Source organism: Rhea pennata, chromosome 1 (genome assembly GCF_028389875.1).
Source record: "Rhea pennata isolate bPtePen1 chromosome 1, bPtePen1.pri, whole genome shotgun sequence".
Lineage (NCBI taxonomy): Eukaryota > Metazoa > Chordata > Aves > Rheiformes > Rheidae > Rhea > Rhea pennata.
In genome coordinates this window covers 156,068,475-156,212,653 of record NC_084663.1, presented here as the reverse complement: position 1 = coordinate 156,212,653, position 144,179 = coordinate 156,068,475, and the positions used below count along the sequence as shown (strand labels likewise).

The 144,179-nt window shown below is 37.5% G+C and overlaps 2 protein-coding genes across 2 annotated transcripts; both read right to left on the bottom strand.

Moving 5' to 3' along the window:
• Positions 1-27,667: 27,667 nt before the first annotated feature.
• Positions 27,668-73,009, bottom strand: EFNB2 (ephrin B2). Its single transcript, XM_062566789.1, has 5 exons — positions 71,805-73,009; positions 50,273-50,556; positions 33,821-33,913; positions 32,953-33,066; positions 27,668-31,341 (listed from the first exon to the last, which is right to left on the bottom strand). The coding sequence occupies exons 1-5, from the start codon at positions 71,930-71,932 to the stop codon at positions 30,959-30,961; spliced, it is 1,002 nt and encodes a 333-aa protein (XP_062422773.1). The 5' UTR covers positions 71,933-73,009; the 3' UTR covers positions 27,668-30,958.
• Positions 73,010-79,247: 6,238 nt separating this feature from the next.
• ARGLU1 (arginine and glutamate rich 1) lies at positions 79,248-90,517 on the bottom strand. Its single transcript, XM_062566788.1, has 4 exons — positions 89,933-90,517; positions 85,114-85,339; positions 82,685-82,768; positions 79,248-81,274 (listed from the first exon to the last, which is right to left on the bottom strand). The coding sequence occupies exons 1-4, from the start codon at positions 90,286-90,288 to the stop codon at positions 81,110-81,112; spliced, it is 831 nt and encodes a 276-aa protein (XP_062422772.1). The 5' UTR covers positions 90,289-90,517; the 3' UTR covers positions 79,248-81,109.
• Positions 90,518-144,179: the final 53,662 nt, after the last annotated feature.

The window sequence follows — 144,179 nt, the reverse complement described above, 5'->3', positions numbered from 1 at the left end:
CCTCCAAAAAGGCATGGTGCTCTGCATATTAACACCATTTCACACATTCCCAAGATGTATGCAATTACCTCAGGGAGAGGAGCTGGGAATGTGAGGTCTCAAGGGCTTAGATAATGACATAAAATAAATTGCAACGATTACCCGTGTATTTTTCCAAGAGATGTATTATTTAAAATCTGTCTAGGCTTTTGAGAATGAAAGACAGAGGAATGTCCACTTTATGAAATTGCTATTAATGTGTGACCTAGAGTTGAAGACAAGGTTAATTATGGGTTTTTAACAGAAGTATCATTCTGGTTTAATATCGGTACCCAGGCCTTAAATATTGAAGTAAGTTACATTTTTCAGGGACAATTGCCTTTGAATGAAGAATGGCGGGGCTCTGATCTTTGCTGACCCTGACAACTCCCACAGCGTAAACCATAGCAACTGTGTTGCTACAGCAACCAGGGAACACGTCGAAAAATAGGATAAGACCATGAAATCTGATGTCATACATTCATGAGATACTAAATCGCAAATAAGCATCTAAAGCAGATTTGTTAAATATTTGATATGTTGTATACAAATTATATGAGATGGATCTGAACTGAACAGGGTTATTTATGCTGTGACACCAGCAAAATAACTGCAAGGTAAGGCAGCCAACATTACTAGACACACAAATATTCTGGTAAGATGTTCCGCACTTAAGACTATTATCCTCAAATTGTGTTCCTCTTTCCTCGGTGTTTTCACTCTGGAGCATTTTTTCTCTTATCTGGATGTAGTAAGGGATCAGGTACACTTGATCTAATCCTATATAGTTATTCCTAAATTAAATAGAGAAGAAGATATGATTATAATCAGTCCTGTGAGAATGAGAGGGAATTATTCAGGATATTACATACAGAGTTTCATTTTGTCATGTCTACAAGCTGATTATTCTTTGGTTAGCATACGTGCATACAACCCGCATGTTACTTACATGGCTGTTCACAAATACAAATGATAACCTGATAATTATCTGGTAATTATATAATTATATAATTATCTGATAATTATATTTTCTGACAGTGAAAAAAATATTTTTGACCAAAATATACTCATATAATGCAATAGTAAAAGCATAAATGTTATGCTACACCATAACTAACAAAAACAGAAATAAAATGCAACACACAGACTGACCTATCAGCAATTTTTGAAAGACTAAGCATTATCAAAAGCATAACAAAAAAAAAAAATGGAACAAAAGTCCTATTCATTAGAAAAAAGTTCTTGCCGCTTAACTCTCACGTTTGTTAATTAATATAACTTTCCAGTAAGCTTAAGTACATCTCACTGAATGGAAATTTTTGGAAAGGATAAGAAGGACTTACACCACTCTACACTAATCAATTTCACACAGTTCTTTTCCAATGTCTCACAACAGTTAAAGCTAGATACTTCAGGAGAAGCTGTAAAAATCTTGTACTATAGCTGATCATAGACTTCTGTACCAAAAGGGAAATTTTCTTCCAAACTATAAGTAATGATCTCTCTCCTCGAGCACAAGGTTTGGTGGTTCCTGCAATCTGACCCTTTCTTGTTAGTACAGGTAGTCAATGAATGAGCAGTGTTTCTCTAAAAGTTTTGCCAGTGTAGTAATAGCTTATGACACTACTCAGCTCTGCCGCACATATAATGTGTAGATGTTCTGTCTTTATAGGAGATTTTAAAAGTATGTAGGTCCAAAATATGAACTTCACTAACACCTGCATTTCTAAAGATTATCCTTTTGATACAGAAAGTTCAAGAAGACTCTCATGCAAATCACAAATTCAGACAACAGTGATCCTGTTCTTCCAAGGTCATAGCAAAGCAAAGGGATGGGTTGGTGTAGGTTATCTGAATATTTGCGATCACTGCAAACTACGAATGTTATTTTTCTTCCGCTTGTTTCAATATTTGTATATATATACATTTATATATGTAAATACACACACACATACACATACTCTCTCAAATACACACGCACACATACAGATATATATAATAACTATATTTTTGGGGGGTAGTGTATTCACAGCCTTGATCTCCCTACTGAATTACATCATTATGTCAGCCAGCCAATAATATAGTCAATCTTCTGGGATATCTGTTTACAGGGAAAAAAATATCCATGTCTACTAACTATAATTACAACAATACTTCTTTCGATGGAGTCAGTTTCAGACTTAAAACAGAAACTACCTAAACCTCTTTCCTTCACCCTGACTGCATATTTCTATAGAATCCAAACTCTTATTAGCCAGGTAATAAACTGTATTAACCAGAAAAGACATAGCTGGAAAAGCAAGAAGTTTCTTTTAGGTTTGGGGCTTTTTAGATTTTTGTTTTGCTTGATAGTTTTTAGTAGCTCTTCATTTTTAAGTGTCCTCTTCCTGTTTTTCAGTGGAAAGGACAGTAAGTGAGTCGTGAGACTTGCCTGTGGAGGACCTCATTCAGGAAAGTATCTATGTTCATAGCATTCAATAACAGCTATTCTGCCCAGTGGGTCAGGGGCAATCCCAGTGGTGATCCCTGATCCGAGGGTGCCAGCTGGCTACACACCTCCAGCTGCAGCACTGTTACTCTCTGTGGTGTGCCCTACAGAGAAGGTTCTTGAACCATCCAAACCAGGAGACCTACTGGTGTGCATGTCAGAGCCTTCCTTTCTTTATCTGTGTTTCCTTCAAAAGGAAGGAATCTCTAATGAAAGTATAGATACAGCCACAGGGATTAAAACACTTGCCTAACTCCTTTCTTGAACTGGTTTGCAGTTCAAGAAAGTATTTAGCCTTCTTGTTTCCTGAACTGAGATGAGATGAGCTAGTCCTGAACAAAAAGCCTTTGTTTCCCTATATAGCATGTAAGATCAGGATTTCAATCTTCCAAGCTCAGTCCTCTGACATTTATTTTAATTATACCCTTATACTTCAGATTTTCCTGCTGCTCTGGTGGGACCTAATTATCAGTTTTGCTTTCATATCTCAGGTTATGCATGCACATATGAGTGCTCACACAGGAGGTCAAAGTACATACCCTTTCCTACTGGAGATTCACAAATAGCAGGAACATCTAAATTAGGAAACCCATCCCACATCCAGTCCTTCCAAAAGAGTCAGAAGATCTACCACTTCATGCTGATGATTCATATATTCTGCAGAGAGCAAATAAGTTTGGTTCTATTTACCTAAAATAAAATCAGTTACAAAACATCCTGTGAGGGTTAAACTTTTTTTGATGGAGATAGATTATTTTATGGATGAGTTTTTGTTTTTACAATTCTTTGCATTTTCACAGAAGTGCCCCAGTCTGTTATAAGTCTTAGGTAGCTTATGTGAAAAGAGTAAAACTCACTGTTATGTCTACTTACCTTATGTTTCTTGATCCACTGACATCAGAAGAAATTTTGCCATTAAGCTTAGAAGATGTTCAGTTCATCCTAAATAGGCTCATGTAATGTAGTAACATTGTTTCCTCTTGTTTTAATTGGCATACATTGTTCTCTCCATTAAAGTTCACCCAATATTTCAAAGACTGATTGAGTGAAGGCTAGTTGTGGCTAAAAAAATCATAATCCCTACGAACAAAGTTTAAGGCTGAAGTTAGGACTAGTTTTAGCTAATAAAAAACATGGGCTTCATAGGTGTCAGAATCCACTGCAGTCAACCTCTGATCTTTATTTTTCAAGAATGAAATGAAAACAAAAGTAATCTATTAGTAAAATGACAAGTGGACTCTTGCCAAGTTGATGTTCAAACAGACTTCTGTAGGTGTTATAAAAAAAAAATTTTAAGCATGAACTTTTAATTCTTCACATATGTAGTGTAGGGAGGGAATATTTATGTTATTTGATTTTTTTATCTACTTTCCAGGCTCAATTATTTTATCAGCTGATAAGCTGGAAAACATCCTTATGACTAAATAAATTTGTGTTTATGTTTCTTTTTTCTTTTTTTCTTTTTTTTTTTTGGCCAATCCCTGTGACACCATTCTACTTTTGATAATGTTGATAGAAGGAGGTGGAAACCTTTACATTAAGTTATGTCAAAATTCTATTCAAATATATCAACCACTTGCCAGTAGGCTGGCATAATAAACTATACTTTATATCACATGGACATTTCTTATGTATGCAGATAGATCCTAATCTTTTTTACATGTTCTAAATCATCATAGGTTTATATATAGCTTATTTTTGTACGTAAGCATTGATTCTAAGAAGCATAAATCTTAAATAAATGAGATTCCTATTAAACTGAGATCTTTAGAGCAGATATTCTTGTTTTGGTATGTGAGGGAGGGTGTACAAGAATACTGGTGTTGGTTCTCATAATAAATAATTATCATCTCCAGTTTCTTTGCATTTTCCCTATTTTATAACTTGTTAATAAATAGGCTTAAAGAATAAAAGCAAGTCTTTATCTTTAAGGCTCTGTAAGTAACTTTGATTTTTTTGCGAGGATTTTTTGTGGCAATTATATTTTGATGGTCTGTCAGACATGTGCAGTCAGCAATGTAATTGGCTCTATTTTTAAAAAAATAATAACTTTTGCTGTACAAGTAGCCAAAGAAAACAAAGAAAGGGACAAAGGGTTAAAATCTGAGCCAACTGCTTTTCCTCAGGAAAAGTCTGTAGTTGAGACAAGGGGAAATCATATATGAGAATCATTTTCTCACTCTATATATAAATAAAGAGAAACTTTACTGTGAAAATATTAGTCATGAGGTTGTTTCTGACAGATGTCCTTACATCTTGATTCCATCACAGTCCAATGCAATGTTTTTGAACTCAAATTCCTTTCAATATATATTTACTCAGAAATAGGTGAGGAGAGGAAAACATTATATTCAGAGTTTTTATTATAATTTTAGAATACAGAATATGCAAATAGCCAGCATCCAAATTATTATCTAATACTAGCAGACAAGTAGCAATCACAGCCTTTAATATTTTCACAAATATTTCACATTAAAATCTGATAGACTGTATAGTACCTCCCATGAAAAGGAAAAGGAGGGGAGAAGAATAATAAAAATATGTGGAGGGAGCTATAAATTGCTGTGCCTTTTCTTGCTCTTGATTACACCTTTATATTCATAAGAACTGTGCCTCTCTTAAAGAGGTTGCTATTATTTATGATACTGTGCAGCAGAAGATATGGTCACTGTTTCCAGTCAAGGAGACTAGATTTTTTTTTCTTCTTGGTTTCTTTGTTCTGAGTGTGTATATGGCTGCATTTTTGTTATAGCACCCTGAAACAGGAATAATGAGTCGTTCCTGTTCACTGTATATGTGACCCCCTTTACTACTTACTGTAGCGCTGTTGTTCTATGTTGGTTCCAGGTGGTTACAACTTGACAGGTTTTAGTTATTCCTGTTGCTGTTGGTACTGACAAAGATGTTCTTCTGTGAACACAGATCTGCATAATTACTGCAACATTTTATCCCACGTTCCCTTCCAAAAACTAAGAATTCTTCACATCTTGCTATCATGTTTGGCTCCCAGGGCAAGGGCTGTCTTGTGCCTCCTGCAACTGAAGTACCTTCTGTTTAGATAATCTTCACAGGTTGTGGCCCGAGGGAATATTTAAAGCGGAGCCAACATCGCTGTACTTTTTGCATTTTCTCCATGTCTGTAACATCTTAGAGATCTGGCTATCAACAGCTACTGCAAAAAGAAGGTTTCTGATATTTGCTACTGTAGTCTTGCCTTCACCAAGAAGAAACCTCTCGACTGCACTGCAGAGGGTCCAAAATCTGTCTTTGCCTCCTCAGTCTCCCACGGTTGAAGACTGTATCCTCCATCTTTTCATATCTGTTATTCCTTTAATAGCAAGCTACAAATGAAGACCATCAAATACTTGCTTTCAAAATACTCTGAGTAGGTTTTCCTCACAATATCTTTTATGAAGGTAGAAATATAGCCATAAATGTGAAGTTTAAGGAGGAAAAATCCTATTAAGAGGAAAGAAAAAAAAAATCAGAAGTGTATCATATTGTTTATTCCAGAAATAGCTCATGTAGAGAACCAACTTCACTTAATAGTGGCAGACTGAGGTTAATCATTAAAAGAAAAGAATGGCAAAAAGTAAATCTCATTCACAATCAGCTCCATGTGTGGTTCACGAAAATCATGCCTTAGTCAACAGAAACTCATTGTTTAATAGCTGTGAACAGAGCTTAAAGAAATATTGTTGTTTAATATAATACAGGCTGATACAAAAAACTCCATTCATTTCAAGCACTCACTCATCATTATTTTAGATATTTAATAGTGTTCTGGAGGAGAGAAAATGAAGCAATGATGAAGATCCAGATTTATAGCTCTAGGGATTCCTCGGACACCCATTAGGCTTTCTGAGATGGAAAAAAAAAGGAAAAATATTATATTCCCACCCTCCCAAACACAATAAGATGAAAACAAAGTTGTTATATATGTTTGGCTACTCAGAGGGATTTGCAGACATCTAAGAAGAAAGAATTGTTTATTGTCATCCTCCACAAAGAAGGAAGTTGGAAAAGCTAGCACTAATCAGGAAGTAATATAATTCAAAGCATGTCTTTTAGAATACTTACTTATATTTTATACCTATTTTAGAAGATGGTAGCTCAGGCATTCAAAACCAGTAGGCCAAATTCTCACCATTCTAGGACATACAGCAGTATTTCAAAAAAGTGAAATTCTTCCATTAACTATCTTAGGCTATTCCTAATTATTTCTCTACCCGTAGGATATGGCTGCTTAGAAGTGAGTTCAGTGAAGCACAGAGATATCTAAACCAACTTAAACTAGCTAGCTCAGACATCATTACCACTCCAGTGGCATCAGTCCTAGTTAATTTCTCTTGCTCAACAAGAGTAAATTGCTCTAACTTCAGTGGTGATAGTCACAGGATAAGAATTACGATTTTCTACAGACAAGGTGCACAACCTCTTCCTTAAAGTTGGCTTTCAGTATGGGCACAGGAAATCATTATCTCTTGTGTAATATATCCAGGGTTTTTTGAAGTCGTGACAAATTTTCAGATATGTAATACAACTTTTTTGCCCATAAAGGGATGAAATGGTGAAGCAAAAATGAACATTTACAAATGTTATCATTCATGGTACTGATCAAGTACCATGATCAAGTAGCAGAACTAAAGAGACAAGCAGATGCACTTAGAAAAAAATCAATGCATACGAGATATTTCTTTAATGGCACATGCCTAGTTTTAGACTCCAAAGAGGTGACAGGAGAGAGAGGCCAGCTGCAAGGATGGAAAAGATGAGTGAAACAGAGCACAATAGAAATAGGATGATATGAAAGATAACAATTCAGTAATTGTGAAGACAGATATTAAGAGGGGAAAGAAGTGTGGCAAAAACAGAGAATGAAGTAGCAGAGTCTAGCATATCAAGTACTGGATATCATAGATGGTGATTCAGAAATCTGAATATAACACTAGAAAATAAGTAAGAAAGCAAGTGACAAAACAATGTGATGCAGGCTAGAATATTCTCACTTGTGGCAAAAAGATAGCACAGAAGGGAATGTTGTGAAAGAGAGGGGCATTTTGATCTTTACTTTTTAACAGAAGAAAACATATGGAAGCAAAAACGTTGCAAATTTTCTAATTAAAATTCATCCTTATTCTTGTGTCTCAGTCAGCAATCATTGCTACTTGTTACTGAATTTCATTCTCCTTTCTGTGTAATTTTTTATTATTATTATTACAAAGCTGTGCTCAATTAATAGCTGTTTTTGTTTCACAGGCACGGTGTTGCTAGAAAGCATTTCGTAAAGACTACCTCTGTTAGCAGGCACCCTCAGTTTGCCCCCCAAGTACAGGCCTCCTGGAGGTGTGTAGGACTGTATAACCTCATTAAAGGACGAGTCCAACCAGGGAAACACTGCACTGTCATACACACAATTCCGGTCAAGACATCAGGACACGTGACATAGCTTCCAGACAAATTTGTACCGCTAAATGTGACAGGAGGGGTACTCAAGAAGAATGCATATGAGCCATATCATGAAGAAGGACTTGTCCCACAAAGCTGAAGCCTGGAAATATGTCTTCTACGGGGACTCTTTTTTACATGAAACCTGATAATAAAACATCTTCTATCTGTATTTGCACCCAAAACTGCTAAATGTCAGTGCCCCCAGGAGCACAGCGCAACTGCTGTAACATCATTGTGCCAGCTGCAAGTAGCAGAGTATGATTGAAGTGATTGCTCAAAACATGAGATGTGAAAGGTGCACCAACACTATTTTTCCATTTTTTTCTGTTAGTGCACCCACAAGGGTTTAAAAAAGGGAAGGGAAAGGGAGGGAAGGGGAGGGAAGGGGAGGCGAGGGGAGGGAAGCATAGCTGTTGTAAAAGTGACAGACTTTGCATTGAAGGAGGGAGAGGAGGGCACAAGAAAATTTCCTCTACTTTCTGCAAAAAGTCCAATACAAGACCTTGTCTCCAGCAGAGATCCTGACTTTATCATTATGCAAAGAGCAGTTATTAAGCACATCAAAAATTGTGGCACTTTAATTTTCAAAATTCAAAAATATTTTATCTCCCATGAACCAATCTTACTGAATTCTGGGTTGAAATATAGAATAGAAAATATCAAACTAAATAATGAAAATGCTTGCTCTTCCAAAAGAGAATTTGATTGTTATACAAAAGTCAAGAAATATTAGACTTATGGAGGGATTCTTTTTGTTTTAACTTCTCCTCACTAAAGTAAAAAAGAAACAAAATTTTAAAAATAGTATTTTTGTGTTCTAATTTAAACTAGATCTACTATTCAGTTATTCTTCCACAAAAATTAGAAGATAAGCAGTGAATTTAGTTCATTATTTTTTCATATTTTTGTTATGATCATTTTGTTAATAGCTGCTTCCCATCTTTAATTTGGTTACAGATCATACCAAACATGTAGATGTCAACCGATTTTTTGAAATTTCTGAACATTTCATGGTATAGGATGTATGAAACTACTGGATAATTTGGTCCCCTGCAACATTCTGAAACTGTAACAGCCATTGTTTCTCCTGTATACAAATGAAGATTGAGCATCAGATTACCATGTGATTCACTCACTGCAAGTTGCATTGATAGTAAAGGAGACTGAGAGTTTGACTTGTCTGAAAGCACAGCAAAAGCAGCAAGTTTTCCGGCAAAAGAGAACTTTATCTTAATAGATGAAACCCACACCGGTTCAGAGGACCAAGCCAGGCACTTAAAATGGATTTAAGCCCTCAAAATATTGCTATAAATTTGAGCAATAAGTTATCATACGAGCCTTGATCTAGCTCTAGACCCTGGAACAAATTTCACCTGTGGTGAGTGTTGTGTGAAGGGAAAAAACATATGAGAAAGATTCCACAGAATTAAGCAAACTGATAAGTTAAACAAGAGGATTGGCAAAGAACCTGCTATGATTGGTCGTATTGGATAAACAATGTGAGAAAAGTAATCTGAGCTATTTTAAAAGCTATTCTAAATCCTTACCTAGAAACAAGGGAGAGATATATTACACTGTCTCTGTGTTAGCCAAGAAGGAGTGAAGATATAGTTGTTTCATTCATGTCTTTGTTGGGGCTCTGAATTTTCAAACATACTGAATTAAAGCCAGGGAAAATCTGAGCTTTAGAGATATAATACAAACTAGTGATAATGGAAGAGACTGTATCATAGGATAACTATTAAATACTGTTTTCCACCAATTAATATTGTAACAGATACAGCTATAACAGGATTAGAAAAATATAGTTTGCCATGATACCTCTGTGCTGTAGAGAACAATAAAATAAGAAGTGAACCTGAGGAAAACTGGAAATGGTGAGTTGCATGAGCCAACCAAATAGATTAATGAATATCAGAACATCAAATATGTAATTCAGGCAGTAAAAACCGAGCAGCAGATATCTAAAGCTACATTTAAAAGGCCTGAATTGATCTAGTATTCAGAGCTACAAGTCTACTATTTCACACCTTGTCTGTGTTGCCAAGTTCTGCAAGGATTCATCTGCTTACACAGTGTGAGCATTACTTGTCTTTATGCCCCTGACCACAAAAACTACATAACCAAATGCTGGTTGCACATTCATCTTCAGGCTTATACATGTGATTGGAATCTATAACAAAAAAGTGGATTTGAAGTAAAGGTCAAATGAATTATCATAGTTATCTGGTCCTCTGGGCTGTTACCAGGCCTCCCACAGGCACTGCACTTAGAAATGCATATTTCAAAGTAGAAGTTTAAGAGTTTTATGTATAAATATAATCAAATATTGCAGCAATTAATTTACTAAGTTGTGTAATAAAGAAGCTTTAGCCTTAAAAGTCAGGATGGCAGTAATGTAATTTGCAAAATCCTTTATGAAGCTCTGGAATGTTGAGAGTTTTCTTTAAAAATTTGTCTTTCAGTAGGAAAGGCAATTTAATTTAACAGGGTAATATATATGCTTTTGAATGACCTTCCTTTTGTTTTACAGTGACATCAGATATTCTGACATAAGACTAGAGCCAAGTGGAATAGAAAGCAGACTCTTGATGGAAAAGTAGCAGATTTTGGAACTTAAATGCACATTTGCAGATGCTCAAATATGGGTTTTAGTTCAGGAAATACAGCATACAATTATCATATAACTGTCCAAACATTACTCCCGTATGGCAACCATATTTCATTCCCTTATTACATATGATTTCTGAGTCGAGTTTCAAAGTCGTACTGTAGAAATGGCTTCGTTCCAAGTCAATATATGTTGGCTATTACCAAATATAGTAAGGTCTACTTACTGGTGAATATGAAATGGCTGTTATTCATGTATTTACTGTGATAGTGACAAGCTTATCCTAAATGTGTAGCTAACCAAAGCAAAATTCATGACTAATATAAGAGAAATCTATGCTGATTAACTATCTAAAGCTTATATGCTATCTGCAGGGGCCATAAAAAGTAAAATGCCCTTATTCACACTTATACAAACTCTGCCTTATTGTTTAAATTTATAGCAATACTTTGAGGGCTTAATTATATCAGTGCTCATTAGGTAGAACTAGAATTGTCCTTCATCTACCTCTAACCGAGTAAAGCTGGTAAAAATAACCTCTAGCTAGAGTAAGTGTTGCAAACTACCATAGACTAACTGTACAAACCTTCAGTAGAGTGTGAATTCATAACATGAAAAATGATCATGGGCTAATTGTGTTTACTTGTTTCTTAAGCAGCCTGTATTCCTTCTATAAATGGCTACTGTTCTCATAAGGAGCAGTTTAACATGTTCTTCTTTAGTATATGATGACTACAGGAACGTGGACATACAGGAACATACCTGTGCTTACACTCATGTACATATTATTTTTAGGTGAGGCACAGTGTACCTGCAAGTGAATAATAATTGAGGTCTAATTTGAGGGTTCTAATTTCAATCTTGCTTGGGGATAAACCAGTAAATAAAACACCAGCAACTAGATGTAATTTGAGATAAATTTTAGCATACGCTTCTGGGATCAAACTGTCTTTTTCTCATTGGCAAACTTTTATGTTCCACAGGGATGACTCTAGTTAACGGTTTAGGCCATGTGAATTATAAAAAAATGGCTGAATGAATAATTCTGAATTTAGTGTTTAATTTGATTTCAACAAATGCCACAAGAACTCATTGGATTTAATCATCACTTTGCACACCAAAAAGTTAAAGATTATAAATATTCCAAATAAAACTTTCCAGAGTTCTCCTAAGAGGATTCTATTGTTATAGGTCTTTTCTTTGGGGTTTGAGGTTTTTGTTTTTGTTTTTGTTTTCTTGGTGGCACCCTTGTGTGAAACAGACTTATCATTTCATTACTCCAGGACATTAAATTATTCAGCGGACTGAGCTCGTTCCCCTTTCGGTATGTTGAGTCATGCAGTTTTTATGCAGGGTTTGCAAAATTCCTTTATCTCTGGTAACCTCTGTGACCCACCCCAGTGACTGACTGGCACCTTCACTGTGTGGGGTTAACATAGCTCCAGGCTTTCACTTTGAGGAGCTTTTGTAAACTGTTCTTTTAGAGGTCGAACAAGGCCTTCACAATTATGAAGTAATCCAGGAACCTATTCTCCCTTTCTAAGTTCTTGCACAAGAGTGTAGTGTTAATGAACCCATGTGTCTAAATAAGCTCTATTACAAAAAGAGAAAAAGATTACAATTGTAGTGTTTAAGCTGACTTTTGATTATTTGAATTGAATCTACCGTGGATATACTCAACGCTAAAAGTTACAGTGACCACCGGCAGATTATTAAACCCTGGCAACTCAACAAGTATTTTCGTTTTAATTGAATCAGAATGATGACCCAGTTCAAATGTTCCCATTTTCATCATCTGGGTTGGAAACATCAGCTGATAATGTTGTCAGTAAAATCAGCTGTCCTCGCAACTCAACCGATAGCCCTGGGCAATGATGACTTCTTTCAATTAGCACTTTGCCTTGCAAAGCTGGCCCCAGCATAAGTTGGCACAAGCACTCAGTGAGCTAAATCAAATGAGACTGAACAGCTAAATATCTGAGAAGAGACAGTATTTATCCTGACTAATCTACAAAAGCAAACTGAAAGGGTAGGGGTTTTTTTTCTTTCTTTCTTTTTAATAAAAAAAACAAGTACAATAGCCTAATAGTTTTGCCTCAAGGGACAGGTATATGTGGAAAGGTGTGGACCTGATTAGTTTGGACCTGATTTTTCTAAATAGATGTTCAAATACAAGCCTAAGGAGGAAAAAAATGATATATCATCATCTAATTTTTGGCTGTTCGTGAAAGATAAAAGTTTAAAGTATGAGAAATGCATGTAGATACTTATTTTTCAATTCATTATTTTATTTATATATTTCTGAAGCTATACAATATTTTACAGGGTAACCACATCAAAAATGAAGAGACAAAGGAAAGCTAGTGGCTCAGTGTGTATCTGCAATAGTTACATAATGTCTTAAGAAAAATAACTGACATTGCAAAAAACAAATTCACAAAAATCAATTGCAGTCCTCCTGTAAGAGCAAGGTAATGTAAGCCTACAGTTACAAAGCACTGAAGGGCTTGTGTCTTTTGAATCACATGATTAGTGTTGTGGCAATGGGTATGTGTTTTGCTGAAACAAGACAGCACTAACAGATTACTGAGACATTTTTGATATCAAAAGATATATATTTTATAGTATAATATGATAGAATTAAAAAAAAAAAAAAAGAAACATAGACCAGATCTGTATCAGATATATACAGTATTACAGAATGAGTAAGGAATCAAATATATCCCCAAATATAGGGATGGGACTACCCTCCACGATCATAGTGCTCCAAATCTCAGTGTTCAAAGGGTTCAGAATACTCCTGGTTAGCCAAGACCAGCTTTTCACATCTTCATGCCACATTCAGTAAATAGCCATGCTGATTGCAAAGTGTCTGCAGGAAGAATAAGGAACTAAGACTTGTGAGATGGATTTCTACAGAACACTGTGCCCTGCCTGCTGGTATGCACCTTGGCATTGGTCCTGCTTGATCTTTATTGTGTTGCTCTCACTTACCTCAACACCTCATCATCTATTCCAGTTTTCCTAGCCTATCCTTCTGCAGGAATACCTCCTCTGCACTTAGGATACAGCCATCTTCCCTCAGCTGCTCAGTAATATTCTGGGATGATATTTCCCAGATAAATTTACACTTAAAACGGCACATTGTTTTTTCTTAATTTATTAGTCACGATATTCCTGGCATTTTCCTTCTGAACTTTCTTTTCTAAAAGTTTCCTTAAAGGTAGCCAATATGCAAGCTCTTTTACTTCTTAATTCCAAACAGGAATATGGAAAGAGCTTGTTCTGCTTTTTATTAAGGCATAGTTTACAGTGAAGATAATCCACATGATCCAAAGAAAAAAAAAATACCCAATTCATGCAGGTGTGTGGGCATGGTTAAGTTTTCACTGTGCTGCCAGAAATCTAATGCAGGTCTTGAGATTTACCCTTGTTGGATAAGTACGTAATCCAGCAAATGATTTTGCACCCAATACCTCACTAGTAATATTATAGAAATAAAAAAAATTAAGTAAACATTCTGACACATACCACTTAGATCAGTCCTGAAGAGCCCTGGTACAAAAATGATTTATCTTGCTTAACAAAGGGAAAGTAATGACTAATACCCAGTTGTTAAGATTTCTTGGAAACCTTTAAAACAATCTTTTTGCCCAATGACAAAATAAATCTTCATAGGTTTTCCCACAAAATCTCTACGAAGCTATCCACAATCTGCAGTTTTTTTCTTCCAAGGTTCTCCCCCCTTCTGTTTGCTATTCTATTTGGCTCTGCTCTTATGTGTTAATATGAAGTGTCATTTTAAAACTAAAAGAAGTTTAATCAAAAGCACATAGATTTTCTGATGTGACTGCATATCAAATGTAACAGTTAAAGTGCGCTAGAGCATACTTTAAAGAAAACCCACAACATGCTTTAATACCTCAAGCATATCCTGCACTGGAAGATGTGCATTCTTTATCATCTCAGAAAAAAAATTCTCCATTTCCTGACGTAACAAGAGAACTAAAATGAAAAAAAAAATGGAGTAATAACTTCTTGTTTCCTGACCAAACATGGTTCCTGCATGGTACTGCCTCTATATCACACTCCTGGGAATCTACCCTTCCGGGAGAAATTTGCTCAGAAGCATCACTGAGAGAGCACAAGTAGCCAGCTTAGGACATAAAGTACTGTGGTTTTTTTCACATAGATTCAAGTCCTAGCTGGAAGTAAAATACCTAGAAGAAGTATTAAAGTACTGGAGCATTAACTTTGGATAAAGACTGCTCAAACGTAGCTTGTGTAGCTCAAACATGTGGCCAAATCTGAGCTGTTTCTGTGGAGTCACACCTGGCTTTACATTACAGCTATGTTCATGTTTGGCTGCTCCTACTGAGAGGCTCCAGGGAAGGTTTCTGTTCACATCGCTAGACCTAACCCATGTGTAAGCAGCATGTCAGAGGAAGGAGGTGTTGGTGACTTGCCAACAGTAATCCACTAAGTCAGTGCTGTAGTGGAAGCCATATCTTCTGATTCAAAAAGCAGTGTGGTATTGTTTTGGCACTGCCATCTCTCATCTTCAAATGAAAGTGTTGGAAAGACAACTTTCACTCACGCATTTTAATATTTTAATTTGTGCCCTACCTTACATCCTTATTTAAGCTTCCTCCATAAGCCCTTCTATCGGTGTAATTAAAATACTGGTATACAGTGGGTGACTGGGCTGCAGGATCCTTCCTGAGAAAATATGGAAGAATTCTATCTATCTAAATCTTATCATCTCATTCAGATAAAAAGCCTCTTCAAAGAAATGCCTAACATAACAGGTATCATGAGAAATTATGTGGGCAGATAATTATGTTAATTTATTATTATTGCCTTTTTCAATTACTAAACTATTGCATATTAGGACAGACAAATAACTTTCTCTTAAACAAAGTCAAATAATCTGTACACTTATGGATTTATAAACTACAGGTTCTCAAAATACATTGCAAACAACGTGTGATTCAGGGTTTTGGCTCACAGCAGAAATGCGTACCTGAATGTCACAAGCAATGCTTGCAAGACAGCGGGACTTGATAAGGCTGCAGAGTGATGTGTGGAAGCATATAGAAGAGCAGAGGAAATATCTGTAAGACATGTTTTTTATGACATATGTATAGTAGTATGTAACTGCATGATGTTTTTGGTAGCCCTCCTCCGTCTTCTACTGTTTACAATTCTCCGTTGCTGTATCATGTCTCTCATTAGACTGCAATCCTTCTGAGGCAGGGCTGGTGTCTAGCTGAAACGCCTCTAAGGCATCTCAGATACTGAGGGTGTCATAAATATATATTTTTAGCCCTTGCTTCTCCCTAGTCATACTCTTGTCTCTATTTATTAACTGCCACTCTTTAGAAATCCCAGGTTTGAAGATTTGCCACATCCCTGGCTTTCCATGGTGTCTTATGCTGCCTTCAATTCAAGCAACTAAATTAAGTCAATGGCACCCAGCTTCTCTCTCTAGGCTTTCACCTGCTGCTTCAAGGCAGAAAAAAAGAGCAGTGCTCCCCAGCCTGGTGTTTGAGATGCAGCTGTAAGCTAATTATCTCTCTAGTCTGTCGGCAGAAAATTTAAAGAAATACACACTTTTCCCTTTTCTTCTTTTCTTTTAAGTAAACCACAGGCCAACTGTTCTCCATTTAATTCTCCATTTAACCCCACTGACTTCAGAGCCTATACATAATAGCTGGATTTAGCTGGGTAGATTGTGATTCACCTAGTACTCTCCAGGCACTAGATGGGGAATTCAAGCACAACGTTTGAGTCTCTGGATTCCACTACAGAAGTCAGACACCTACAATTTAGGTCTGAACATGCTCTTTCTGAATCTGGGGCACAAGGACCTATATCAGCTGTGCCTAAGGCTGTTTTTCCCTCCCACAACCCTTCAGACTAAGGTTTCCTGCCCCACCTTAGTAAATAAATGGATGAAGGGCGATTAAAGACACAGAGACTTCTTCCTTTCAGTTATATATGTTTAAGCTGGTGCCTGTGATTTTAGGGAAGCTTCAGCCTCATTTCTAGAGACACAGAGCTTTTCTAGAAGCAGACATGTTAAAAGAACTCTAGATATAATAGTAAGATAGGAAATTCATTATTCCTCTTCACAGCAGCAGAAAGAAATGAAAAACAATTAGTTTGATAGGTGACAGCTTTCTTTAACAACCTGTTTACATACAAAACAATAAGGTGACTCAAAGTTTTCACCTCTGCTATGTGAATACTACTAAAATAAGCATATGGAGCAATGTTGAATTCTCTGTTGACCTAGCAGTACCTTTATTCGTGTTGCTCATTAATTAGTTTGCTCATCCTTCGTATTTTTTGTGTTAGCTTGTACACAGATACTTCTAGGTTAAATCAATCATTTGTCAAGGATCTGATGGGTCAGCCATGTCCTTGTCGCAGAAAACGGTTAGCACTGCATTAAGCAACTGAAAATTGTCAGCTCTGCTAGTAGAAGAGAAACAGGAATCTGCCCAAATCTCCTGGAATTAGTTCTAAAACAACAAGACAAATCAGAGATGTTTTCATACATTTGCCACCTTGTAGCAGAGAACTGAAAATGGTTGTACACACCACCTGGGCAACAAGCCCTTGGAAAAGTCAGGAAAGACACATGGCATAGGACACATCATGTGACTGCCTGAATGTAAAATACTGAAAACTTCTGAAAATGTCATCTGTGAATCTTGACTATTGGTGGCAACATCTCACACCTAGAGTTAATCTTTTTCAAGTGCAAGGCTTCAGCTGTTTCCTCAGTACTTCCTGCTGACATCTCTTCCTTTGATACCAGTAGTAGCTCTACCTCTCTTACCATAGAGTAGGTAGGTGTGTTTAACATGAGGATAGAGTTTGTTTATTTAAGCTTAAACAACATTTTCCATCACTCTGTTTTTGTTACTGTTCTTATGATAGGGAAAGAATGTTTTCCAGTTGTATGTAAATGTCATTTGGTTTAATGCTTTCCAGGTTGCAACTATAAAAAAACAAAGTCCCCAGGATGCTACAATGGGAGGGTTGTACAACTTCATGTGTTATACATGTCTCAAAATTGTCATTATTGTATACTCCTCAAAAATGTCACTGCTGCTAGCCAGTTCATTATAAACCAGCTAGTTCTGGCTCTTAATGACAGAAAATGCACAAGTAAGCTGAAATCATAAGATACATTTAGAACAGTCTTCCTTTGATGGAGTTTTCTGCCTTTCCTCCTGTTGAGAAAAGGAAGGCTATTTACTTCCAAGCTGCTATTCTAATTTTAAGCCCCATGTAGTTGTATGAACCTCAGGGGATCTAAAACCACAATACTGAAGGGATTACGCAGGGTTTTTAACGAAGAAAATGTGTGCCCAGACTTGTTGCAGCTTTTAAAATGCCATCTAAAAATCAGTGTATAGGAGTCATCACAGGCCAGCCACTGAGCATAAAAAGCAGTACTTTAAAAAGATCTCTTTAGAGTTCAAGTACTTTAAAAGTGTATTTTTAAACATCTGGAGCTGTGAAAACTGTAAGGCTTAGACTGTACATTAAAGGAGGAGGCAGCGGATGGCAAGCAGCCGTGGAATCAACAATGTAACACCTGGTTTTTGACCTAAAGTGACTAAGAAACTGAAGATCTCATCATTGGCAGACACTGCTCCCCTGCAACATGATCTCTTCTCTGATATATTTGTCCAATGCTCTTTTTAGGCCTCCTGTAGGCTCTAGCTGCAGAAAACAATCCCACAGAGTTCGTTTTCTCCTTGTAGAAGTAGAGATGAGAAAGAAAGTATGAAAGATAGCAAATTATTCTTGGCTGTGGGGGTTTTCTCTTCAGTTGTCATGACCAGCTAGAATGTCTGCTGCTCCAATGGAGAAATTCAAGTTTTGCCTTTAAAATCACAAGGCATCTCACATATAACATGGATTCCCTATTTTTCCTCAATTTCTACACAATAGTATTCTCTCTTCTTGGTACAGGGGTCTAAATATATCAAAATGTTTCTCAGTTCACCAGAAGAATTGCTTCTAACCACTATCTGTTTATCTCATTCCAAAGCACGTCCGTACGTTATTTGGTGTGGATGTGTACGGATCTCTCCCCAGGTCAGTGGGAATTATGCTTACATATACTATAGCTGAATATGGTCCTAGATTTACTGTGTCATCAAGCACTCTCAACACAATAGCGTTTGTCAAAATGCCAACATGAAGCGCAACTGAATTTCAGGCAGCTGTAGTACTGCCATATGCTGCCCTTTGCTTAAGCCATGACTTAAAATTCAGTTTCCCATTTAGAGCAAAAATTGGCAGATTCATCTTTTTTCAGATCTTTAGAATTAGTCAGGCACCTATCTTTTTCTTATTCATCTAAATCTTTCAGATGGTCACTGCTAACACTTCTCACTGCCATCAAATCCAGTGAATATCTAGATTTCTGAAAAAGAACTTCTAACCAAGATCTCTGACCACTATTAATGAAGTGTTCGAGGTCTCAGCTCAAGCTAAAAGCTCAGGGGAGAATTTATAAATGGGTACAATGCTAGGAAGACCTAATCCTCCAGTTACATTCAACAACACATGCTGAATCAGGATAAAGTAAGATCAAACAAGGTTTGGGCTACTTAGAAGGAACTGCAGTCTCTTCTACAAGATAAGCCTTGCCCTCTATGTTGAAGTGGAATTACCTAAATATCAGGCTTTAGCCTGATTCTTGGTGGGTCTATCTAACTGAGCAGAAAAATGAGAATGCTACTGCAGACAACAGGTGAGCAGGAAGATCAAGGTGAACTGAACTCCCTAGACTGGTGGTTCATGAATTTTAATATGTTAGAGACTCTTCTGAGCAATAGCTGTGCAGCTATCAAAAGTGATAAAACTCAAAAAGAAAAGAATATCATACTCAAAATAACTGGCAGGGCTCTTATTTGAAATCATATATCCATATCCCTGCTCTGAACCATGCTGCTCATGCATTTAAATGAATAATCCTGATTCAGCATGTGTTGCTGAATGTAACTGGAGGGTTAGGTCTTCCTGGCATTGTACCTATTTATAAATTCTCCCCTGATCTTTTAGCTTGGATTGAGACCCCAAACTGGAAGGCAAACACATGTTATAGAGATGATGGAGATGGTGGCAATGTCTGCTAGCAAGAAATCTTAGTATTTGGGAAAGGACTCAGCCTTTTCTCAAAGTATGGTCTGTCTACAAAAGATAGATTGAGAAATAAGGCAAATTGTTAGAATTGTTAGTATATGTTTTTTTTTTTTTTCTTGGTTTGTAAGGAAGAAAATGGATTAAAAGACACTTTTTGAAAAGGAGTTTAATGCGTCAGATTAGAAGATACAATGACAGAGTATTCAGAGAAATGTATCTTGGTAATGTATTGTAAAGGAAATGTCCTGGTTTCATTGTAAAGAAACAAAGGTAGAAACCTTTTAAGCTTTGTGACTGCAGCCAAAAGTATAATCCTCTCTTTCTGGATAGGATGCCCAAGGAGTGCTGAGCAGTTTCAAATCCTACTACCAAATCCTACTACTATTAATGCTAGCTTACAGTGCTTATCACTGCCCAAGACACAGACGTTTTATAGGAGCAGTGTGGCACGATGCTATGAACACAATAATTGGCCACGATGGCATCCAAACTGCTTGATAAAGAGTTCCATCTCAGCTTTTTTAAGATTTCACCATTGTGAAAAACTACGCAATTTTGACTATCCAACTATATATGTTCCTGGTCTCCCTATTTTTAAATGACACAGCAGAACTAGGGGAAAGCTCAAAGTACTGTAACAAAAAATGTGGGGTGCAGGAAAAAATCCATAAATGGAAATAGACTGAGGAGCCTGAGTTGCTATATCATAAGAATGAGATAAATGAAGAAAAAAAAATAGAAATATATTAAGAAGTGATGGAATTTTGGAATTGATTTCTCTGTCTCAAAAGGCAATAGAGGTAGTTTAAGTATATTAAAGGTAGAAAGCTGAAAATTGATCAAAGAAAACAGTTTTTCATATGATATATGACTGAATTACAAAAAAAATCACAAAACTATAAAAAAGTCACAGAAAGCCACTGAGATCTAAAACTTATCAAGATTTTTAAAAAATAGAATTTGTATATTGATTAAGACATCTCAGAGTTCTGATTTTCACTGTTTTTAAAGAAAAAGAACTTGGTACACTGAACAATTCTGTTTATCTTAAAATAAATGGGTAGGATCTTTACAAGAACAATGTTTCTAAGAGACTTGGAAATGTTACTAACTGTCTTAGTTTTTTAAATGATCTAATTGTCACCTGATTCATGGTTGTCAATTGGTTTGTAATCAAGAGCCAAATTCTTCAGCCTTTGCACTGAAATCAGTCAACAGCATCACCAAAAAAAAATCCACTTCATGTTTAAGAAATCACTTTGAGGTCAAACACAACACCAGGAGGTAAAAGTAATGTTAAGTGGAGTGTTAAAATAATAAATACGGAGTATAAGCCTTCCCAGACCTCCTTATGTGACCCAGAAATAGCCTTTCCTGAGAAGCCAGTGCTTACCTCCAGGTCTGCAAACGATACTGCTGTGAGAGTTGCAGCTGTTTCTTCTTCCCTCCGCGGTTTTCACCATGCATGCAGGTTCCAAGTTTTTTAATTAAGCCAGATCTTCCTCATTGTTCATTTCTCGCTGGCAAAGCACCCGGCGGCAGGAGAACTCAGATGAACTACGCACCACCAAAAGCACTGCATCAGCCCCCGCATGCATTCCTTAAGTGATCGGCCACTTCCAAGAAATCTTTTGATTTCCAAATGGTTGCTCTGTCATAGCTGCGTGTAGAAAGCAAATGTCCTGTTATTGAATACCGCATGGGTCTCTGGCCTTGCATTTGTCATACATACAGTACGACTGCAAGAAAGAGCCATGTGAAGCTCCTATCTTGTGCAGTACACAGCAGCTCCTTTCTTTACGGAGGATCTATCAAAGCACCGAGGACTGAGGCCTTACCACCTTTTGTCTGCCTCCTCAGGAAAGCCTGAGCAACCTCATATAATCCCTCACTGTAAGCTGCTCACCGAAAGAGAGGAAAGAACAGTCCTTGTAACTCTTGCAAGCAGGGATGAGGTCTTTTTGGACAAAGGTACATTGGTGTTTAGATCTGCTGGCAATAAAGCATACATAAAATATGACAACATGATATTTCTCAAAGCCCTTACATAAAATTGGCACAAATGTAAGTTCTCATAAGTCTCATCTACGTGTTCGTAGGCACTGGTCTATTAATGGTGTCTTGAGTGAAAAAAATGCTAAGGAAACATTGCAAGCAGCCAGCTACATGGGAAAAGGGAAAAAAAATGTTGTATAATTTGATAAATATAGTTCTGCTATCCTTAAAATATTTAAGCTGTGGGAAAAAAATGAAAAGGAAAAACATCTGCTATTTTAAAATACGGCATTAGCAGGTTGGAGGAGGGGTGGCAAAAGGGATTTATGTTTGTCCTGGAGGAGCAATGCCTTACTATAAATCCTTTGTATTTTGTGTAATCACATAGGTTACACCTACTGGTGGCCAAAGTATCCAGACTTTAGTTTTATCACTGCTCATCAAAAGAGACTGAAAGAAAAAAACTACATAAATAAGCTCCAAGCGGGTTACCACCAGGCTAGTGCACAGACAGTAAAATTAATTGCACTTTCTGCTTCTCCATATGGAGTTGACTTAAGGAAAAAAGAATAAAACCAAATATTGATCATTGCCAAAAGTCATTATATCTTTCAAATATGTTCATTCAAATTTGAGTGACAAACCAATCAGTATGTCTTAATTCTGCACAAATGATGTCCTCCAAAGTAAACTGCTTACATTTTTCTGAAAGGAGATTTTAAAAGATTCAATTTTTAAAAAAGATATCAAAAAAGAGGAAAAAAAATAACCTGAGGTATTTTTAGCTTAGTATATTGAGGAATTGAAAAGTAAATTTCAATTTGAAATTTGAATTCAATTAATTTCAAATTTCATTGAAATTAGCTATATTTAAATTGTATTTAGGAATTTCACTGTATTCTATTTTCCTTCAGATACAATTGAATAAATATAGAAGATAGAGAAAAAGCTACACAAGAATTCAAGCTAAAGCTGATTGGGAAATAAGGGGTTTAGAAGAAAACATGTACTTCGTAAGAGAATTGTCCTATTAGAATATTTTTTCATGAAAAAGTTCTTTCCAGCTGAAATGCAGATCCAGTCATGCAAAAGGAGGAATGTCTAGGTTAAAGTTTAAAAAGAATCTTTCACTCTCAGCAGTGAGAGTTTTGTCCTGAAGTGAAACCCTATCTGGAAAGATATGAAGCCCAACAAAAGGCTTTGCTACTGGCAGGGCTGGTGGTACCCTGAGCAGGTGACTAGGACATGGCATCAGAGTACGTGAGAAATGGGCTGAAGGAAAGCAGCCACCATTTCCTCAAGGCTGGAAATTCAATACAAGACCTCCAAAGCCAACAGTCTGAATCTTTCCAGCCTGAACCCTGCTTTGAGGCCTATACAATTTACATTCACCTTGTTTTTTGTGTGCAGGAAGAATACAAAGCACATAGCGAAGAAAAGAGCATGGAAAGAGTACAGCACATGCTATTATTTTTAACTCATACACCTGAAAATCATTTGTTTTTTCTGAATCTTGAGATTTTTCAAAGTGAAACATATGGATTTCTTTTGCATTATCTTTCGGTTTATGAGCCTTCCAGCATCACATCTTCTAGTATTTCTTCACAGAGATAAAGGCTAAAACTTTATTTCTTTTCAATAAGTATTAGCTTTTTCATGTAACGCATAATTCCAGCAGCTGAGTTAGAGAGAGCCAACATTGAGTACTGTGGTCCAGTTACATGATTTGGTAACACTGGGATCATGGCATGTGTGGATGGATGGTTAAAAGGAGAACAGCAGACAGGTGACCTGCCAGCTATGTGTATGAAATAGAATTGAACACAAGAATAGGAGGGAATGAGTTTAAATATCACAAGAGAGGACAAAAAGACACATTAGAATGAGAACAACTTTTATTACACATTTTCTAGTAATCCAACCTATTTTTAATGAACAGATATAGCAAATTGCTGAAAGATGTTCAACAAAATACAAAATTACAAATTATATAATATATATATTAGGGCATTTAATAGCAGTCTCTTATAAAAGCATTCATTGTTGGTATGTTTTTGAGTACAGTCTTTATAATATTCAGGACAACACTCTTATAAAGCAGTTTTTCATAGCTAAGAGGTATAACAAAACCTGCACGAATATTGCTTATGCATGAGCAATTCTGAATTGTGATCAGTAGGATCAGATACCAAACCGAGCTACACTAATTTATATCTGTGGAAGGTGGGATCTAGAAGCAATCACTTCCCCACACCCAATGCATTCCTCATATTGTTAAATTAATTTCACTCCTTTAGCACCCTAAGTACATGGGGTTTTCTCAATGCACTTACAGAAACACAGGATTTGTTTTTCTTTTCTTTTTTTTTTTTTTTCTTTTTTTTTTTTTTTTTTTTTTTTTTTTTTTGATTCTATAGCTTTCAAAAGCCACATACAAGTTTCTGTGCTGTTTGGACTTCTAATAATCCTATAGCTTTCCAATTCTTGCAGATCTTTGATCTCTTTTCCACAAAATCTCAACTTCAAGAAAGCTCTGAATTACGGTCTCCATTCTCCATCCCACTGTATTTCTCTTTTTCCTCCCAGGGTCTAGCAGAACAACCTGAAATCTGATATCCTCACTTACTTGAAACAGCAGTCAACAGTTATCAATCACACAATATTTATTTCTCTTTCTGCTATCAGCATTTTTCTTCTACATGGTAATACCTGTTTTCCATTTCAGTCTTTATCGGCACTGTAAAGACCTCATCTTTCTAACCACTTCCAGACTGGGGCTTGTCATCTTGGTCTAATTTGTCCCCAGCACTTTTTCATTGCAGCGGTCCCTAAGGCTCTTCAGCAGGAAGTCATTGCTCTCCCACACACCTCACCTCTCCTTCTCCCTCCACTCCACGCGAAGCCTTTCTCCAGAAACAGCCACCTGTAACTCCTCCTCCTCATCTTCACCAGGTGTGGGCAGGCCTTTGCCCACGTTTCGTACCGGTATGGCACTGGTAAGGACGTCATCTGCACACTATACTTCCAACAGTAACATTATTTCCACCCCCAGCCCCGTGATCTTATCTTTTGGGTGTCTCTGATGGGTTACATTATGCCTTAATGAAGCATCAAAGTATTTCTGTAAGTCATGTGACAGCTGTTATTTCAGTTCACAGTAGATTATAGCTCAGGTAGCTGAATCCAGCACCATCCAGATTATGAATGTCACAACCGAGAATATATTGTGATATATTCCTCAACCCTCTTCTTTTTCCAAACAAGTATTACTTGATTACTGATCTTATGCTTCATGCAACGGTACATCAACTACATAATTTTTGTGTAGCTGTGTTCCATATTTTTTAAACATTGGGCTTTTTCCCACCAAAGTTTATCATGTGGCTACAAAGACAGAGCGTTTCTCTTAAAAAGACTGGATTTGCTTTTTATTTTCTTTTGCTAACCACTGCACCACATTTTGAATGGTTAACTTTTCTGTAGAAAGGAAATTTATAGTGCCCATAGAATCAAAATAGGCATGCTGCTGACTGAGTGAGCTTTTGATCAATGCATCGTGGAAAAGCTAGAGGAGGAGGTATAACATTTCAAACATAGGTAGTAACATTTTGTTACGCTTACTCTGTGAGGCACTATTTTATGTAATGGATTCTTATTCCACTCTAGATGGATAACAACTGTGAATTATAATTTTATTTTCCACTTAGCAGAACCTATTGGCTTGGACTGGTTCTTGCCAGGGAACCAGGCTTAACAGTAAAGGCAGTAAATTCTGATTTTGTGCTTGTTTGATAATTAATAGTGCAGTGTCAGCAGCAGTGCAGAATGCTAGTGCATTTTTTTTTCCTCTGCAAGTTATCAAAGATGGGTTATAAGTCAATAGCTTTACTCCGAGTGTCTAAGGCACATACTGTTTACTAAAATGAGTTTAATAAACTCAGCGGAGGTTCTGTTACTTGCGTGAATGGGTGTGTGTAAGGCCCTCCCATTAACCCAGCATCTTTTTCAGCAAGTGCAACTATACAGATACAGTTTCACTGGCAACCAGTCTTCCCCCCTCAGTGGAGACAGTTTGTAGCAACACTGTTTTTGCCTTATTGCTAAAACTGTAAGAAAAACAGGCGAGGGCTGTCAGTTTACTTATGCTAATATTATATAGATATATATTTAGTATGGACAGAAAAATGAGGCACAGAAAAGAAAATACCATGTCAACCTGACACTACTGAAATGTTTTTCTGTTATCACCACACTCCAGTATTTACCAAAGCCTAAATAAAAGCAACGAATTAAAGCCTTAACTAAGCTCGAGAGCCACGGTTCTACCAGACAGCTAAGTCAGAAAAACCTTTTAGCGCAGCCCCAACCTGAGCACCTCTCAGCCGTTAAGGATACGGCTACCCTTACAACAATTTTTGCCAAGCCGAGCAAGCGAAATCCCCCGTGTGCGAGCACAAAGCAAAGCGTAAAGTCGTGACCCAGCCGAGCGTGCGTGTGGCTCTGAGTGCACAGCCCTGCTTCCTCTGAAGTGACTCACACCCATCAGTGCAGGATTAGGCCCCCGTGATTTACCTGAGAAGTCAGTGGATGCTCACATGCTCCTGTATGTGCTCTCAAGGGTTCTGCTGGACCAAGTGACTTGCGCATGTGTTGTTGCAAGGTGAATCTATCCAGGTATAAATTTCCCCCCTAAGATCATCCCATTACAGAGTTTGTAAGCGGGACCTCTAACATTAACTCTCCTAGCAAGAAGCCTCCTCATTGCCATGCTAGCCCAGCAATTCAATAGTCTCTAGGGCTTTCTGTAAGTCCAATTTCAGAATACCTGTGGCACTGCAACACAAGTAGAGCCTCAAAGTTTAACTTTGTCAGACCTTTTTTCCCTGATTATTCAGAAAAAAAAAATAGACAAATGGGAATTACATGACCATCACTATGAATAACAAAAACTCTATGACAAATCGGTATCAGTTGTTAAAAGTGACAAATGCGTCTTTACCCTCTTTAGACCTTCCCACCTGTTGCTCCATGGATAACCACTCCATTTATGCACTGCAAGCAGACTGAAAAATACTTCACTTTCAAGGGAGACTGGGCTTTGTTAAAAATGAAAGTATTTGTTAAATGTATCAGTTATCCTAGTGAAAATGACAGAGAATGGTACAACCACAGATCTTGTATTAAGGCTAGTTATCTGCACATGTTGGCCCCAACCTTCCTTAACTTGGCTTTTACCAATAGGTCTGTGATTACAGAGCACCTTACTCACAGCCGTAAAGCAGGGACAGGGCATTGCAAAGCCCCATTGAAAGAACATATAAAGACATTTTGGGCTTTTGGTATTTCTACCCCTTCCCTGTTTCTCCTAGCTTCTTCCATCTCCTGTCCCTTCTTGCTCACCCACATACCCTCAGCCTGGCTGCTTCGTTTCCCCAGGAGTAGCAGGGAGAACACCAGTGGCCAGAATGGTTCAGATTTTTGGTTTCTCTTGCTCTGCCCACAGTATAACCTTACCCCATCGTTTCTGGTCATTACATGCATGGTTGTTATCTCATCTCCTAGACAGCTTGGCTACTGCACCTGCTACAAGCCCACTGACTTCAAAGGGCATAAGACCCCTACATGGATTTTATAATCTGATAGTATACATAAGAGAAAGTCCAGAGAAAAAGTAGGCCAGTATATTATAATGCACTTACTTCCTTTAGAAACCACCAGCAACCAAGGTGGAGAGAGAAAGAAGGGAAGAGAGAGATAGAGAGGGAGAGAAGAGGGAGCAAGCAAGGGTCAGGGAAGGGAGGCTTGATGCTTTTCTCATTTATTTTTATCTTTTAGGAAAGGAAAAATAAAATGGCAAAAAAAGAACAAAATACTTAGAAGGCAAGGTTTCCATAGGAAAAAAATATTTTATTTTTTTAAGAACAAATTCAGTTTGAAACAGACGTGGAATGTGATTTTCATAATTTTCATTTTCTGGGAGCTAATTGCAATGTGGAACTAAAGCAGATTTCAAAATTATGACCGGCTAGTTTAAAAACAAAACAAAACAAAGAAAGAAGAAATTATTTATAACTCAAGCATAATACTGTGTTACTTACAAACTGGACAAAGAAACTCTTAAATAAATATTCATGGTACACAATTTCAGCACAAATATGCGGCAATTTGGCAACCTTTTATACCATTTTTTTTCCTCAATACAGTGCAAAGGGGAATGACACTGCCTTTAAACAAGCTGTAGCTAAATACATTGCAAAATTCAAATTTTATACAAAACATCTTGCTCAGACTTTATAAAAAAACCAACATTGCTCTATATACACAATCTGGTTAAGAAAAGCCATTTTTGTCTTGTTTTCATGTGTTTTATTATTATTATTATTTAAAAAGGCGAATAAGGCTACTGTAACACCCCAAATCCATATACAGTAAATCTGAACCTATTTACAGCATCTTCACTTAGACATGATGGTGCAAATTCCAAGTCGGGTGACTAGGGATGATCATACAAGCAAGGCATTTACAGTAACTTTTCAAAGCTGAACCAACGTCAAATAAAGGAACAGTTGGTAGATTGTCATAATTCTGCACCAGACACAAAACAGACACACAGTACATTTTTTTTTCAATTGGTTGCAGGTTGCTCTTCAGCAATTTATCTGATTTTTTTTCACAGTTTAGTACATAACTAGAATGTAGCCAACTGATGAAGCATAGATTTGATTTAATAAAAATCAGAATCAGTAAACCCATATTTTCCCTTTCTCCCCCTCCCCCAAATAAAATCTTAATGACTTACAAGAGAACCTTGTATGGATGGATTCACAGAAAGGAAGGGTTGTTGAAAAGAATTACATATGTACTGTAGTTAGTCACCATGGTAACCTTCCACAGAACCACGGGTTGGGATTTTTTTGTTTTGTTTCTCTCTTTTGGACCAACATCCCCAAATCATCTTCAGGTTCAGGAAACAGAGAGAGTAATAATCTGTATGACAGTTTGTTTTTGTTTTTCTTGCAGGTGCTCACTAGAGGCCGGAGAACCCCAAAATGCTGTTGCTACATTTTCTTCCATCAGAAAGCAAAGTGTTACCATAGTAACATGACTATGTTAGAAATGTCTATTTTGCATAGCACATTAAAAAGTAGGGTCCGCCCCCCCAGGGTGGGGACTTTAGGGGAATAACCATGCTAAAGAGAAAACTTTAACCTGAACCCCCCCCCTATGAATCTTGATGAAATCTACAGAACACTTCAGCCCATAAGGCAAGGGAAAACAAAACACAGAAAATAAATGCCGGAACATTTTGTCATTGTTAAATATGCAATGCAGTAACATTTGATTTTCTGATATTCTGGGCCTTTTATTTCCTAGTTTACTGTTATGTGAGATGCCTTTAAAGGGCTTTAGGTCTTTTTGTATATGCCCTCATTATTGTTATTTTGGAATGGTTTTTTTTTTTTTTTTTTTTTTTTTTCTTTTTCCCAAAAGCAGTTTCCTTTTTTAAAAATTCTCTCTCTATATATATATGCATAAACATACACATATATATGTGTGTGTATTGTGTGTGTATAAAAAGTGATGATAAGTTAAGACTATTTAATCGCTGCAAATGATTTTCACATCTTCTGGTGTGGATTCTGTGCAATCTCAAAATATATATTAGTAAAAAAAAAACAAAACGAAAAAAGTAAGTAAGAAAGAACGAAAAACTCTCATTTTATATCCCTTGTGTTCTATACACCTATTATAAATAAGACATATCTTCCTTCTGCATCTCAGTGTCATAATTTATTTTATTCTTATGGATTGCAAGAGGTTTGCCATATGTGCTTTAACTTTGCAACAGAGCACCAATGAACTGCTGTGTCAGTTACAGTACCTACACTAACTGTGCAGGGACAGCACTACAACAAGCCAAAGTGTCAAAAGGCTCAGTCAGAAAAGAAATTCTGATTTATTTTCAGATGAGAAAGTTCTTTTTTACAACTTTACCGGTGATGGAATTACAGCTCATTTGACCCATTGGCTTATAATCATCTTGGTCAGATTTGGCTCTCTGCTATTTTTTTTTAAATGCTTTCCCTGTGTTTAGTATAATGTGATAGTATAGCAGCTGAGTCTGCTTAAAAGTCATCCGAAGCAGACTACATTTTTGCTACAGCTTCAAAGCTGTATATTTTATTGCCAGTACCACAACAGCCCTGCCCTAATATATCCTCAGTGGCCTACTATTGTCTTGTCCTCTCCGAGCTTGCTCATTTACTAGCAACACCCCTTTGTTCTACTGTATTGAAGGTTCTATTTTTTCTGCACACTGGTATTTTGATAACCATGAATTCCTTCAAATGCAGCCCTAATCCACTGCGCATGTTATTGTTTCCTACTTGACTCTTAAAACTCAGCACATCAAAGTGCTGTGCTACCTAAATGGTTTCTTCTTCCCAGCTTCTATTGCAACTGCAGTCAGCCCTTCCCTCCACCACCCAGTCCTGCTCCTGACTTTGTTGACAGCCTAACTTTTTGGCTGGAAGGCTCCTTACTATCAAACACAATTTCTATAAATGTATTACCCATTCAAGTGAGGCTGCTGTAGCAGATGGATGGACCACGGATCTCCAAACATTAATGTTCCATTAGTGATTCAGGAGGTGGAGTGAAAGGAAATCTTAAGTGAAGGATGGCAGAGCCCCAGATAACAGAAATAAATGGAACAGTGACGGACTGAAAGCAAGAGAACTTTAAAAGTCTTACTTAGACACCAAGTTCTGTGTGACAAATCCAGTATGCACTGAGAGAGACACACAAAAGTCAGAAGATTGCATTTCAAGCTTCATATCCTAGAGCACCTTCCCAGGATGCCTAGAACTATTAACATCCATGGATCACTCCATCTTCCCTTGGCTTTTGTACATGCCTGAATGCCTGCAGCACATGGCTTTGAGGATGATGAATGTAACAAGAGTACAGCAATCAGAATGGGTATCTTCTACATTAAAGTCTTCCAGCTTTTAGTGAATATTTATTCACCGAGATAGGAATTCTACAGACTAGGTAAGCTGTCCAGCTCAAGTTGGCTCTCGGAGAAACAGCTGTCGCCTTTTCTCCCCTGTGCTTGAGTCAATACTAGCGCACAAGGCACCATCACAAACCCCAACAGAAAGCATTTGACCAGTAAGTTTCCTCTATGACTCAACTGTACCACAGAGTTGGTTTTGTGTTTCTCAGACCTTGTAATAAATGTTTGCTGGACTCTGAGGAGGCATCTCTTGAACTATATACACCGGATGTCCATAGTCGCCGCTGACCTTTTCATAGTGGGGGCAAAAGACACTGTCTGCAGTCCTTAGTGGAATGATAATGTCACTGGGCTCAGAACCATTGTTGTTGCCACTGCGTTTTGGGGTGGCTAATGTACTAAGTGAGAGAGTTGTAGTGTGCTGCGGGGAATGCTTCCTGTGTCTTCTCCGGTACTTCAATAAAAGAACCACCAAAGTGATGATGATGACGATGAAAATGATGCACCCTGATGCAATCCCTGCAAATAAGGCCACCTCTGAACCCAGTATACTGGAATGCCCCGCCTTACTGCCATCTGTGCTAGATCCTAGAAAGAACGGAAATACAACAGATAAAAGTTATTGTCATCCTGCAACCAATTTACGCTTTTTAAAAATGTGTAGAGTAAGCAAGACTGGAAGAATTAACTGACAGCTAAACTTTGACAAACCAATTACCCTGTTAGATAGCTAAATGCAAACAGCTGTAGTCAGCAATCAATATTAAACAAGACTGTGTGTCTGCTGGTCTCACTTTTACGCTGCTCCCAAAACACACTGTTTCATACATCATCATCCATCAGCAGCAGCGACTGGCACTGACAAGGTAGCCTTTGATGCACACCGCATCTTTGAACAGATGCTAGCCAGCTCAAGAGGGGTGGGACAGAGACTGCAAGGGGGCAGATACACAGGGAAACAACAGTTCTCAGGACAACTGGCACTGTTTATTGTCACACAGTTTTGCTATTTTGTTTTATAGATATTGATTTAAGTTAAACAGCCCTCAGTGCCTATTTCTGTAGACTCTTCTGTCTTGCAAATGAAACAAAGGAGCTTGAAGCAGTGTGGGAAATAGGCAAAATGATTATGACATATATCTGTGTATATTACCTAACTTACACTTATTAAAAAAAAAAAAAAAAAAAAAAAAAAAGAACCCATGTATATGGAAGTCAGGAGAAGCTCACACGCACAACAGCTTGTCAATATTTGACCTCATCACATTATCAGTTTGTCACAAGAATTGAATGAATGCCTACTTGACACTTTCTCACTTGAAAGTTTGAAATAACTCTTTCCTCTCTTATGTTCACTCCCAGAGGAATAATGCTACAGAAGCTAAGTTCACAAAACTATGAACTTTTCCAACTGTAACCTCAGTATGAAATTGCTGAAGTCTATGCAACAACTGTCATATCAAACACTCAGCCTGGTAACAAATGATGTAGCTAGCAAGGAAAACTTGAAGCTATTTTTGAGAACTCCAAAATCAACTGCAAGCAAGTTTTGCTTTGTAACATTCCAAATTCACAGAATTTTTTTCCAGAGACCTTGTGTCTTAAGAATTGGGTTTTTATTCTTGTTCACTTAATGTGCAAAATTCATCTTGGAGATACTTGTTTGAAACTATCACTTTCTCTTGCTAAGCTAATTATTAAAAAAAATAATTTACTGAAGGATAAGTCATTCATGTGTAGACTTTATACGATCATTTAAAAGATCAGGGCATTAATTACAGGTGCTTTGAAATAAACTTTATAAATGGCTGTCGAGAACCACTTGACAATGTATTATACGGGAAGAGAAAGACCAAAAGAGTCTTTCATTTGCCAGAGTACTAAATATAAGGCAGCACTTACATACACTTAAAACTGCTTAGAGAATGTCCTATCCAAAAACTTTCCTGTAAATGAGTGATATTCTTATAAGATGTAATTAACTTCAACTGCAAAGTGAAAGAGGGAAAAGAGTAACTGTTGCCAAAACTTAAAGCTCCTAGATACTATCCATTGGAACATCAGAACTAATTTTTGCTTCACCTTGGTATGAAAATATTTATTTTATCACATTTCAGTGGTAAAATAAAAATGCACTTGGGAACAAAGGAGGAAATCTGTCAGAGCCACTTTCCAGGTCAAAAACGCCATGATATCTACCTGAATGATCCTTCACAAATGGACTCGTCGTGGAACTTTTCCCATTGGTACCAGCTTCCTGCTCTGGGCGTTTTGTTGGATCCGTATTCCGAGGTAACCCAGCAGAATTGGGATCTATGAGAAAAAATGATTCACTGCAGCTTAGACTTTTGATGATATCAGGCTTTATAAACTGGTTATATTTATCATGAGACATGAATAGCTTTAAACAGAAGAATCTTTATGCAAAGGACTATGAGATATAGCAATGTAATTTTCCTTTTAAAGCAAAGTGATTATATTAGTTATTTCAGAGGTTTAAATTGTAAGGCCATCTGCAGAAACTATAGGGATTCCTGTAATTGGCAAGAAAAGCTTTGCAGATGACATTTCAGTTTAACTGAGGAAGTTGATTGACTACTAAACCAACTTCTACTTAGAAGAATAATTCTTTCTTTCTGCACAATACGTTATCTATATGTGAAAAGAGACAGTGAACAAAAACTTCTCTGTAAACAGAATTTATAACAAGCAAAGTATAGAAATATTAGCTTCTCATCTTTCATTTATTTTAAATAATTTTGAATAGTGAAGTTGTGGCTTTTGTTTTCAAAATAAAAATAAAAATGACTGAAACACATTACTCCCAGACAACCCTTCCTTCTAGGGAGCTCTCCAATGAAGAGATCTTATTACACTAGCCCTCCTCCTGCAGAAATCTGTCAGTAGCTGAAGAACAGAAGATAGGCTTTGCTTTCAGACTATAAGGGAGGAATGACCACACTAGACTTGGTTGGCTCTCTGTTCTACACTATTAAAAGAAGTCTGAAAACTAAGAGGATATCGAGACTGATCAAAGTAATTTCATGAAACAGCAGATGGTCTTTACCTTGTCCAACTTTCATGAGGATCTTCATGGTTTTTGTCTGGCACACCCCTCCCTCCTGGTTATCCAGGCCCTCCAAAGACCCATTTGATGTTGCTGATTAAAAAATAAAAATAAAAAATAAAATAAAAACCAGGAAATCAACAAAGTGATGTGAACATGAATGTCTAAAAGCATAAAGTCTTTTCATCTACCAGGACCTGTTCTTGTTGCTCAGGTTGACCTATGGAAAGTTGTGAAATGTTGAAAGCCAAAGGAATGAATACATTAGTAAGCTGTACAATACATACAAATGGAGGAATGTGTTATCAAGGTTTCAAATTTACCCAGCAACTTCTTTTCTATGCACAATTGACTGACTGACTAGCTTGCACAAAAACACAGCACCTTCCTAAAAGGTGATGGAGTCAGCTGAAAAGGAAGCCATAGCAGACTCAAAGGAGTAAAGCACTGAAAATTCATCCTTTCTTTTTTTTTTCTTTTCTTTTTTTTTTTTTTTTTTTTTTCCCCAAAGTCCTATCTTTATAATCACCATGTTACACCTGCTTCCTCTATTACAAATCTCCTGCTGGAAAAAGTGAACACATACAAAAGGCCCAGGTGAAAGCTGAGATTCTGCACTGATTGGAAAACCATTTAATATTTTAAAGTACAATCTCACTTTTCTCAGCATTCAGAAGCATTTGCGGAGGTGGGGGCAAGAGGGGGGAGATACGCTCTATTCTCACAACCTTTTAGCTTACACAAACAAATGGGTGCCTTCCCCTGTGTTTATATTGTTTGCGCTTATCTACGTGCTTGCTCAAACCATACACCCCCGCGCAACCCCACCGCAAACTGACATTGTAAAGCGATTTGTGCGCGAAGCACAACTTCCTTGGAGAATGCAAAACATTGAGTCACACAGTTTAGCGGTACGCGCGCACACTCCAGCCCAGAGCAGCACAGAGCCAGCTGTTGGTTACAAACCCAACCAGCTGCTGGAAAAAAGAAAACTCTGCAGCTCCTGAGATGTGACCGCTGCAGCCACACCAGCCCAGGAAACCTGGGCAGGTGGGAGCTCGGTTGGGTGTGTGCACTGGCATCACCGTAAAGGTGGCAAAGCTTACACGTTGTGGTCAGTTTGCTCCATCATCACTATTTAGGGAGCGCACCGGCTTTTCTTTCTTTCTTTCTTTCTTTTTTCCCCCTCCACGTCAGCTGCCTTGCACGATATATTCAGAGTGTAAAGACCAAGTCAGGCTCATAGGCTACACTCGCCACCCTGACAGTAACCACCACCCATTAGCCAGGCAGGCGAATGACGGCACTGCAGCCCCTGCGAGCGTGTGTGGATCCTGGATCTATTTCATCCTGTACCCTCGTCACTTCTTGGAGGTATTTATTCCTGTCCCGAAGCACACACACAAACAGATGCAGGCACACACACACCCATTCCAGGCCACCGACTGGAAACAAAACAAATGGGAAAAAGGAGCTTGCTGCTTGCCGTGGCTCTGATGAACTGCTTAAGCAGCACTTTTCTACTTCCAGCCTCTCTCTTTTCAGCTCAGGATCTAATTCAATAAGGGCTTCACACTGTTCAGATTTTTGTTTTTAATTCTCCTTCCTTCTCTTTCACCTTCCTTGGGGATTTTCTTTCAAATGTAGTCAATGTATATTTCCTTTTTCCTTCACAATGTCTTCCTAGCCCCATGGTAGTATTTTTCTTGCTCTAATCTTCTCTCTAGCCATAAAGATATAAACCCCATACCGCTGAACCCTGCTTCCTAGCCTTTGATCTACTTCTTGTTTTTGTTCCCCTTCTGCCTCTTTTGTGACTAACTCAAATTACAGCCACCATACAAACTTCCCAAATTGTGCTTTCTTTTCCTATAAGCCCCTTTTCCTTATATGTGGTCCCTCTCAGCTCCTCCTCGTGTCCCTCCTCACTGTAAAAACATGATAATGGAAGTACATTTAAAAAAAAAAAAAAAAAAAAAAAAACTTTCAAAAAAGGGGGGGGGGGGCTTTTTAAAATATAAAAAAGCACAATGAGTAATTTAAGATAAAAGCAGATCTGAAATGTGCCACTGCATTGCCAGGCTCAGAAAATAATGGAGACGTATAGTTTTGTTTTCTTTTGTTTTTTTCCAGAGGGAAAAAAAATCAATACTAAGAACCAGTTCTGGACATAAATCAAATGTGTCTTTGCTGAAAGTGTTTTTTATGACCTATTTGCCAATGTACCAGCACAAGGACAGGGGGAAAAAAAGCAGTAAAAAGCAATACCAAAGCTGAGCATCAGCTGAAAGCACAACTAATAAACACTGATTTTGTCATGCTTTGTTGTTATTCTTTGGTTTTTAATCTCGGTTATGGGGGTTCACATCTCTTTAAACACCTTCTACTTGATTTTAATTGAATCAAGTACTGATTCTTCTGAACATCAATGCCTTTTTATTCTTTAAAAGCCTATCCATTTAACCTACAGTGCAGGAGACCACAGTAAGATGCAGAGGATGCAGTCTGACCTCAGCATAGAATAAGAAAGTAAGATGGCAAGAAGAATGCAAAATTACTTCAAATACAGTCTGAAAATGAAGGCCCAAATGTACAATGACTCTGGTTGTGTGCCTATAAGAGTTCAATCTGCCTCGCTTGCTAAAAGAATGCTTCCATAGCTTTGATGTTAGATGAATGAATTTGCAGAAGTATTCACTTTTCCACAGTTCTTCAAGGGGTTTTCTGAAAGCCTATGCTTTAGCTCACAGTAGAGAGTGCTACATCCTGAGGAATGGAGAATTTTCAAAGAGGAGAGTTTCAGTGACAAAGCGAAGTTTCAATCTCAGCTTCTCCCTGTAATTAAACCAACGATTACCCAAGGCCACTAGAGGAAATTATTTTTCAAAATTCATTAAGACTATCGAAATATAACCTCTCATATCCCTAGTGTACCAGGAAGGAAAGTGGGTAGTTTTAAACACATAGTTTTAAGCTTCAAAAAGCTGCATAGAGGGAGAGAGAAGTAATCTGGGACATCACAGAAAACGGTTTTATACTGCTAATGCCCCTTGACAGTTTAGTGTGCGTAAGTCAGACAAGGGAACAAGTACAAAACATTCCTCAAACATTTGCAGCTGTCTTTCTATACTGATCTCCAAGTGAAAATTATACCCACTATGATCCAAGCTCCTCCATCACACTCATACTTCTGCAGGAAAGTAACCTTGTACCTGGAGTTCTGGTTACATTAAAAAAAAATGATATAATATTAAAAAAAATCAAAACCCTATCTGTTTAGGGTATAAACACAGAAATATAACACCAACTCTTTATGTCTAAAAGGGAAATGCTACTCTCAGGTATAATTATGTGATCAAATTTTAGAACTTCAATTCATGAAAAAAGAATCTTTTAAAATTCTTTTTGGGTCTGAATGTGGATATATTTTAGAACCATTTAAAACATATGAATTACCATATATGACTCTCGGCTAAAAAGAATAGATGTTACTTAAATATTAATATTACCAAACACAATCAATGATTAATACAAAGTTGTTAACGAGTACTAAATGTTCTCACCATCACACACTTCACTTTATAGTAATACAGCAACATATAGGAAACTGAAAGAAAGTACAATGTTGCTCATCAGCTAACAAAACATTTTTAAAAATCTTTTTATGGATAGGTACTTCTGATTTTCTCAGAGCTTTCCTGTTCCTCTGGCATCAATGGCAAAACTTCTCTTAATTATAGCCAAAAGCACACTATATTATTCAGTCTACAGTTTATCCATATCTACAAACAAACAGATAGAATGGCCCTAAATTTTTTGTTAATTTTAACATTTCTTGACAAAATCTGAATAATTTACAGGCAATACATGTTCAGCAGTAAGTTAAAAATGATGTCTGAGCCCTATATTAATCGTGTGTGCCTGTATTCCTTGAAATCAACACAGGCTGTTATTTTATAAGGAATTTAAGTTTGGATTTTCAACTTTTCAGAAAAACTGAATTCTTACAAAATTATGCTTAAGAGTCTACTAATGTTTTCTCATTTTGGAAATGTTATTGTACATTTTCAGTTCATATAACACCTCACGTGATAAGAGGTGAGGAAATTATTCAAACCAAAGCATGTAACACCAGTTCTGCCTTCCCTGATTTAAAAAAATAGTATACATATACATATATACACACATATATATACATATATATATATATGGAAATCATGTAAATCAATGTATGGTCTTTTACATTTATTTGCTTTTAAAACTTCACAAACTCTGTTTATTGTATGAAATACATTAGTCATAAATGTAGAGGTAGGGAACCAGCGAGCAAAACAGAATCAGCTGACAAGAACAGTTCCTGGCTATGATTCTTATACAGTTCCCACAGAGAGGAAGTAATATTACATTTTAATATGTCTTCATTTGATTGTTATTACTCTGCCTCCCAGGAGGCTAAGCCACTGCATGGATCTTGGCTGTTTTCAACCTATCAAGTTGGTAACATTGCTCTAATCAGATGGAGAATTAAGCTGCTGGATTTGTGCCGGTATATAGCTTTTCATTCACAAAGAGATTAGAAATGAAGGCAGACTCACAAAATGTGGACTTCCTACACTCTCAGAAATGCACAGTACAAAATTAAAAACTGTTACCACAATTACTTAAAAGAAAACACCTGTAGACTAAAATTTCAGCCCTTTACTTTTGTCACAATTATTATGCATGCTTTCATGTTTTAGGCTTATGAAAAACATTACCTAGTTGCCAAATTAAATGTCATATCCTTTGAACAAACACAACTTCAAAACTATTTTAATTTTGGAGCTTACATATAAAATAGATCACATGCCTGAAGAGGGAAATTGTGATCATCCCTTTTACTTTTCTTGTGTTAACTAAACAAATCCCAAATCAGAGACTATAGGCACAAATGAATGATGTCAAACTGATACTAAGGGTAAAACTGGTTTTGTCATCAGTTGGTGTGCTGGATGATATAAACCATTTAACCAACTATTTTATCAAAGATACTTCATTTAATCAGGATCATAAAATAGATTTCTTAAAATCAGAGCTAAATAAAATCAAATAACTATATCTATTTCCACTTTTGCCCAGTTGTGCTGTTTCTGTGCATAGAAATGAAATGGAAAAGCCTAAACATTGCAGTAACAAAAATCAGGGAAAGCTTTAGCTCCAACAGTAATAGGAAGTTATTCTTAATGCAAAGCTGCACTTATCTAATATGCAGTCAAAGGATTACTAAGCACATGTAAAGCTTTGGATTTTTTTATTTATTTATTTTATTAGATAATAGAATCTTATTTTGCCAGGCTTCATGTGTGTGTGCTCTATTTGCTGTCACCTACTTCTGGTCCTTTTAATGACTTTCTTAGTAAAGCACCAAATAAATAATTCTTCTTTCCCATAAATTATCTAAATTTATGGGACCGGTTTGAGAACAGAACAAATCACATACTCATAAACCACAAATCACAGATTACAACACAAAGGTTGTTTCTAGACTAGCCAGGGATAAAGAACAAGGCAGGCGAGGTAATAGAAGGAATGTTTTAATTAACTGAAGTTAAATTCTCTCTCTCTCTTTTTTCTTAAAAAAAAAAAAAAAAAAAAAAAAAAAGTAGTACCAATGCCAGACCTGTATGGCAATCCGAAACAACTTAAAAAAATTCTTCAGGCCACTGACCAAAGAACAGGTAGATTGGCAAATGCTGCATTGGTTAAGCTTCAGAATCTTTAGAGAAAGATAAAATATACAGTTTTAACTATAAGCAACCACTGATTTACCCTTGTTTGTAGTTACAAACGTTCAGATTGATATTGAAACCTTCCTTTCTTCTACAGAAAGAACACTCTTCTAGTGTTTATAAATACTCCTGAAGCCACCCTTTTCTCCTCTAATTATAAACAAAGCAAAAATTCTATGTGAAGGGAAGGACAAGAAGAATTCAACCTTCTTTTACACTTCTCATTGTTATCTTTTTTAAAATTAATGTTAAATTAATTAAATTAAAGACCCAATTTATACCTGAACAGGACCCACAAGTTACTTTTCTGCAGAGGAAGTAAGCAGCAATACATAAGCAGCTCAGTCAGGCTAAAACTAGAACAAAACAAAGTAAAATAAAAATACAAAAAAGAAAGGACCTATCTATAAGAAGTCAAAGGCTCTGCAGTGAAATTTGTGATTCACTTTCTAACCACTACTCTGATCTATATCTTTTCCAAATGCTAACGTTGTGACTTGTACTTAGAGATGGGACTGATGATAGAATGTTCTTTAAAAAATTCTCTACTTATTTTCAAATGTCAAGAGAGGGCCTGCTGTTTACATTACTGCTGTTTAATGTTTTTGTTGGGGTGCATGGTAGAGAACACCCACAGGAAGAGAACACTAACCAGTTCTGTACTGGAATATGCCTTTGTATATATCTCATATACACTAACTGTTTAATTCCAAGAACACTTTTGAAAATCCATAATTTACTTTCCACATTTCATGTCATCTAAAATAGAAGTACAATGCACAAAATAGGGAGGGTGTCCTTATAAATTTTTCCTCTTTTCCTACATTCATAATGATTCTACTAATTCCAAAGGGATGTGGCACCAAACAAAAACATAGGTGGTAAAAAAGGAAAAGCTCCCTCCCCATTTTTTAAATAAAGGCTTTCCCTTTCCAAAAGGAAAAAAAAAATAAAAAAAAAAAAAGAAAGAAAGAAAGAAAAAAAAAGACAGTGAGCACAACAGAGCAAGAAAGTATCCAAAAAGCTGCCAGATTCAACTAGCTGCTGCTGCCTTTCACTGTAAAAAAGAAAGCAGCACCATTTTTTTCTCTAGTTTAATGGATACCATAGCTGAAGTGTGCTAAACAGTAAACTACTTGCTGCATTATTAACCATTACGGAAGGTCAAAGCATCCACCCACTTACAACAAAATCCTCCTTCACTGCTGTCAAATATCTCTTTTCAAAAATTATTCTGGAAAGATTTACAGTTGATTGGAAAAACAAAAAAATAAAAATATCTCAATATTGTATTGCTATGAATGACAGTTAAGACTTTCATTTTACTAAAGCATTTTTAAAAGTATGTTAGTATGTTTCTCATACTCCGAGAAATAGAAATGTCAGATAATGATCTACTGCACACATGGCTGCTTCTAGTTTACATAAACAAATTACATATTTGTGAGTACTGAAGTAACTGCAGCAGATGCAAGCCCACTAATTACGTACTCAATATATATCAGAATGTATGCATCTAACACAGATTACTAGCTAGTTAACATCATCAACTATGAACAGATATTTTACATAGTTTACCCCTTCTCTCAGCACACTATTGGCAAAAGCCTCTCATGGATGGAAAGAAATCTCTCCCCACTACCACAGCAAGCTCTGCTTAACAGTTCAGCTGAACAGAACTAATAGAATTAGTTAGCATTCAAGTTACACTGATTGTTGCTAATGACAAGCAGGCTTGCTGGAAACAAAAGCTGCAGCTTTAACATTAAATGAGGACATATTTTTCTGTATCATACAAACTCAGCCTGGCTCTTCAAGGATGTTCATGTACCTTGAAAATCTCTCTGGTTTCTGTATGTAGCCGCTGGATAAGAAAGGGTTATAATAAAAGTTCATATTAAATAAATAACAAATCCCTTGCTCGTTCTACTGTCACTAATTGCATGCAATGATATTAATGACCCTGTAATTGCTATACGAGTAGCACTGAAGTGGAAAACATCATTTTGAGGCAGAGTTCATCTCTAGGTGGTAGGACTTCACTAGTGACTGAGTTAATGCCTAGTGACAGTTTAGAATATAACACTATAGATGAGAAAATGTGCCACTCATGGTTATAACAGTTTAGATGGACATGACATTATTTCCTTTGACCACGTAGGCCAGGAGTAACCCCAACAGAGTGCCACAATTAGAGCTTGCCCTATAGATGAACCTCATTCCTTTCAGGAGAGATGCTCTGTACTATAGCAATCTAGAGCAATTTTCCACATGTTTGCTTCAATAAAAGAATATCTTCATCTCCTGCTTCTACATCAAGCACAACAAAAGTGTACTTTTATTGCAAAATACAAAAAGCTATTTACATCACGTAATCCTTCAGCAACGTAGAGTTTCACACCTTACTGCTTAGATCAATTATGATACTCTTGGATAACTGTGCAGTTGGCAGAGATGATCAGAAGTTAAGTACTGTTTTGATTGCTGTATGCTTATGTTTGTATTTAGAACTTTAAAATACCTGCAGAATAAAGCTTAATGAGAGAACACTGCTGAAATAAAAGCAACCTGAAGCAAAATTCAGTGACTTGAATTTGCAAGGTGCTACAGGATCTTTAGTTCCAATACTTTCCATATGAAATTAAGAGGTTTAGCTTCTTCAGAAACTATCGCATCGCATACCTTGATTCATTTTAAGAAACTAAAATGAGATGAACATGTAAATCCTCCAGAATTTAGAATTTTGAAAAGTAAAAACTAGATAGGAAAGCAGCTACTTTTAATAATGATATTTATGTAGTTTTAGTATTTCACTAGTATTTTATAGTATAGCATTATTAAGTTCTTTATTATTTTTTACTTTGCAACACAAATTATTTAACAAATGACTGATTCTGCTACGGCAGACTCTGGAAGGTAGGTGGAATTATCAAGTTCCAGTACAGGCAGGGGGCCAGCTGGACGGACAGGAGCTTTGCAGGAAAAGATATGGGGGTCTTGATGGACAAAAAGTTGGACGTAAGTCAGCAATGTGCCCTTTTGGCAAAGGTCAACAGCCTCCAGGGCTGCCTTAGGAAAAGCTTCACCAGTAGGTTGAGGAAGGTGATCTTTTCCCTCTATTCACCACTAAGGAAGCCACAAAGAGTGTTAGGTTCAGGTCTAGACTGCCCAATATGAGACACATTGACATACTGGAGAGAGTCCAGCAAAGAGCCATGAAAATGATGAAAGGACTGGATCAGCTCTCACGAGAGGGAGCTCAGACTGTTCAGCCTGGAGAAGAGAAGACTCAGGGGGGTCTTATCAATGTGCATAAATATCTGATAGGGAAGTAAACAAGATGGAGGCAGGCTCTTCTCAGTTGTGCCCATGACAGTCACATGACAAGAGGCAATGAGCAAAAACTGAAATCCAAGAAACCCTGCTGAAACATATGAAAAAAAACATTTTTACTGTGAGGATGATAAAAAACTGGAATAGGTTGCCTAGAGAGGTTCTGGAGTCTCCCTCCTTGGAGATATTCAGTACCAGACTGGTCAAGGTCCTGAGCAACCTAGTTGATCTTACTCTGAGCAGGGCAGTTGGACTAGATGATCTCCAGAGGTGCCTTCCAGCCTCAGCCATTCCGTGATTCTGTGATCACTGGCACTGTTGTGGTCTACTGCATTTACTTGTTAATGTATAATACTTGAAAATCAATTCCTTCTCAGTTTCCTTGGCAGGATTTGGATTCAAAGTTCTGTTTCTCTCACAGCAATTTAGAATACTGCAAGCACATAAGGGCATGTCTTCTGCTGCAGTTTAGTCATTTTTGCTTTTTTCATCTTCTGAACAGGAAACAGATCAATCATGTTAACAATTAAATTTCTGAATATATATATATTTTTAAATAGTCTTATCAACTTAACAGGAACCTTCTTCAAAAACTACTAAAATTAATCTTGCTTTTCTCAAAACAAACAAACAAACAAACAAAAAAAAAAAAACCCAAGATTTCTTTGGGAGTGAGCTGGGCAACCTGGAAATTTCTTGTTAGGGTTGAGTTTTATAGTCCAATTTATCAGAAATAAATCCTGAAATATTCTTCCTCTAAAGTTTTCAGAGTTGACTAGATCCAGCAAAGAAAATTCAAACTGACATTTAACCCTTTTTTTAGTCATTTCAATCCTGTTCTAGCTACTGAATTTCTCAGACAAAAGTATACTCTCTTCTCATATAGGTTAAATATAGTGTCAGACAATTCTTCTCCAATTCAAATATACAAAGACTTTAATTAGGCAAATAATTTCCAGTATTTAAAATCAATTTCACTAAAGCCTTTACAAATGCTTATGCAGCTCTTGGGTTCTTATTTGAGGAATTAAAATGCTTTAATAAGTAACAGATATAATACAAGCAACTGCATAAAATATACTGATCAACCCACTTTGACAGATAAATACTAATCACCAAACTTATATACAAATGAATGTTAAATGTGTTTCCGTATGCTACTGTGTTACTGGGTTTTAGTTTAGACAGATACTTCATAGCATAGCGTTGAATACAGCTCCTCTGTATGTCACCTTAATTTTAAGAGATACTCATATCCTGCATATAAGCCATATAAAATACACATTCAACACCATCCTCTTCTGCACATAGTCCTATTAAAGGTGTATATGCAAATCTAAGCAACTATACAATTTGTGGAAGATCATGGCTCAAGTTGTTTTTGCAAAGTACTTTAAGTGTCGTTCATTGTTGATACATATAGTACAAACATAAGGTTTCTAAGGGAGAATATTGTGTTTTTCTTTGTACTGTATCTCCAGTATTTATAAATTACTTATAAGTGAACTAAAAATGAGAAAAATAAACAGTAATTAAAAATATTAACCTGCTTCCTGTGAAATTTTAAAATCTTTAATTCCTGAGCATTTCCTGAATAATTCTTTCTTCTAATCTGAATAATTATTCTTCATTTTTACCTGATTAAATATCTATTTTGAATACTTTTTTTGGAGGGGAGAGGGTAAATTTGTTTTTTCACAAAATGCCATCCAATTAACAAACTAAGTATTCTTGTCCTTTCATTTCATTCCTTTGGGAATAGAGCAATAATAACAGATTTCCTGCTGAACTATCACTCTCTACTTTAAAGGAGATAAACTGTCAGTATTGCCTAGGTAATGGCACTGAATATGAACAAAGACCATCAATCTAAAATAGCCTTATTCTCTCACAAGACCTGTGTGGTCTGGGACAAAACCCCAAAGGAACATGACTCCATTAATCCTGCAGGTCTTGGACTCTGCTAGAAATCTGAAGCTGCACAGACACTGATTTTTTCTCCAATAATATTATTTGTATGAGTTCTATTTATATTTAATTCAACAAGAGCTAAGTGGTACTGCTGATATATCCCTTAAAAGACTCTCAGAAAAGTCAAAGATTGACATCTGGATATCATTTTACATGAGGAAGAAATAATTTATCTTATTTTCTGAGGAAGAAGGAGGAGAAGAAAGGAAAGAAAAAATGTGATCCATGTACAGCCCAAACCAGGGTGGCTTTTATCACATAGGCTTTCCCTAACAACAACAAAAAATACAAATAGCATTAGATTGCTGGGCTCTAGAGTCTTTCAAAAAAGCACAAATAATGTCTTTGTTGCAAAAGAAAAGCATTTGAAATTCTGATATGGTTTTTGTCCTGCTTTTGGCTGATTCAGAACTACCCCCAAATAAAGGAAAATCTACTGTTTTTCTTTTAGGTAGTTCTTGCTGGGGTCTGGGAGGTTACAGGAACTGCTGGCTGAAACCTGTATCATAAAGGTGTCAGAATGTTCAGCCAGCCAGATTAGCTACCATTTAAGATGTTTTGTCAGAATACTAAAATAACATTTGAAAATAAATCTACTTGGCTATACTGAGATTTATTCTCCCTACCTGGGCCATATTTCAGGATACAGTCGACATTGTCTTTTAATGTATTTTTCCTCCAATAGTTTAATTGCAACAGAAAGACAAATTGATAACATAAAAATCTTGTGATTTTTTTAAAACCAGTTAATGCTAAAATTTCAGAATGGCTGTTTAGATTTTAAACGTTATCATACTATTAAAGTATTTCTCTGAAAAGTAGCACAGCAAAAATTCAGTGATTAAATGTATGCATGTATGTATATATATGTGTGTGTGTGTGTACATATATATATATATATATATATATATATGTATTTTAATTTAAGCCAGAGGCCAATTATGTAAGTGGGTCACTTGAAAAAAAGTTGAAAAAAAACATTTAAGGAAAGCTGCATATTCCATTTTGCCAGTGTCAAAGCCAACGAGCATCATTAGCTCGGCAAGCCTAGCTAATGAGGTCACAGGCAGAGCAAGCAAGGGTTTTAGAGGAATCTTTTCTAGGACCATTCTGTGGCCACCCCCCAAGTCTCAAGTATTTTCCAATGATTAAAATATATATATTTAAAAAAATTCAAACGGGTAAAGACTTCAATGTAGATGACTCATTTTTTTAACATTTATTAAGACACCAGTCTTCTCTTCTCCTCCTTAAATTCTATACACAAGAAGAGATGAAATGAACAGAGCATGTGCTCTCTTGGCCAAACTATCTCATGAGTGTAATGGTGATTTGGATGCAAGCAGCACTTTTCTCTCTGGTGTAGCCTCCTGCAGACTTCCCCATTAAAACCCCTCAGTGAAAACTCAAGGCACTGCAGGGCTCTGTGCAGTCTGTGACTAAGGGCCACTTTTGCTGAGAGAGGTTCAGAGATAGAGAAAAAGTCATTTTGATAAATCCTATTAAAATGAAGTCTTTGAACTCAAAAGAGCTTCCCCTCACCAAAAAAATAAATATCTTTTATATATGCTACACCAACACATCTCTTTCCCATCCAGGAAGCACCGAGTCTGAAGGAGGTACTGGAACAACTAGATGATTACCCAAGTACTTGCAGATCCCTGGTATCACAGATCCCCACTCATTCTGAGCAGTGCACAATAGTAGAAATTTTACTTCATGCCCAAAGTGCAGCAAAGACATAAAACAGCTTTTTAAAGCAAACCACAGTGTCTTAAATTTGCACATCCTTCTCCTTAACTTTGTCCTTCACACAGATATTTATGTTGTTGGGCATGATGTATCTTCATGCATCTGATTAAGGATTTCTTTAGAGACTTATGATATGTTAGCTAAACGGCTGCATATTTTAGGATAATCTAACATTAATATGTCTCAGATCTCAAGTATATTTGACCTTCCCAGTTCTGTTGGAAAGAAATCAGGTAACTATAGGAAAATGAATCTATTAATTTCTGAGGAACCAAAAAATGATGATAGCAAAGAAGAGAAAAGCAAGGACAGTCTGTTACATCATTTACTCACTTTCACAATACCATGCAGTATCATCTTTCCAATTACTGCTGTTAGCAGCACTAACTCTTTAAATTCTGATACTTTTATATTGACGAATATCTTGCTCTGCTGTTGTTCCAGAAAATGGATTAGATTGTTTTTGGTTTAAAGTATCATTAAATGTGGAAACTGGCCAGAAACTTCTCTCTTACATTTTAACTTTTAAAAATTGCAAAGATACTTCTACAATCTAATTGTTGAACAAGAAAAGTTACTTCTTTGCGTTTGCATGCTTTGACCAAGGGAAGCAGTGAGAAGAAAAGATCTTTTTGATATATATACATCATTAGTACATCTGGGTGATAAAAAATTATGGCTTGAAGAATTAATGTATAATCACATTTCCCTAAAGGTACACAGGGTTCAGTAAGGTTCTTTGTCCTGTGTTATAACTCCTCTAAGTTGCTACTCAAAGGCTCCCAGAATGGCTAATCTGATTTGAGATTTTACTGTTTAATACAGCTCCTCAAATCACTTATTAGTAAAATATACTGCATTCTCAAATCATGGCAAGATGATAAAGGTATGTGATAATGCACAAAACACATTAAGGGCTAACAACAGCCTGTCAATATGAACAGTATGAGATTCATGCTGTAGACCCAATCATAACGAAACCTGTAAAGGTACTGGGCTCAGTAAACTCTCATCTCAGATTCATTCAATGCTGTCTAGTCAAAGTAATGCAAGATCCTAAAATACCTCAAAATCATAGGCTGGCATATAAAATGCATTGTCATTTTCACGTCAATGAAAAAAAAAATAAAAGAAAAATAAAACAAGAAGACAAACTCAAAAATCCCTCCAAAATCAGAAAAGAAAGATTGAAAACAGTAGCAATATATGCATACCTGAGTCAGTAGGGGACCCAGTACATTCCTCTTTTGGAGGATGATCATACCTGATCATACCTGCTAAATTACAGGCCTGGGAATAAGAATCTATTCAAATAGTTTATGTTCTGATTAAGATTATATCTTTACAAGATTAAGGTGTGTTCTATTATCTACAAAATTGACAGTAAATGCCCTGACTAACAGAACTTATTTCTTGCCAGGCTATGTCAGATCATAAGCTTTTGAATAAGAACTGTTGAAATCCTGCCTAGTTCCAGTTCCAGTGTCTAAACTGGTGCATCCTAGGCGAGCCTTGATCTAGTTTTTTACTGTTTAAGACCGATATCACTGTGTTCATTGTTTTCTCCCTGGATGACAGAACAGCAAAAGTTTAGCTTCAGGATGTCTGGATTCTGAGGGTTTTTTTTTCAAACCTACTACAGTGTATAAGTCGCCCTGCTTCTGCTAGGTTAGTATTTCACCAATATAGTGATAACTTGGCCAAATGTTTATGCCAAAAGCTGGGAAAGTAATGTCCTATGGCACTTCAGTATTATTGTAAGGCTACTGTGATTTCTGAGGCATTAAGCTGAAGGCTGAGCAAGTTCTAGAAACCAAACTATATTGTAATATTCCAGGAAATGCAGTATCTATTATGTCTTATTGCTGTAATGAAATAATTATACAAAATTAATGAAAATGAGCAATACTTAATAATTTTCTGGGTAAATTCACAACACAGATATGATAGAACTGCCAGTCTATCAGAAAGTTCCATTTGTGCCCATAATTTTCAAGTAAAAATTATAGCAGTGGCATTTATTCCATTACAGCTGGTCTGCTGTAGATTTTTTTTAATGTAGAATTAAATAATGAACATATTTCATCATTAAAACCAACTATTTTAGCATGGACATATTTATGTTACACATTTTCATTGGAATTACAGACAACTATCTCTTAAAATCTAATCTTGAAATCTTTACCTAGGTAAATCTCACTAGATTTTGGTGGGAACTTTGCTGAAGTTAAATGTTGCCTAAAGTGGAATCAAGTTTTAATATACCCACTGACTAAACGGAGAAAGCATCCATACTAAGAGATCTTTTTGTCAAAGCCTAAAAAACAATAAACATTATTTTATATCTCTCATATTTGTTAATTAGTTATTTATGTCATTTCTCTCTATATATTTATTACAGTGAATTATTTACTTTGTGATATACAACCTACTTTATACCTAACACAGTGTGTACAATATGGATATAACTAGGAAGTGATCATTGATTCCATATCAGACATATTCTAATTTAAACATACATGCTTTAAGCACTTGTAAAATGAATAATATTTTAATTAAGAAATACTTAGAGTAGCAGACATGAAATAATTATCAGCACTTTTTGATAATCCAATTTTTAAGGAGATGGGAGAAATCAATATCTAACTTCCTTGTAACTGCAGAAACCCCAATGCATAGAATTCATCTAGCTCCTGCTACTGGTGATCCTTGCTCAAAGCTCCAAGACTTCAAATGTCCCCAGGGGCTAAATAAGCTCCTCAGACCACAGTATTACAGTGACAAAATCAAAAGTAATGTAAGTCATTGTACTGCTAAAGTCTCGGTTTACACTAACTCCTGATCTATGTCATTTACTTTACACACCATTAGTAAATTGAACCCCTGAACTCGGTGGGTACCTCCAGATCAGCTTTGAAGCATTAGACCCTGATCAGATTAAAACACACAAAGTCTAAATTGCTGGACACATTCCTGTATCACGCATACTCTTTGGAGAAGTTCAAGACCATGAAAAAGGAGGTAAACTCAAAATCATGCTATATCTAGGTTTTGGCCCAAGATCCTTCCTAGCTATGGTATGGACACCATTGACAAGTCTGCAACTATGCCTGCTCAGTTAAAGTCCACTAGTATCCCCTGTGGTGAAATTACACTGACAAAGTTGGCAATCAGAGTGGCAAAAGGATGTTTTCTGCAAGAATGCCAGCATCGCTCTCAGCAAACCACCTTATGCAGGATGCCTCAGCTCAGAGCCAGGTGGCCATCCTGCTCCCAGTAAAGGCATCCTGGGGCAAGGCCAACAGTGTGGCATTATTGTGGAGCTAGGGGCAGGAAATACATCATAATTTAGCTGCACACAACCTTTCAATATAAGTATAAAACACAAAATATTACAAATTTTGCACAAAAGAAGATGCTCCTTACAGGCATGAAAGTACCATCTAATTTGATTTACACAGATCAGGGAAAAAAGAGAGAGGCCCTACAGAAATCAAGAATAATGTTTAAAATAAGTTGTCAAGAAAATATTTTCAGAGACAAAAATACAAACCCAATCAAATTCTTCTTAGTTTGCTTATAAAGTACATGCATAGCAAAGACTGAACAACTATTATTTTGAACTTACATATGACGTAATAATCTTTGTTCTTCTGAAATTCCAGTCCCCAGAGATTAGGGCTGAACTCTTGAAACTTGATGGTAAACTTAACATCTTGATCTGGCTTGGCACAGTTGAGTAGAGGTGTATTGTCCTTTTTAATAGCACAGCTATCTGCTTGGTCTTTATCAACCATGTAGACCTTATAATACTCATACTGGCCAACAGTTTTAGAGTCCACCTTTGGGCATATAATATCCAGTTTGTCTCCTATCTGTGGATATAGTACCAATCCTTGTCCAGGAAGGAATCTAAAAGAAAAAAAGAGAGCAGAAAATAAAAAAAAAGAGAGAGTGAAAGGGAAAATGTGAGACAGTTGATAAAAATCATTCATGATAAACATCATTCAAACCTAACTTTCTTTCCTCTTTCTCCCTCCTGTCAGCCTTTTCCAAAGATCTTCCTTAACGGAGAATGAGCTTGGAAAACTGACTTGAGACAATGGCTTCCTAATGAACCCCCTTCTCCAGATGCTAACAGTTGACAAAAAGTAGCAATTGGAATGGTCAGAAAAGAACAAACAAGTAATTTCCAAACCAAAATCAGAGTACGCAAAACAGTTCTTAATAGTTTGTGCTTGACTCAATTTAATATCAACAAGATGTTTATTTAAATCTTAGAAATTACAGATGGATTGAGTTTCACAGCCTTTATCCCAGTTTTAGAAACTCTAGAAGGTTTTGCATCTCTGGCAGGCACCATGATTTCTTCCACAGTAGGTCATCTATAGCAGCTGGTGCAAAATACAAGGGGTTAAAATGTTGTTTTTCCATTTTGGTAACATTTCTACTATATTTGCACATATTGTGCTAATTTTGGACATGGAAAAATGATGAGAATAATCTGCCAAACATCCTTCAAACACAGGAAAGAAAACAATTTAGTCCTTAAGACTTAACAACATATTAAAATGCTGATTACTGCTATTGATAATAGCATAACACAAAGCAATACCAATAATTCATCAGGAATTCTGCTTACAAACTAACAACAGAGAGGAAATTTATCTGACCCAAGCAACACATAGACTTCTGATAATGCGTGTGGCATGACAGTGTGATCACTTCACTACAATCTCTTCTCTTCACAAACTCCAACTTCAGTAATTATTTTAACTATTTTTTGCTTCTGTCATAAGTGAAACATGGCTGTGCTTTTGCCTTAATACAGAAAAAGACTTCTTGCAGAGACTGGCAGTGAGCTTCAGTGTTTTGGGTTACGCTTCGTCTTATGTATTTGCTATTGGTATCAATTAATAGGCAAACTTTACCACCTATTCATGAAAGGAAAACATCAATAATTATTTATAGTATTGATTCATCCAGAAAAGAAGCCTTGAGCTTACAAGAACAAGAGCCACAACAGGCTTGGGTTTTGGTTTTCTGTTTTTCTCCTGTTCCAATTCAGGCCAAGAAGTACGGCTTCAGAACTACAGCCAATAATAGAATATCCCTAATGCACAGACCTAAAAGCATGATTTTCTTTCCTCTTTCTCCTGCTTGCCAGCCTTTTCCAAAGATCTTCCTTAATGGAGAATCGGCCTGCAAAATATACTTGAGACAATGGTTTCCTAATGAACCCCTTTCTCCATGAGCTAACATTGAACACATCACGTAGTAAATCTAGCTTATTCACAGGCAGTCTTCCTGGAGGCCTATTAGGATATTAAGGACCAAGAATAAAGCTCTAGGCATACATTACCTCCATCCTTTTGCTTAGCTAAAGCGGCCCACCAGCAAGTATTAATACTGGAAAACAACTTGCTAAATGAGGAAAAAAAAGCTGATGTGATGCCCCAAATTTCAAATCTATCACTCACAACTGCTTGCTCCTACACAATGCAAGTTTATGATCTGCGCTAATTGAGTGGGATTATTTTCACTCACAAAGCCTGTGTGAGAATTATATTTGTTGTGAAGCAGCATGTAGTGGGACAAAGACACGTAATTACAGATTTAGGGAAAAAGAACAATGAAATGTTATGGCAAGAAAAGTGACTGGTGATGTATAAATCACTGTGCTCTTTTGTTAGTGCAGTGTAATTTCTAGACTATGGAAACAGGGCTTGGCCACGGCTGTTAAAACAGAGGTGTGCTGGAGACTAGGCCAAGCTGCACCTCCTCCTTCAGTCCTCAGATGTGCCAAAGGAACGCAGCGACTGCTATGACCCTAAAGGGGTTTTGAATGGTAAAATGAATGTGAAGGTGGAAATATATTCATTTGCCTTGGAATCTGCGGCCTTTCAGGACCTGTCCAAGGAGAGGCTAGCTCTGTCAGGGAGCAGAGAAAATGGGGAAAGAAAGTCTGCAGCAGGCAAGAGATTCCAAAAGCGGCATCGTGGATATAGACGCAAACTTTCCACTGGAAGTTTCTAGGAACAACACAATTCAGGTATAGGCAAAAGGAGTTGTGGCAGAATTCCTGAGCTAACCCAGGTGATTTACTACTAACTTTATCACCTTGTCTGACCATGGGCCAATTTTACTTTGCTCCTACGCAGCAATCTAGAAGATGAAAATTATACCTATTCCTCCAGCTTGTATGCCAGGCCAAAGGCCAGTCACTCTATGATCCCACTGCTGCAAATATTTCCACTTGCATTATGTGAAGTAAGTCTACTTCACATAATGGGAATATGCAATATAAGACACACATGATTTCTCAGGACTGGATTTTTGTTTTAAATTAATCAATTTAATTTTGCATGCACAATAAATATGGAATTTGTAAGGTTAGAAACACACACCTGTCTATCATCATCAATAATATGACCTAGAAGCTGCTCTGAAAAACAAAATAGCAGATCTGATTTTAGATTTTGTGTATTTATGTGTTTAATTAAATAGTAATGATCCATGTCCTCTGTACAAATTCTGAGCACAGACAGCAGAGGTTCACAGGCGGTATGCAAGGCAATTCTCAGAAACAACTACAAAATAGAAAGCACATTTATGTGTCTTGGTTAAGTAACTAGGAATTGCCCTATAAAACGTAAAGGACAGAACCACCCTCCACAGACAGCTAAAACACATTTTACAAGAGCTTTAACTGATGCACTCGTTAGACTTTATGGCAGGAGAATATTCTAGCTATGTGTCTGAAGTCTGCACAGTCTAAGAATTAAACTTCAAAAATCTGCTCCACTTCAGTTTTTGAAAGTTTAGGATCTAACACTGATAAGATTAGAAAGAAAAAAGGCTGAAAGGACTAATCTGAGAATTTGATTGTCTTGTAATTTGTTTCCACAGTTTGTAGTTTTGACTGTGACTTTTGTGTGAAAAGTATTTTTACAATTTAGGTTCCTCATTTTCTTACAACAGGAAATTATAACCATGGACAGAGAGAATAAGAACAAAGTTTAACCTCATGCATTTCATTTTCACCACAAAAATTTATAGCAACCCATAACTAAGCATGATTTTATCCATCCACCTACGTAGTCTATCCCATCCACAGTCTTTCTACTGTATTTTCACAAAGATTTTAAATAAATCATCTGCTGGATGCTAAGTATTTTCTGAAACTAAGTTATTTAATAAATGCCAGGAACAGGATTACCAATATTGCTGTATGATCTTATTTTTGAAAACTCTTTATCTTAAAAAGGAGGACTATATTCAGTCTTGGTATAGGTTAACCAAAATTTCAGCAAGGCTGAATTTATCCTGAATTTTCATTTCTGCAAGTGCTAATGTAGCCTTAAGCTTTCTGGGGTAGCATCAACACTTATGAAATGTTGGCATGATTGCATCTAAAAAAATAAAATTTATAAACTGATTTTAAGAGTGTGAATTGAACATGCCTTCAACTAATTAAAGACCTTTTTGAAAGAAAAATATAATAAAGATGGAGCAAGAGATTTTCTGAATTCTACGAATGATACCCAGAGGAGGCTACATTATACTGATTGTAGCTCCAGATCCTAATGCACTCTTTGAGCAGGTGGGACAGTGACAGCACTGGAACCATGCCTTCTAACTATAAACATTCCTTAGTGGGAAACCTACATACCAATATATATCCCCATTAGAAATTTAGGCGAAAAGCTCTGCCAGTTTCATGACTCATTTATGCCAACATTCAGATAACAAGAGATTAGAGCATTTTGAAAAATCTTACCCACATTAAATAATGTAGTGCTTACTGTGAGAAAGCATAGGAAAGTATATAAAGTACATAAAAAGTATACAAAAGGTGTAGAATGAAATTAACAGGCTTTCTGTCTGGTATTTTTGGATAAATTTGGGTGTGTTTTCACCAATACCCCAAAGCTGTAAATGTGGCGACATTTAACATCTATACAAAATTTGCCCATGTGAATCCATCCCAGGCTTCCAACTAGTCACATAACTTGTAAGTAACAGCAACTTCCAGATTTCTCAAACCTTGTTAAAAATAAGTATTATATTAGATCAATATTCACATACCACATACATTAAAAAAAAAGGGACTTGGAAAGGAGTAGTCTATTCCCGACTCCTATCAATGTTACAGTGATTTTCTGTACTACAGATATGCTTTTATTTTAAGGCCCAACAGTTCTTAGTGTTAAGATATCCTGACTGGTCAAACTTCTAAAGAAGTTAGATATGATTCTGAAATGTTATCGAAATTGAACTTCAAATTCTAAAAAGTTTCAAGTTGATTTCTTAAGGATCTAATTTAGATTTTATAGAAATTTACTGCATTCACTCATATTAAGTTATGCAGCACCATTCCATAATTATAACTATTCAAACCCATCCTATTCTAGACAATATTAAATCCTCCTGGAATTAGAACTTTATCTGTTAGCAGTTTTTTTTTCACTGAGAATATATACCATTCCTTACCACATAGCCACCATCTGAAACTGTAATATTATCAAAATATAAAATTCTCAGAGAGACAAACTCCTAATTAATCTTGATATAAAAAAGTTTTGCCAAGCTTTTCACAACCATAGATACGCACAGTACACACACATGTATTTGTGTGTGCATGTGTATAAATATAACATTTAGCTTAAACTATGACCTAGTAATTACAAAATAAATCCAATTTTAGGAAGCATGTTACTGCTTGTTAAGAGTCTTGTATATTTAACTGGGGAAACAGTGCCAAATTTCTGTGCTTTAATATCTTACCTGAACTAATTGGTCTAGGCAGTTAAGTTTTAATTTAATGTAACCAAAATAAGCCTAAAAATGTGAACAATCAAGATACTTCTTAAAATGCAGCCTGAAACCTCCTGTTGGAGAATCCTACGCACTTAACTTTAGTTTAACAACCAGTCTGACTATAAAGTTATTCATTGAAAAGTTTCATTAAGGAAATGTCATGAATACTAATAACACAGTATGTTAGTCCGTTACTTGCACAAGTGCAAACCGAAACACAATAAAAATTGTGTTACCATGCACAGCTCATGACTGTTTTTGTTAAATAGTATATGTATTCATCATCTCGGCCTTTGAGAAAATCATAAAATTCATATTTTGAGGATTGTCTTGTCCATAGAAGAAATATTTAAGCAAGGCAAAAGTCCTAATGGCTTCATGCAAAGCAAATAAAAGTTACAGGAAGAACTCCCAGTGATTTCAGTAAAGTAGCAGTGGCCTAATCACAGCCTGCTGAAAGAGATGAAAACCACTCTAATGAATGCCAAAGACTTTGAACAGAATCAAATCCAAATACAGAGACAAAAGTGCCCTGGAAGACAGCTCTTTGCTCCTTGCAGAACTTTCACATTAGTTTCACTCATACTCAACATCATATCTGAAAATAGGCCATTTGGGTATAATGTATGTACATTTATAAACACAGTACACTTCTTCACAGAAGCAGTGATTTTTTAGGACTGATCTCACTCCAGCTTAAACGGATTAAGTGAATAGGAATTCAATGAGAACAGGATCAGAAACTGTTATGAAAGAGCGAGAAAAAGGAGGTTCATCAAAAACGATTAATGTGGTGTCTCTGTCTGAAAATGAGTATGGAATTTGGCTAAAAAAGACGGGCACTACTCTTGCATGAACTCTCTGCAAGAAAAATTACCATAATGCTTGACATGACAAGATGACAGAACTGGCTTTATACACAGACTAGCAAATGAAACTTTGAAAACAAAAGAAGCATAGCATTTCATATTATTAAATTCCTTCAAATGAGTTTTAGAAGCTCCTTTTGTCAAGGCGGTATTATTACATTATTTGAATACTATAACATGGTTTTACAGGACATGTTAAATAAACACATTTCTGAATTTAAATAAATTTAAGAAGTTTAGTCTACTAAACTTTATTTATATATGACATTTTTTCATGCAGTTAATGAAACTATTCATGCAAGCAATGATTCCTTGCATTAACAGAAGTTGCAGAAGAGAAATTAAATGGAATTCAAATAAACAAACAAATTATATATTCATATTCATCCCTTAAGATCTTTAATGGCAAGTACCACAATATGCAAAGCCAAATTATAAAATACCATAATGGAATTTTCTAAAGCTGCAGTTCCTACATTTATCACTTTCACTGGAAAATCTTTGAAACACAACCCTGAAACTGTAAGTAATCTCTATGCTGGGTTGTGCAGGACCTCGTTGTCTTTGCCTTTTTTCATATCCAAAGAAATTCCATTTTGTTTTCAGACTGCTCAGGAGAGGAAACACTTGCGGTGCACTGTTAAAAGTCACTGGCCAAGCGGTTATTTTGTTTTAACCACCACCCACGACACAAAATGGCGGCAGAGCCGCCATTTTGTGTGGCCACCCAAATGGTGGCTCTTTTGTACCTGTTCTTTTGGTGCCTCTTCCTGTACCTGTTCTTACCAGAAACATACTCAAATACTAGAGGAAAGCATTTGAAATGCAATAAAACACATTTATACACATAAAACAAGGAAGTGCAGAAAGCGCCTACACTACACAGGATTTGACAGCCAAGCTGTCCCTCACATCACGATCCCCAAGTGTGTACATCGCCAGCTCTGTACGCAGCGACACTCGCAGGCCCAACGACTCTTCAAATATTTCAAAAAAAATACCTGGACCAACCTCCTAGAAAGACACGTCGTGCGCACTCTGCTTCGCCAAGTAACTGACGTGAGTACTGCCGTCGCAGAGACGCGCGCGGTCGCCTCTTTGCTCCGCGCGGCTGGGGCTGCTCCACAAGCCTGGGGCGGCCTCGCACAAAAGCTGCAATTGTGGCCTGATACGTGATAACCCCTTTAGCCCTTCGTGTGTATCGAGGGAGATCACCTGCAACCCAGCACCAAATCCACCTTACTGGAGATGTGCTCTTTAAGAGCAAATCCGGCCCCTTGAGAACGGTGATATAAGATTACAGCAGTGATCTCCTGCCACAGGGGAAAAAAAAAAAAGAAAAAAAAGAAAAAAAAAGAAACAAAACGAAGTAAGCCAAAGGAAGGGCAGCACGGAGGCTCTCTTTTTGTGGCTGCCTCCATGGCAGGCCCAAGTGGAGGGAACTGACTCTCCGCGCCTCCTGCCTGGCATCCCCCAGCGCCCGGCGGCCAGGGGAGCCTGTGCGCGGGGCTGCCCCGCTCGCAATTCGCCCCCTTCTCGGGGGCCACGCAATGGAGGCAGCACGGCCACCGAGCCCCCGACGTACCGCCCTCGCCGGGGCCATGCTGCCAGGCGGGATCTGTTTCAGCTGGACACCATTGCTGCCTTTAAAAAATAATAATTTTGCTGGAAAGCCGTGCTTTCCCTCACTGTTTGGCTCCCCCTCACGCAACAAAGCAAAACCAAAAATTTAAAAAAGAAAAAAAAAACAGTTATATAACTAAACTCTTCAGACAGACTGATGCTCTACCCTTCACTCCTCAACATAAAGGCAGGATGGTGCAAATAAACACAGTTTTCCTCAGGTAAAAGGAAAGCACATTTTCCTGTGCCTTAAAAAATCCTCTGAGAGCAAACATCCATCTCTTTTTCCTTTAGAATGGGTAACAAGTTCTAGCTTTTTTGTATAAGATTGCACAGCCTAGCCTAGAGTATTTACCACACAGGAGGTAAGGCTTGAAATGGTAAAAATATACAGAAGTCAATTTGTTACCAAGATTGACAAAATATATATTTTTAAAAATATAGATTTTATATTCAGCTTTCGTACATGACCTCCACATAAAGCACTATTAATCGCAAATAACTTTTGGTATTATTGTGCAGAAAGCAATTACTGCTCTGCTAAAAGTACATAAAGCACTGGAGAATTCTGATCCATTTACTAAATCAATTCTGGTTACCACAAAAGAACCGCTAATATGCTTCAGGATAGTTTCCTAACTAACGGGGAGGAAAAAAGTAGGGATACAACCAATATTCTATTTTAAACTTAATTATATTATCATTTCATCAGCATTTACAGAAATATGAAACCTCAGAACAGTACTGAACTTCTTTAGCTTCAACCAAGAAGGAACAATTCCTCAATCTCTGCTTAGTATCTGCCTTTCTCTCACATACAAGCAGACAAACACACACAAGCACATTCGCTTTTCTATTCTATTTCAGCAGAAGCATGCTTTCTACATAGAGTTTTTTAAAATGCAAGTGGCTGCAATGGAGAGTAGAAGTTGATCTGTATAAACAAGTTATTCTGAGGAATTTCTGAAAAAGAAAACACTCGGTAGGTGCATTGTAATTAGTTGCTCTTTCTAGTTACCTCTTGACAAATGATGCATACAGGTCTGGATGAGAGCCCAACTCTTGACCCATGCCACCACTGCACGCTTTAGTACTTCAGGGAACATCCCCCAAGCCTCAGTGTTCTTTTCTTTTCTTTTTTTCCAGAAATGTGGTTTCAGTAATGCACAAAATGAGAACTAGATGTTATTAGCAAAGTTGGATTTCTTTCAGAAATGCTTCATATTGTTATGTCCTAAATATATCTGAGGAGAGTGTTCTGATTCAGATTCCTTCCAAATACACAGCATGTCTCAGGACTGGGTTAAAGGACAGAATATGGCGATACACAGGCCAAACAATGTTCCCACAATCCTTAATACACTTCTGCTACATTTTTAAGGCTTTGAAAACAGATGATATTCAAAAGATCATTATTTTTAATACAGGAGATCATAAGCCCATTGAGAAATACAACATTTACCACAAAAAATACCCTTAAAAAGTAAACATTTTTGGATAGCACTTTACTGCCCCCTTTTGCACTTTAACATTAGAACAGGTTTCAACATGAACATACTTTGTGAAACACTGTTAAGACATAAGGTAAAAGGACAGGGCATCATGTCTACACGCTGGTAGGCTCAGGCACTACTTTTGGAGCATTGTACAATTACCTAAAAGGTAAACAAGTGAAGTACATAGTTTTCATTGCCTTTAGTCTTCCATGGAAGACATCAGTAATGGATGGTTTAAACTACCATTTTCTATTTTAATCTACATATATATAGGCAAAGGGGAAAGAAAGGGATATTGCTCATTAACACCAGTTATCCTTCTGTCACAGTTTTCTAAAGCAAAGATCATCTGCAACTGCAGTTTGGTTTTATTGGAGAGGAAGAAAAGAATGACAAAGGGCTTTCCAATCTGAGGCCATTCATGTGTTAGCAATCTCAAAACTAAAAGGATGGGTGTATCCTTCAGAAGAAAATTTCACAAATTGTCAGGCAAGAATATTTTCATGAAAGGTGAAGACAAGAAGCCTAGACATTCAAATACCCTGCTAGCCCAAAGGCATAAACCTGTTCTGCAACTTTGCACTGCAATTACAGTCAGTACAGAATTCATGTATGTCTCTGTGTGTCCATATATAACTACAAAAAGTAATAAATCTGTAGTCTAGTGCCCAGTTATTTACAAAATACTAATTCATTATGACAGAGCCAGCGGGGGACTCATCCTGCCCCTAGCCTCAGCTTCCATTTGACAAAGTCCATGTGCTGCTGTGTACACTTATATTTAAACTTAATCTATTTTCCTGTGTCATCCCACAATTATAATACAAGTCACAATAATATTAGATTTCACTGCCTACAGCATTGCACAATTGAACCATTACTGTAATGAAAAGTGACTCCCTTTGATATTAACACTGGTGTTTTCTCTCATTTGCTAACTATGAAATACAGGAAGAGAACAATGTTGTTTTAATTAAAGAATTGTTACTCAAAATACACTACTGGGAATATTAAAATAGTTCTTTGCTCTTGCAGTAAAGATAATCTGGTATTTCTGTGGTTTCGATTAAAAAATAATAATCTGATTCCATGAATTCAGTGTAACACAAAACCATGGCTCTACTTGTGCACACAGAAGCAGGGTGTGCCAAAAACAAGAAACATGGTGCTTTGTTGAAAAGATGCAGAGCTGTAGCTAGTATGGAATGGAAATGCAAACCAAACCATGTGTGCTTCTTACACAAGTTTGGTTTTAGAAAGCTAACAGAGACCAGCTGGCATTTGCCAAAGAACTAGTTCTCAGAAAGGGCACTGTAAATCACAAGCAATGGCTGGAAGAGAGAACCAATAAAAACCAATTGTTCTATTGCTGTGCTATTCTGTGCTTTTCTCCATGGTTTCTATTACAGAAACAAATCTCATGTCAGCCACAATACAAGGATACAAACCAAAGTTTTCAGTCTTCTTTCTCTTAACTATAATTTGTTCACACCTGTGCAGTCTTGTTCCAAGCAATGCTCCAAGCAAAGTCTATAAAAAGGGGCTGGGACTGTCTCATTACTTGATGAGACATTAATAATCAGTGATTATGCCTCTTAAATTCAAAAAAAAAAGAGAGAGAAGAAAATTCAGCTGCTTTGTAGTTGTTAGAAAAGATATCATTCCATACCATTTGCGTGCATAAGGAAACACTGGAATTAGAATGAGTTGTTACCTCATCATGTTTCCGGAAAATTTATGCCAAATCAATAACAGCATTATATAACAAACCAAGCATATTCTGGTAAGCTATTGGTATGCAGGATTTGCAGAATCCAGCTACAACTGTCCTTCATTCCTGTACTGCATTCTTTCCTCTCCTTATATAGAAAAGACAATTTTCAGGTGGCAGAAAATGACCTTGAGCATAAACCCAAAATAGAAGCCTACAATTGGTCCTCACTTCCATCGCACATTAAATCCAAGATTCAGCCACTCATAAGCTTGAAGATCTTATATTCTTACATTAAATGTGAATTTTTCAAAAGTTTGTCAGACTTGCAGAAGCAGATTAAAATAGGATGGCCACAGCCACATTCACATCTGACCTGCCATGAAGCAACTTTGAGCCCACTGCTGTTTTGAGTCTTACAAATTTAGGTAAACTGAAACTGAAGCAGTTCAAAAACTACTGTAAAGGTTCAGAAGTTTAATCATCAGTAGCTCAGACATCCATGCCTCTGGGTCGAAAAGTCCATCCGAGGGGTTCAGCAAACAGCTGGGGACAGTGACAGTTTCTGCCACACCATTTTAATCAGCTACCCTAAGCCTGCGAGAACACAAATTTTATTTTAGCCTCCACACAGTGAGGCTTAGGCTGTGTACTGGAATCACAAATTGGATTCTCTTTCAGATGGGTAACCTTGGCTGCTCTTGGGAATAACCCAAGTTAGTAATAGCTATTGGTAGTCAATGTAAATGAACGGACATTACTCTAAACTGCAAGCAAAAACAGAAGACTTTAGACCAACAGAGCTGCTAGCACAGGCAGAGCTCTAGTAGCGAAGATGATGGTAGCTCCTCAAGCTGCCTTGGCCTGTGGAAGGGATCACCACTGCTACAGCTACCCTGATTGCTGGCAGGCTACATAAAGTAAAATTCATTCCAAGTGCAGACAGAGCCTTAACATCTGACATCATTTTCTGATGAAAAAAAAAATGTAATGAAGCTTCAGAAAGATGTGTCTTTGCTCAGCCTCAAAAATCTTTTCACTCTAGCCTTGGTTCAAGAAAGTTCACACTTAAATTCGTTCCACTTCGGCAAAAATACTCAGTGCTTCATATGAGATTTTGTGAATGAGGATGATTCCCTGAGTGAGTCTCTAAGAGCAAAGTTCTTGCTCATCTTGCTCTCACACAAAGACTGAAAGAATTGCAATACAATAAGCAATAAACTTAAAAAGATTCAGCTTTTTCCTTCAAAAACTGTAGAAACTGATGTTTGATAAAAAATAGACAAGATAATGACTACCATGAAAAAGGTCTGTTAAAATATTTATTGCACTGACTAGTAATCTTACCTGACAACGTGACCTTCCCTGCTCAGTTAATCTATATAGTTTGGAATTATCTTGGAAAAAAACAAAACAAAACAAAAAAAAAACTAAAGGTCAAGTGTTGTGCAGTGATTAAACTAGACTGCTTCTGAACTAAACTGAAATTAATTAAACATGAAGAAAGCAACTGAAGTGTGGACAGTGAATGCTGTGGGACTGCAAATCCTCAAAAGGAGCCAAGATGTTCCTAGTCCAAATCTACACTTTTAACCAGTCAAGTATAGAAACCAACTGCTGCTCAGGCAGTAGGTAAGCAGATGGTAAACACTAGCAAAAACAAAAATGCAAAACGATGCACCACTTGAAGAGTCAGAACTGCAGTTATGTGTGTATTTGCCAGTGTTCACTGCATAGGTTCCTTAAACAAACTGCTTCAAACTTGCAGAACATCAAAAGCCAGATGGGCCTTCCTGAATGAATCCACAGGCAAGGAGCCAGGATTCCAGTTCTCTGCAGAAATAGGCCCGGACTTGATTTGAGTCTTCTCAGCTCTGACAGGCTGGAGTCTGGCAGAACTCCCAAAGCCAAACTAATATTGTATGCTTCCATTTACAGTGCATTGTTCACCTTTTTCACCACTGTTTAGGAGTTGGGTACCTACATAAATACTCTGTTCAAAGGGAAGTTAATGAATATATTAATATTAATTCATAGCATCAGATTTTTCAGGCTGAAGTATCATTCCAACATCTAACCTGCTGTCTTGTATAAGACAAGCCATCTAATTTCTTCTTTAGTTTACATGTGTAAAACTTAGTTATTCTTTAGAGTGTACACAGCTCCAAATCTTACTAAATAAATTTTACAAATTCTAATTTAGCTATTAACCATGGGCTGTTTTAAAAAAAAAATCTTTATCATTATGTATATGCTATGCATGAGGAATGATTCACCTAGCAACATAATCCTCTACCAGCCTTTATCCTTCTTGGCTTGGCACCTATGTTTAAAACCAAAAGAGAGCACAGACTATTACATCAAAGTTTAAATCAGCTGCATTATAATTATCATGCTGATATCGCAATAAACACTGGGTGTTGGCTGACCAGGATTGCCAAAAAAGATAGAGGTGCTGCCCTTATTCCCTGTCTTTGACATTGCATATAATCACATCAAAGGAAAGTTTTCTGCATGCACAGTTAACAGAAAAAAAGAACCTAGAGGTTCTGTTTCATTGAGTAAAATGATGGATTTTGTTCATTATATGAGAATTAAAAATTTTACATATAATGAAAAAACAATTATAATGTAAAGCCCTTGCAGGCTAATGTACTACTCACTGAAATCACATGAGATATTTTCATCGAGTGGAACAGGAGCTAGACAGAAGCCTTAAATATGTTTGTTTATTTGAGACAGAAAATGTGTAATACTAAAGGACTTTTTCAGATACAGGATTTAAAAATAATTTATTTTAATCAAGTGTTTAAGAGCGCTTAAAGATGTCTGAAAATCCAAACATGGACTTATAAGCACAGAAAAGAACTACACTTTCCTAAATCGTTATCTGAGACTTTATTTAAAAAGATTAAAAAGACACTCAAGACACTGAAAGTTTACAGAATTTGTGTGTATGCTTTTCAGTTTCAATTTAGCAGACCTTTCCAACCCCATGATTGGAGGAGAAACAGCAAATATTTTTGTTCTGCCATTTTGTTTTCATACTTGAGTTTCAGAGGCTTACTGAGTGTAATTTGCTTCTTTTCTTAAAGGTGTGAGGTGTTTTTTTTAGCAATTAGGTGCAAATTGCAAAATCTTGTGTGTATTATCTTTGAATTAATGTACGTAAGTGGAAAGTTATTTCAGGTAAGTAGAACCTGCAGATGATTGTGTATGGGAGTATACAGTCCTTACAGTCTTGCATCGACTGCATAAGGAATACTACATAAAGAATTACCTGCTCTTTTTTGTGCCTCACCAAATGTACAAAGTCTTATCTAGTACATTTCTGAAATGTGACATGACAGGCAGGTTCGAAAGCTAAATGTTGGATAATGGTTGACAAACAAAGGACATCGGTTTTTGCACTATTTCTTTAATTACTTTAACCCTTGTTCTAACAGAAAGCATAAGGCCAGAGTAATTCAGCTTCTCCCTTTGTCATTTGCCTGCCATAAATATGCACTAGTCTGCCTTTGAAAAGCTGAAGGAGGCCGCAAGCTTGCTGGACATTTATCATGCTCTGTTCCCTGTTAACAAGCAAATACTTTAGTTGAATGGCCCATTAGCAATCATTGTCAAATGCAGAATGCAAGGTGCTTGGATGTGACTGGCCTGTAAATTAGATGAGGGTGCCCCTGTGCTTCGGAGAATTTCAGCAAATGAAACGGATCTTTTCATACAGATTTCTGAAGGTTAAGCTGCAAGAGAGGAAACATATCTGACTACTTCAGACCCCACATATTATGCCAATCTGTTCAGTTCCCTATATGCACTTGCTTATTTTTCATCTGTTAAATCACATCAGCAGCTTGACAGTTTTGGAGTTCCCTTTTCAGTCAGATTTGTGAAACCTTCCAGCTTACTATGAAGTAGGATAAGAATGATAAATTCAAGCATGTAATTAACATCTTCATAAAAAATGAAAAGAAAAAACTTAAATGCGCCCAAGCCTCTGCCAAACAAACAGCATGAATTCCATTTTGCCAAGCTCATCCGAGGCTCATTCCCACTAGAGAAAGACACAACTGTTGTTGTAGGCTTCAGTGTTTTTTTTTCCTCTGTGTCTAGACTCTGCCTAACAAATGCAGAGTGCTTTCTCTTTCTCCTTAGCAGACAAATGAGCAGGCAATAAAGTAAATATTTCCCATTTGAATTGTACTTCCAGTTTGCTGTGTAATGCTGACAACCTTTTTTTGTTTAAAGTTCTGCATGTTTATAGGTACAAGTTGTGCTGATAAGCAAGTCTTAACTATTTAGAAGGCTCTTTAGGAGAAAAGGCAAAAATAAAAAAAATAATAATCAAGTAGCAACACCAGGAGAGGAATTTTGCTACCTTTATAGCAACAGACTATTTAAACATGGAAACAATGGATAAAATTATCCGCTAGCCACATAGCTTTAGGGGCTAGGCTGGCAGCAAGCTGATCCCTATGAGTTTAAGTTTAGTCAGGCTGGAGGAGGGAACAGAGAAAGAGGCAGGCACTTATCTCATTCAGTTCTGGATTTCAACCTGCTTTTTGGGAATAAATACCACCTAGACTAAGCCAAATCAATTTGGTTATCAGCAGCTTTATTGGTAAATACAAATGAATACTTGATTTTTCTTTTATATTTTTGCAGGACAGGAAACACAAGAAATGCTGAAGTATCATCTGGGTAAGATGCAGACAATGCACAATGTTTATCTTCACTTCTCCCATGGAGTGCAAGATTGAGACCACAGTCTGAAATATGGCTGAAATCAAAAGGTCTCTGTTTTCTTTTCAGATAACCCCAGTCCTACCTATCCCCTCCACTCTGTTCCTTGCCAGCATGTTCCTGCCTGAAGCCCAAATAGATTAAGGAAACAAACTCAAAGTGCAGCTAAGTCTACAGAATGGTTGCTGCTGCTAGGCCAGGAGTTAAAAAGGGAAAAATCTTCCCCAGCTAACAATTGCAGTGATCTGAAGTTTTAATCAGTCCAAATCTCAGTTAGGAAAAAAAAAAAAAAAAAAAAAAAAAAAAAAAAAAAAGTAGTAGTAAATGAAATCCATCTTTACCATATTATACACCACCAATGAACAAGAACTGAGCAGCTTTTCTTTACTGCTTTAACCATCACAAGCCACAAGCAGGCCTTTCATACTTTCTAATCCTGGCCTCTAAGTTTTGCGCGGTTCTCACATAATACCTTACAGCCCGGAGCAAGGCCCTTAGTTTCTAACACCCCTTTCAGAGACGTGTCATTTCTAACATCAAGCTAATCTATATGTTGCCATGGCATCACCCTTTATCTGCCTTTACATCTTATGAACTGCATGGATTTACCACATTATTTTTATCTGAAAGACACAAAATGGTGGTTTTATTGCCATACAATCAGATTACTGCTGCTAGTTTCTCTATGCCTTTTTACCATACTTCAATCAAAAGGGATCAGTTTCTTTATACTCTGCCCTTGATTTACATTACATCTGTAAAGACCTAGTCTGGGTTGTAATCCCCTTATTAACTATGACCAGGGTTGATTTGCCTAAAAATAAAAGCAAATTGTGTCAGACCTTTTCACTTTGTTTTTGATTCGGAACTACAAAATGGATTACTAAAGAAATCTTCAGAGTTCACACGGCTGGTATAGTACTGAATTTAAAATGAGAATTAAACAAGTTAAACATGGGAGCTGTGTCAACGGTTTACATTTTCCATCATGGGAGAAAGGCTGAACTGCGTATGTCTTTGTGTTCTCTGGCTTTAAGGAGACAATGAAGCCACAGGAGTTTTTCCAAGCTGTTCTAACACTGTCCATTTGCCATCCTCCCTTCCTTTGCTTTTCATATAACTCCCTCCCCAATTCTCCCCTCTCCCATCATCTCCAAAGTAACAATAATTAAAAAAAAAAAATCACTCAGGAGAACTGTGCTCTGGTTAAAGTTTATAGTTCTATGGCACTACATATTTTAAAATACTTTGATCAGTTAAACATTCCTATTTAAGTTTCCACAACGCCTCACAAAGAATGAGCTCATAAGCAAATCTATGTAGATGTATGATAAATGACCTGAAAAACAGGTTTCTTTATGTCAGCAGTCAAGGCAGGCAGACATTAGGCACACATGAACATTTTAATCACTATTTTTTTCCTCAGAAGAATACTTTCTTCTCATTTGCAATAAGCAATTTCAAGTATTGCAGGCTGCATGATACATTAAGATCAGATCTTTAAAAAACCCGGTTATGGCTGCTGTGCAGGTCTGAAAGGCCTCATCTTTGCCAGCATGCCACTGCAGTCACCTTAGTTCTCCACTGATTTCCCATTATAGAAACATTTACCAAATGAGACAATCCTAAGTATCACACTAAAGCAATGCGATCTTTCCACAGTTAAAAAAAATAAAATAAAAATAAAATAAAAAAGGAGGGAGGCAAGAAAAAAAGGGGGAAGGGGGAGGGGACAAGGAGATGCGCAGGGGGAAAACTTAGTGATTTTAGCTTGAATTTAGTCACTGCCTTTCTGAAGGCAATTAATTCATTAAACAAAATGAAATAACTTAGCACAGTTTGTAGATAACAGGCTTCAAGATAATTACTATAAATAATATGACAATTATACTCATGATATAGAAGACTGGCAAAAATAACCAAGTCAAAAATTCAGCTTTCAGTCTGTTCAGAATTCATTTTGCTAAGTCACCTGTAGACCTGGCTACAAATGCCAGAGATATCAAATGGACTGGAAACTATCACTCACTTCTTGTATTAGCATGCCAAGTGTCAACAGCTATGTTTCAGGTACAATTTAGAAGCATGTGTTTAAATCATTTTAACCTTCCACTTCTGTTTCTTCAGCTTGAAGCTGTAATTGTTGAGGTTAAGAAGTGCAGTCCCATGACACAGGGCTCCCAAATAAATTCTTGTCTAGAAAGAAACTACCAAACATGTTGTGAGATATCATTTTAGCAAGCTCTTTGTACTTCAGTTGGCTCGGTTGTCCTGTGAAACAACGACTGTCCATTACCTACAGTTTATCATCCTGACAAAATGTGAGGAATGTGGATGTGAAAGCACTAACAATTCCACCCCTGGTGCTTTCTCCTTTTTTCCTCTCTATATTAAAACCGACAAGATTAACCCAAATGCAGACTGCAGAGCATAGTTCAAGGGGCTATTCAATCGATAGTGAATGTGCATTTATTTACCTACAAAAATAAGAATTTCAGATACAATGAGAAGCAGACTAGTCTATATGCCACTGAATGGACCATTTAACAGGGGTCATCAATTGTAGTTTATTTTATCAGACATCTGACATCTTAGCATTTATTCAGAGATTGGCTGTGAAATATCCCATATATAATTGGTTATTAGAGATAGAGGAAGTCAATCAGTGTCAAATGCACCACTTGCAAAGGTAAGCTTGTGTAAGTTACTAAGAATTGCTTTGCTGAACAGCTTATTGCATGCAGGGAATAACAGCACTTAGACATGTCTTTGTATGACATTCCTCTAATATTTGACAAATAAAATTCACTCCATAACACTACATTTTACCATATCGTTCAAAGGCAGTGTTAAGCAATTGTGAGGTGAAACTGAGGTAATCCACACTATCTAAATACATTTATCTTGGCAGAAACAAGACATGCAGAAAGTCCCTCGATTAAAAAGCTTCGGCAGCAATTAAGTGTATAGAATAATTTTCACTATATTTTCAAGATCTAAAATCTTAAGCTCTTCAAATGAAAAGTCTGTAAAGATTATCAAAATTGATAGCAACAGTGACATTTAACCTCTCAAACTATTAATTCATAAGTATAATTATTTTATGCGTGTCACTTAAACACATATCTTCAGATTTGATTGAGGCAATGAAAGTAAATCTCAAAAAAAAAAGGGGGTGGAGAGCTGAACAGGGGAGGGAACTGTTCAAATAGCTACTGCACTCTCTCAATGCCAGCCACCTGCTAAAAATTACAACCTCTAAACTTCAGTACAAAACCAATTCAGTTTATATGTTCACCTCAGCCTAAAATTTATTATTTCATACTTTATATTAACCTGACTAATAACTTCTTGCAGCATTTAATTGCCTACTGTGCAGTGGATTTATGTGTTGAGACTTTCAATAGAGTTAAACGCATAGCTTTGATGAATAAGTTAACCTAAGATAGTTATTACTACAAACCTAGGAAAGAGCTCTATTACTACACTGTACTTAGATCCATTCAGCATCATATTTCTTAAGGTAACATTCAGCTGGAATCCCGAGTGAGGACAATCTTGTCTAAGGAGAAATTATCCAGTATCCTTCAGGCAAACAATTGTGTCAAGAACTAGCAAGAAGTGGAGCTGTCTTACCAACAGCAATATTGGTAATGCATCTGCAAGCTTCCTCAAACTGCAGGCCTCCAAGTGGCATATAAATCACTAGCCTCGGCAATTGAAAAGACTAATTTTAATAGCGTACTTCTTCACTGCGGTGATTAAACCTCAATGAATCACTCAAGAAAATTCAATTACATCAACAGCAGAACCTATTTTTAAGCATGCATTTAAGTTGAAAAAAGTAATTAGATATTATCACTAGATCTACCATTAACAACATTCAAACCTTTTTTTTTGTAATCAAGTAGTTCAGAATTAGCCAAATGGAAACAACACATATTTGATAAAGGAAGTGTATCCCCAGGCATGGTAAGGAGGATTGAATTCAGCTACTTGGATACTTTCATTTCACTGATGGCTAATAAAAGCTATCAAGGTAAGTTAAGAAAGTGAAGCAGGTTAGGACTGGAAGAATGGCAGAGGCAAGGCCAGTGCACCAAGGCTGTTCTGCATTGGAAGAGTGACCTCTGTAGGAATAAATTGCTCACAGGGCTGGGGATGCAGTTGTCCCTCCTCCCCTACGGCTGAGCAGAGTGTGTTTTGCACAAATCACAGCAGGCCCACTAATGCAATGCAACCTAGGCTCACAGCCTTTGACTTCTGAGAACTCAAACAGCATTATAAAGCCAGCTTTATAGTTGTCTCGTTCACTTTATTCTCAGATATCACATCATATCTTTCTCAGGCCAAAGGCGGCTTTAACCACACAGCATCACAGAAAATGCAGAGCCACTGACTGAGCTAAACTTTTTATTTTAACTGGCTTCCCACCTGGTGTATATAGAGAACAATCATTTATCACATAACAGTAGAAAAAAAAAAATGTGAAATGAGTAGTCCACAGTATTCCTGTCAACCAGCATCCATATTTTAATGAGAAGTTAGAAAACTTCTTAGTTTTTCTCTAAAAGCTTAAAGACAAACTAGACAAGTGCTTCCATTATTGAAAATTACTGGCAGAAATCTGCAATGAGGTTTTCTTCACTGAAAGCAATGGTAGGTAATGATGAAAGTAAAGCAAGATTACTCAAACTTATTCAGCTGCTACTTCTAATTCAAACTTTTGAAAGCTTCACTAAATTCTTGTAGATCCTGCCACCAAGGCAGATTTAGTCTCTGATCCAGGAAATATTTCATTCTTGTCTCATCACCACCTAAGGTTTCTTCTAAAGAGTCCCTTGGGAGAACAAGACATGTACTTACTGAATTTAATGGGAAATTCTAAATTCAATTAATACACAATGGATATGCTGAAATTTATGTCTGTGACCCTTTAAGTATGTGGTTTGATTTAAGTATTTCATTAAAAATGATAAGCTGAATGAAAAAAGATTTATTACCCATTTCTGGTACAAGACTTCCTAAACTCATTATAGACTGTTCTTCCTATGGTGGAAAAAATAGATTTTTGCTAAAGTAAAATATCTTTAGTATCACAACAGCTTTAATATACTTCATAACTAAACACAGCCATTTTTTGTTTTGCACATCAAAAGGAAAGGGGACAGCAACAGTAACAGCAGAATTACTTTTTCCACCACTGACTTCAGCAATCTTTCTGAAGAAAAAGCTACTTTCCTAAAAGCCCCTTTTCCCCAAAAGATATATTCTTCTATGTTTAAATAAAGAAGGTTTTTAAAGGACATGCTTCTATTTTAAGGGTGTGCTTTGAGAGTGAAGTCTTGAGAAGGCATGTACTTTTTTTTTTTTTGTCTGAATTTGTTAATGAAGAATGACACTAAATGGTTCTGTGATGGGTAATGCTTAGTTCATTACTCACTGACATGTGCCTCGATACCATCAACTCCACAACCAAATTTAGCCCTGCTATAAGCAGCTGTAACTTCGCTGAAGTCAAGGGGATGAATTTGCATCTGCAGACGGAGAAGTTGAAGAGTATCACCCCTTCCTGGCAGCGCTGCCCTGCGGCCTCCTCCGGCCCTGCGGCCTCCGGCGCTGCCCGAGCCCGGGCGCCTGCGCGGGCAGCGGAGCCCGGCGCTGCCCCGCGGAGCCGCCCGCCCCCGTCCCGCCGGGACCCCCGTCCCCCGGCAAGGGGCAGGCTCCGCCGGGACGCGGCCCCTCTCCCCGCGGCCGCTCCCCGGCCACGCGTCTTTGGCTCCCGAGCCGCGGCGGAGGCTGCGGCACCGGCGCCCCCCGCGCACCGCCGCGGAGGACAGCGCCGGCGAGGCTGGGGGTGTGGGGGGAAAGGCAGGCAGAAACAGGATGCAAACTTACTTGGGGTTCGAGGAATTCCAATATATCGGGTCTAAAACTATCGACCGCGCCATTGCAGTTCTGCATAAAACCATCAAAACTCCCCAACAGTACTTCCAAAAGGAGGCGTCTCGCCTCCGCGCTGCCATGGTCGAAAGCGGCACCGAGTCCCTTGCCAAAGCCTCGCCAACTCCTCTGTGCGATTTCCCCTGCACCTCAACAGCAACAGCAGGGTGGGTGCCCGGTATCCCCAAAAACCGGAGCGATTTACAGGGAGGGGAAAAAATTAAAAAAAAAAAAAAAAAAAAAAAGGAAAAAAAAAGAAAAATCACTCGCGAAGGGTCGACGATGGCACTCGGTGAGAGCTGCAGGCAGATCTACTGAGTCATGTATGCCACTCTCATGTAGAAAATTCTCCTGCGAGGTAAGATCCAAGCTACCTCCGAAGTAACAACAACAGTAACAAAATGCAAATGCCTCAGTCCTTCCTTTTACTCGGGGTCTCCCGGCTGCTTTGGAAGATGCCACTCAAATTGCCAACTCCCATTTGGATCCAGTGCGCGCCACACACATTCACAGTGTCTGAGGTTCGCATGTAAAGGATTAAAAAAATAAGAAAATAAGAAGAAATGGAAGTGGGAGAAATGAAGGGGGTGGGAGAAAGGGACACAGCCCTGGCAAGGAGGTTCCTCCTGTGCGTCTCTTATTGCTCTCGCTGCTCCCGGCAGTTTGCAATCCGCACCGACAGCGGCCCGGGCTGCTTCGGGGAGCTCGGACGCGCCCGCGAGTCTATAAATCCACTCGGAGAGTCAGCGCCCCAAGTCCCCGGAAGGCGCATCCGCAGGGCTCCGGCTCCCCGCGGAGGGGGCACCGCTGTCCGCGGCGTGGGCAGAGACCCCCGACGGGGGCAGAGAGAAGAGGTGGAAAATATTAATTAAAAAAATAACAATAATAAAAAGAAAGGGAAGGGGTGGCGGGGGGATGCCGCAGCTGCCTCCTCTCTCGCTCGATCCCGCGGCGAGATGCGCAGTGCGCGCAGCGGCAGCAAAGCCCGGCGCTGCACGGCGGAGGAGAAGGAGGATGCGGAGGAGAGTGAGCGGCGCCAGCCGCGGCCGTGCCCGCCGCGGCGCCTTCAGCCCGCGCTGCTGCTGCTGCTGCTGCTGCTGCTGCTGCTGCTGCTGCTGCTGCTGCTGCTGCTGCTGCTGCTGCCGCCGCCGCGGCGAGTCCCCGGCGCAGGAGCGCGGCCGGCGGCAGCGCGCGCCGCCGTAGCCATATAAGCGCTTCCGCACCGCCCCGCCCCGCCGCCGCCGCCGCTCATAGGGCCGCCGCCGGGCCGCCGCGCGGGTTGGCTGCCGCGCCCGTCACTTAGCGCCGCGGCGGCGGGCGGTGGGCGGGGCCTCCCCGCCCCGCCCCGCCCCGGCAGGTAACCCCCGCCCCGCCCCGCGCCCGCGGAGCGGCCGCTGCTCCGGCTGTGCGTGTGAGAGCGGCGGGACCGGCCGCGGCGGGACGGGGTGGGGGTGGGAAACAAAGAAATTAAATTAAAAAAAAAATAAAAATAAAAGAAAGACCCCCCCCCACTGCCCTCCCCTCGAAAAAACTCTTTTCCCCAAACGCAGCGTTTTTAAGCACGTTTCCGTTTAAAAGCGCGGAGGGGTGCCGCCAGGCAGGGAGCGGCGCGGGGCAGCGCGAACCCGCAGCCCGAGAGCGCGCTTCCAGGTCTGCGCGCCCCTCGAGGGGCTGTCGCCGTCGGTGCTGCCGCGGGCGGCCCCCGCTCCGCTGCGCGCTCCGCTGCGCGGTGCAAGCGCCCAGAGACGCGCCTGTCCGCGTCCCGTCCCGTCCCGTCCGCACCCCGCCCCGGGCCGGCGCCGTGTTCAGCGCCGCGCAACTTTTTGCCCCCGACCCCGACGGGGCAAGTGGCGGACGCGGGTGCTCCCCCGGCCGGTTCCGGGCCGCCCCTTCCCACGGCCGCTCTCGGCTTTCGGAGCTCATGCTGTTAGAGGACGATTAGCCGCGGGCCGTCCCCGAGCAAACGGCGCCCGGACACGCAAGGCCGCTCCGAAGCGCCGCGGAGCCCGGCTTTGCGCCGGGCGCGGATTCCCTGTCCGTCACTCGGGGCCGCTTCCACACTTGTTCCCCGGGGGAAGCGGAGGGAATACTTTCCTAATTCAGATTTTTTTTTTACCCCCACTCCCCACCCCGTATCTCACCAGCACCTGGCCACTTTACTTCGTTTTATAATTTATTTCTAGCCAGCGGGAGTTAACCCCGGGCAGCGCCGCGGGCGCGTTGCCTCGCGGGACGCTCGGCGGGACCCCGCGGGCCGCGGAGGGCGCCGCGCCCGGGCCCCGCGGGCGGCCGCCGCGCTCCGCCGCCGCGCTCCGGGCTGGCGCCGCGCCGCCTCCCGCGGCACTTCCACGGGGTCACAGCTCCCACTAGCGGCCAGCGGCAGCGCTCCGCGGGGGACCGACAGGTCCCCCCTCGGCAGTCCCCTGGCTGCGGCTCCCCCACGTCCTCGCCTTCCCCACCCCCGAAAAAAAAATTCCCCAAATACGATTCTCCCCCCCCCACAAAAATAAATATATTTTTATTAAAAATTAAATAATCGCACCGCTGTCTCCAGGGTTGTGGGACTGGGCTGGAGAAGGAGCACCGTCTTGTGCCCAGAGCTGTACCAGGTTTGAATACTGATTGTATAATGTTAGAGGCACTTCCCTAAAATGAAGGGGGTCACCGAAATTATTCCAGTAGGGATTTCTTGCCCAAATAGTATCTGCAGAAAGGAATAAAAAGTTAAATCCCAGGAAATTACGGCGCTCTTTCTGTCATTTCCCCACCTTTTAGTTAAAACACACGAAGAACATGCTACAAAAATCAGTCATAAAAAGCCAATTTTGTATCATTGTATTTCTGAAGAAATGCTGTCATTTATTTAAAACTTGTGTTAGTCATGGTGCTTTTTCGGCTTTTAGACAAACGCAAAAAAGACCTTATAAGGAAAACGACTGCCTTCGTAATTTATTTCCCACATCAGTTTGGAAGAAAATGATTATTTCCCCCTAGCTGTTTTATCGAACTAATGTTTCAGTCTTCGCCGCCCTGTCTGGCAGGGACGGCTCCTCTCGCTCGCAAAACAAGGAAAAGGAGTTTGGGGATGCGCCCGATGCCCATAGATTTTGTGTTAATTGTATTTGGTGGTTCTCTAATGAAATCTACTACTCAAGGAAACAAGGAAATCAGTTTGCTTTTCACACAAAACATCGAATACGTCTTAGGTAAACTGTTTAATTAAATTTAATTTGCAGTGAGGAAGGAATTGCAGATCCGGCGACGCAATTTGGTGGAAAAGCATCAGGACGGAAACTTAGCACTCAAGCGGGTGACAGAGATTGTGTATCTATGCACATCGAGGGGCATCAAAGGATACCTTCGCCAGTGAGGGGAGGAAAGCACTTAATTATTAAACTTTAAAACAAATGTGTGGTGGGTATCCAGTCCTGAGCCAATGTAAACACTCAGCCTGATAAATGCTTCTAGCAACAGAGACGTGTAAAATAGCTTTACCTGAATTTTGTAGTGCCGCTTCTTCTGTTTGTTTTGAACCAAAAGGTTACGAGCGGTGCTCTGTGAAAGCTGTGAGCAAACTGTGACCTCTAACTCCCCGTATCCTTGCTTTAAGTAAACCAGAGGAAATGAAGAGCCCTGGTATTGTCTGAAAATATCCTCCTGTAGCTAAATATATCACTTCACTTCTATTGTCCAGCGGGTAATCATTTTACATAAATACAGCTGTTTTAATCTACTCTTCAGCATCCTATTGATGCACACTGTCCGTCTATAAAAATGCGCCTTAATAAAATCACCTTTCAGCAAGAGTACGCAGAGTAGCGGGAACTTTTCTTGCCGAGAGGACCCAAGCGACAACGACTAACAAACTGCGGGCGGTGCGCGCTCAGCCACCGCGGCGCTGAAGTGCCGCCCGCCGCCCTTGGCGGAGCGGCACGTCCGCGGGGCGATGCCCGGGGGCGCCGGGGGCTCATTGCCGGGCCGAGAGGGGCCGGGCGGCGGCGGGGCGCCGCTCGCCCGGGGCCGCGGCGGCGCGGAGCCCCTCGGCAGCCGCCGAGCCGCGCCTTCCTCGTCCCCTGGCCGCGACGGCCGCCGACTTTCCCGGCTGGCCTCCCGGGAGCAGCAGAAACCGCCTCCGACAAGGAGGAGAGCGCAAGAGTGCGGTTTGGGGGTGGGGTGTGCCGGGGGGGGGAGGGGGGGAGGACGACAAAACAAAGCAAAGCACAAAAATTAACAAGTTAGCCGCAAAGCCCCGGCCGCAGGAGCGGCTCCTCCGGGGAAGGACTCCGCGGAGGGAGCGGCGTGCGGCAGCCGCCGGGTTTCGCGGGGAGCGGGCTCCCTGGGGGCAGGAAACCCCCTCCTCGTCGCTGCGGGAAGACGGTGCTGCGGCTCCCCGCTGCTCCGCGGCCGCCGTTGTCAGCAGAGGGACGGACGGACGCACGCACAGACGGATGGATGGCGAGCGGTGCCAGCAAGCAGGTGAGAGCCCTCGGGTGTGCTTAACTTCATGGGGGGAAAGGAGAAAAAAAAAAAAAAAAAAAAAAAAAAAAAAAAAAAAAAAAAAAAGGCCTGCAATTCCGCAATTTGCACTTCTTAGATCTTTATTTCTTTTGCTTTGCCAGACACACACCAAAAGTCGAGTTTATCTCAGAATAATTCGATCTGGCCTCTTTTTGACAATGGTGTGTGTAATAGCTACATAAATACTGCCTCTGATTCTATGAAACTTGGAACAGAAAGTCTACTTATTCAAGTATGATCAGGATTGGGCCCACAATCTGCAAGTCTCTTCTAAATGTCAGTCTAAACATTGGGAATAAGGAGAATCCAGGGCACACGAACATTTCTGTTAAGCAGAAAAAGCCAACTTTCATTCATCATGGCTTGAAATTTTGCCAGTTTGTACCTATTGAGTTGGAAATGGAAAAGGTGCAATTATTGCCAAATTTAATAGAGAAAAATGATCAACTGACACTTAATGATTGAAATGGATCATTTATTGTTTACACAAAAAGCCAGCTGTGCTGGATACTTGAAACAGCTCCCCAAATGATACTTATACTGTAACAATGCATTTATTTATGGTAGACCAAATATATATGTCTACAGATATACATGCTAATTTGTCTTCTCCATGCCTACGTTTTATAGTAGCAATTTTGGTTAACAATAGCTTTTTAAGAAGCTAAATAACTAAGCTCCTCCTAAATACAGTCATAGAATTCAAGCAGGGAGGTAAAAAAAATCCGCAAAAGAAATCAGCATACGTCTAGCTGCACTTTCAGTCCTTTCTTTATTTTTATATTAATTTTCAGTATCACCCAGTGAAAACAATTTTTTTTTGTGGTTTGTGGGGCAAGATGTGCAAAAACAAAGTTGTACTACTGAATCAGCCTTTTATAAGGCTTCCAGGCTTCTTGTACAGAACTGACCACTGAGCCAGCATAACCTTTGGTTATACGTATCAGTCCAGAAAAGGTGATAGGAAGCATTAAGTTGACTACAGAAATGTCAACAGAGGCTCAGCACTCCTCAGCTGTCTATCAGTAAAGTTAATTACTTACAACTATGGCACAAAACATTAAGGCAGAAACAGGTGGATAACACTGAAGAGCACCTGTTTGGTGGTACTAGCACAAAAACATTATATACAGGAGTGTGGAAAAAGTCTTGATTCAGTTCCAGTTGGACTAGACTCCTGGTCCAAAACTGAACCCAATCCGATACCTCTACCTTCTTCTTTCGTGGAATATACCTAAAGCACATCCACGATTTCACGTTCTTTTTTTAAAATGAGTGCAAATCGAAGAGTATTTATTTATTTGAATTTTATCTGAACTCTTATTGAGACCCAAGAGAGATAATTGTTGTCCTTCCAAAGTGACAACACAGCTCCAAATACTCTGAAAATGCTTACAGAGATACATCATAGCCAACAGCAAGAGCAGCAGGCCTCTCTGTATTTAGGGTGTAAACTAAGAATGGCACAGAAACATTTCCACAATTTTAAGAGGGCACACTGACCGTCAGAAAGAAAGGTTTACTATCCTGAAGTCAGCAAGGACAATAGAAAGGGTGAGGATGATGAGTTGGCACAAACCTCAGGGAAAAGGGGAGACAAAGATGAACACTTCTTTTTCAGAACAAAATAGGAGTGGACAAAGTATTGATACTTTAGTAAGATATATTGACAGGAATCTTTACATGATTAGGAACGCAGTTGCTTGGCAGCTTAATCATCTCACCAAGCTGTCTCTGCTTTGCCAAGTTGCAAGGGCACCAGTTCTCCAATACATTTCACAGCAGTCAGCTTTCCACTTGTACTTGAAAAATAATGATGATAATGAACAAGGTAAGTTCAAAGGGTGATTTAACAAACCTCCAAAGTAACTTCTTTCCACTACAAATACAGCATGCTGCTAGAATACTGCCTGTAACGTCTTCTACTCTTTCTTGCATCTGTCAGATAAATGTACTGTTTGGTATTACATTAATTCTCCGGAACATTTATGAACAGGAATAGGAGAGGCCAAGATTCCCCTTTGTTATCAGATAAGGGAAGTGAATACTGCTCAAGGCAGATGACAATAAAAATGCTTACCTCCCACCCCGTGACACAGTATCCTCTCAAAACCAGAAGAAAAAAAAACACAAAAACATGTCTACCCAAAATTGATGTTGAAAATTCAAAATATAATAAAAAATAACCAGCTATAATAAAAAATAATTCATAAAAGAAATTTCAGCAAGTTCTCCACATAAGTTAATATACACAAATACTGTTTAATCATTACCTAAATGACATTCCGCATTCTAACATGCTCAATACTTGCCCAATGCAACGTATTATGGGAAGATAAAACATCTCATATTCTCATAATCAGATGTCAATTCTTCCCCTACCTCCAATTCTGTCTACTCTAGAAATCAACTGTATGTCTGAAATTTTACAGTAATTTTTTAAAATAAAAGAAAATCCCACAATTCAAATGTGAAGTCCACTCCATTCAAAATCTATAAAACTCTACCTGACAAAGACGGTAAAGATATGGTGGTTTCGCCAAACAAATTTTTGCCCTAACAAAAAATATATAGCCTTTTTTTTGAGTGGAGACAAGTAAACACAAGTAGGAAAGTGTGAGATATTGAAAGGGGTTATCTAATTCTGAGTCGACATTTTGTCCACACAATAACTCTAAAAGCATTATTAGAAGGAAGTAAGATTTTTCCCCCCCTCTAACTGTAACCTCAAGTCGTTTAAGAAACTTAAACGTAGAAAACAAATGCTATTATTTAACAGCAAATTAGAGATGAAGAGCAAAATGCCTAATAACACAGCTGCATTTAGGAGAACTTAGCTTCTTGACTTTAGAAAAGGAGAGTAAACAAAAATGCATAGGACTGTTTCAGTATTGACTTTTAATAGCTTGTTTCTCATAAGGGAACAGGGGATGTTTTCTGTTTTAGAAATACAGGTATCGGTTGAGCTTTAAATACAGCCTGCTCCTGCCAACAGGTCATGTACATGATTTGGCTTCAGCTTGTTTTTATGCATTAAGCAACCTTTTTTTTTGTAATACAATATATAAAGACAAATTTAAGTACAGTAATAGTGTAGGTATTTTGCTGTCTTCACATTTATCTTGACATACTGGACAAAGCAATACACATCAACCTGCCCGCAATCCCAAATTTCATACAAAGCATGTTGAATACTGTTTTCAGTGATACATTCAACTCGCTCCCACATTTAATTTGCCAAATCTACAGAAACACATCTGTTGGGAGTATCAGAAATTATTTCCAACTTTGTCCAGCAAACATTCAAATACTCAAAGCAACTACTGATATCTTTCATTTTATGTTTACCACAGATGTTGCACACCAACAGGAAAAAGACAGTTTTAAAACTGGACAAGCTATAGTAATCCAGGTTTTGATAGAAGAGTTACATACAAAAGGGGGATTTTTTTATATATAGTTTTTAATCTGTAGTTTAATTTTTCAAAATAAAACCTGTATATATAAATGGATAACATTCAAGATTTCATATATGAATAACAGTTGCTTTCTGGCTAAAACAATACATTTAAATAGAATCTCATTTTCTGCTTTTGAGTTCAAGTGTGCTAGCTGGTCCAGTCCTTTGGGGAAGAACTTCAAATTTTTAATCCTTTTGGATCTATCTATTCATTATATGGTAAAGATCTTAACCTATACAACATACCATATTATGAGGTAAACTGAAGGGGAATAGATATTGAAGTACTGGCCTGGGAGCAGTAAGCCAAACAGCTGTTCAAACATGATACTATAGCTGAAATAAGTCTTTGTCAGAATAAAACCCGACATTCATGAAAAAAGCAACAGCCATCAAAAACATTCACAACTGCAGGGACTTCTAACTGTGTGTAATTTTGCATTATAAGTAGGAGCAGCCACAATAGATTAAAGCAAACTTAAAAAAATACCACTATAGTCTTGAATTTAATAATGTGCATTGTCATTCTTATAGCTGTTTATAGAAGTGTACTAAAAAAATTTACTTAAACATATGAATTTAAGACTTTCACTTTATTCAGCAAATTTGTTTATTTACACAATGGGGAACGCTGGTTGAATGCTGTCAATGTAATAAAAACAAATCTAACAGAGACAATACTGAACTCTCTCTATGTATTCATAGCAGAAATGACAAACTATTTCCTTACCTGTATCAGGAACATCAAGCGCAACAATGGGACAGTATCATAGGACATTGATTTAACAATAAACCACAGAGGTCCAGTAATACCATGGCAATTTACCAATGTATGTACTGACTTTTTTAAAAAAAATTAATCAAAAGTCAGTAATACCCAGTATAAAGTTCTGTCAATTATCAGAGTCAAACTCTGATGTGTAGGTAAGTAAAACCTTATCAGATCATCCACAATTCATAAAGTGACCTGATCTGTTTCAGACCACTCATACAGAAACAAAATGGATGAGAATAGATTACTCTCTAAAAGGCAACAATGATCTGATAAGGATTTAGCTTAATGGAAGTTAAAAAAAAAAAATAAAAATAAGAATTGCAGAGCACAGCCCCTATTAGAACAAGCTAACTTTCCAGACTTTCAAAAAAAGACAAAAAAAAAAAAAAAAAAAGAGAGAGAGAGAGAGAGAGAGAGAGAAAAAAAAACACTTCAACATGAAGCTACCATACAAAGTTTTTTTTTTTTTCCTGTTTCTTTTTTGTTTTAAGAGTTCAGAGTTGCAATTTAATCCTGGCTCTTTAGTGAGAAGGACAGTTTTGGCCTAGACTTTCCTTTGCCCAGGATTATTTTTTGCTCTTCCTTTTGCTGACGTTGTCTCTCTTGTTCTAGTTTCATCCTCTCCTCATGAATCTTTCTTTGTTCTTCAACAATTTTCAATTGTTCTTCAGCCTATGTATGAAAACAATACAATTTATGCCAATGTATTTTGCAGTCATAAAATTTACAATTCTGTATCAATTCCCAAAGAGGTCCAATTCTGTGTATTTATGCAAGCAGTTCTATCCCAGTTAGACATCACAGTCTGTTTCAATGGAACTGTTTATACAAAGTAAAAGTTATATGAATTGAGTTTAATAAAAATGTTAAAACTTCAATTTACAGACATTTACACTAACAGATGCATATCAAAATGCAGAATGCTTACATATAAGGTTTTTCAAGATTGCTTTGTAAATAACACATTGAAATATTTTGATTTAGGAAGTCAATGCATAAACATGACAGCCGTCAAGAGATATTTTTCTATTTAAGATGAAAGTACAATAAAACGTAGCAATGCTCCCTCAAACATAACTCACTCTCCAATACCCAAGTCCAAAGGACCCTCCTAATTCAAGTCAGTTGTCATTTGATTTCTAGCAAGTCCATCCTTACACTGATACTGTATTACTGTATGCAGTGAGTTCAGCAAAACAATTCATGTAAAAGTCTACTTATGGACCTGCTTGCAAGTAGTAAAATCGCAAGCATTTCCTATACAGAAGCTCTTCTGGTAGTCTTCTGAAGTTGCTGATTTTGTTCATTAAATTGGTTAGCATTTCAATTTTTCTATTTATCCTGTCTCCTCCATTCAAGGTAGGAAAAGAATAAAGCAGCAACATCACTGCAGGGTGAGAACTAAAGCAGATGCAGTTCAAGCAGATGCAATTCAAGCAGGCAGTTTTAAAAAAGATCATGTATACCTGAGAAAGTTGTAATTACTTGAGTGACTGAAATGGTCCAAACAGAATTTTAAAAGCAGCTTAGTTTGGCTTATCATAAATTGATTAAAATCAGCTAAATTATTCTAAATATACTCACGAGGTAGGCATTTGCTTAAATTGGTTTGAAGACTAACGTATGTTAGCCTTGCATAATTTGGAAGTCTTCAGCTTATGGGCTCAAAGTCCCTTTCAGCACTTCTATAACATTATACTAGTCTCAATCCAGTTTGTACATGTCCTACTCAACAAGACAGAATTACTTAGTCATTCATGTTCTAGAAATTGAACACGTATTTGCAAGCATACTTCAAGTTTCCCAGCGAAATACAGTTAATATGTATTTTTAAATTCTAAAGGTAGCAATCTTTTTCTAAATTACTTGTGCCAGAACTAGTCTTTCACTAGTTTCAGACAACTATTACTGCTAAGGATCTGGTCTGTCTTACTCTCAAGAAGAAAAGAATGTTTATGGACATAACTAGCTATAGACAGGTTAAAATCTAGTAAGGAGTGTCATGCGTATTTCAACTGTATTGCAAATCAGGCAGAGGGACCTGTATTCTCCTAGAAAACTATTAATTACATGTTCACATACCAGTTTAGCTTGTGCTTCTGCAATTTTTCGATTATTCTCTTCTAGTATTCGCTCTAGTTCCTCACGCTTTGCACGCTCTTCTTCCTAAAGGGGAGGACAGGGCAAGATGTTAGTAAAGTAAACATTCATTTCCGCATGTTCACTAATCTTTCTCAGAATTCTTTTGTGAACTGACTTAAAGTGGCAGCTTTAGAGCCACCTATTTTGTCTCACAAATAGAAATTGTGCAGCCACTAAATCTGGTCTCTAGAACTAAATTTAATCATCCCGCCCAGTCCAAACAGCAACCAACTAAACCCTCCCTAATCACAGAATCCTGATAATTTATTACTACAATTTTAATATCACACAAATCAACAAGGACAACTACAAAAACTGGATAGTATTTACCAAATTAAAAAGTAATATATAAAATATAAATAAAGTGAATAGTTTGTCTCACCAATTAAGTATACCTACGTATTCTTTACCTATACTCCTTTAATCAGCATTAAAAGTTGAATATTTACTGTCTTGTCCAGTGTCCTGCAGAGTGTGCTCCTCGGCTGCCATACGCGCCAGCTTCCTCTTTAAAATGATTTGTACTGTTAGCTTGGCAATACCTGCATCAGCAGCTCAACCATTTATAACGAAACAACATACAAGGAAGGCTGAGCTGAGGAATGCAGATGTTTATGATAAGAAGGAACAAAAATATGTAAATCATTCCTAAGGCAAACAATTAATAAGAAAAATACATTTACTGTTAGTGAAAAATACAAATGGTAATCCATACTTCATGGAGCTATGGGCTTCTTTCATGGGGAGAATGGACTTAACATTCAATATTTTGACAATTTTAAGACAGCTTGAACTGTCATTTGCAGTCTGAACTTGGAATTCAGGAGTCCAGGAAAGGCAAGATCAGGAAATAAAGCCTTGTAATTGTTGTTTTCTTGGTGAATTTTATGGAACTCTGTATGCAACCCATAAATATGAAGACTGCGTGAAAGTTTTTGAGGTGTTTCAGTTCACATGATATATATATCCAAATTATTTTAATATTTGGAAGATTTAAAGTTAGCCAGAGGTTTGTGTCTGTATAAGAAAAAAAAAGTTAATATGAACAAAGCAAGCATGTGAAGAGAAAACTTCTTACTATGACTAGTAACCAGCTACCGGCTAGCACACTTCACTCCAGGTATGGAAGTTTATTCTGCATTGTAAAGAATTGATGGGACTTTTCCCCACTGAATTGGATACAGTCAAAACATCTTAAAAAATGTGATCTGATCAAATGAAAACCTCCCTATATGAAGCATTTGCTGAATGTATGTATCTAAATTCAACATCAGTTTCTTTAAAATTAAGGTTTGGATTTGCAAAACAAGAGGAATTTAACATTCTTAGTATCTGCTATAACTCAGTGTTCTTTCCCCCCCTTTAATTATTTTTTATTTTAAATATACTACATAACAGACAAGTCATGTTTAGTATGAAGCAGAAAGCTTCATTACTAATGACTTTCCTTTGGTAAGCCAATCAAAATATTAATTTAACCTAAACTGTGGAGGAGGTGCAGACTGAAAAAGGTGTTCGATAGTTGTGACTACTCAGCGCAAATTTCTTTTAAAGTTTTTCTTGAAATTTATGGATCCTGGAATGATTGGTGCAGGCAGGCATCAAAGCCTTTAGTAGCAAATTACTGTCTCACAGAAAGACATTTTCAGCTTCTGCTCCGGCTGCTGATTAAAAAAAAAACAAAAACAAAAAACAACAACCAAAAAACCCAAGTCACATGTTCAGCTTGACTTCAGACAAGGGCAACCTGCTCTTTTATAACTTCTAGGGAAAAAAAAGGAGTTGTTAGTAGTTATTAAAAATGGATATAATGATCTGGACATAGATCCTTGGTGAAGACGTGGATGGGCTTATGCTCGAAGTCCCAGAATTAGTCCAATGTATGCTCAAGGAGAATGTTTATTTTAAATGGAGAATAAGAGACCTATTTGTTAAAGACAGGTACTGCAGCTCAGTGCTGGACCCTGCTCTTTGCCTGACTGAAGGCAGAAGCCTCTTACAGTCTAGGTAAGCAAAATGAAACAAATGAAGGATACATAATTATAGATTTTTAATACCCTTCCCCAAAAAAGAAAGGACCGTTGATAAATCCTGCAGCCATGGCAAAAGTTTCAAACAATTCTGAAATATGTAGGTCAGTTCCATTAAAAATCAAGTATCCTTGTTCAGGTTTTAGAAGAGTAACTGTTTAAGTTTCAGTGAGCTCCTCAGAATAGGCTAGAAATTAAGTTTCGCAGCAATGCAAGTTTATATGAGAAGGGAATTAGATTTGCTGTATTCCATCTCTTTCTGAACCGAACAGGAGGCACAAACCGACACTGAAAGTTTTGCCATGGACTGTCTCTACTTTCCAAACGACCGAGCGTTACCTCTCTGGCTTTTTGAGCTGCAAGTTCAGCTTGTCGCTGTCGCTCGAGTTCTTCGAGCAACTGTTTTTCCATGATGCGCTTAGCCTCCTCCACCCTGCGGAGAACCTCTCGCTCAATCTCATCCTTCCGTTTCTCCAATTCTTCTTCCACGCGTTTAGCCACAAGCTCTTCTACTCTTCGAGCAGTTTCTTCCTCTATGAGTTTCTCTTCAATTTCTTGTTGGCGACTAGAAAAGGCAAACACAAAGATTATTTTTTTTCAATCAGTAAAAAATGATTACATCAAAATAAACACTTGCAAATACATAGTAGCAATCACGCTACAGGATCAACATTTTAGAGCCTTCCACACACGGATCCTGTATTTAAAGAGTGGTTGCCTGAATACTCTTGCTTTAAACAGAAGGCAAAACAATGTTTCTTCTACAGGGAAGCTATTAACACCACACGATATTTAGTATCTCGGTCTCTTAAAACATCAAACTTAACAAAACAATGTATCATACTAGTTCTTGATATGGGAAAGGTAATTTTAGAGTAAAAAAAAAAAAAAAACAGGAAGAGAAAAGAAAATTTTCAGTACCCTTCTTGCTTCCAGAATTTAAACATGCTCAATTTTATGTTACATGTATCATTAAAATCCTGTCTTTAAAACCTCCATCTCTAAGGCACCAAACTACTAACTAAAATAAATGGTAGAAACAATGAAATTTGTAATATTTCTAATAAGAATTCCATTTTTTTTCTGTAATCTAGTTGTCCAATAATTTACCTGTTCAATTTTGGATATTCAGCTCTCCTTAACCTCTTTATTGTGGCACTCTGTGTCCACCATGTTATCCAAAGCAAAACATACCAATTCGAAGCACTAAATAAATCCTTGGAACATATACTGTTTTGCCTTTTTAAAAACTCAGAAGTTTTTTTTTCAAATGTCTTCCTTGTTTTTGTTTACAGGCAACACTATCACTTAGCCTGATCACTGTTTAAACTTTCAGTAAAAAGGATATATAAAAGGTCAGTGCCCATGTTTATTATCAAGCAAAGAAACTTTTTCAAATAGGAACTCTTCCTGGTTTCATAACACTAGCGTGATATGGCAATTAGACATTTGCACATTTTTTTTAATACAATGTAAATACTGCGTAGCTATGCTTTTATAAAGTATTATTTACTTCTGATTATCACAGACTTTTGGGGGAGAGGGTTGTTCTGTTTTAACCTTGAAACTAAACTTTCATTTTAAGTATTCTGTGAAGTACGGAACGATCTTATAAACATATCTTCTAGCCTGTCAGCACCAGAAACGAACAATTTACAGTAACACTGATCTGATGTAATTTCCTGTCATGTTCATACTGTTTGCCTTTTATCATCTAATTTAGGCTGACAGACATAAAAATAACTTTAAAAAAAGCTACAGCATTTTACTAAATTTTAGATTTCCCTATGTGCAATTTGTAAACATATGTTTTTGGGAGACATTAAAGTACAGATTAGAGATCTATAGCACACGTGAAATACCAAGGTGAAAGGCTTCCAAAATCTCCTGACTCACGTATCTTTTTTACAAAACTGTTCTGAAGCAAATGGATAGTCCATTTAATTTAGTAAATGGATTTTAGACACTCAGGCCCAGTAGAGGGAATTCATTCGTTCATTCCTCAGAAAACGGCAAACTCTTCCAGTGACAAGAGGCCAGCATTATCTTTTCCTAAAGCAACACAAGATATCTTGATGTGATTTCTCCCCCCACCCCAAGAGAAAAAAAAAAATCTATGCTATCCAGAAAAATGTATCACCCTCATTTTCTTATTTCGTCTTCACCAAGCCACTACTACTTGTGGCCCTTTTCGGAGAGAAGACGGAAGAGGGGGTCAAGAGTTTAATTTTTTTTTAAATACTCTTTGCACCTTTTAGCTCTATATACCCAAATATCCTTTTATTTTTAAAATGGTTTCTTCACTCTTAGAGCTATTCAGTAGTATGTACTCTCATAGTCCTTTAGTGATATAGTTTGGCATACATCAGAGGCTGTTCTACAGAAATTCATTTTTCAAGAAAGCCTGTATTTCAGCATTTTATTCAACTACATTAGTTGTACTTTTAACATTAGGGGAATCTAGAATAAAAGTTAAATTGATTAAAAATAGCATATAGTTTTAAAATGCCACTCATATGAAGCAAGTTTTCAAGTATCTTCAGCTGTTGATGAAGTACTCAAATTAAGCACTATGTATGCACAAGTTTCATTCTTCTTGCCTCCACAAATTCTATTTAAATTCAATTAAACTAAGCAAATATATATTTCTACATTCACAGGTAACAACACAATTATAAATAACTTTTGAGTATGTGTTTCTTGAACACTGGAAAAAGAAAGTGAAATGGTATCAAGCAAATATTTATTCTCAAAATTCATTTTAAAACCACCTAATGACCATAGATAAAAGACAATATACTTCCAATAAGTTTGATATTTATATCTGTGTTTATAACTTTGTTTTCTTGAGAAACTCAAAGATTTATTCTGCAGTTGATAGCAACTACTCATTTTCTATCACAGATACTTATAGTATTTTATATATGGATGTAAATTTATGCTGACCTATTGAGCAATGACTCCACAGAAACAGGTAAGTTATTAACATCAAAATATGTTTAGTATGCTCTTTTACTTCTTAAAGACTAATTTTATGAAATCTGCACAGAAGACTGCATACAGTTCAGCAAGTTTCTGATTTAAAAAAAAAGTTGGTATGCTTGCAAGGTCCTCACAGGAAATTAGCATCCCAGCAAAAAGTAGAATTTGTACTAAGATGAAAGACAGATGAAGAAATTCCCTTTCATTGTATAAACTAGTTCATTCAGTCAGCAAGGAAGTTACTTTTGCTCATTAACATTAGTATATATTAACACAGTTTATAAATTACTTATAGTTTTCTGCTGTATTAAGATTTATTGCCTGTTCTTTTTGAAATTTGAGGTGTATTTTAAAAACTTCGCAGTTCTAAGCCTGATATTTTCACATACTGCTCCCTCCTCAAGTTTACCAAACTATTGCCAATACCAATCAAATGTCATATTTTGCCCATACAAACTTCACGTTGTATTTTACAATTTCAAAACTGTATAGCTTTACATAGAAAACTTACTGCATAGAACAGACTTGCAATATATGTTGCTGTGTCAAATATTACTTAATGAACTACAGCCCACACCAGTTGCAGTTGGAGAACACCACAGCATCAGTGGTCAAACGTTTTAAACATATTACTTAAAGATTGTGAACATTTCATTTGCCACAGGCACTTGAACACATCTCCTGCTTCAGGTTTTAAGCCCTGGATGTAGACCAACCATATACTTCTTAACCAAGACTAAGAAGTTATACAACTGAAGTATTACATATTAACACATATCTATTTTGTGATTTGTGTGATATTTTCTTTATTCCATAAAGTGAATTTAAAGGTGGAAGATTTAAAGAAAATTTAGGAGCATTTGAAGAAATATATATAACTAAAGAGACTCTAAAAGAATATTAGGATAACGATTCAAAAACACAATAAGCAGCTCAAGTATATTCCAATTCTTCTGTCATTTCATGATGCATGTAAGAATTTTTAGAAATTTAGATACTGGAGAAAACTATAAACCATAAAATCAGGACCAATAACTCAAAAAGCTTTTTCACATGTGTTTGTGCTACTTTGCAAATTTTTGAGGACATCACTGACAAATTCTGAAGTTAAGGAAGGGGATTCTCAACAGTCAAACAGAACGGAAAGCAGCAACTTCCGGTGATCAGACCCTCTGAACTACAAATAATATGAATTATTGCACTAAAACAGTATAGGTGGAATAAAACTCAAAGCAAATTTCTCTACTGGAGAATTAACTGAATTAGCTAGATTTACACACGCAAACAAGGAAATGCTACTTCTGGATTCGCTATTTTATCTCTAAATTTACTGCTCCAATGAACGAGAATAACATTCCAGAACAAGAATCACTCACAACTGTTACAACTGTTCTGTTATCTGTACTATAGAAAGGTTCTCTTTCATAATGTAACAAAGTTACTAGACAACTGAACCCCTATTCCATGTTTATTAGAATTTATCTCTCTCCGTAGACTTTGTGAAGAACTACACTCCCCACAGCAGAAACCAGTCAAGGAAAAGATTTCTAAGCAAAGCAAACCCCCAGATCTCACCGTCCCACTTGGTGAGGGAAAAAAAAGAGAGAGGGGAAAAAAAAAAAGGAAGAAAAAGAAATCGCAGGTTAACATGATCGCTGTTCTTCACTCCTTAAAACCGACAACACGGGCAACTCTACAAGCTCGACACAATATAAGCTCTACGGGAAGAAAAAAAAAAAAAAAAAAAAAGAAAAGAAAAGAAAAGGGGGAGGGGCAGAAAGTGTGGCAGTGCTGCACAAAGCCTCCGGAGACCGGAGGCCTCAGCCACAGAAAGAAGTTTAAGAGCAGCGCAGAGGAGCAGTGAGAGATAGGAAGAGAGCACAGCCAGGTGACAGCGAGGCAACGTGCTACTAGGCTCTCGTGTCGGGCAGAGGGCTTTTAATGGACTTGAGGGAGCGTGCCTTTAGGAAAAGAAAGGATGGCGGGAAGACGGGCAGAAGTTAGGCCTCAGGTAGCGCCTAAAGCCCTTTTCCCAAAATCGCAAAGGGCTCTGTTTCGGAGGGAGAAGGCATAGAGACGAAGGCAGCAGGGCAGTGCTCTGCTCCTTCCACCCGAACGCCACAGGCCTTCCCTCCTGCCCTCCCCTAGCAACCCGGTGCCCAGGCCGGGGACTCACATTTTCCGCTGCCGCTCGAACTCGGCTTTCTTCTCCTCCTCCTCCCGCTTCTGCTTCTCGTCCAGGCTGCTGCGCTTGCTCACCGTGCGCCCGAAGATGTCGATGCGGTCAGGCGGGGAGGAGGCGCGCTCGCGCTCGCGCTCCCGCTCGCGGCGGGAGGAGGGGGCCGTGTTGGAGCGGGACCGGGACCGGGACTCTCGGCGCCGGTTCCGTTTGCTCTCCCGCGACTTGGAGCGCTTCCGCGCCCGCTCCTTCTCCCGGGAGCGGGACCGCGAGCGGCTCCGGTTCTTCTTGTTGTGCTTGGAGCTCTTGGTGTGCTTAGAGCGGGACGAGCTCCGGCTGCGGGACCGACCCATCCCGGCAGAGTAGAGGCCTCGCCGGCGACCAGCCCCCCTCCCGCCCCCTTCACTAGCGGCACCCAAGAAAGGAGCGAAGAGGCTCCGCGCACATCAGCACCGCCCCGCCGGGCCCCTCTCCTCCTCGCTGTCCACCGCGCTGACCAGCGAAGAGAAGGAGCAGGCCCCGAAAGCTGCAGCAAGTCCGGACGCAGACAAGATGGCGGCCCTAACAGAGCGGTGACTCTCCTCTTCCGCCCCACAATGCACCGCGCGGTGCTCGGGCCGTTGGCGCCCGCCACGCCCCCAGCGTCTCGCCGGAGGGGCCCGAAGGCGCTCGGGCAAGTTCGGCGCCAAATGGCAGGCGGCGCTCGGGGAGGAAGCGGCGTCAGGCAGCGCCCGCCTCCGCGCATGCGCGCGCCGCCGTGGGGAGGCGGTGGCGGGAGGTTGCGCAGGGTCATCGCGGTGCCGGGGGGGGGGGGAGATGGCTGCTCCGCGGCAGGCCGGTGGCCGAGGCGCTGCCCCGCTCCCGGGCGCCGCCCCGGGGGGGGGTGCTCACTGCGTCCCCGCAGGGAGGCCGCTGGCCCGGGCGCGAAATGGCGCTAGGCGCTGCGGCGTGGTGAGGGGAGGAGAGCAGAGCGTGCGTTCCGCGCAGCCGGCGGCCCAGGGCCCAGCCAGCCCGGGCGGCTGTCGTGGGGAGCGGCGCCCGCCCGGTGCTTCGGCGGAGGTGTGCCCGGGCCCCGCGCCTTGGCTGCGCTGGGGCTGGCCGCCTCAGGCGTGGCGCCCCTGCGGGAGCCCTCGCTGGGCTCCGCTTGTGTGAGCGGCCTGGCCTGCGGAGCCCAATCTGCGTCAGCCACCACAGCGTCCTGGGGCGAGGTGCTCCGCAGCTGAAGAGTTGCTGTTATTATCAAGTTTTTTTCAAATAATGATAAAAAAATCAACATTTCAAAAAGTCTTTTTCAACAGCTTTAGGTTAGGCAGAGAGCATGAGCCGATGATTCAGTTAGCGATCTGTGAGGGTTTTTTTTAATCCCAGTTCTGCTATGTAGCTGTTAGTCTTGTCTGCTGTTGCAGAGCTTTCAACTGATGTTATCCTTGATTTCACATGAACGGCTGAGAGCTGTAGGCTAGGCAAGCCTCATCTTTAATTTCAGTAGAAGGCAGTTGCTGAGATAGCTTTCATAATTTAGGCTTCTTCCAGTATGTCTAGATTCCTAAAACGTTTAATAGGCGTATTTTGTGAAACTTTTGATTAGTTGACAAAAATAGTCTCAATTAAAAGTCTTTTCATCTAATTCTTTCATCTGACTGACTTAGGTTTTTTTTCTGATGGAAGAATTTCATATCTTGAAATTTGGGATTACTCTAGTAAAGAAAATATAGAAAACTGAAGGCTTTCCCCCGCTCCATCCGACAGGCCGCTTGGCAAGTGACCACAGAGTAATGGACACTGAAACAGCATGGCAGGAATTCCAGAGTCACAGACCCGCGTGGCATTTGTTCATCTCTAACCGTGAAGTAGCCATACGTTTGTAGCAGGTTACTAAGGCTAGCTAGGTGAGTTTTCTATTTCCTACAGATATAATTACAGTGGATATGGAATTGTACTGCAAAATTTTCTTCTATAAATCCTAAATTTAAGAATTTATTAAATAATTTCAGTTCTTGTATTGGATTAATTAGAAAGTAAAATAGCCATTTCTATAGTCAGTTTCTTTTCAGTACTTGAATAGAATCAGATTTTGCATTTTTACATGTAAATTACTGCATTATTATGCTTTATTAGCTATATCTCAATTCTATGCATTCTTGTATTTTTGCATTTTTTTTCTCCATTTGAATATATTCAGTATATTCAAATACATAATTTGCTGCTTAAAACAGTTGGCTTATCGTTGGAAGACACCTTATTTGACAGCCAAATGCTGGCATCATTAAAGCATCTCACCCTTCTGTGACATAGCTACTATTATCACATGAAATCTCTCAGATCGTTAGGCATTTGAATGATAGTCCTGTAGAGACACTGTGTTCTTATAATCTCCAGATCATACCTCTGATCTCACTTCCACCGTCGCTTTTGTCATTATCTGGGTCAAGGAGAATCATGGGAGCTTGAAGAAGGATTACTATGGTTTGTGTGAGAGTAGAGCACAGCTGGATATAAGATCTTCCTAACAAATCCAAAATGGAAGGATTTGGCAGGGTAAGCAGAGAGAGAAAGCAATAGAGTGTAATAGTGCAAAGAATTGGGTATATGATTTACTGTCATCTGGCATACTGTTGCCTACAATAGTAAGAGGACAGAAGAAGCACAGAAAAGCTAAGTTCCTGGGAGGAGAAAAAAAAAAAAAAGTGGTCTAAATATTCATTCTTTCACAGTAGCTATTTCAGTCTGAGTTTATTGCAGGATTAGAAACTATGTACACAGGGTATGGGTTTTTTTTTAAGTATAAAACACTGGTTCATGTCACATTCTGGTTCACAAAAGTTATACACGTGTAGAAGTTATATTACTTACTCACTTTTTTCACACCTAATATAAGTTGCTTGTTTTGCTTCTGCATTTTCTCTCAGCTGCTCTTTTTTTTTCTTAGCAGCACTGTAGCTGCCAACCTATAGAAGTAGGGAGATGAAGCATCTGGGAGAGCAGCAGAACATCTGTGAATAAAACATGGCAGAAGAACAGAACAGTTGGCGTAGAGAAAAGTAATCTTTTCTAAAACTTGAGAGAATAAGTCATTTAAACTGCTACTGTAGAAGGACTCATTTGAAAAGGGAAACATTTAGTTGAAAAAATTGAGATAAAGAGAAATAAAGTCAGCTGAAAGGGATTTTGCATTGAACTTGCACAGAAAGGCTGGGTAAGTTGTATACATACATAAAATTATTAGTTGAACAATCCTATAGGGAAACAGAAAATACATTTATTTAATTGTGCATAGAAAATAATATTTTAGAGGATAACGATATCCTTGAAAAAATAAACAATTTCAAGAATGCTCTTGAAATGCTGTTGAAAGTGTTTTGTAGTTCAGGTACAATAAAAAAATCACATCTTGAGTAATCAGGCTAGTGTGTGGTATGTAGTAAGCAAATTAAAAACATGTTTATTTTTTCCCAAATGGTTATAATTTTAATAAACAAAATTACGAAAATGATGATTGATGTGGTAATTTTTAAATGACATTAATTATCAATGCTAGAGGACATTTTGAAATTTATTATTTTATGTAAGTTCACTTACCACTTTTCTAATAATGTTTGGACTACTTTTTATGTGGAAGATGGGAAAATGAATGTTCATTCACTTGCTTTGTTATCATCGTCTAGCCCATTTAGATTCTGAATAAAAGCTCTTGAACACTGTTAGTAGTGATGAGTGGTAGTGGTTTAGTAGTGGTTTTGATCAAGATATGAGGCACATATCTGTCAAGATACGTCCCCATGTTCGATTTTTCCCACAGTGAGTTAAATATAACAATTAACTGGTACTATATATGTGTATTAAGAACACATGTAAGTATTTCCATCTGGACCTAAGACTTGATCCTCTGAAGACTGACTGAACTATTTAACAGTGAAAAAACAACCAACCTTGTCAGAAGCTGCATGATCACGTAGCTATCTTAGCTCTGTAGGCGTATCCTGATTTATCTGAAAGATCTCTTAGCGTTTGCAGCTTTAGGCATGTCTAACTAGGAACTTAAGCCCAACCAGATGCAGAAAATGAGTTGGAGTGTCATCTAAGTCTCATGAGGGACTGATTCAATAGGAATACTTGCCTAATTTTAAGAAAAGAAAAAAGGAAAAGTAAAGGTCACTGTTATTCAGGCACACGGGTTGCTCTTGATCCAGTAGTTAAAGTAGTTAGAGAAGCAAGAAGACAGGATTCTGGTGCCTCCATATTCATATCATATCTCTTCCCTTCCATGAAAATATCTTCATCGCCATGCCACTGTATGTTGGAAAAAGGTGGGAGGAGAGTTAGGGGCAAAATCCACTTCTGCTTCATCATTTGAAGCCAAATGGTTTCACAAAATATACACAGGATGAGATGGAAGAGTGAACATGGTTGTGGAAGTGAGTCATCTTGGGTTTAGGTTCCTGTTCATGAGACTGTTTTTTCATTTTATTAAATAGTCATGGAAACAAAAAGAGGACTAATCCTGAGAGCTGGAACACAGGACTTGGCAAGTGCTCTAACCACTAGGATATTACAGAACACTATTTGTAGAGCAGTTGTTTCAAAAAGAGTGAGCCGTGCACAATTCTTCAAAGACTATCATAGGCACTCCCCTCAGGAGAGGTCTCTAAGTTTTGACTCTTAAAAGACAAGGAAGATGCCACCCTTGAAATGCTGACTCAGCTTTATCAGGGAGACTGTCACACCTGCCTGTACAGCATTTCCACATGGCTTAGTGAATCCTAATTGTCATGCGTGTTTTATGGATTCCTAATTCTCATTTAGTTTTTAAAAACTATTTGAATGAAATCCTGGATGTTAAAATTGTATTTGGAGCCAGAACTTTTCCTGTTATGTTTTAGGGTTTTTCGTTAAACAGACTTGTATCGCTACCATTACTGCTTTTCTGTATGAATATGAAAATGACTGAGAGATTTTTTTTTTTGGAAAAGCAGTCAAGAAGCAACTTCTTTGTGGTAAAAATAGGGTTGCAGGTATGGGAAAAACATTCAAACTGAAAACAATGATACAACAATTGAGAGGAATTTACCCTGAGGCAAATTTGAAATTTCAATAGTCAATTACAGTGTTGAAATTCTATCAAAAAGGATTGACTAAAACTTTTTTCCCCCCTTGCCACCATATGAGTTATTGAACTTAATTGCATGCGTCAATGAGCAAAAAATAGTAATTGTTACTTTCCCAAAATGTTTTGTTAAAAATTGTAAGACAAGTATACTGCAAATATGGGCAAGCCGGTTTAGCAGGAAGTTTTCTGAGTGCCAGATTCTGCCTCCTGTGTTCACAAAGTAGTGTTTCATTTTGCAAGTTGACTCATTTATTTCATTTCCCCAGGTATATCAAAGCAGGCTAAGGGTTAAAGGAGTAATGCATTGGGCATAACGCAATTTTATTATTACATGTTAGTTATTAGTTTTAACAAAAGCTTTCAACCTTTTTTTTTAGTTTTTGTGAATATCTCATTAAAATGACAAAACCTCAGAAATTTGTTATAGAAATCTTTTTAGTGATCTGAAGAGAAACAAAATACTATAGAGAAAATAAATCTTTAGAATTCCAGAATTAATTTTCATTAGAAGGTCTTGCTTTGCCTTCTGCTCTTCTTCGAAGATGTTGAAAGTGCTGTGGAACGTGTCCTTTGACTCCATGGCTTATTTGGTTTCCCATGCCCTTTATTTCTAAATTATATCAGTAATACTTGTCTATAGATAAGTTGATAATATTCAAGCTGCAATGATAACAATTTTACATGCCACACCTAATTGTATTTGATGAGCATTCTGACTGACTTTGATGTCATCCCAGCTGATCTACCACAGAGCCATAACCGTGACTTTAGCAGTACTAGAACAGGGCCGTCTTGAGCAATCACAAAGCTCTGAACACTGAGTACCCTCACCATGCATAGCATCTAGCCTGCTGCTTCTGTAGTCTAGTCATGCTGTAGACACTCTATAAAATTTGTGCAGTGCGTTTAATCTGCCATCAAATCTGCTGCACGCTGATTTCAAAATGGGTTTTGGGACCTGCTTCATTTTGGTCTAAGATGCTGATGCATTAGAGCAGGATTTCCAAATGCATGGAATATCTAATGCATGTATGTACTTCTCTAGATCTATTGCAGACATCAGTGCATACGTGGTTACTGGTAATTGCTAGTGTTTTCAACTGGCATGCAAGTTTGGTAAAGTTGTTTTGAGACATCTATCACAGATGGAAGTTACAGCCTTATGAAGGCTATAATAATCTTCTATAATAATAATCTTCTATGAAGACTAGTCTACCATTCTTAATAGTGTGGGAAACAATGTAAATGCTAAAGGATTTCTCTTTTTTTCTTATTTGCATTATTAAAAAGGTTCTGATGAAGGAAGCATATCTTTCTATGGTTTAAACCATTGCACATCATAGCGTGGTGATATATTTGTGTCTGGATAGTTCTCAGTATTTTACTTTGTATTGTATTCTGGTTTTGGAGACAGAAACAACTAAGAAAAAAATTATAAAGTGTAAAAACATTTAAAGAAATAGTATATTAAATAGCACTTGTAGAGTCAGGCACTGCTGATTCTGAGTAATGGTGGCAGAAGATGGTTGTAATAGAAGAACCAATGGATGAAACATTTTAGTTATGATAAGAACTTTGCTTTTGAAGCAAATCTTGAACAGCTCTACTTAGGACAGTTTTGTTTGCATGGTGAAGGAGTCTCATGTAAACTGATTTTTTGGGGGATGAAATTAAATCTTATGATGTATTCTAGGATTCCAGCTACTACTGGGGTTTCAGTCTGCAGGACTAGACTAGAGTAAGTGCTAGATTGAGTAAGGCACTTCCCAAAAGCACGTAAGATGGGACTCAAGTTCTCAGCAGCCACTCTCTCAGTTCACAGATTTTGACTGCAAAGCACTTCTTGTTAATGCCGTCATAGCTGTGATGTCACACAGAGTTGAGTTAGAAAGTCCTTTGGTGTTGGATCCTTTGCTCAGGAGCACGTAGCGATTGTGGAGTGCTTAGGTCAAAGGGCACAGTTACTTAGTATATTGAATCTATGCAGACGTAGCCCCTTAAGCTACTTTTTTTCCTTTTTTTTTCTTTTTTTCAAACTAAGACTGTCTTATTTGTCTGCCAGCATCTGATAGGTAGGAACCAGGCCAATCTATGTGTATGTAGCACTGCGATATCTAGCCAATTTTCAGACTTTTCTACTAGCTAGTTAATGAATTAGCACACCCTAGGCTCTGTTCTTTTAAATCTTCATTGGGCAATTATCCATTCTTTCTGACTTTCCAAAGTTAAGTAGAAGAAATGACTGGAGGAAGGTAATATTGAAGTTGAAGGGCACAGGAGGCATGGGAAGAGATGAAAGTGTTGCACTAGATAGTGGGGTAGGATGTAGCTTAGGGCTGATATGTTGAAGGTTCCTGTGCACACTTGAGTTGGGAGCTCCTGCTGTTTATATTAGATGATGAAATAATACACTGACGTGCTCTCACTGCTCAAAACAATTCTCCGGGGGAAAAATGCCATCCATGCTTAGTTTGCTAGGTAGTATTGTCTGTACTTTTATTTAAACTGTTTCTACAGGTTTTCAATCTTGATGGTGCAAAGGGAGCTGGAATCCTCTAAGAGAACCTGTACATTAGAAAAAGGTGACTTTGCTGCGTCTGTATAAAGGTACTGCTGCAAAAAGCAAATGTGAAGAAAGCCGAGAGTTTCCCTTAGGCTTGAAGCCAAGAGCAGGCTTGCGGCTGATTGTCAGACACTTGTCATCAGCAGGAGTTGCCAGTAGTGGAGCTGGGGGCTACAAATGAGAGTGACAAATGTACACAATGACCCAGTGAAAGGAACGCTTTCTAGGACAGATGGTAACGGTTCATGATAAGACAACAAAATAAACAACACTGATGAAAAAGGAGTATTAGGTGGATGTCAGAATAACTAAAGAGGAGAAGAATGCACCAAGAAATAAGCTGTGAATGAATAAGATGCAGGCCAGGTATAAAATATCCGTGCACTGGAGAAGTTAAAGGAACGAACACATGAACAGTTTAGATGAAGTAGTGTTTAAGATAATTTCTCTTAAACCGTGCATCTTCTATGAATAAGTGTGAGAACTACTGATTTGTTCCTCCTGTTCAGATTACACGAATGTGAATGCAGCAGAGATTTGACTTGGTATCTCCTTCTACAGACGCAAGGGGAAAAAATGGAAAGAGAAAGGCTCCCCTGGGAAGAATGGGAGTGATCCCATTATAAATTAGAGTCATACAACATCCTTCGGGAGGCATGTTGAAATTTCCCATGGGAGGAAGAAGAATAAACAAAGGTCAGTATTACTAATAGAAGAAAAATAGTTGGCAACCAAGGAAACAATAATTATTTGATTGCAGTGTCCTGAAAAGCTAGCAACAGAAACAATACCAGTTAAAAGCAACAGGCCAAACACATCTTATTTGCAGTCCTACCTATCATTACACCAGGGATGTTTGCCTTACTGCCCTGAGAGCAATGCTTTTCTAGCAAAATAAATAAATATGCCCTGACTTTTTGCCTTTCCTGCTTTATTCTTACAACCGCGGTGCTCCTGAGGGCTTATTATGTTTAATTTCACAACACTCGTAATATAAGGAGTTGCTATTACCTCTACTTCACAAACGAGGAACAGAGCCTGAAGTAGAGCTGTGCTTACAGCTGCACGCACAGCTTATGTCAAGGAAGGGAGTTTCCAAATCATGGGCCAGGAACCACTGTTTAAGTTTTCTTGCTCACTTTCTGAGCTGACAGAAACAGTAATGGGATATTAATACTGGGAGAACGTATGCAACAGTTTTTCTTGAACAGTAAAGTTTACCTATGAGGAAATAAAGGTAATAAGCTCCGTATTGCAAAATACTTATGCCCTAAAATGCAATCATGGCTTCAACGTTTTCTGGAAGTGATCCCTATTAATGTTGAAAAAACATTAACAAATATTTATGTTTGTTTGGCAGCAAGATCCTGTTTTAAAACTATTCCATTTCATTCCCAAGTTCGAACTGGCAAAGCCTGTTAAGGCCAGGTTCTAACAGGCCAGTGCCTATTACCTAATGGAAAGGCGTGTGGTGATCTAAACAGAAGGAAGCTGTGCCGAGCACTGGTCACCTTTCCAGCCTGCGGTGCAGTGCGGTCACCGTGCTAACTGTGCATTTCCTCGGAGGTAACGTCACTCAGCAGCACCATCTAGCTCAGCTTCCCCGTGGTGTGAACGACCATTCTGTGTTCTCTGTGGTGAGGTATTTGCTGACGTGTATCGTGCAGAGCAGATTTCTGGGATAATTTGTTACCGGTTTGCTGTTACTGCTTTGTTCATTCTTCCGTGTATGCCGTCAGAATGGAAGGGGTACTTAGCAGGCCTGGATTTACTGGGAAGGCTGAAATGCCTGTGTGTATTTCCCGCCTTTGCACAAGTGGCATTTGCAGTTCGTGTTTCTCCAGGACAGTGCCACAGTCTCTCTCCAGCTGCTCAAATCTGCATGCTAGGTTTGGACAGCAGAGAGAAAACACTATGCAGTGGCGAGTATCACCCTCTCAAGAGTCAGTGTGTGCTGAAAGAGATAGAGAGATGTGACTTTGTTAAGAATCCAGGCTAATGCAGTTGGGAAGGGCTAGACTGTGTGATATAAGCTCGGCGCTTTACTGGCTGAAGAATGGGAGTTGGACGTTCCCCGTAGCACACCAATTTCTGCTCCTGTCTAGGGGCTGTAGCATACTCTGTTCTTCATTTGCATGAAGACAAAGATCTCTAATTATTTTTTGCTTATTTCAGTGATGCTCGTTTCTTAGGTTAGCCACTAGCATTAGGGCAGGTCTTCAAGAGCTTCAGCATTTTTCTCTATTTGCATCTCCTTTACTTTTTCCTTGTAACTTTGTATTTTTTTTCCTATCTCCTTTGTGTGTATGTTAGGCACCACTACCCACTGAGTGAGATTACAGTATTTTAGGATTCTTACTTTGTGTTAGAATACTTACTTTGCAGAACAGAACAGAAAGAAAAATGCATTCTGAATTGTGAAGCCTTTTTTTTGCCACAAAAAACAGAGGTTAAATCAAACAGTTATTCCAGAAAGATCATCCTTTAAAACCTTATTACAGCATGAGAGAAAAAAATACATGTAAGTTGGTATTATTTCTAATAATACTATTTTATCATGCCTTTAGCTTTTTAGTTATTTTAATATTAAATAATATATCTTTCCTTATTAAAAGAAAATAAGACAGTCATTAGAGACTTGACTTTAAAACCTGAGAGTACAGTTAATAACTGAAGACTGATAGTGGTCATTATGCTGGGACTCTACAGGAAACTAACTATGCTTCATTGTGTAGTGCTGGCTAGGTTAATTTATAAGGGTTTATTTGTTTTACTGTTGCTAGGAATGAGACTAGCTGTTCTTATTTCTGACATAGCTCTGCAAAGATAGATAGTATTGTTTGTGTTTTCCAATAAGATTATAAATGTATCTTTTATAAGACACTTCTATGCAACTATTTAGAAATGTGTCACTCTCCTCAGTTGCTATGAAAGCAATCAGTTCAAAGATGCTATCATTTTTTAAAGTGATCTGAAAAAATGGTGTATAGAAGTAAGAATTCCTGAATTATTTCTTTGTTAATAAGTACCTCATCTTTATTGCAAAAAAAATATATATAAAATACATATATATAAAATATACTTCTTCTGGTTTCCCCATGTGGAAAATGGGTATAACAGTGCTTATCAGTCTTTCTACAATTCATTGAGATATGTAGGAGGAAAATACTTTCCAATAATTCAAATATTTTGTAATTGTACTATGTCTAGTTTATTTTCCTTTGTCCATAAAATATCCTTGATAATCTATTTTCTTCTCATCTGTTTCAAGGTGGAATAGAGTTTTCCTTATGACTAGATAATTCAGTTAGCTCTTTTGCATTGAAAATTCCATTTAAAAAACTCCAGATACAATCATGGAGCTCAGCAAAACTATTTGCACTGATGTCTATAGATGTTGGATGATGGTATAAATGTGTGTGCACTGAAGGTGAATGACAAACTGACTGTATAAATATGAGAGTAACATGTGCTCCCAAAGGCAATCTACAAGACCTTTTTGGATTACCCTTCTCAGTACAATCCATAAGCAAGTAAGACTAAAATAGGAATAGGCTAAATAAGTATTTATTTATATGTGTACTCAATATTTTTACATGTGTTTTCTACACAAGGAATTACTTGAAGAGTTAGTGTAATGGTTAAGGTGCCAGTAGATGGCACTAGAGAATACATTCCATAGTTCTGCAGGTCCTGTTTTGCAGGGGCAATAACCAGTGTTGTGCACTGTAAATGATTTCTGACTGTAGCTCTTTACACGGCGCTCTTAATGAAAGTTAGGCCTGTTTTAAATGCATTGCTAAAACAGGGCCTAAGGCACCTACATTTCAAAACTGCTACACTGTAGATCTTTCTCTACTGAAGGTCACCAACTTATTCTAGTTTCTCAACTCATGTTTTGTTTGTGCAATTTTTTCAAAGTATAAACCATTTAAAATGAATGTGTTCATTTGAATATATAAAAGGCTGCAATTAGAAGAATTAGAATGGTACAATTAGAGGAACCCTGCTTCCCATTCTGAACAAAAGCAATTTAGACAAAAATCTACAGGAGCAGGTCAACCTTTGTTGAACAACATTCAATTTCCTGTTTTATGGGCACTACACTAAATGCAGTCCATTGCCTTTAATTGAAATAAATGAACTGTTAGTCAGTCCCAGTGGAAGCTGAATTCTTGAATGAACCTAAAGTTCCCTTTTATAAGAAAGCAAACAAGTAAGAAAAGTCCTCAGTGACTAGTCTGACACCTATTATTACTGGTTTATCAAAACCTCTGCCCATTCCACATGGATAATGGGACTCACTTTATCTTTTACATAATTATTAGTCTAGACCAGAGACATGTCAGGTTAATATTTCCATAGAGAGAGAACTTTTTCCCCTTTAAAACCAGATGGTGGGATTGAATCACTGGACTGGATCTGGAAAGTGCTTCTAAAACAACCATGATGTGGTTACACTGGCAAAGATTACTATCCCTGGAACCACTCCCTGAAAAGGAAGAACATGAATTCAAAAGTAAGCTGGTTGATTCCCTGTGAAAAGGATCTAGTGAAAAACGTCTTAAGAATGATGTAGACTAATAGGTGTTTTACATTAACCATAAGTTTCTTGCCATATTTGGCTTTGGTCTACTACTGTATGGACTTTACTGTACTCAAATAGCTGATTTCTGGTAGGGTCGGATAGTACTTGTTCCTAACCCATAATGAAAACCATGCATGATTTGATTAGGTCGCTGTTTCTCAGGCTTGTATCAGACAGATAATGTCAAACAAATGGTTTCCCTTCCATTTGCTCTGAAAAGATAAAATTAACTTTAGAAATGATATTTTGGCCATGGAAACCTCTTCAAAGAATGATCTCAACAGAAAAAGTAAAGATAAGTGCTTACAGTGTAATTCACCCCTCATTAACACTTCTTACAATACATCTCACCCATGGCTTACAATAATTCCTTCTTCAAACCTATTCTAGGAAGCCAGGAAATTTGCAAAATAGTGATTTCTGTACTTATATATCTGTACTGAACTGAAAAGCTTGTTAAGGTTAACATTCATCTTTGATATACTGAAACACATTTTATCAAAGAAAGCTTCAGATTCTTACAGAGTGTCTGTGTGCATTTATATGTCTAGCTAGCACAGGTAGTTAAAAGTCTGTCAGCATTTCCATTCCAACCTTCATTTTCAATGGTCTGTAATACTAACAGTCCCTAAAATTTCTTCCCAGGTGGAAACTTGGCATGTAAATTCGCAGTCCAATTATTTTTGTATAAATTTTGAAACAAATCAGTTTGTCCATTTTTAAAAAAAAAGTTTTATGGCAAATCATAATTTTTTATGGCTTCAGATGCTTTGTTACAGTCCTGTAACATAGGAAAAAGTTCATTAAAAAGAGTGCTTCATTAAAAGAAAGTTTGTAATACATACTGTTAAACTGATTTTTTGTGTTTGTCTTTTTTTAAAAAAATCAGAAAGTAGCTACTGTACATGTATATGCATGTAGCATATAATGTTTTTCACAGAAACATATCTGCTTATTTTAGACTCCTTAACTTTCTTGTGCTAGTTGTCTGTAAATAAAGAACTATATTAAATGTTAAGTGTGTGAGAAAAGTCTTCAGTTAGGCCTATGCTAGGAAATGTGTTTGAAGGTAAGCCAAGCTCAGCTAGCACATTGCAGTGTTACCTGACTTCAACTTTTTTCCTAGATAAGATCCAAGATATCATTTTTTTCTTGATTTAGCTAGCTGGTTTCCATCCATCAAAATTAAGTTTTCTTAGTTAACAAACTTAAAGGATATTAACTTGCATCTTCATGAGGAGAAAAAAAGGGAGGTTAGCTCAGAACTAGTTTTGATTGATTTTCTTAGTCTAGATGAATATTTTCTTGCAATAGGCTTTAATTACTTTAATATCTGTACATTTCCTGAACTTTCTATTTATTGGTATGTTTGTAGTTTCTGTCACTCATGCTCATACAAGATTAGATCTTCAGAAATAGAAAATACTCTAATTTCATGAACTTGAGTATGCCAGCTTTATACCTGCTGATAGTTGGATATTTCAAGATATTAATGAGAAAAAGTTCTAAAAATTTACATTCCATGAAAAGCCTAGAAATTGAAAAGCAAAAAATGGAGTATCATCCTATTTGCTAGCTAAGGTTCTTTGTATGACTAAAACACTCTAAAGCAATACGTTCACAACAGGAAGTGTTGGTGTGGAACCACCAGGAAGTTAAGAATTCATAGGAATAAGTAGTTCTCTTTATTATGCACAAATTTGGACACTTGATTCTCTGGAGTATATTAACTTCCTTGATGAAGAAATGACTTCATCATTAGGTTAAAGTAATTTTTATTTATAGAAACAGACAAAATGCATTGGTAATGGCAAATAGATCTGTAGATAGTGTTAGGAGTATTTAGAGTCATTTTCTTTTCCTGATCAAACTGAGAGGTTTCTTTGTCCATCTAATTTTTGTACTTCATTTGAGTAAGAACGATGATGTTAGTAGCAATAATGACAATGAAAAAAATGAGTTATAATAGAAATGCAATGTCTTACTTTATAAAAACATTAGAAAGCAAGGGTATCCAGAGAACAAATGTTTTTTTTTAGATACTCTGTTTTATGGAATATATCTTTTAAATACACCCAAATAGCTGTCACTTTGGGAAAATTCAACAAATATGGGTCTTAAAGACACAGGTATAATGATTGGCTTGATGCCTGACTTCATAGCTGATCTTAAGAAGAGAACTTGTCAGTATGAAAGAGTATGAGAACAGCATTTGGACTGCCCCTACTGAGCAGATTCTTACAGAGCCCGAAGTTTATTGTCAGTCTGAGATGCTTCTGTTCCAATCTAACACCTGAGAAACACTATGGTAAATTTAATAAGTACTCCAGCATTACTCCTTAAGATGTTGAGTTGAATGCCGTTGAAAGCAGAATGTACTACTGCTATTATCACTATCATCATTACAAAGGCTGTCAGATTAGGTAGTCCTGCACTGTTCCAGGGAAGAGGCTGTCCTGTTTATGATTCTGCAGCTATGGAAATCAATGTTGCCTTTTCTGCTCCTCCTATTTACCCTCTTTTTCCTTGTGTTTGCTATTAGGCTGCCACAGCAGGAAGGGAGCCAACTGACTATCTCGGCTTTATGAAATATAGAGGCTGTTTTCACGAATTCAGACCCAAGGAATGTTATGTGTAGTACCAGAGGGATATACTAGCAATTCCTTTTGATATTTTATGGTTTAGTTAAATTTTCCTTTACATGAAAAAATTATCTTTGTAGCACATTGTCTTGGTAGCATCATTATAGCACCACTTCCTAAATTTGGGGCCTTAAGTGAGAATCATTTAAGCAGGACCTCTTCTGACTTCATGATAACTGTATTCCTAAGTCCTCCCTTGACCACGGCAGCTGTACAACAAATGGAATCGTGAGAGGATCTCCTCTGTGACTGACGTCGGGAGAGATCATCTCCCAGGGACGGGGACCGTGGGTGACTCACTGTTATCCTTCCCTGCTGGACTGCAAATATGTACGGTAATAGAGCTCTGTGAGGGAAAAGACTTTCTGGCTGTGTGTTGCTTCTGTCAAGACACAGGAGTTTCAGATTGTCGTATGTAACGTCTCTGAATGGAGAACTGGAAACAGAATTATTCCAGTGAAATAATTGCTTCAGTTGTAAGAAAATGCTCTGGACTACAGTGCGACTGGAGAAATTCAATATTTTATGTAATGATTTTCTTTAATAACAATTGTAATGTAGAATATGTAACTTTTTCAAAAGCTGTATTAGAGTCCTATTGATTTCTTGTGAAATCATGCATAAGAGCAGCAGTGTATGAAAGATCACAGAGAATAGAAGTTCATTAAACAGAACCTAGTTCTTGGTAATCATCTCAATTAAGGGAGTATGTTGTTTCTGAAGATATCATTTTAGAGCTGTTTATTGCAATACGGCAGCCCACACAACGTATGAAATCTTTCTGTAGTTTATCTATTTTAGATCCTTTTGGACTACTGGTGGTATAAAGATGATGAAGAATTTTTCCTGAAATCATTTTGATTTTGTCATAATACAAAATAGTAGTGATTTCATAGTCCTGCTTTATGATCAGATATTAATTGTTTTTTATTTGGATATATCCTAATGAATATCTTCTATGAGTTGTGCATTATAATAGAACTGAAAAGGTCCCTTTAAAATTCAGCTGTTTTTGAATTTCTGAATAGGTTTCCCTTTTTTTCAATGTTAATTTACTTGATGTGTGCCTTAGGAAATTTAGGCACTTTATTTTCCATTTAAAAATTGGAATGGGAAGCATATCATCTCACTTTAGATATCGATGGTAAAGTATCTAGTTTTAGCTGGTTGGTTAAGACCCTTAAATAATCAGTTAGAAGAGATGAGGATCTGCAGAGGACCTATCCTAGGAAATGTGTTGTAGGGTAAGTGGGAGCAATTGTCCCTTGCAGCTCCCTGTCTTTTTATTGACTGTGGGAGAGTTTAGAAAACTGCCTTAAGCAAGATCCTAAATTGAGGAATGAAACTCTCCTCAGATCTACAAAAATCGTGGGATGGGATTAAAAAGTAGAGATTTAAAAAATAGTAAATACTTATCTCTCTTTTTCTGAATGCAAAGAGTTCCAATTTCAAATATTTCTCAAAAGTTTCATGGGATAGGAAATTTTAAAATGAAAACTGAGGGTTTTAATATCATCATCAGTGCTGGGGCTAAGTTTTTAAGAAACGTATTAAATATCCTCTGGATTATGATGAAGCTGTGAAGATTTTCAGTACCAGTAACTAAAGACAGCATAAATATGACGCATTATTTTTGTCCTTGTTGCTATCATTCTTTCTGTTACTAATGTTGTTTTTATTGCTGGTAGTAGCCCATCACTGGAGACCTTATTAACTCTAAGGGCACTTGGGCTTCTCTTTTTTGTGGCTGATTCTGCAAGAAAAGATCTCATCATGAAAAATGCCTCTTATGTAATTAGTTTTTTGTTAGTTGGTTTTGATTTTTTTTTTCAAACCTTCTGTCAACCCCAGAAAGGGTCTGTTTTACAGCTTTTAAAAAACAGCAGAACTGTTACGGTACAAGTTGAGTGAACATTTTTGTCAGGTTTGCTATTTAAGAGTGTTGCGTGTTGTGATTTTTTTTTCCATTCATAACAGAATCTAAAGAGGATTAGATAACAAATAAGTACACTAAGCACATTTAGAGCATGGTATGCAAAACAGCTAAGCCAACTGATATGCTAATTGAAAGCTTGGCTGAAAAAATTGCTAAAACATCAATGAAGATGTTTTTGGATTTAATTAGAAAATAATATTCTGAGGAGATATGTAATATCACTGAGGAATTATATAACTGTGGCTGAGCTACATGTTGCACAATTAATTTATACTTCTGTGGTATGTTTTTATTTTTAAATGCCCATATCTTATAAAAATACTAGGAAAAGTTTGCAAAGCAGACTGTTGATTCAGTAACCACACGCATATATATATATTGTTTGTTCTGTCTGCTGTTTGTTTAGAAATGAATATACACCTTAGTACCTCTGTTTGCATGTTGTCACTTGCATCTGTAGGGACACATCTGATTACCTTGTTTGAGCTCCTCTCACTAATCTAGCTTTAGTGATGCTATTCTAATGCTTAGGTCAGCTCAACAGTCCTTTCCCCCCCCCCACCTTATCTGAAAGCAGTAACAAAAAAAGCTAACTCTTAAGAACAAAACCAAAACAATAGCTTGAGAGATCCATCGCATGTCCCCCATTAGAGTGTAGTTCTAGATGAGGTTAAGTTCGTCTCATAGGAAATGGTCTGCACAGAATAGAGCTTTATCTCAGTGGTCTTATCAATATGGCTTTATACTGTTTCCTCTAGTCTCATGGAAATACATGGCATAAACTACCTGATTGAGTCAGTTTTGACTCCTGTGTTATGACTGAAGCTGGTAGAGGACACCTGTGCATTCTGGATCCATGAAACTTCAGATGATATTAAATTTGTCACTGATTTCTTCCTGTGTTGCATGGTGTGTACAAGAGCCGCAAATGTCCAGAGGTGAAATCTGGATGTAAGATATGTGAATTATACTTGAAGGAATATGCCAAAGTTAGAGTAGACGTGGCACTTAGCTCTGCGGGATTTTACTCAGAATCAGGTATCTCCAGAGAAGCAAAGCTATGTAAAAAATCTCGTGGGGGACTTAAGATAAATCTCATCCTGGAGATTTTGGGAGGGGAAAAGATGATCCAAGCTCAAATGTGGTATTTCTCTGCCATTTTTTTTCATAAATAACCATAGCAAGTGATGACTTGAACCATGAAAAAAGTTGGCAAATAAGATGAAGTCAAACAGCATCACGTTTCAGTTATATAAAAAAAGGACAAATTGGAAAAATGACTTCTCTTTGTGTCGTTTTCTTATACTTACTCATAGGAAAAAGCAAGTTTTGCCAAGAAATATTTAATAATTGGGAGGGTAAAGGAGACAGAAAAACTCTTGTTATTCTTTCAACAAATCTTTATGGAAGGTGAAAAGGGCTCATTTTGTAGTGTTTTTGCTCAACTAATTTTTGTTTACTTCTGGAGCTGGAAGTGAGCTTGCTCATTTCTTTAATATTGCTATGGTTATCTTTCTTACTGTGCTAATATTTGAATTTTTATTCCCTTATTCACTGTATGGGGAACATGAAATGTATGACTTATTGTACTTTCACATTGTTTTTTGCCATTGCACTCAGAAACAAATAAAGAAATGTTGTTTTTTCCTTTTTATATTTAATTTACTTGTAATATTAGATTGTCAGAGTTTTTCAAAGGGTTTCTGTACTTCCGGGCTTGAAATTTACTGTTCTACTGAACAAAAATGAAAGTGTTTTCCTTCGTCTGTTGTTGCGGGAAACAACAGGAGAATGTTAAATGTGAACACATATATTTTCCACTCTTATTTATTAACTTTAAGACATGAGTGCATGGCCTGCTTTACCTGGTAATGGAGTTAATTAAGAATTTGGCTATTAAATATAAATCATGTCTTCCCATTAGGTGTTTGTAATTTCTTTTCATTTGCACAAAGTCTCTAGAGCATTGTAAACAAGTGAGAAGAAAAAAAGTGAGAGACAGAACTTTATAAATAATAATACTCTACTTTAGCATAGCATAAGTCATCTCAAAGGATTTTAGAGTGTTTAGCAAAGAGAGATTAGTTTTCATCTGAAAGTAATGAGTGGTCATCCCAGCTGAAGAGATATGTCACTGGTTGCGGTAAAAAAGACTGGCAGTGTCAACTGATTTCATACCACCACAGATCCTCCTATGCAATGGGGAACTCGGTCAGTTTTAGAGCACCATTACCTCCACCTTATTGCAGGAAGATGTTTGGTCTCAACCATTCAGACTACTGTGATCGCTTCACTCGTTACAGTTGTGGTGCACAGCCACTGTTAAACAGTGTGCAGTAATATAAGAAAAAAGAAAATAATACCTTTTCTAGTTGAAACTGGAATATTAATCTTTTGACCAAGATGGTATGGAAGACACACTGCCATCTAGGAATAGTATGCTGGAGGACAGCACTGTTTTTTGTTTTTTGTTTGTTTGTTTGTTTTTTTAAAAGATGCTATGGCAGAGTCACAAGTGCTTATGAAACAAGTTTAAAAACGTAGACTAGTGTTACCATGGGACAGTGTGGTGGGCTGTCCTTGGCCATTATGAATCAGAAAGATAAGCGTTACTAATGCTTTGCCTTTTCTACAGCATAGTAATTAAATAAAATATATGTTATTATATATTTTATATATATATATATATATTATATTATATATTTATTTGCATGTATGGTCTATTTGTTTTTGTCCAGTATATGCTATTGTCCAAGTTGCAGCATAGCCTCATGCTACCTGACTTGTGATATTTAAGAAAAGCCTTCCTTTGGTTTGCTGTCTGTGTATTTCTCTTAGGTAGAAGCTCTTTTTTCCTTTTTTTTTCTTTTTTTTTTTTTGTTTTCTTTCCCAGTAGTATATTTTTACTGTGCATTTCAAGCAGTGGTGAACAATAGACCTGATTACTCCACACCGGCTGTGTCCCTTCAGAATGTATTATCTCAACAGGGACTCAGAGTGAATAGAAAGCTATTTCCTTGCTTTCTAGCAATAAGTCAATGGACTCTTAAGAGGACAAGCTTTGCCACGGATGCAATTCTTAGGCTATGAGCAAGCAGAAGATAAAAGAGATCAAAAGCTTCAAATTCTGGTGAGGGGGGAAAAAGCTGCTGTTAGCGAGGGGCCAAAAGCTATAGCAACACAGCTATTCCCTAAGAAGTGAAGACTTAAAAGGAACTTCTAAAATGTGTATCAAACAAAATCTAGTGCATGTTCTCCATGGACAAAAGAGCAGACGCAGGCTCACCACTTTCTATCTCTCAGTGAAAGATAAACAAAAATCTTGTTTGATTGGTTTCTTTTGTATTCGCATAGTTACACAGAAGACAGTGGGGGAAGGAGCAACTTAGAAGCTGGATGGACTGTGCTCAGCAAGACTTTTTATTAAGCTGAATTTTAACTGCAGGGTCGAATTAGTATATAAAATATTGCAACAACTTATGTTTTATTGGAGAATTATATTTCATTTGATCACAGTTCTCTTTTTAAGGATTCACAACTTTAGCTGACCTAAAAACAACTGAAATTGAGGGAAACCACTAAATTATCATCTATGGTACTGAAGCAGCATTCAGGCTGTCATTTGAAGTATCTCCAGTTTCTTTCTTGCAGTATATAAAACCATTTACTGTAGAGGACTGCAAGGTATGTTGCACTTACAAACACATTAAGTTCTGAAGATGAAATCTATCTTCCTAAAAATGTAAAAGTAATTATGTAATTCATTTACATTTAGATATGCAGTAATATATAATTTGTGAGTCCTTATAGACCTCTATACCTTTCGTACAAAACCAGATCACTGCTGTCTCGCCAGTGGAATATATGCTGGAATTTAGAAATACCGCTTCTCATCTTGTCCTTATAGGCCATGTTAAGAACAGAATCTTTGTGGTGCAACAATGATGCAGAAGAATTATATAATTGTGACATTTTATTCTCCCAAATTTTAGTTATGGTGTTATTTTCTCTGGGAGAAATGTTGCCAGGTCTTTTTCCATTCTAGCCAAGGAAACTGCGGAAACTGTTGTGCCTCATAGGCCCTAAATTTGAAGGGAGCATTTCCAATCAGGGAAAACTTCTTCCAATTAATTGGCTATTCTCATTAAGGGAAAATGCTTCCCAGTTAATTGCAAAGTTCAGACAATGGTAGCTGATTATGCAAAGAGACTCAATCTCTAAGGTAGATACTTGAGAATATTGCCAGAGTTTTCACAAGAACTTGTTCATATTTTACAAAGAGTTTGAGAGGTAGTGAGCTATAAAAAATTGATTAGGACTCTAAATCAATTATGCTTCTTTTTTTTTCTTTTCTTCATTTGAACTGAATTAAATGATGGTGAAAATATTTTACATTTCTTTCCTCTTCCTAATACAAAATATTTTATAGCTATCTGTTTTCTGAAACATTTGTAAATCTTAAAGATACACAGATATGCACACTCAGAGTCAGAGTAGCATTTGGGATATAAACAATAAGCAAAAATTATTTCTCACATATGTATATGTTCATCATAACCAAGTGCATTTACCTATGATGAGACTGAGTATCCCTTTCTCAGATCACAATATATTTTGTTGGACAGAGGTTCAACACTAATAGAATGAGAAAAATAAATTCTTAATTTTTTTTTCTTTCCTTGCTCTCAAATGGCATTGGACAAACCTGACTGCTACTTGAGGTTTTTTTTTTTTTTTTGTGTATGTGTTATTATTATTACTTGAGATTTGGCATAACTCACCCTGTACTTCCACAATCCCAGACTGTTCTGTAAGCCTTCATAAACAGAGCTAGGCCCTTCTTAACAAAGACTTTCTCATCAGCAGCAGGGAAAGTGGGCTTTCTCTTGTGTCCTAATATCTGTATGCCTTCTACAGCAGTAATCTCTTCATACAATAAAGATAAAAATGCAATAGTCAGGTTAAGTAACACAAGACACACACACAAAAAGAGCATTTCTGTTTTATCCCTCTGTCTAGCCTTATTGGTCTAATTGCAGATTAATTATCTATGTGGGTGCACTGGTCCCCTATACAGTATAGAAATCCTTTTAAATTTCTCTGCAGATCTGCATTCCTCTAAAACCTTGACAGAAATAAAAAATGTCCACATGTGTCAAATGCCTTGCTGGCATTCATGATCCAGAAATTCTTAAGTTCATTAATTACCTTGGCTGAACATACTGAGAGGAGCAGTTTCATTATGGTGATCAGCAAGCAGTGCCCTTTATTAATCCTGCTCGAGCCAAACGAACTAACTTGGGAATTGGAGTCTTAGACTTTCCAGTCCACACCTTAGGAGAGACTTTACAGTGTGTTACATATGCAACATTGATATGAAACTTCTCTAAGTTTCATAATAGTTTAATATCAGCTGGATAAATATAGGCCATAGACATAGAGCCATACCTAACAGTACAAGAGAAGGTCTGCTCTAATTTAAGTATAATTACCCTTAAATTTATTTCTGTCACTCTTGCATTTTGGGCCCTTCCTGCCCAAAGCAGTAAGTAATGGTTTGATCACAATATCACAATACTACATTTCTGTATAGAATGTCCTTTGCTCACAAGATCTTAATAATGTTAAAAGGCTTGGTTATTCGTTTTAATTTTAGTCTATTTTCTTTTGTTTTAATAGGGGAAAGTTATTCTGTGGCTTTAATCAAGATTTAAGATAGTTTTATGTATTAGACAGCAGCTACCGACTAATTACTCACTGTCAAATTGCCTTCAAAATAGAAGTTTTTCCTCAACATGTCATTTTGAGCTCCATTCTTCAAATTTGGCTAGGACAAAAAGGTTCTGCACTGAAAGGGCCATTTTGAAATACCGTCTTTCCATTCCCCTTTTTTTTTTTTTTTTTTCTTTCTTTCTGGTAGCAAAAAGAATTTACTCAAATTCTGACATCCACTCTTCTCTATTTTACTTCTGAGAGTGGTCAGCAGAGCAAGCCGTCCTCTGAGCAGCACTACCTCTGGGGTATGGCACTGGAGATGTTTAGCTGGAACTGTCCAAAACAGCCAGAGAGTGAACTAACAGGCAGTGTAGTTGATCAGATCTAATGCTTGGGCCACTCCCTGATTCTCCTTTATTTAGCAGTGTACTTCCATTTCTTGAAGTGTTTACAGCATGAATGTCTTCTAAAAGACTTGTTACAATTCAAGCAGGAGTTATAAATTTGCTGAAAAGGTACCTTTTAAGAAACTTCTGAAAAGAATAATTTATGCATGAAATCAATCTAAATAGACATTATAGTCCTTCCTAGCCTTAACATGGGTGAGAATATATGTAATGATTGAGTTGTCAGCAAAGCAGTCTCATTAATTCTCTTTATATTTCCCTCTATAAAATTATTATTCCTATATTCCACAGTTGTTTTGCCATCTTAGAATAATAATAATAAAAATATTTTGCCCTCTTCCATATAGATATAGCATTATTTTTCTGCTTCTAGGGTTATAGAATTGCTCTATCCTTGATTTCTGCACACTTTCCTGCCAGGCTGTACTACCTCCTAGATACATTCATTTTTAATTTAATCATTATGGAGATCTAGACTGCAACTAAAGAAACAAGGATATTTGTCTTCAGTTTCCTCCAGTAGTTCAGTATTGCAGATGTTCTTCCTTTTCTCACTTTTTGTTCAAGTCTTCAATTCACTACTGTTTTCATCAGCTGTGTATTTTGTTAGCCTATTCTATGTCTTATCTTTAATGTCCAAAGACATTGTTTAACTTTTTGTACAGTTCCTGAGTTCTTACAATGCTACTGTTGGTATTTTCCAGACTGGAGAGTTTCATAACTGCAGCTTAAATCATGTAATGACTTATACACATCCTTTATATGGAAATGTTTGTGATTTCAGTGGGAACAGTCACAAGATATTAATTTTATGGCATGGTAAAATATTGGTAAAAGTTTTCCAAAGTTCATCAGTAAGCAGCTTTTTTTAAAACGAGATACAGTTCTGGGTAGCTCTGTCTTCATATACTAGAGGCACTTGTATTGTGTTGTGTTTTTCTTTTTTTTTTTCTTTTTTTTCCCCCTATCTGAAGGGGAAAAGCCAAGCAAAGTGACAGTCCCAATTGTTTCTCCCTACTCTTTTGTATCTCTACACCTGTTTCTGGCCACATTATTCCATCTCTTCCTTTGTGTCAGTTTTTGCAGTAAGCAGTTCATCTTACTAGCCTGGTAAGAAACTGTATGTGTGTATACATATATATATACACATACACACATATATATACACACATATATGTATATATACGTGTATATATATATATATATATATATATATATGCCAGATTAGTAAACTATATTGGCTTGCCAGCTTATTCTCCATAGTGACAGCTCTCTGAGAAAACCTCTGCAGACAAACTGTATGCTCTACACCATGCAAAGCAAGCTTCCCCACAGCATAGGTTCTCTCCAAAGGTCCACGAGTTCCATTTTGGGGAACTCCTGCCGCTCGTATGTGGAGGCCAAACACTGGCCCATAAGGTCTTTGTTTTGACAGTGCTATTTTCCCAGTGAAATTTCCTCTGTGGAGTGAAATCTCTTATCTGGGATAGTTGGAAAATTGCAAAAACTCAATTTGAAGGACAGCCCCAAAGGACTCTTGGCATGTCTTTCTTTAGGACAGTTCTGTGCTGGTTAGGGCCAGGGATTGTTGATGTTAGAACACAATCAGTTTAGGGAATATCTTTGGAGGGTCTTTACTGAAGAAGCTTTTTGTGATGTTGCCTGTCTTTCACGGAGTCTGTTGTAGGACAAAGCAACTTTGGCCTGACTCTGGATGGGCCTAACTTTAGAATATCGAGGTTGCTTGGAGAATGAGTGCCCTGTCTACTGCTAGTAATGATTTCTAAATGACTAAGGACATTTCCTTGTTCTTCAGCAGAGATAAGAAGAATGAAGAGAACAATGTATGTGTTCCAGAAAAGCAAAACAGAACAATAGTTTCTTTTTTCCCCCCTTTTGAAAGGAATAACATATTTCATTTGATATTTGTGTTCTAACAGACAGTCTCAGAGAACTGGGATTCTCCATCATAACCTCAATTTTCTGTCCCCAGCATATGTATGTATGTTCCTATTCTATATTCCCTCTATTGTAAAGAACTATGTTTCTGTGGGCTACTGTGATCTGTTAGTATTGGTTCAGTACAGGGTTCCGGTAGACAGATGCCAGAGAAATGGCAATTATGTAACAGAAAAGGCACAATGTGTAGGACCATACTCTTGAAGCAGTGTTTAGATGACATGAATTTACTACAGGGGGAAGGCTGAGCCTGTGGGGTTGTCTCCTTGCTGCCCACTCCTGTCTTGGCTCACAAACAGATAGACATTATGAATAAGAAGCCCAGACCGTGGCCTCGGTTTCCTCTTTTTGCAGGAAGTGCTGGCACTTACTGATGGAGTCAGACAGGGAACTTTATGAGGGCCCTAGGCATGCCCAAATCCTGGCATGCATAGTGAAAATGACTTGTGGATAGGGTAAGCCTAGGGCAATCTTTCTGAGGTAAGTCTCAGCGGATGAGTACTGTTCCTAAGAGTATTCCAGCCTAGGTCTCCTCTGCCTGTGGAAGGCTGAAGGCACTCTGAAAACCTTAAATAGAAATAATGGACTTGTTTGTAGTGCCTCAACTGAGACACTTCTCAGGAATAAATCCACTGTAGAAATGGTCACAGAAAATAAAAAAGACAATTCTGAACCAGAAAATATGTGGCTTGTAGGGAAAATTCTCTTAGAAACTTTTATATGAGGCATCTTGTACTCCACAGTGTGGAGTGAATGAAGACTGACTGGTTCAGGCAATCAAATTTGAAAGTTTCACAATATTTCACCTGACCAGACTGAGAGCCCAAGTTTACTCACTGGGAAGTCTTTTAACAGAAACACTTATTTTGCCTTTTTTGAGAGGTGAGTTTCCGAAATGCTGAAAATAAGATTCTGAATTCCTATTCGTGGCAGAATCAAACCCTTTTAGAATAAAACTAATAGAGATTTCATTTGAAGGTGGTGTCATGACTACCTTGCAAGTTTCAGATAAACACCTGCCCTACAGTTGTCATCCATAAAGGTCACTGTTCTTCATTATAGTGAGATTACCATACTTCTAATTTTGGGTGACTTTAACTTTTGGAACAGAACTAACTTATCCAGAAAAGTTGACTTATTGTTTTACAGCAATTCAGCCTTTATATTTTCTTTTGTTTAAATTTATCAGCAAAGGTTCTATTGTTTTTTACTGATGATGAATTACACTTTTTTATGGAGTGCAGAGTCATAGTAATTTCCTTGTTCCAATTCCATTAACTTCCTGGTAGTATTGTCTGCAGCAACCAGATGCTGATGTGTAATCCAACTGTTTCCCTAGTATGTGGGAAGCAGTAAACTTTTTGTTTATCTTGTAAACAGTTATAGTTACATATCTTTGGCTGTTTCTTTCCCATGACCAGATTAAGATTGGCATAAACTATATTCTCATTGGCACCATGCAGTGCCTAGAAACAGGAACAAAAACATCTCAGACTATGTCATTAGTCTGGTTCACAGAAGTAATGACTTGCTTTGTTTTGATTTTAAATCTGGCAGGGTTATGCTGTTTTTACATGTAATCTAGACATAAACAGTCTCGAATGAATTGGGGCTTTACACTCAATCTTAGAATTCAATACAGTTTTGTAGAACTTACCTTAAGTCTTCTGCAAAAAGGGAATATTAGCATTTAAAACTGATGGAAAAATATTGAAAATGGTATAGCAGGGAGATAGTTCCTTAATTTTCAAAAAACATAGCAACTGTCAAGCCAGAAATAGCAAGTTAATCATGTCATATGAATACTGTAAAAAAGTAGTCAAGCTTTTTGCATCTTTTACAAATATTTACTGTAAAAAGTGACATCAACCTATATTTGGGTACATGTTTTGGATACATTTTGTTTCAAATTTGTAAGTACTGTTTCAGGTTAACATCTTTGTTTCCAAACTGTCTTTCAAAAAAGTGTCGGAAGGGTTTTGAGATAGTCTTAAAAGGGTTTGGAGTCTTGAAGTATGATTTTAGTGGTGGGGCCAGTAAAATAGCAGGGCCATAATCAAACATCTACATATCATATTCAATAAGCTGTTTGAACATTTTTGAGGAAATATCCTTGATTTCCTTAAGGTTAGTTCAAAATACAGTAACATCTGACATTCTGTCAAAATTATTCTGTCAAAGCTTGATATTTTTAGCAACAGCAAATATGAGGAAGTATGGACAGATACTGCAGTAAGATGTGGTTTTATTAGCTAAGTGTTGAAATGGCTACTTGAAAAAAGATGGAGAAAAAGTTTGGAATTTCTTTGCTTTATTTTCTTTGAGATAAGCCTTATGATAGACCACTCCAGCACAAGCTTGATAATGCCACTTGGATTGAGGTGCCCTCATCTGAGCATTCTTGACCAGAATTACTGTTTTGCTTTTTATTGTTTAGGCTTGCTAATGAACTTTTTGGGGAGTTAGATCAGATGGATTTGAATTTGTACTCTTGAATGATATTTGTGTGACTGGCATTATTTTACTCTGTGACTGCGGGGAGCCCCTTTGCTTCATTTTAACTGGCTTAGAAAGAGAGATAATCATCTTTACTTACATGACCAAGCTGAGATTGGCATTCAGCTGATTTTTACACAATATGGCACACATATAGTTTCTCTCTTAGATAAAGCAAGACTGTGAAGCAGGCTATAACTATATATAACTATGCATGCAATATAAATTACATGCAAGTCTAGATTTAATAAAAGACTTAGTTGTATGCAAATCAGGTGCTGTAGTTCCTCCATTTTGGATTCCCAGATATGTAGCAGGCCAGGGCTGGACACCTGGGATTCCTACACAATGTGCAGGGAGAGCTGAGTGCCTTGGGAGATAATGATGCTTATGCAGTAAGGTTTCTATCACTGGCAATTAGGAAAGGGGAGCAAGAAGGAAGAGGGAGAGCTGTCATCTACGTGAAAAATCACCCTGGAGAATGTAAGTGGCCTTGGAGCTTGGAAGCACTTCTCAGTTTTGTAGTTTAGACATAGTCTCAGAGAGTCTGCATGGCTTTGCAGAGGGCTCCCAGAGCTAGCGAATTGAAAATACTGAGTACAATAATATATAGAATCATAGAATCATAAGTTTGGAAGGGACCTCTGGAGGTCCAAATGTCCTCTCCTCTAGTTCATGGACTGTATGTAGTCATCTCTGTCACCTTGTGATTTGGAGTTCAGAACCAACTGCTAACAGCAGCTGTTCACGTAAAACTGCTGGAACGATAGAAAAGAGCCATATTTTTAATTTTGTAGGCTTTTAATGACTTTTTATATTGTAGGCAATGATTATAGGATTTCTTGAAGGTTCGCTGAAGCCCTGGGAAGCAGAACTCTTCATTCTACCTGAGTGCATTCACTTCCAGGATACAGAGCCATGCTTCTCAGCCATCGTTCTGATACTCTGACATTCAGGATCTTTGCTGCAAAATAGTTTCAGCTTCTGTAAAGAAGCCTGAGAAGCTTCCACAGGGAAGCTCAAGAGCACCCTTGCCTGCTCAAGTTTAACTACCCTGAAGAATAGGTGGCAGCTCAGTATGGAGTTGCTATTTAGTACACAGTTTTTCATTTTTGCCTACTCTTTGCTTTAGATGGTTGCATTCTTTATTGGATCTCGCTCCTAATTTTATCTACAAAGTGCAGTAAATTGGCTTACAGAAATACTGGAACTGGTTTCTCAGGAAGGTAAGCTAGGCCACCTGGAGAAGCTCCATAACGCAGTTATACTAACTCTGGTAATTAGAATAGTTCATTTAGAATTAGCTAGGTTTAAATGGCAGTGAGTTATGAGTGTAGATGTGTACTGCTATATACAGAAACTGGAGATTTGAAACTCCTACAGTTCTAATAGGGCAACTATAGCAATGCCAGAATCTCTATATTTATTTATCTTATTATTTAAGCTCAGAGTTTACTGTTTGCAGAGTAGTTATTTGGTTTGTAAACTGCTTTCCAGAATGTGCATGGCCACTGAAAGTTTTTACGATTGTTTCTTTTTGTTTCCAGAATGAATAATAACCAAGGATAGGTTAGTGTTTTAATAAGTTTTGGATTGAATACTTTCCATTTGTATAACATTTATTTATAGGGAAAAAGCTCTTCTGAGTCTAATAAAAAGCAGAAGTCATGAAAACCAGAGTCTCATTAGCCAATGTTTTTATTCAGCTCCAGCTGAAGTTACTTACTTATTTACACAGTTATTTATAGTGAATTTTGTGCAAAATATAAGTTTTTTTTAAATAATAGTAATAGGTGTGGAAATGTTATAATTTTGATAATAAACATCTTACTAGAGGAAACACACACACTCCTTGTATTAACAATAATATTAATAACTACATTAGCAGCAGGTCTTTCAGTTTATTTCTAGAAGGAAGGACTCACATACTAATCTGTTGCTATTTACCCATGGAGTTCTTTACAAAACAACTGAAACAGATCTTGTCCATCTAATCAGATTGACATTACTGTTTTTTTTTTTTTTTTAATTTCTGAGATCAAAGGGAGCTAGTATCTGCTTTCCATCTATTTTTTCACAATAAAAATGTATGATGAAAGTAACTAAAAATAGTAACTCTACTGAAATTTTAATACAGTTATTACTTAAAGAGTCCCATTCTATAAGAAATTCTTTAAAAGTACATAGCTTTATTTTTCAAGGTGATCTAAAACTGGATCTGATTAAAGTGAATAGAATTGAAAATCTGAGTGTTTAAAAGTGTTTGTATGTATAAAACCTCCTGTCTATAGAGAAATTCTCTCACTGGTTGTAAGAAGCTATAGCTTCAAATTTTATGAAGAAGCAAATTCAATATTTGCAGGAAATAAGACATCTCTCAGTTATTTTTCAGCTTAATCCCTAAGTAGGCCTTAATTCAGGAATGTCAGTTTGAAAAATGCTTATGTAGTTTCTCTCTCCTTTTCACAGAATCACCAAATTACAGAATCTGTAAGGTTGGAAGGGACCTCTGGAGATCATCTCGTCCAACCCCACCCTGCTCAAGCAGGGTCCCCTAGAGCATGTTAGACAGGGTTACATCCAGGCGGGCTTTGAATATCTCTAGAGAAGATATCTCTCTATATTATAATACTTCTGCACACATCAAACTGATATCTCTGTCTCATCTATCTGGTGGTGATCTCCTCCAGTGCCTACTTGTGGTAGGCATGGAGGAAACTAAGATAGTTGGCGCTTAGTCTTTGTGAAGAAAAACGAGTGTGGGGCAGCTGAAAGAGAAGGTGGAGAGATGCTGGATTGAATACATGTCTGCTGGAAGTTATCAATGCACAAAATATAAAGACATTTTTTTAATCCTAGCTTCTGTTGGCTACTCATACCAGAATAGAATGAAAAATACAGTCCATTGGAGTCACTTTACCTTTTTCTGACTTTTTTTTTTTTTTTTTTTTTTTTTTAAGTTTGCGACATAGAAAGCTATGTTCCAAACAGAAGGTGATCGGGTTACAGGACCATAAGAGAACTAAGGAAAAGAACTCAGAAAATGTGCCTTGCAGAAGAAAGGAACTGTTAAATGCCTCTCCAGATATAAAACTCCGGTGCCAGGAAAAGCTAGAGAAGCTGCAAGTACTGTTTAAATCTATGTCTCCAAGCAGTGAGTGCCAGCAAAGAAAGAAGACAGCCAGCAGCATGTTTTTTTTTTTTCCTTCTGACACCAGCTGTCATTGAAGCACTTTATGTGTTTAACAGGCAGAGAGAATAGCTATGAAATGGTTTAGAATAAATTTGAGTAGTACTGAAATTGTGTAAAAACTAAACATATGAAAGATGTTACTATATTTGATAAGAACTGTAGAAGAAAAGCAGGGCATTTGTAACTGTTTAGAGGTTGAACAGCCTCAATTTTGAGGCTAAATCTCTGATGACAGGTCAGATTTAAATGTAATTTGGAATAAAAAAATCACTAGCAAATATGTTGACATATCCAGAATTAACCCTTGGCAAAGGAAACACGGTTATAGTCCTCTTTTATATTTTTCTTTGGTGTTTCTTTGGTGTTGGGACATAGTTATGACTTCTAGCTGTGCTTTACTTGTTTTCTGATAATCCTTGTTCACCGACATTAAATAAACATGAAGCTTATGATGATACTTGTTGGTAAGATTTATTCATGCTTTGTTCTGATGACTTCAAAGTTGTGGAGATTCTATAGAAACTCACAAATAAGAAATAAACATTTTGCTTAACAGTATTTTGGGACATAAATGCTTTCCAGACCCTCTCTAGTGTTTAGTCTTCCCATTTTGGAAAATGAGTGTGAGAAAGTACTTCTATGAGCCTAAGTAAAGTTTGTCTCAGGTGGATGGTCTATCTTGGATGTACTCTAATCTGGTTTCTTGGGATTTTATTTGGCACTGAGGCTTTTTTTTTTCATCTCTAACAAAGTTATCTGCAAATTTTGACCCTCTTACATATGCTAGGTCTCTCAGCTGCTGATGTGAGGGAAAAATTCAAAATTTCCTTTGAGTGATTTTCATATGTACATTTGACTGCAATTGTGGATGAGACTTAGGGGACTGAGCTTGGAGATATTTTGTTTGGCAGTATTTATATAGGATATGCAAAAACTGAGCTATGCATTTGTGCCAAAATAAGAAATTCCTAAAACATGCCAGTATTTCCTATCAGAGGTGCTCTCAGATTTCCAGCAGAGCCAACAGATTCACGTCTCATATTTTTCTTTAAAAATACTATCATCAAGTGCAGAACTGCCTCTGTACTCTTTGGACAAAAACCTTTTTTAAATACAAAGCATAAAAAACTTTTATGAAGTCTGTGGCCATAATAAACAGAATGACGTGTAAAACTCTTCAGATACAGATTTTGAAATATGTAGAGATCTGGTGTTAGGCTGGTCTGAGAGAGGACTCCAACAGATTTTGAGCAACATTGAAGCGTAACTGAAAGGGTAAATGTTTAACTGATTTGTTATTTTGCAATAACTATATATGCAGATACTGCATACACATAAACATGCTATATGCAACATACAGGTAGGCATAGATATGAAAGAACATCAGCAGATGCAAGGGCAAGGAACTTTCTACTATACATGAGAAAAAGTCAGTTACTAGAGAAGGATAATTCTGTATTGTTAACTCATCAGCAAGAGATTCGAAACATCATCCCACCTCTTCTATATCCTACAAAATTCAAGATAAGCACTCACAAGTGAAGGAACAGCTGGACAATTTTACAATTATGCAGAATAAACCAGTAAGAACAGTAATAAAGGTAATTAAGATAATCAGTTGTTAGAATTTACCAACATTAATATTCAAAAGGAAAATAATGAGATATACTAGTAACACATGCGTTTTTAAAATGTTGATGTTGATACTTAACTTGATTGTTTTCTCTGATTCTTCTTGTAAGTATGATTTGATTCAAGATTCAGAAAAGACATTAAAAAAAGAAGAATTTAAACAATAAATTCTTCTTCCTCCATTAGAATAAACTATTAATTTATATTTCTTTGAAACAAATAAAGGACTACTATAAGCTATGACCACAGAACTGCAAGTGTCGCTAACTTTATGGGATTGTAATCATGTGGTAAAAACTTGCCAAGAGTATTCCTTACCCTTTATAGGGTGTTATAGGGTGGTGAATATGATTGATCTAGTAAATAACGGAGATTTTCTTCAGAGATATGAAGTAAGGTAGTCTTTGAAGGCATCTGTTTTTTGTATTACCCACTGAGGGTTTTTCAGACAGAACTTCAGAGTGTTTTGTGACTTGTGCTGTGTGAAAAAGGGGAAGACCTGATATTTGGACACTTCTGCTTAATTCTCTGTTACATGGCTATTTGTGTGTTTTATGAGATTGGACTCATCTTTGTCCCCTTTAGTTGTATCACTGTGGTGTTCTGTAGAAAATTATATCAGTGATTTAGGAAGGAGAGCACTGAAGAGAGAATGGGGAGTTGAAACAACGTGTTCGTTAATGGAGGGAAAGCAAAAGAATATGCTTGGCATAAAAACATGAAAAAAAGGAAACTTGGCAAATGATGTAAGGTATCTATATGAAGATTTAGGTAGTGGCATTTGGCATTATAGTTTTCAGAACTTTAGAAGAAACACTCACAAAAAAAGAAAATTATCACTTTTTGAAAAGGAGAGGAATTTGGACTTTAATTAACAGTGAACTAAAGGAGGATAATAGCTTTGAGTTGAAACTAATTGGTGTTTCAGATCATTGAGCTGATTGAAAATACCATGTGTAGTGAGAACTGTAGAACTTAAGTCTCTCTTAAATGCCTAATTAAATACAGTTCTGTCCTGCATGGGAGAGAAAAAATGTTATGTCACTTGCTGCTTTGTACTCAACTTACTGATTTAAACCGACAGTCAGTCAAAAGATTTAGTCTCTGTGTGATAAAGCTCTTGTTCTGATTAATCTGGTCTAGTGGTCCAAGAGGAGGTGACACTCTGAGTAATGCAGCTATTAGACATAAAGATGGGAGCAGATACAATCAAAGTTGTTCAGAAAACATTGTGTAAATCAGAGCAAGCAGGTGGTTGGCACAACCAATACAGCAGTTTCAAATGAGTGATCAGTCCGGCTGCAGAAGTCCTGCAGCTGGGCGTCTCGGTCGACTCACACCCATGTTAAATACCTGTGTTCTGATTTAAGTGCATACCTATGTGACTTGGGATATGACAAGGGAATTAAAAATGAATTTTCCAGTGGAGAAATAACTACTGAAAAAACACAGAAGAACATTCCTCCTACTCCCTCAGAAGAGGTCTGACAGTTGATTAAACTCGTGTAAAACAAATCACACAGCCTGATGTGTAAGATCCTTTGCTGTCCAACAAACTATTGAGTTCACTGGCTGCAATCCAATAGAGAAAACAAAATGTACAGAATGAACAGTTTCTATAGCAGGTGGAGGTAATGCCTTATTATACATAAATGCCATTTTGTGTTGTGTAACCTGGGGACAATTTAGCAGACAATTTGCCCATTAGAAAAATCATGGTTTGTGTAGAAAAGGAGAACCACGGATAATGAATTTGTCTACATCTGAAAATACCACACTAGATCTGAAACACATGTCCAACCATATTGTCTTATGCATTCAAAAGCAGAGGAAGGAAGAGAGATTATTAAATTTAATTTCACTCCCTCATATCACTTTAAAACAGATGTTTAAAAACCAAAAACTTATCCCCTTTTCCAGTGTTTACTCTTAAGTACTTTAGTACCAATATTTTGTCACTCAAGACTCAAGATGCAAACAGTGGCCCTCATTCACTATACAGCTAAGAAAGAACTGTTGTAATTTTGAGCATGTAGACCTCACGTAATTTGTAAAAGTAAAATAAAATGTAAAAAAAATAAAAATTCTCTGTGAGAAGTATGGTGGGTGTGTGTGGGTATGTGCGCGCGTGCGTGTGCGGGTATATGGCTGGTTGGTTTCAGAAGTTGATCCCTGAGGCTTCCCTTCCCCAATAGTACTTTACCCTCAATCCCACACAGTCAAGTGCTGGTATTTTCAATGAGACATGAGTTAGACAAGGTGTGAGTTAGGCTTTTAAAAAGCCAGAAGTCCTCTGGTGTAGTTTTTCAAGACCAAACCAGACGGAATTATTTATTATGCAATTTAGGTGGTTGTGGGCAAAAAAGAAACTTATTAAAGTTTTCATACTGCTGGCATTTTGTACAAAGATGTCAGTTGTCTTGACATTCCTACAAAACTTGAAAGGTAAAATTGTGCAAATAGCCAGGTGCAGATTTCATTAGCTGGGAATCCAACAGACTGCACTGCAGTACTGGATCCTAAATAGCAACATCACCAGTAGACCACTGCAGTTCTGCGTTTCCCTCACTAAGGTATAAAAGAAGAGGATTCATAAACCACGAGGCCTTCATGCAGCATGTTTTGCTGAGTTCATCCAACTTCATAATTATCAGCTATGGCACTTTTTCATCCAAGTGATTTATAAATACTGACTAATGTGTTCTCACAATTGTCACAACAGTCTGGATTTAGAGACTAAAAAATATCATTGAAGACAAGGAAACAGAATCAGTCGTAAATATTAATTAAAGGGTTCATTTCCTCCGTCAGTCTCAATAAGGGATTAGATTAGATCTGGGCAATCCCTATTTCCAGTCTACCCCTAATCACTAGACAGCCCCCCTTGTTCATCTTCTGTGAAGCTGGTTTCTCCAGAACCTTGCTGCCGGCAGAGGTGGGGGGGAGAGTGGAATTGTTAATTCAGCTGGTTTTATAAGTTTACTTCTGCCTTGTTCCCATCATTTTCAGTTAATGTTTTGTTCTAAATCTGTTCTAGTGGAAATATTCAGATAACTGATCTTTTCTTAAAGTTTAGGGTTATCTTCTCAAATGTGGCACGTGTGTTATCCAGAACTTTTCACTCAGGCAAGTGCAAAATAAATACTTTTTTTTTTTTTTTTTTCTTGCTGGCATCTGTGAGAAGAAAAATGAAGGAAATGAATGAAATAATGGGAGCCATGCTCAGCCCAAACTCTTAATGTTAATCAGAGCAGGCAGGGCTGTACAGAGCTGGTAAAGGTGTCCAAAGTTGTGCTCTTACTTCATAGTCAGAGGTCGAGTTGCACTTTTTTGAGTCAGAGTATCTTCCATTACTATCTCATGCAATGGCATGACTATGCCCTTGCCCTCTCCGCTGACACATTTAGCCTGCAGACTTGAGATGGGTAACTCACATCCTGGTGAAGACACTCACTGTAAGAAAAAATGATAGCTAACAGCTGACATGAAGTGTGAAAGTGTTCCCTGAAGAGCCTACACCTTGATAACACAGACCAGCCTAATTTTATTTAGTTGGTAAAGTCTTATGAAAATGTAATACAAAATATAATGGTGATAGTGAAAATCTCAGAGAGTTTTTTTTTTTTTTTTTTTTTTTTTTTTTTTTTTTTTTGCTAGGAACACTGTTTTGAAACCCCATAGAGGAGAATTATTATTTTTTTCCACTCTAAGCATGGTGTGAATTAACTTGGGGAATAAAGTTTTAAACAAAACAAACATTTAAAAGCCTTCTCCTCAAAAAATACTTTCCAAAATGTGACATCACTTGTGTACGTAACCATGTAGATGCAGTGGAATGTTTAGCAATCCAATTTCCATTTTGCTTCAATGCTTATTTAACAATCACAAGAACTTTACTCTTTAAACATTTAATATCTTGCTTAACTTCAAATATTAAATATTATTAAGAATTTAATCTGAAAAAAAGAACAGTTCTACTTTAATTTTACTCCAACCTTGTCTTTACCTTGCAACTATCATATAGGGAAGCCTGAAACATTATTAGTAGCTGTAATCTGTGACAAGCTTATCTGTGAAGAACATTACATGAAATCCAAAAGTGTGACTTTCTGTTGTCCACAGGACAAAGAATTATACCCTTTCACTGGACAGGAGATTGGGATGGCTATTAAATAGCAATGTTTCAAGGTTTTATAAAGCTACTGTGAAAGACTGAAGCAGCTAAAATTTTTAATGTTTATGGAATTTGTTCAGGACTTTAAAGTGGAAGATGCAATTTAATTGACAACATACTAATAAAAATTAGCAGTTTTCATCCTTTCTTCCTGAAAAATGAGATAGTCTTCTTTAATAATTGACTGAATTTTCCAGTACCCGCCACCTCTGGGATGTTGTAGGTTATTGTCAAAAGATGACCGGAATACAGAGCCACTAAATATTTCATCTTAATGATAATGTATGCTGCAAAAGGTTTGAACTTTATATCGCGCTTTGAATTGACTTTTGATAAAAGACTGGATTCTCTCGTTTAAAAATTCTTTTTTTCACGTTAACTTTGTGCTAGGAGCAGGGGTCAAAGCTAGCTTTTAAACTCACAGTATTCTCTATTTATTGCTAGTGAAAGGAGACATTAAAGATTTTATTTATTTTTATTGTAATTTTTAAAAGTTAGATGGAACAAGTTCAGGTAATTGGGGATGTTTTTAAAGAGATGAATGGGATAAGTGTCAAAAGTGTTGAGTCAGTTATTTAAGTGAAATATGCCCCTATTCCACCTAAGTCAAAGGTAGTTTCACCATCCCTAACACTTTGAAAGTTTTATCAGCTTTCAGCTGTGTACCCAGCTGTGTTCTACTCAGCTATATGCATCCATTAGTCAGGAAATTTATATTATACCAGTGACATAAGAGTCAAATGTCTATCATTTCATACGGAGTGTAGTTCAGGCAGTTTAAAATGTATTTTGCAATTTTCCTGATTGACTACAACACAAAACCAAGTATTTCCTGCATGTCTAGAGTTGTTTCTCCTTTTTTATTTTTTTAAAGGAATTTTGGAAAAAAATGTACAAGCTTAACTTAGACAGGTCTCACTAAGCTCTCTTAAAAAAAATTACAGTCAGTTCCATTGTCCAAAATTACTTCTATACATAGAAGAGCAATTAATCTACATGCATTAAAAAAATCTTCAAGGCTGTACATATTTTTCTTATTACATTATATTTTTCCCCTTCATACTTATGTTATGCTTTTTATCATTGAATTTGTGTCTTGCAAGTACACAAAGTGCTATGCATGCTTTAATACTTTTTCAGTTTATAAACTTTTTAAAGAAGTTCCTAATTAGTTTTGCAATATAGATATTACAGCTTACCACTCACATAGTCCTGCCTTTTGGAAGAATTTTTAGGAAAATGACCATGATCTCTACTCTTTTAAACCTGGGTATTTGGTTTTAAACATTACTTTAGGGAATTAGCCCCCATATTTTCCCCTAATGAGCCAGTCAATTACGAGTATTCCAAAAAAATAACTGCCTTTAGGCATTTATACAATGACAGATGTATAACTTTGCAGAATTTAAACTTACAGTGTCTTGTTCTATTTTTGCAAGGTCTAAGTGGCAATAACTATTTTTCCTCCTCAGACTGGCTGTTTGAGATCTTCCCTTAAGAATGATTCTATTCAGAGAAGTGTTTGAAAAAAATGGCAGTCGAACAAACGTCATTGTGTTCAGTGTCGTACCTGCTTCTTTTCTGGAACTGAAATACGCTTCATTGCTACTTCTCTCAGTGACTTACGTTGTTTTTGCAACAGTAAAAGAGAATGAGATGGCTTCTTGTATATTTTTTGTCCTAACAGCTATAGTATTGTGGAACATGTTCCAATCAATTGCACTCAAACTGACTGAAAACCCTATTGACAAACAAAGTCAAGGAGAGGTAAATACATTCAGCAACTCGTAGGCTTGAGCCTTGTGGAACAAATAAAATTTGGGCTTTAATCTCACTTTCATTAAAGCTGATGTCACTGTTCTTGCTGACTTAACTTTTACAGGATAGCTCAGAAAGAGGAAATATGTGGTTGAAGGATGATGCCAAGGTCTATGAGAGGGGTAAACAGGAAGTCTAAGTCATGGAAAGAGAGGAGAAATGGAAAAAAAAATCAAAAACAGAAAGCAAAAAGCACAAGATGCTATTTGCTTTGCAATATTTAACTAAATGAAGCTTAGAAGCTACAAATTTGCTTGATCAAGACAGAGGAAAGGAAAGAATGGTGGAGATGTCAAAACACATAAGTTGCAGTAGATCAGTGAATGTGCAGCTGCTGCAATTAAGCTCTTTAAATACCATGTGTTCAAATTGCGAAAGTTTGAAGTTAGAAACAGTGTTTATTTTGCACCATTATTCATTGTGTTGGGCTATGAACATGTATAGCACTAAGCAAACAAGCATGTTTTCTCTGTTTGTCCCAAATACTAAAATGACTGCTGCCGGATGTGAATTCCTTTATCGCCTGTGGCTTATGGGAATAGGGAGTGAGGGTCCCGCCTGTTCTCTGAGTAACAGAAGCAGAGTATTTCTTGCTAGCACCAGCACAGTGAAGATGCAATTCTTCTACATATAAGAAGAGAAATGTCTTACCACTTCTCTCTATCTGTGCTATATATCATATCCAATTGCAGAGCAAAGTATGGTGCTGTGATAACATTTATCATAGTATATTAGCTGGTTATATATTTATTACTTTCTAATTACTGTACTACTTTAATCAAGTCTGTTATTAATGTAAAGCATTAAAGAATGCATTTAAAGCATTACTTATACTTTTAATCAAGTGTAAGCAGTAGAAAAAAGAATGAGGAGAAAAGCAGCATCAAAGAAATTCAAAGCTGCACTAAATGGATAACTTCTGATCTTTCAAATATTGCTCAGATGTTTTATTACAACTGTTGACAGTAGTCCACTTGTTTTTCTTGGGGTCATTTGTGAATTTGAAAGTACAGCAATGAAGCATAAAATATCAGGATGAAAAATGGAAGAGGAAAAAAAATAGTGACCCCTTCCTTCAGCCCTCTGGCAAATACATATTTGCTGTTGTATATACTGAGTACAGCACAGAAATCTCTCATGAGAATTTTGTGCAAGGAAATGCACCGTGTCTGTCACTAAACGAGGAAAAGAAACATGTCATCATTCTGAGTGGTATTGATTAAAACAATAAGGACTTCCTGGTGCCAACAGTTGAAACAACTGTGTGAAAAGCAGTGAAGAAGTATTACCGTATTGTTGCAGTGTTCTCAGGAAAATTCCAAATAAACTGAAGGATTCCTGTCAATATTTGTATAAGGAAACATGCCGCTGCCTGATTCTAAGACCCTTCACACGCATGCGCGTGCACACACGCGCACCAACATGCAAAATTCTTGAGAAAGTTTATTATGACGGCACAAAAAAGGACACAGTCAGAGCGTGGTGCGCTCTTTCTCATGCTAATATTGACAACATTGATCTCCTATTGTTGGTAGTTGATCTACGTTTCTCCCAGCCCGAGTCAATGGAAGGCACAGCTGCTGAAACCACACATTGTGCAGGCAGCATGCCTTTGTGTTCTGCAGCTGGGGAGTTCTCAGGTCCACAATAGCAAGTCTAAGCACACTAAATTAGGAAAGATTATTGTTTCATTTATTGACTACACAAGTCTAAAACAGCAAGTATATCATTTGTTTCATGTTTTATTTGTTAGGGTCATTTCTTGCAAAAGCTGGGTGCATGGACACAAATATAGGGCAGCTGTACTTCCAGCCACCCCAGTAGGAAGAAAATTACAAACATTATTGAAATGAAATTGGATGGTTTGTTGCTTCATGTGGCACAGCCACCCACCTGCCTTCTCCCAGCCATCCATTTGCGAAGACTTGCTGCAAGTTTTTTTTGTCTTTTTGCAAGTTCCTTCCCAATAAAATATCCTACTATAAAATTCGTTCTAAGCAGAGCTAGTTTTACAGTGGAAGGGAAGACAAGCAACGTTCAGTTTTTGAGCTCAGTTCTCCAAATGTTTCTTTCATGGAATGATCTATAGAAAAAGGAAGCAGCAATTTCAGCTGGAAGCAAATATCAGTTTGGTGTAACAAGAAAGGGAGGGGAGAAAAGGCAAAATAATCTTTTTAACACTTTAGGCTATAATGGTATTTGAATAATATATTTTTCTGCTATTTATTCAGATGTGAAGGAACTCAGGGAATAATAATAATAGCTGCTGTCAATGATATTTATATTTAAGGAGGTCTTTATGTAAAATCTTTTTTTTTTTTTTTTTTTCTTTTTTTTAATCAGGAGTGGTGATTTTTCTCCAGGAGAATTCTGCCATCTCCTAGCAACCAATATGGCTATCTTTTTAACAGACACAGCCATAGCAATGGGTGCCTAACCTTTATACGGAAGCATTTGCACATGTACAATCAGAATTCATAGGAGTTCCAGCCGAGCTGCTTAAGTGCTCCAAGGGAGACCCCGGTTACCACTTATCGACTCTGCATCTAACCTGTCTGAGAGTTTATAATGGCAGCCATCCGAGTCGTAGCTGAGCACCTCCCAGTGAGCGTCCGAACCAAACCTACAAATGACCCACGCCTTCACTTTCCTCTCCATTCTCTAACAGGAAAGGAGAAGAATCATTTAGCTGTTTAGTTTTCATTTCCTTCTCCTTCTTTCAGACTGCATCACTCCACCTGGAGAGCAGCGACATCCCTCAGGCTTGCTAGGTGAAGAATTTCTTAGATTTATACCTGCAAACCACAGAGCACAAGGACCTATATTGGCAAATGAATAATTACTAACCATAAATTAAGTACCTCTGATTAGGAATAGGTTTCTTCCACTTAGCCTTTTAGACATTTTGAACTGTGAAGATTCAAAAGATTTTGTCAAGGAGAAAATCTGAGTAACTATGGAGTGCCAAGGCTTGTGCCCATGATTCAGAGTAGATATTCAGTCATCTGCATGCCTGAAGAGCCTGGTCTGGAAGAGTAGATCAGGAGCACCAGGAAGGAGGTGTGGGACAAGAAGTGGCCAGGTGAACTTTTAATTAAAAGATGAATGTGTGAAACCCCAGGAAATGTGGTATCTATGTTCAAGGGTTTCCAAGCTTTCCAGGATGCCTCGACTGACTGCAGGCTGATCTCAAATATGTTTCAGCAGGGACTGAAACACATAACATGACTAAACCCTACCATTAAGATACTCTCAATGGGTAAGAAAGATCCAAAAGAGAAAGAAAATAAGGAGGAATGTTTATAGGTGAATAAAATAAACCTTTCCATCAGAAACACTTTTATGAATTAAGTGCAGCTAAGCACTGAACTCCAGAAAAAACATACAGCTCAATTACACTCTTTATCAAATTCATAGGATCAAAATCTACAGGTGTGATGACAACCAGACCCTTCATTAAGATCCAGCACTTTGATCCCAGTTCATCCTTCAGAGAGGCCTGGACAGGCTGTAGAGTTGAGTGGAGAGGAACCTCCTGAGGTTCAACAAGGGCAAGTGCAGAGTCCTGCACCTAGGGAAAAATAACCCTAGGCACCAGTACAAGGTGGGGGCTGACCTTCTGGAGAGCAGCTCTGCAGAGAAGGTCCTGGGAGTGCTGGTGGATGACAGGTTGACCATGAGCCAGCAATGTGCCCTTGTGGCCAAGAAGGCCAATGGTCTCCTGGGGTCCATTAGGAAGAGTGTCGCCAGCAGATTGAGGGAGGTGATCCTGCCCCTCGACTCAGCCCTGGGGAGGCCTCATCTCGAGTACTGCGTCCAGTTCTGGACTCCCCAGGACAAGAGAGACATGGAGCTACTGGAGAGAGTCCAGCATAGGGCTATGAAGATGATCAGAGGGCTGGAGCACCTGCGCTATGAGGAACGGCTGCGAGAGCTGGGCCTCTTCAGCCTGGGGAAGAGAAGACTGAGGGGGGATCTTATCAATGTGTACAAGTACCTGAAGGGAGGGTGTCAAGGGGATGGGGACAAACTCTTTTCAGTTGTCCCGTGTGACGGGACAAGCGGCAATGGGCAGAAATTGAAGCACAGGAAGCTCCGCCTGAGAGTGAGGGGTAATTTCTTCCCTGTGAGGGTGACGGAGCACTGGCACAGGTTGCCCAGAGAGGTTGTGGAGTCTCCTTCTCTGGAGATCTTCAAGGCCCACCTGGATGCAACCTTGTCTAGCATGTTCTAGGTGACCCTGCTTGAGCAGGGGGGTTGGGCTAGATGATCTCCAGAGGTCCCTTCCAACCTTACCGATTCTACAATTCTCTGATTTCCAAAGTTGATTTTCTGATATTAGTTCAATATCCACTTTTGCTACATGATTTAATGTTTCCTATTATTGATGCTCTCTTCTTCCTTTCCCTTGATAAAGAAGGCTATCTTATTTGTTTGTATACAACTTCTGGAACGCGGTTTAGACTTCTCTCAATTTTTTTTTCTTTATTTATGTTTTATTTAGCAGCTAGCTTTCATCGGACAGAGTTGGTGCTATGTCAGTGGGGTGTGTGAAGAGGTACCACTATTGGCAGTGTTTGAACTCAGCAATTCTTACTTTTAAAGGACATGTTAAACTTAGAGTTGTTTATATAGATCTTTGGTGTGAAAGGTATGTCCCAAAGAATGAAAACTGCAAAATTTTGGTGCCAAGTAAGTAAAGAGCAGCTAGAGTGCCTTAAGAATTTCATACATATCATTTGAGTGCTGAACCAGAAATTATTTAATTTTGTCCTGCTAAGAGAATTCATTAACATTAGACGAATCCCATTCACTGTATGAATTATAGAATTGTAAAGCTAGTGAATAATTTGCAGTGAACAATTTACTCCAAAAGTCTTCTGACAAATTTAGCCTCTTTTTCTGTTTGTGGAGTATCAGTGATGACAGGCCTCTCTTTTGCAAGGATGTGATATAAGAAAGAACCTCCTAGGTAATGGAGTCCAGCTCTCTGCTATTGCTGACAATCATGTAATGTAATTTCTTTTACAAACATACAATGTTCTATCCTGGAGGTAGCTAAACTGCCATCTTTCTTCTCTGGTAATTAGAAATATTCTAATTTTCCTGTCTAACTTTACCCATGACTATTTTTTGATTATTCTTGGATAAACTCCAGATTTTCAGCTTTACTAACTCTTCTCTAGTCTATACTCCTTTCTCAGCATCTGGTTTACTAAATTAAGTAAGTTTCATCTAAATTTTCTTTCTCTTTCCTGGACCGTCCTAGGAACACTTTTTTTCATCTGTTCCTATTTCTTACTTTTATTATTGTTTGACCTAATTTAGCTGATTTTTATAACTTCAAAGAATAATGATGAGCCATTTGTAAGTATTTAATAATCAACACTCAGTGTTGGTCCCAAGTATTATTTTAATTTATAATCTTTCTCTTAACCTTTCTTTTTTTTATTGTACCTAAAAACCATTGATTTGGGCTGAATCAATAACAGGATAGAAAATTTCACCTTGTTTTCTCTTTTGAAGAGAATTGGAGAATTACCAGACAAGTAGAAACAGGTAGTTTCAGAACCCTTTCAAGATTTTTTCTGGGTCAGGAATATCTTGTTTGGGATTATTACTCTAGAAATCCTTCTTTTTTTTTTTTTTTTTTAAGGAATTTATGATGGGTGGTGATTCAAGTTGACTCTTGCATGCCTAGCCTGTCTTATGTAAATTAAACCTTCCTTTCAGTCCTTCTTCGTGGTCCTCTGGTTACCTGCTATGAAATGGCAATGACTGAACAAATTATTATTGGCTGATTTCTTTCTTGCTATAAAATTAACTTCTTTGTCCTGCCACTTGTGTATACAGATAGTTTCTAAAGAGCTGTTTCCTTTTCAGATATCCTGGGCTGAATCTACTTTTTTGAGGTGAGCAAGTTCAGCACCTCGCAGTGTATGAGGAAAGAGCTGCATAGAGGAAATGTGATTTCTAGAAGGGATCTTGTCACTTGTAGAACAGAAATCAAGGTATGGTCTGTGTTTGACATATAGGCCACAAGGCAGGAAAAGGTTATGGTGCTGAGCAGCAAACATGTGAAGTAAAAGCTTAACTGTGAAAGAAAGTGAAACAGAAAGCAATTGTGAATATTTATCTTGTTGTGCAACACTTCATGGATCTCTAGCTTGTTACTAATGCTGTCTTTACTCTTTCCCTAGATGTTTGTTATAGTTGCTTGCTAAATGAAGATAGATTTTATGCTAAAGGCATAAAAAGGCAAGAGTGAGAAGATAATTGGCTTACTTGTGCAATCTGACAAACAAGGTACCACATATTACCAGTGATCAAGCAAGCTTCTGATTAAGTGAAGATGCAATTTTAAGAAAAGTATGGTGCCAGTAAATGCCAAACTTTTGGCATTTACTCAGCAGGTGATAAAACTGTTCTATTTTCCCTGTTAAAAGCAGAGAGAGAGTTGTTCCTCCTTTTCCTGGCTTGAGAAACATTGCTGCCCTAGAGCTTACTTTCACTGTTGGCTGGCGTACTGTGAGCTCCCCCTCCTGTTTCGTTCTGTTTTTAAGTTCTTGCAGATCTCACACCTCAAGTACTATAAATTTCCGATATCATCCGTTCTTTTTTCTGCAGTATGGCATACCAGCAAAGAGAGCATTTTCCTATAGCAATTAAATACCTTTCCACAAGCTTAAACTGCAAAGCTAAACTAGAGAAGACAGAAAATGGTAAGGGAGGAATTCTGCCTAAAACTTTCAGTTCAATTCCACACGCAGCCACAGGCTTCCCATATTTGACTCTGGGCTTAAGGCATTAATCATCCTTTGTCTCAGTTTTCTGTGTGCAGCAGATGAGGACATATAATTTTTTCCTGTAGGGAATTTTACAAACTGACTAATTTATTTTTAAAATAATGAATTTCTATGAATTCTTGGATGTAAAAGAAATTTAAAATTAGTGCTTGGGCAACCAGATTTAAGAAATATCACCAACTCATATTCAAGGAGGCAGCACCATGGAACAGCATGGAAAAGTAATTGTAGAGTAGACTTAGTGGTTCTTGCCCTGGGGCAAGAGGAGCTGAAGGCAGGTTTGGAGGAATAAGCTGTGACTATGAGTGAAAAGAATATTGAAGGGAGTTTGATCTATAAAATTAGACATTTTTAATTGTTACCACATCCTTAGCATGGAAAATGTAAAAAATGTCTTCTGACATGAGGTGATGATATGGAACAACATGTATTTTGTAAAATGCTCAGTCTTGGGGAAAAAAAAAAAAAAAAAAAAAGTCATCCAATACAGGCAGGTGATCTTTGCTGAAGATTTTTTTTTTTTGGTAATGAGAAGTGATATTTTTCATGAGGCATGATATCGATATCATATAGGCTTCAGAGAGTGAATTCAGAGAGTAAAAAACCGCTGTTGGTGTTGTATATCCTCCATAATGACTTGATTTCACTGACTGTCTCACAGAAAATGAACAATTTCAAGGGCCTTAAAAGGTTGCTAAAGGAAATGAGTTCCTCACAGTCATATCAGTGATTTTTTTTTCTTCTTTAAGTAAAAGAGGATGGAGGATAGAAGATCCTGGAAATACCTGCTGGGAAAGTGAAGTGATCAAAGAAACAGATGCTAGCTTTTGTGCAACATCATTCACTTCTGTGTGAGAAATGACATACAGTTTGAACGTCAAGAGAAGGAAAATTAGAATTAAATATGCCTGTAGACATATGTAAGACTCGCACTACTCATGCTAAGACAACATAAGGATTTAAAAGAATTCAAAGTGTTTCCTTCAAATTAGAATATTACATCTTGTTGTGACAAGCAAAAAGAAAGAGATCATGCAATGAAAAAACAGTGGCTACATAGATGCTTGTGATGGTTACATTTTATTTATAGTCAGAACAAAGATCCAACCACTAGTTAATGCCACTTTTACACTTTATCCTTTAAAGCTGAAAGTTAGGGTTTTTTATCACAAAATATTCTCCATCATTTGATATGACATTTCAACATTTCTCTTTTCTTGTCTTTTGTATGTTCTTTTCTTATGCCCCTTTACGTTTTCCTCTAATTCATAAAGCTCCCTATCCAGTCTGCTTTTCAGTGCTTTCCTTTTCCTCTACATCCTCCTTCCAGGTTTACCTTCTAATCAAATACTCCTCTTCTGTTTTGACACAGTAAACACATTTATGCAATGAAAGCAGTATTGAGCCAGGAACAAAGAGGCTATAATCACCAATCTTTCCTTTATGTGTAAGATACTGAAGAAAATTCATAAGAATTCATAAGAAAGGATTCCCAAGTGATGTAAATAGAGTTAAAGACATTTTGGACTGTCACACCATTTATTTTTCAAAGATCCTTGCAATTCCAGAGTACATCCCATCTAAGGGATGTTGCTTATGGCCTTTCGTAATCTTTTTTGTTTATATGAATTCATGTAGAGCAAGGAAGGATTTTTTTTTTTTTGTTAATAGACTTGACTTTTCCTGTTTACTCGTGCTATACTGTCTTTAATAGTTTTGTAAGAGGCTGAGGCACCCTTTGGAAAGTTCTAGGAACTGGTGGATTGTAAAACAAGGTTTTGTGACATGAGAACTCAGCAAATCCTGGTCTGAGAGCTGAGATCAGGAATCTGAGAAAGAGCACTGACGTCTGGAAGGAAGTAGGGCCTCAGGAAGGATATAGTGAGGCTGGGATTTGCACAGCACATTGTATCTAGAACTGCAACTGAAACCTTTCATTGCTTTAAAATGGTTAGCATTTTTGTGTTTTCATTTTGTTCAGAACGCAAGATTATACACTTTAGCTTTAGGTCTGAGACTTCAGGCTTGATTCACGTGTTTCTGACTCCTTTGTTTTTCACGAAGTAAACAAAATCTGAAGAAGCCATGTGCCTCAGGTGATGAGGACTTTAAGGACTCAGATGCCTACAAATGAATGTGGCTCCTTTAAAACAATGCTATTTGAGGACAACTCCATTAGTGAACTGCACAGAAAAGGGTGTTCACATCCTCTGAATTGCCTTGCTTTTAGATATGTTTCCCAAAGGGAGTGCCAGTACATTAACCACTGCTCTCCTTTTGCATAGTTCACCTTTTTCTACAACTGCAGCCTACTCAGAAGCACCTCAGGCTCACACACAAGAAGGAGAGTTTCTGGAGCCCGCTGAGGCAGACTGCATGATCGCTCTTGCAACTTATTCAGCAGGGACAGGAGAAAGAGGCAACTTCAGTAGTGTTGAGCGTAGCCTATGCAGAGGAGTTATGGCTGAATAACAGCAGCAGCGGCCAATGAAGCATCTAGATTTGGTTGGTCACACAAATGGACAAAAAGGAGGATTTTTTCCTACTTCATTAACATAAGTAACCATGTGCTGCCTCTGCTGATTGCTGTGTACAGACTACAGATAACTCAGGGCAGAAAACTGTGAGAAAAGGCAAGAGACTGTGTGAAACAGAGGGAGAAATATACTGGAAGATAGCTTTAGGAGGGTGAGAAAGAGGAAAGGGAAAGAGTGAGATCAGTACCCGGGAAATTAAAGAGCAATTCAAGACCTCTTCCTATCAGCCAGGATGAAGATGGTAGGGATAATGCTCTTATACGTTGCTATTCATTTATCTATTATTTTGGATAAATTTGAGTCAATAAATTTCTCCTGTGGTTTTCAGAGCCAGAGGCAGATAATATAGCATGACTTTTTTTTTTTCCAACTTTGTGGTTTTTCTTTGAAACAAATAACTAGAAATGTTGATCCTGACTATGCTGACTATTTCACAGGGTATGGTAGCAGTACATACTGACTTAATAGTGCTTTTTATACAATAGTAATCATTTAGTTCCTAAAATCCTAAAATTTTTAACATTAATATTTTACAAGAAAGATTTTATATTTTTATTCTTAGTCCTGAAGTTATTTCCCTTAAAAGCACATTTAGTTACTTTAAAAGTATCTCAGTTCACTTTCAGTGCTATAAAGCTTATATAGATTAGCAGAACAGTCTGTATGCATTACTCAGACTGAAACTCTTCATACTTGTGAACAGGGAATGGTGGTATTTAGGCACTTAGGTTAATATTTGAGTACTGTCTGTGCAGTTCTGCTACAAATATTTTTCTTGTTACATGTTGTTGTAAATCTAAGTAGAAGTGTATTGTAAAAACAAAAACTATTTAAAATCTCTAAATTAAACATCTAAGAGGTTTAAAATATTAACATTTTAATATAACATTAATAAATGTTAACATCTAAAAAATGTAAAGCACCCATTTCTAATGTATTCTGTTTTCTTTGCCAAAAGCATCCTTCAGTGAAAGAAAAATTGAACAGCTTTATTAATAAATTTCATGGCATTCCTGTATTATGGGAACAATACATTCTTAAGCGCTCCATGCATCCGAAATTTGTCTTGATGTTGCCCATTTATTTTAATTTGAGTCTGTCAGTGGAAAAAAAGAAGTAATTAAACTTGTGACTAGCATGGAGAAACATTTTACGTTCTAACACTGTAGCCTGATACCCAGTAGTTTCTCTATATTTCTTCTAGTTGTCAGATCAAAGTCTCTCAAGTACCGTAACTCAGCCATGCTTTGATTAATTACTTCACACAATGAATTTGCAAATTATATTTCTAAAGTGATTTATATACTTTTTAACTTCAGTCAAATCCCCCCCCTCCCTTTTTTCACTTCAAGCTTTTATTCACTGATATAGTCAGCCCACATCTTGGAAAAATATTTTTGAAAAAAAGCACTGATGATATTTTATGCTTATCAGTCTGGTATAAACAGAGGCTTCCAGTAACAAGTGATGTCTTACCTGAACAGTGCAATTGAATAAAATTATAAGAATCACTTAAATTGCAGTTATCCACCAATAATCCTAACCAAGTCTTGAGTCTCAGTGCTTTGTAAAAAAAAAAAAAAAAAAAAAAAAAAGATCTCTCCCCAAAGCTCCCAGCTACTTTTTTTTCCCTAGATTTTGTACAGACTGAAGTTTTGTTTCAGAGAGAGCTACCAGAATAGCTGAGCTAAGCCAACCTTTAAGATACATGGTCAAACCAAACATTTGGTTACTGTAGTTAGACATTGGTAAATACTATTTAGGGAAGTAATAACCTGTCTGCACCAGTGATGTGCTTGTCTGAGCAAAGTTTAATGTTTACATTTGTGGTTTCATTGCACAGTCTTACATCACATACTAGTGTTCATGTTCAATCCAGTTGCATTACACAGTGGTATCTAATCTCTATGTAGAGATACTGTGTTTATAGATATAAATATCCATGCCTTTCATACAATTTGATCAGACAGCTAGCTGAGGCAACTTTCCGTTTAGCTGTTCCTTTGATTTTTATTCAGGGATGAACTAAACAAGGATATGTGAGGAGAAAAATTAGCAAGCTCCCGTTTTCAGACATATGCCTGGAATACAGTTAGGCAACTCTGTTTAAATACTCCAAATGTTCTCCTTCCTTCTTGTGCCTTCAGTTTAATTGTGTTTTGTCCATCTATGTAAGAAAGTCCATACAGAGTACATCTCCATTGCTAAATGGGCTGAAGACTTGCACACCAGAATTATTAATTCACTCCCCAGTTCCCTTTTGAAGTACTTTAACAGCTCTCTGTGAGACAAAAGCCAGGTAAGATTTTGGGGGAATAATTTACTTTGAAGGATGTTCACGATAGGAAAAATGAACAAGATTTCAATAAACTTGTTCTCTAACACGCTGGCAAACTTTGCACTCTCAAATACTCCAACTGCCTTCATATCCAGGCATGGCAACAGCTACCTTAGTGTGTGATGTAAAACTGCCACACTGGTGAACTGCAATTTTGACCTCACATTATTTTGAACATTTGGACTGGAAAAAAACACACACATAATATAATAATTGTCAGAGGGAAGAGCCAGGGCAAATACCATGCAGTGTGGATGAGGCCACTCTACTCCAGAGGGAGATAGTCAAGTAACATATATGAACAGCACTCTGTAATGTTTAGATCTGCAGGTGAACAATCATTCCCTGAGACATATGCATCCGTGCAGATACAACACCGTAGAAAAAGCTCTGTCTGCTCCAAGATATGGCTCCAATAACAGCTAGTAGCAGAGGCATCAGGTAATGGGTATACATTTTAATAAAATCTATGGTGACATTTCTCCTTGTATACCTTCCTTGTCCTAGCTTGATTGTGCTTTGTGGGTTCAACTTTAAATAGCCCATTAGTTATGGTTCTGATCCTGGACATTGATAGAGAAAGCTTTATTTGCCAAAAAACATTTTTCGAATAATTTTTCCTTATCGTTCTGAAATTCAGTGATATTTCAACATTTTTAAAAGATTTTTTCCAGAAGATAGAAACCTTTTATGAATCCTATGCAAAATACTTTCTTGTTATGTTCATGTTTTTGCTACTGAAATGTTAATTTCACCTAAAAAATGAATCCGGAGAGTGTCTCAACTGGTATAATAAATGCTTGTACAAACTGCTTAATTTAGTCACTAAAATATAGGAGAACAGTTGTTTGTTTAGTCTGAATTTTGTCATTGTCTGATTTAAAATTGTGTTCATTGCATTTGTTAAACTTTATTTTGATTGTAAAATGCTGCACAACAGTATTACAAAGTAGGTCATAGAGTTGTTTCAGTTTTTTTAAAAAGCTGACACAGATACTTAAGTCTGAATACCCGTGGTCATAAGAAGTAGTGCACAGTAGTGCATAACATGTGCACTGTTTTCCCATGACTCCCCCTCTGGATACAACCAAATACAGATCAAAGTCACAGGAGTGTTTCCTATTGCTAGGTCTGAAATCATCACATGAGAATGTCAGCAACTAAGTGCCAACTTTGCAGGAGATAATAGAGTCATGGGAGAGATCCTAATACGATTGGTAAGTTGAGAGAGATAGTATAAAGTTCTCTCTTTATGGAAAGAAAATTATAATTTCCATCACTGGGACCGGATGTGAGAAACCAATGGACCTAACAAAACACTTATTCTTAGGATAACAGCATCTCTCACGTATGGAGGCAGGAAATTCAAGCTTGATGTTGTTCAGCCACCCAACAACTATATTTCAGAAGACTACTATCATTATTGAATAAGTCAAAATAAATGATATATCCTTAGAAGGAGCTTGTGCTACTTAAAGTAGAATTAATTAATCTTGTACTTGTTTTTCACAATGTTTATACATATCCATGCAATTTTTTGGAAAGATCGGTTGGGATGCATGAAATGTATTTCCCTATAAATAAAAATGAAAAAGTTCCAAATAATTACCTCTTTGCAGCAGTTGTTACTTGTGTGTGTGTGTTAATTCATGTATGTATGTTCTCTTGCTTGCTAACTGTTTCAAAACTATCGAGACCTATTCTGCTTTCTCACTCTAGTACTTCCACCAGCCTAGCAGGCCTCTTGCAGTGGTTTATGGTTTAGCATCTCATGTAATTCGTATTGTTCCTCCCTTTCACTTTACATATTATTTCTTAATAAATGAAATATTCTTAATAAATTAAGAAATTACTGAAATAAAGTAAATGCACTAAAACTCAAAACATTACATAAACCTGTGTATGAAATTCATAGTGGTGATTGATCTGGAAGGAAAAGATACTTTCCTTGAATAACAACAGAAATACATTGATATGGCCTTGATGGCACAAAGAAATTGTTGTTGCTTGTATTGATACTGGAACTGACCTTAAGACCTGGATTCAAATGGCATACATGTCTTCTATTTTACCAGTTTCAGCCCTTTTTGTGCAGAGGAGGCTAGCACCAAGTTAGCTCAAGTCTTACACATTCTGTTTTGTCCCACAGTTATAGTAGATAGAGTTAAATGTATGTATAAACCTTTGATGAATTATTCCTTGAGGATGAAAATCCCTATTGATAATTTTCAACACATAAAATTAAGTTCTTCCATAAAACTCCTCCAGATTGGAGTGTGTTTACAAATTAAAGCTAGCCACCTCCAACATATATTAACAATCTTTTGTACTAGTAGATCTTTTTCCTACTTGATAAAGTCTATTTCTCATCTTTAATTTAGAAGAACATCTGACAAGACAAGATGTTTAATATCCCCATTTTTTTTTTAATAAAAACAGAGTATTTCTTCTGAAACATCATCTAAAATAGTTATGAGAGAGAGAGACAAATTAAAGCAGTTGCTTTTTTGGGTTTGGCCTTCCACATACCTTCTTTTCCTAGCACCTTTTCAACACTCCCATTCTCATATATATCCATATATAGACCTAATTGTCTATACAAGCAATTCAATAGACTGAGAGTTAAGAGTAATTTCTCTGTTTCATTAGCAACATACAAAATATTAAGTGTATGTATGTACAGACGCTTATTTGTTGGTTCTGAGCATGTTTTTCAGAATGCATTTCCAAAAATCCTGGAGAAAGAAGGTTTGTTGACTGCCTCCAAAGTCTTAAGTGCACTTGAATACCAAGAGAAAAATCTCAGACTGTGACTGAGGAAGCAACTTTTTGACAAAGAAACTCTTCTCTAAAGGACCAGAGAAAATAACCCTGAAACAGCTGGTTTCCTTTTAGACTAGGAGCCCAGGAAATTTGCCTTCCTCTTAATTTCAGCATCTATGATATGCAAGCATATATTTACGGCTGGTTTCCAGCAGAAGTGAGACTTCTGTCACCATGCTGTCTGACTGTCACCATCTTCACTCTCATTTTTCCCTTCTTAATAACTTTGGAACCCATTGGCCAACTTCCAAATCAGAGAGGTAGATGTATGAAAGATACAGATCTTTCACATGGCTTGTGAAAATAGTGGGCAAACAGAAAAATTCATTAATGCCCTCAATGAGGAGAAAGGATGAAGCACAAGCCCAGGCAAAGATCAGAGAATTTGGAACAAGCATGTCATAAATGCTTTAACTGGAAAGGCAAAAAAGACAAGACAAAACAAAATCTTTCTAGTCAAGTGCTTGTCTTTTTTAGATATCAAGAAACTTACATGTGATATTACTCTCTGCTGCTAGGTAGGTCCTCCAACGTCTTAAAAAAAAAAAAAAAAAAAAAAAAAAAAACAAGCATTGACTCAAGTTTTCTCCATAGTTAGGGCATATTGTTGTCTCTCTGATGCATGGACTTCCCGGTATATAAAGTATATAGAAAAATAAGCTGCACCTTTATTTGAAATCAGTTAAAATAGAAATGAACTACATAATGCAAATCCATTGGCAACTGGGCTTTTTGAGTTTGGGTTCTAACATTAGATCAAGGTTCTTGAGGTAGGTATGGGTCAAATTTTGATGTACTCTATTTGGTGTATACAGCAATGCTTGCCAGTTTGCTTTACAAGCAATCAGATACCTTCATTTCTTTAAATTTACTAGTTTAACTCCTTATTCTTATTCCAATCCCTTCCTAAAGCATTTTTTATATATTGTCTTTTAACATTAACCCATCATATGAAATGAATGAGATATACATATTTATAATCTATTTCAAAGAATATCAGCACTGATTGAACTTCTGCAGCCTTCTGTGTAAGCGTATCCTTGCATATGATGACAGACATTAGGCCAAAACCAATTACCTTCCATTTTTGCCAGATACTACAGAGGACTTTGAACATGAACTGTATGATTAGGTTGAAACTCCATGGACACCAAGGAGAAAGGTTTAGTAACATTGCATTAGAACGAAAATTTGTTTCTTACTACTTTGTTAGTCCTTTTCAAAATAAATCATGGATGTTTTTCCCTGAAGTTAGTGCAACTCACTATAGCATGACTGTTTGTGTTTTTTAACTCTACTTTTTTTTTTTTCTCTTTAATCCCTTTTCTTGACACTTTTTGAGAAAACTTAAGCAAAGCTAACACATTAATGTAAGAAGCTGCCAAAGATAGCTCTGAAGGAGCACACTCCCTTTGGTATACATGTGGATGTATTTCTCAAGAAGGGTAAGTGGCTTCAGATATCTTGTCTTCCTCTGCTCTGCCACAGAGCTGGAACTTGCATATTCCTA

Coding starts and splice junctions, on each gene's coding strand:
- ARGLU1 (XM_062566788.1), bottom strand. CDS start 90,288: ATGGGTCGGTCCCGCAGCCGGAGCTCGTCCCGCTCTAAGCACACCAAG. Junction 85,340..89,932: donor TTCGAGCGGCAGCGGAAAAT/GTGAGTCCCCGG, acceptor TGCCTTTTCTAG/TCGCCAACAAGAAATTGAAG. Junction 82,769..85,113: donor CAGCTCAAAAAGCCAGAGAG/GTAACGCTCGGT, acceptor CCTCCCCTTTAG/GAAGAAGAGCGTGCAAAGCG.
- EFNB2 (XM_062566789.1), bottom strand. CDS start 71,932: ATGGCAGCGCGGAGGCGAGACGCCTCCTTTTGGAAGTACTGTTGGGGA. Junction 33,914..50,272: donor CAAAGATTATTACGTCATAT/GTAAGTTCAAAA, acceptor TTTTTTAATCAG/CAACATCAAATGGGTCTTTG. Junction 31,342..32,952: donor ATTTGTGAAGGATCATTCAG/GTAGATATCATG, acceptor CGTTCTTTCTAG/GATCTAGCACAGATGGCAGT.